Below are 144,179 nucleotides of genomic sequence, written 5' to 3' on the forward strand. Positions count from 1 at the left end.
TCTGATCTCCACTTTTCAGCTTTTCTAATTTTCAGCTCACTGTCACAATTTTGTTAATTCAATAAAGCACGATGTATACATTATGTATGAATATATCATATATACTTTCATATTTGCACAGTCATATAACAGCAATTTTATGAAACTGGTTCCGCTTTTATTTCACAATATATACTTCTTCTAACCAGGCAGAGTACTTTCAAACAAATTCTCATGGCCCACGTGGAGCTAGTGATAGAATATCATCTCAATTATTTTTAAATAAATGAAAGACAGTGAGATTCACAGCCCTCCCCTCCCTCAAGATTTTACCAAAATCTTTCTTGATATTTTAAGTTTACTATTCCTGAGAATATTATCAAGTGGCTCTTCTATAATTTTTGAAGTTTTTCATACTCAGAGTCAGCACTGAGCATATTCAGGTTTTTTGTTTCTCTCAGGTAGGTATTCAATTGCCAGTTCTCACTGAGATATGATCTTTGCTAAAGAAATTAAAGAAGTGCACAGAATGATGTAGTCTGTTCTGTTATTATCTCTCTTCCTATCACACTGACTCCTTAGTCTCTGAATACCTTAATGACATCCTGGATGAGAATAAGGCCCATCTCCTTCTTGGCTATAGCTTTGTGGTTTTCTGTGGACTACATACCCTCTCAAGTATTCTTCTCTATTTCCTCAGGTGTGCTTGCTCTGGTTTTTCTGGTTCACCCTAATGATGATCCCTGGCCATTTCTGACATTACCAAAATCAACACTAGTTTGATTTTCTACTAGAATAGTCCACAGATGCCTCCAAGTCCATATTTTCCAAAGCACTTGTTACTTCCACCTTGCATACAGTGTCAACAGTCCGCTGTTATTATAAAGTGGCTATTCCAAGGAATGTTATTACCTTTAATATCACTATGCCAGAAAGTTGTACGATATCCTTAACTCCATCTTCTTCCTCACTTTCCACAGTACATAAATTATGGTGCCAGTTTCACTCCTTAATTGCTTCCAAATCCATCCATCCCTCCCATCTTCCTGACCACTATTCAAATTCAGGCCAGCATCACTGCATTGTGAGTGCACCCATTTTTTTAGTCAAGATTTGCTCAGCCTGAATTTATTCTCTATCATAATTAGACTAATTATTTTAACCTGGCCATTTATTAGTGCTGAGAGTACTATCAATTAACTTGTACTGGAACTTTTTATATATCTAAGCAGTTGTATACCAGCCCTCAGCACTCTTATTCTAGTTCATATTTCATGGTATTAGGCAGGTGTATAACATAATTTATGGTTTATATCATGCTAATCTCTTATTTCATTAAAGATTGCATTTTCTCCTCAATTCCTCTCTTTCATCTTTTTCAGTGTTTATCAGTTAAGGGGGTTTTAAAAAACTGAATAACCATATCATTCCAAATGTTTTATATCTTTTATACTTTTTCCTAATGTTCTTTATAGCCTGAATGCACTTATTTAACCTAAACATTGATTATACCAAATCTTAAAATAGGGGCTTATTTGTTCACATGCAGCAGTTAAATCAGAAGTACACACAACCATTCCTCTCTCCCTCCTTTTAACAGGAGGTTACTCATGGAGAGTGGTTCACAGTGGTAGGGCTAGAGTTCAGTTTGATGCCCTGTTTAGTCATCTGGAGGTGATATGGAAGATCAGTGACCAGTGCTTATTGTTGGGAGAGGCAAAGGCTCCCCTCAGAGTAGTTTTTCTACCTTTTTTTGAACTGAGGCTTTTTACTGTGGTACAATACTTCTTCACAATAGGAAAGTTTCATATTGATTACTTCTTTGCTTGAGTACTGTTCAAAGATATGAACAGACCTAGAAAAGTCATTTATTGTATTCTCTTACTTTTATCTTTGGAATATCTTGTTTTTCAAGTTTCTCTAAAAACATTCCAGTTAAGTATTTACTTCTCACAATCTCTTGATCCTTTATTATCGTTTTTTTCAGAATGGAAACTTCGAACACCATTTTCTGATCATGATACTGGTTATCAAGCATTGTTTAACAGTTCATATATATGCTTACCGAGGAGTCCAGCTCCTGGTTAAAAACCTCTGTGTGATGGCTGACCATATTCAATTGCAGGTTTCACAGGACCTTCACAGGACCTTCACTCTTAGGTCTCCATACCTGAGGCCCTCAGGGAGGCCCTCTTTAAGAGCCTCTGGTGAGAGTTTCTCATGTGGTGAGGAGGGAGACACCTTGAATAGACTTTTCCCCACTCTGACTGGATACTTTGCACTTGTCCACTCCTAGTCCTTCCCCCTTGTCCTCCTCACATCCTTGGGGTTCACAAAACTCTCAGAGCCTTTTGTTTGGGGCTCCCTAAACAGTGAGACAACCCCACATCTGTGCTGATCCACCCGCCCCTGAACCAGTGCACGACTTCATAAGGGAAATAAAACAGAGGGGAGTCATTGTGTTCTCTGGCTTTACGCTTTTGCTTATACCATTGCAGTAAGTGATTAAAGGCTTAACTCTTTCCATTTTAGCTTGTTTCTTTAATAGGCTACTCCACACCTAACAGCTATCTTGCCCAGTTAGGCTGAGCTCCTGACACTTAACACATATTTACCTTCATGACACTTAATTTCAGTTACCTAAGTGACACTGATATAGGGCACCAGTTATAGAGCTGTGCACATATTATCCTTTATTTTATGGCAGATTGCCTTCATGTGCTGTTATGATTCATAACATCATCAACATTTATCTGAAATCACCCTCAGTTTAATTGTTTTTAGTATCATGATATAATAATTGTAACCCTGGGAATTTAGTTAATAAAAATGGCTATGCATTTTCTGCTGAGTTTTCCTGATTCTTGAATTTTGATTCCAATCTAGCAGTATCTGCTTTTCATCTGATGTAATAATTCCTAGTTGTATAATTTTAAGTATAAATGTCATTTTTGCAATTTAAAAATTTCAGTTATATAAAGTAAACATTTATTTAGTCCTCATTTTTAAAATCTAACTCTGAATGGAGTTAAAGTTATATATATTTTTCTCAACATTATTAGAAACCTTCTGCTCTCTCTGTAGTAGACTATTTTTATAAGCTTGTACTCCTATTTATAAATATTTCATATTTTTCTACTGTTTATTTATAAATCTGTTCTCAGAAAGTCAATTATTTTTGAAATTGAGATTACTTAGAAAACCGAGAGCAGAGTTTATTTTTCTCAGAATTCTCAAAGCATTCTATTTCTTTAAGAATATCTGGTAATTGGCTAATATCTGAATTTTATAAATATTTTGTTTCTGCTTTCCTAATATAAGCTCCAAATTCAAGTTTGTGTTAAGCACAGAAAGCACGTCCCTTTTAACTCATTATGAAATTCTATAATGCATGAGTATATAACCTGAATCAATGGGTTATTTTATCAAGTTAATCATGAAATATTTATAAATATTTAGTTGTGGAACTTAAACAACCTTAATACAATTTCTTTCACAGTATACTGACAATTAATATTTCTACCCCTACTCTGCATTTCATATATGTTTCAAGATGCAAGGAAGGAATGGATAACATGCAGAAGAATTATACTAAGATTATGTATTACACATAATTTTCTGTTAATTAAACATAAAGACTGTAGGGACAGGTGGTATAGTATAAGGTCAACAACCTGCAGGCAGAAAAGATCAGAATTCAAATTCTCACTGCAACTTACTTTTACTGTATCCTTGGACAAATTGAATATTTTTTCTTATCCTCTTTTTTCCCACCTGTTATTACAGAAGTCATACAGTTGTAAGAATGAAATAATACAATGTATGAAAAAAACTCAGCTTTATGTGCTGTCATAAATATTAAATGAGTAGCAGCTACTATCATTTGCATTAATATTGACATCTTTGAATGCCTCTGTAAATTTTATTTAAAAAAATCTTATTAACAAATATAATAGAGCAGAGTTATTTTCACACGTTTGGATCTCTAAAAACACAAAACCTATAACCAAAAAATAGAGAAAAGAAACCAGATTTGGCTTGCTTGTGTCTCTAACCAACTATAAAATGAACTTGAAGTTAGGGACATTGGTTTACTTTTATATGTCCACCACATAGTACACTGGATCGATTAAGCAGTTATTAATACCTGTTTTTAGAACACTGTTTTTTACTCCAAAGTTTATATTCATTTCAATATCATTCTCTCTTACATAAGATCAAGCTGCCAGTGAATAACTGTTGAGTGATAAAGAGTTATGAATGATATGCTTTTATAATTCATATGCATTATTCACAGGTGCAGTATTATTGTAATAAACTATAGCTTTAGGCTTTTAGAGAAAAGAGTATTTAAAATCCAGATGTGGGTTTCCACTAGTATTGGAGAAAAAATAATGACTGCCCTTAACTTTGCAATTTAAAGCTTAGTGAATAGTGATTATTACATGCTTAAATTTCTATATTTTAAAATATTTAAATATTTTTAATATTTAAATATTTTAAAATATTTACTAGAAGCTGGAGTGTTTATGATACTTAATCACCAGCATTTCTCTGAGCCTTCTTTACTAAAAATCTATATCTACTGATTTTGTAGTAATCGAACATATTCAAAGAAGCTCAAACAGGAAAAATAATCTTCAGGTACTGAAAATAATCAGTGGGAGGCAAATTTATTTGAAATCATACCAATGGCATGGAACACTGAGATAATATAGTTTATGTCATTATTTTATAACTAGGATAACTAGCGACCAGAAATATTAGTGGATTTTACAAGTTATAGAGCAGGTTAGTGGCAGAGGTTTTCAAGTCTCTAGTGCCTTTTTCTATTTATAATTATAGATAATTTATTACTTTGACATATAGCATGCTATTTACAGGAATAAACTTTATTGGAAAAAACATTAATCTTCCAATACCACTGCACTTCTTGCTTACAATACTAAAAATGGTTTTAATAAAGGTAGAATATAATTTGATATAATTTTATTTGAATTCATAAAGATAATACATTTAAAAATTAGCATGATTTTAAAAATAATTGAACCACTAGGAAGACAAAAGAAACAAAAAAGTCCTGGGAGAAAAATGCTGATTTCTAGCAGGTTCCCTGTATAAATTGACACCAGGGTTATGGCCCACCACAAGGGGTACCCTCAGGAGCTGAACTGCTTAGATTAGGTCAAGGAGACCATGGGCAAAAAACGTCTTCAGTGATGGGTGTAATATGTACAGAAGGACAGTGTACTTTAAGCAATATATTTATGCTTCCCTAGTCTGCTCTTTTGTAGTCTTAGGTCACTTTACATTTCCTGTTTGATCACTTATTTTATAATATATATGATTTTCCAAATTTTAATGAAATTATAATCCAATGATTCCTACAGTTTTCTAAAGTTAACTGAATATGTTTTCAAATTATTTTTTTCTATAATGTTTGTCTTTTTTGTTGTTAACTCTTTTTAATTATTCATGGTGTTTCTTTGTAATATGAGAGGGCTTTTAATATCAAGGAAATCCCAATTTAACAAAAAAACTATATATAGATTTATTTCTGTTGGCCCCTACTGTCCATATGACTATTGGTAGAAGTATAATTTCAGGTGTAGAGCTAATGTGCTTGTTATTGTGTACAGCTTCTTCAGTTTTCTTATCTTCTTTTGTGTTTTATTCAGGACAGATCTTCTGAGTTACATTGGATTTCTGCTACCTGCTGCCTAGCCAACTGATTTAAGAAGAGAAATTTAGGTGTGACAATATTATGCAAGCCATTTTTTTCCCTTCTACACAATATTCACTTGCACACCACTTCTAGGATTATCTCCTTTGAAACACCAGCATCACATCATGAAGGTAAGGTTCTATCCATTGATCACTTCTATATTCAGTTGTAAAGTTTTGCTACAATAAGACCAGAAATGGGGACTTTATTGGATAGTTTAGTTATGAAACATAACTATCCATGAGCTAGAAAGCTCTCGTGCAATAAAAAGGTTGTGTTTTTCCTTCAAGCTAGCATGGCTTTGTTTTTGTTTTTAAAGCTATATACTAAAAGTGGTTCCTACTTTCTATTTCTCCCAAATGGTTCAACAAGTTTGCTTTATGGTTCTCCCTGAATTATGATTAGTGAAAACTTATTCAGGTATCTAGCAGAATGTTAACCAATATGAATAGTTGCCATGCTCTTTGCCTCTCTTGTTCTGCTTTCAACACTATTACAATGGAAAGTGAGACTGGATGATTCTGGTTTTACCAGCTTTTCCTCATCATGAACCATGAATATCTACCTAATAATTTTTATTAAGCTAGGAAACATTGAACTCTATTATTAGGTCAAAAATCTATTTTAGCTTCAAAATGACTTCCATCCATTTATTTATTATAAAATCATTTATTAAGCACCTACTATGTAATACAAATTATACTGGATGCAAAAATAACAAGATATGTAAAGGATGCAAAAATAACAAGACATGTTCTCTGTCTGCCACATTCTAATGGAAGAAATGCACACACAATAAGTAAGCAGAAAAATTTAAAGTATTTTGTTCCACTAAGTGTTTTGAAGAAATGCTATAGTGAATAAGCAAATGAAGAATACATAAGGTAAAAAGGTATAAAAAAAGTACTTTTTGCATAATGCTTCTCTGAAGAAGGGACATTTAAGAAGTGTACTAAAAGAAGAGTAACTGTGAGAAGAGTAGAGGTACTGTTTGGGGAAATGTTCATGATAGAAGGAAGAGAAAATACAGATAACATTGTAGTGTAACAAATATACTAAAAGATGTTAAAAATTTTTAAAAAACATTAGAGTACCTGTCAAAATTTTGTTAGATTGGATTAAATGGTCTAGAGTAGTCCAGACCAGTAAGGAGTTTATTTTCTCACCTAGCAAGGATTTTGGTTACTCAGTATACATCTGTGAAAGTCAATCAATGAATCAGGTATTTTCTTCACTGACTTTTATCACCATAGTCATTGTGTTTGTATTCTAGGAAGGAAAAGGGGGAAAGTCCAAGGGCAAAGGCATATGCCTTTCCATCTGAATAGTATCCTCTGTAGATGCCCAAGACAGTAGGCTCTTCTTGTGTCTTACTGGTGAGGATTACTCACATGGCCACCTATAGCAAATGATCCAGGACAACCCAGCTAAAGTTTTTAGGCTTGGCACACTGATACCATAAGAAAAAATTTATGTTCCATTTTAAATGAAGATGGGGAGAATGGATAGGAAATTCGCAATGTGAAAAAGACTAGATGTATCAATAATTTTGGATAGATACTTAGGAACCAATCCTGAAGCACCCTGTAGGCCATGCTGTGGAGGTTGCAATTTATTTTATTGACAGTGGAATGTTATTTTAGGCAGGGGAGGGACACAATATAAGATAAGTTTACTTCTGTCATGATAATCACTCACTTCATAGATTGTTTCAAAGATACGAGGATTTCCCCTGATTTAAGGCTGTTGGGCTTTGTTACATATATGTTTTGCTTTGTTTTTTGTTATTGTTTCAATTCCTTTGTGCATTTTGAAATAACATTCTTGTTAAAGAACTTAGAAGTGATCATGATATATTCTATAACTCTACACAAATAAATCATCATTTAATATTCAGAATTCAGTATTAGGGAAATTGAGTGAGTTATTATAATTTCAATTATATTTCTTCTTCTCCATAATAGCAATGCTAAGTTTACTATGTTAATTTTACTGTTTTATTTTTGATTTTTCCGGAGAATGAAAATCACAAAATTACAACATATCAGCAAGTGCAAATATATCATATACAGGTGTATTATTATATATACTATGCTATACATATTTATATATTTATTCATACAGAGACACTAATTTTTAGGACTGGAAAAGACTGCCATTAGGGATGAGGATCAAGTGAAGTGACTAAAATCACCTTAAAATTAACTTGCAGGAGAATGGTTTGCCCTCTGAAAACTGTATGCACTTCACCTTTCCTCATTCCCAATAAATAACACAGTTCAGTTATCTGCCCACTTAGGACCAAAACCCAGATGTCATACCTGATTCCTTTCTTTCCTTTATCACCTATTCCATTAGGAAGGTTAGACTAATGCCCATAATTTGTAGTATTTTCCATCAAGGCTATTTTCTTACCTCAGGAAATTTGTACTTGCAGTTTCCTCTTGGAATATTTTCCCCCATCCCTTGCCTCCTTCATATTTCCTTCACTGTCACCTCATCAGTGAGGCCTTTACTGACCACCATGTTTAAAATTGGAGTGTCTTCCTTCCTACAAATTTCTTCCCCTCTCTAATTTATGCTCCTTTGCAGCATTTCAGTCACATAACATGCTATGTATATTACTCATGTATTTTGTTAATGTCTTCTTTAAAGACATTAACTTCTTTAAAGTTATTTTTTTATTTTAATGAATCCAGAAACATTTTGACATTGTTCTATCTTGCTTTGCCGTAAAGTATAAAGTTCCTTACCTTCAATACCTTTACTTAGATATTGACAAGGACCTCACCTTATCATTTGAGCAACGACACTAAAACATATGAATTTGAGGGAACTTTGTTATAATACTCTTTCCACATTAGAAGTGGGAAGATTTTGTCTCTGTGGAATATGTCAGCCAATGAATAATTACTAAATTAATTCTCGTCTGCTCTAAATAGATGGTAATTTCCATCACGTCAGATTTTCAGAAGGCAGTTATTATCAAGCTAAAATAATTATGTAAAATAGGGTAAAAACTGTACAAGTAATTAGAGAATAAACCTAAGCCTCGTATGTGCTTAACTCAACATTATTCTGAATAAAACTGAAAAGGACAGCATCAATGTGGTTTTTTAATGGGAACACATTACTATTATCTGATGACATAGCTTTAGGCAAACCATTTGGCAAGTATCTAAGAAAATCAGAAGTGCAAATATAACTTTATCACAGGGTTTTTTAAATGTCAGAGACAAATCTTTGGCCATTACATTTTATTTAATACTGTAAATATTATGACATTATTGGCCTGTAGACTTATAAAAGGTAAGAAACTGTTGGCTAGATAGGAGATGACTTCTGATTGGAGATGCTGTTAGGATAAGGTCTGAAAGAGAGGCCAAATAAAGTTCTCAGTATGCACTCTGATATTCACTTTGTCTACTCATACACATGAGACACATTAAAGACTCTTGATACTCAACATCTTTCTCCTTTATTTTGGAAGAAAAGGAAAAGAACAACTTTTGCTGTTCCTCTGGTAAACTAATTCTTAACAGTACTTCAAATTTAGTATTCTACTTCATATTTTGATGATTATAGTAAGTTAAATTATATGTGCTCACCATTCTTGTAGGTTAAAATGGTAATGTTAGCAACTTCATGTGGTTCAGTGTAATGCATCTGGTGTTTTTCCTTTCAGTTCTGCATTTCTGTTTGAATATAGTTAGTGTTCATATGCAACCTAAGCTTTTAATGCTATCTTTAATTAACAAAACTTTAGGGGATAAAAATTGATCTACTACCATTTAAAATGATAAATTAACTTTTATGTTCAAAGATACTATCTCCTCTGGTCAGTTAATAAATTATGGGGATATTCAGTATTAAACAAATTCATAGAGACTTAAATTAATAAAGTGAACACTAAGTCTTGACTTCAGATTATTATTTCATAGTTTTAAAAATGATTAATAATCAATTTTTCCTTTGGTAAATTGTTATTATTTGATGTTAATTTATCAGAAAATAAATTTAGTCTATAAGTGAAATTCAGGTACACTTGATAGATTTCTTTAATTGCTGTTCAGTATTAGGAATTAAAAACATTTAGCAAATATGATTAAGATGTCTGGAATATGACCATAATTTACATATTTTCACATAAATTTTATATTTTAATATTTTTCAAATGCAAAAACTTAATCTGAAGGAGGAGGGAGATCAATATTTTTTCTAAAAAGAATTCTTTAAATATCTGAAATAGATGCATACACACACACATACAAACATAAGCTGATGTTATTAAAGATTGCAGTAATGCAAATGTACATTTGCATCATTTATGTTTAAAAGTCATTAAAGAAAAAAAAGTGTAGAAAATTATTTTTAAAACTAAAATTATTTTAAAGTGAATAAATGAACAAAAAATAAATTTTATCTTTTTATTTAAAAAGTAGCCTAAGGAATTAATATTCAGACAAAGTAGAGTCATCACATTAATTAAATTGGCTTAATTGGTGGCATAGCAATTTAAATGACACATTCAAAGCGCTCATAAATTAGAAATACATTACCATGAATAATATAGCCATTATCCAAATCTTCCCACTTATTTTATTCCCCCCAAATTTACTTTTTTAAAATGAAGTTAAAACTCTTGGCTTTGGGCTTCCCTGGTGGCACAGTGGTTGAGAGTCCACCTGCCGATGCAGGGGACACGGGTTCGTGCCCCGGTCCGGGGAGATCCCACATGCCACGGAGCGGCTGGGCCCGTGAGCCATGGCCGCTCAGCCTGTGCGTCCAGAGCCTGTGCTCCGCAATGGGAGGGGCCACAACAGTGAGAGTCCCGCGTACCGCAAAAAAAAAAAAAACTCTTGGCTTTGACTGTATAGTGAAGAAAAAATTTTGTTACTAAAGTAATATTGTGAAAATAAATGATGCCTGGTCATGAATTTTTATGGACACATATACAAAGTGATAAATAAAACTAATGAAGGAGGACTTGAACATTTTGCAATATAATGAGCTTCATTTTGGTTTCTAATATCCTTATATGGTAATCTGATAGGAGTGATGTCTTTAGGAATTTAAATAACTTATTTTAAAATAATTTGAATTAATATCGGTATCTGTATATTATCTCTAATAACTTGAATTTCACCTTATTTCTCTGTATACTGTTTCCTACACTAATTCATTAATTTCTGCCAATCAAAAGAAATTTGTATAAATGTATTTATTTTGTTTTAGTATTATAATATTTTACTTTAAAAAGGTGTGTTTGTAAGTAAAATTGCATATTGTATATCTAACTAAAATTTGTTCATTTAAGTAAAAACTTTTCATATTTGTGTAGGAAAAATGTTTATATTTGTGGGCATCAATTCTATCCCTATATCAGTAGGAGACACTTTATTTTTCTTATTTTATTTTTTTCTTGTTAAAAATTGAAATGTCTTTCTTTTCACCTTCCTGTTTATCAGGAAAGGTATGGCCAATTTAAAAAAAATTTTTTAACATCTTTATTGAAGTATAATTGCTTTACAATGGTGTGTTAGTTTCTACTTTATAACAAAGTGAATCAGCTATACATATACATATATCCCCATATCTCCTCCCATTTGCATCTCCCTCACATCCTTCCTATCCCACCCTTCTAGGTGGTCACAAAGCACCAAGCTTTGTGGCTATGCTATGCTAGCTTATGTGGCTATGCTCCCTATGCTATGCAGCTGCTTCCCACTAGCTATCTATTTTACATTTGTAGTGTATATATGTCCATGCCATTCTCTCACTTCGTCCCAGCCTACCATTCCCCATCCACATGTCCTCAAGTCCATTCTCTACATCTGAGTCTTTATTCCTGTCCTGCCCCTGGTTCTTCAGAACCATTTTTCTTTTTCTTTTTTTTTCTGGATTCTATATATATGTGTTAGCATACGGCATTTGTTTTTCTCTTTCTAACTTACTTCACTCTGTATGATAGACTCTATGTCCATCCACCTCACTACAAATAACTCAATTTCATTTCTTTTTATGCCCGAGTAATATTCCATTGTATATATGTGCCACATCTACTTTATCCATTCATCTGTCGATGAACACTTAGGTTGCTTCCATGTCCTGGCTATTGTAAATAGAGCTGCAATGAACATTGTGGTACATGACTCATTTTGAATTATGGTTTTCTCAGGGTATATGCCCAGTAGTGGGATTGCTGGGTTGTATAGTAGTTCTATTGTTAGTTTTTTAAGAAACCTCCATACTGTTCTCCATAGTGGCTGTATCAATTTGCATTCCCACCAACAGTGCAAGAAGGTTCCCTTTTTTCTAAACCCTCTCCAGCATTTATTGTTTGTAGATTTTTTGATGATAGCCATTCTGACTGATGTGAGATGATACCTCATTATACTTTTGATTTGTATTTCTCTAATGATTAGTGATGTTGAGCATCCTTTCATGTGTTTGTTGGCAGTCTGTATATCTTCTTTGGAGAAATGTCTATTTAGCTCTTCTCCTCATTTTTGGATTGGGTTGTTTGTTTTTTTCGTATTGAGCTGCATGAGCTGCTTGTAAATTGTGGAGATTAACCCTTTGTCAGTTGCTTCATTTGCAAATATTTTCTGCATTCTGAGAGCTGTCTTTTCATCTTGTTTATATATTCCTTTGCCGTGCAAAAGCTTTGAAGTTTCATTAGGTCCCATTTGTTTATTTTTGTTTTTATTTCCATTTCTCTAGGAGGTGGGTCAAAAAGGATCTTGCTGTGATTTATGTCATAGAGTGTTCTGCCTATGTTTTCTTCTAAGAGTTTAATAGTGTCTGGCCTTACATTTAGGTCTTTAATCCGTTTTGAGTTTAGTTTTGTATATGGTGTTACGGAGTGTTCTAATTTCATTCTTTTCCATGTAGCTGTCCAGTTTTCCCAGCACCATTAATTGAAGAACCTGTATTTTCTCCATTGTATATTCTTGCCTCCTTTATCAAAGATAAGGTGACCATATGCGCCTGGGTTTATCTCTGGGCTTTCTATCCTCTTCCATTGATCTTTCTGTTTTTGTGCCAGTAGCATACTGTCTTGATTACTGTAGCTTTGTAGTATAGTCTGAGATCAGGGAGCCTGATTCCACCAGCTCCGTTTTTCGTTCTCAAGATTGCTTTGGCTATTCGGGGTCTTTTGTGTTTCCATACAAATTGTGAAAGTTTTTGTTCTAGTTATGTGAAAAGTGCCAGTGGTAGTTTGATAGGGATTACATTGAATCTGTAGATTGCTTTGGGTAATAGAGTCATTTTCACAGTGTTGATTCTTCCCATCTAAGAACATGGTTTATCTCTCCATCTGTTTGTATCCTCTTTAATTTCTTTCATCAGTGTCTTAAAGTTTTCTGCATACAGGTCTTTTGTCTCCTTAGGTAGGTTTATACCTAGGTATTATATTCTTTTTGTTGCAATGGTAAGTGGTAGTGATTCCTTAATTTCTCTTTCAGATTTTTCATCATTAGTGTATAGGAATGCTAGAGATTTCTGTGCATTAATTTTGTATCCTGCTACTTTACCAAACTCATTGATCACCTCTATTAGTTTTCTGGTAGCATCTTTAGGATTCTCTATGTATAGTATCATGTCATCTGCAAACAGTGACAGCTTTACTTCTTCTTTTCTGATTTGGATTCCTTTTATTTCTTTTTCTTCTCTGATAGCTGTGGCTAAAACTTCCAAACCTATGTTGAATAATAGTGGTGAGAGTGGACAACCTTGTCTTGTTCCTGATCTTAGAGGAAATGGTTTCAGTTTTTCACCTCTGAGAGTAATGTTGGCTGTGGGTTTGTCATATATGGCCTTTATTATGGTGAGGTAAGTTCCCTTTGTGCCTACCTTCTGGAGGGTGCTTATCATAAATGGGCGTTGAATTTTGTTGCAAGCTTTTTCTGCATTTGTTGAGATATTCATATGGTTTTTCTCCTTCAATTTGTTAATATGGTGTATCACATTCATTGATTTGTGTATATTGAAGAATCTTTGCATTCCTGGAATAAACTCCATTTGATCATGGTGTATGATCATTTTAATGTGCTGTTGATTCTGTTTGCTAGTAATTGGTTGAGGATTTTTGCATCTACATTCATCAGTGATATTGGCCTGTAGTTTTCTTTCTTTGTGACATCCTTGTCTGGTTTTGGTATCAGTGTGATTGTGGCCTCATAGAATGAGAGTGGGAGTGTTCCTCCTCCTTCTATATTTTGGAAGAGTTTGAGAAGGATAGGTGTTAGCTCTTCTCTAAATGTTTGATAGAATTTCCCTTGAAGCCATCTGCTCCTGGACTTTTGTTTGTTGGAAGATTTTTAATCACAGTCTCAATTTCAGTGATTGTGATTTGTCTGTTTACATTTTCTCTTTCTTCCTGATTCCATCTCGGAAGGTTGTGCTTTTCTATGAATTTGTCCATTTCTTCCATGTTGTCCATTTTATTGACATATAGTTGCTTGTAGTAATCTGTCATGATCCTTTGTATTTCTGCAGCATCCATTGTTACTTCTCCTTTTTCATTTTTATTTTTATTGAGTCTTCTCCCTTTTTTCTTGAAGAACCTGACTAATGGTTTATCAATATTTTTATCTTCTCAAAGAAACAGCTTTTAGTTTTATTGATCTTTGCTCTTGTTTTCTTCATTTCTTTTTCATTTATTTCTGATCTGATCTTCATGATTTCTTTCCTTCTGCTAGCTTTGGGGTGTTTTTGTTTTTCTTTCTCTGATTGCTTTAGGTGTAAAGTTAGGTTGTTTATTTGTGATGTTTCTTGGTCTTGAGGTAAGATTGCTATAAATTTCCCTCTTAGAACTGCTTTTGCTGCATCCCAGAAGTTTTAGATCTTCATGTTTTCATTGTCATTTGTTTCTAGGTATTTTTTGATTTCCTCTTTGATTTCTTTGGTGATGTCTTGGTTATTTAGTAGCGTATTATTTAGCCTCCAGGTGTTTCTATTATTTATAGATTTTTTCCTATAATTCATATCTAGTCTAATAGCATTGTGTTCAGAAAAGATACTTGATGCGATTTCAATTTTCTTAAATTTACCAAGGCTTGATTATTGACCCAAGATATCATCTATATTGGAGAATGTTCCATGAGCTCTTGAGAAGAACATGTATTCTATTGTTTTTGAATGGAATGTCCCATAAATATCAAATTAGTCCATCTTGTTTAATGTATCATTTAAAGCTTTTGTTTCCTTATTTATTTCTATTTTGGATGATCTTTCCATGGTGAAAGTGGGGTGTTAAAGTCTCCTACTATGATTGTGTTACTGTCAATTTCCCCTTTTATGGCTGTTAACATTTGCCTTATGTATTGAGGTGCTCCTATGTTGGGTGCATAAATATTTACAATTGTAATAACTTCTTGGATTGATCCCTTGTTCATTATGTAGTGTTCTTCTTTGTCTCTTGTAATAGTCTTTATTTTAAAGTCTGTTTTGTCTGATATGGGAATTGCTACTCCAGCTTTCTTTCTTTTTTTTTTTTTTTTTGCGGTACGCGGGCCTCTCACTGTTGTGGCCTCTCCCATTGTGGAGCACAGGCTTCCGATGTGCAAACTCTGCGGCCATGGATCACGGGCCCCACCACTCCATGGCATGTGGGATCTTCCTGGACTGGGGCACAAACCCGTGTCTCCTGCATCGGCAGGCGGACTCTCAACCACTGCAGCACCAGGGAAGCCCTCCAGCTTTCTTTTGATTTCTGTTTGCATGGAATATCTTTTTTCATCTCCTCATTTTCAGTCTGTGTGTGTCCCTAGGTCTGAAGTGGGTCTCCTGTAGACAGTATATATATGAGTCTTTTGTTTGTATCCATTCAGCCAGTCTGTGTTTTTGGTTGGAGCATTTAATCCCTTTACATTTTAGGTAGTAATTGATACGTACATTCCTATTACCATTTTCTTAATTGTTTTGTGTTTGTTATTGTAGGTCTTTTCCTTCTATTGTGTTTCCTGCCTAGGGAAGTTCCTTTTGCATTTTTGGTAAAGCTGGTTTGGTGGTGCTGAATTCTCTTAGCTTTTGCTTGTCTGTAAAGATTTTAATTTCTCCATCAAATCTGAATGAGATCCTTGTTGGGTAGAGTAATCTTGGTTGTAGGTTTTTCCCTTTCATCACTTTAAATATGTCCTGCCACTCCCTTCTGGCTTGCAGAGTTTCTGCTGAAAGATCAGCTGTTAACCTTATGGGGATTGCCTTGTATGTTATTTGTTGTATTTCCCTTGCTTTTTTTTAATATTTTTTCTTTGTATTTAATTTTTGATAGTTTGATTAATATTTGTCTTGGTGTGTTTTCTCCTTGGATTTACCCTCTATAGGACTCTTTGTGTTTCTTCGACTTGATTGACTATTTCCTTTCCCATATTATGGAATTTTGCAACTATAATCTCTTCAGATATTTTCTCAGTCTCTTTCTTTTTCTCTTCTTCTGGGACGCATATAATTCTAAAGTTGGTTTGTTTAATGTTGTCCCAGAGGTCTCTAAGACTGTCCTCAATTATTTTCATTCTTTTTTCTTTATTCTGCTCTGCAGTAGTTATTTCCACTCTTTTATCTTCCAGATCACTTATCCGTTCTTCTGCCTCAGTTATTCTGCTATTGATTCCTTCTAGAGAATTTTAAACTTCATTTATTTTGTTGTTCATCATTGTTTGTTTGCTCTTTAGTTCTTCTAGGTCCTTGTTAAATGTTTCTTGTATTTTCTCCATTCTGTTTCCAAGTTTTACATCATCTTTACTATAATTATTCTGAATTCTTTTTCAGGTAGACTGCCTCTTTCTTCCTCATTTGTTTGGTGTAGTGGGCTTTTACCTTGCTCCATCTTCTGTGTGTTTCTCTGTCTTCTCATTTTGCTTAACTTACTGTGTTTGCTGTCTCCTTTTTGTAGGCTGCAGGTTTGTAGTTCCCATTGTTTTTGGTGTCTTCCCCCAGTGGGTAAGGTTATTTCAGTGGGTTGTGTAGGCTTCCTGGTGGAGGGGACCGTTGCCTGTGTTCTAATGGATGAGCCTGGATCTTGTCTTTCTGGTGGGCAGGACCGCATCCATTGGTGTGATTTGAGGTGTCTGTGACCTTATTTTGATTTTAGGCAGCCTCTCTGCTAATGGGTGGGGTTGTGTTCCTGTCTTGCTAGCTGTTTGGCATAGGGTGTCCAGCACTGTACCTTGCTGGTCTTTGAGTGGAGCTGGGTCTTAGCATTGAGATGGAGATCTCTGGGAGAGCTTTTGCTGTTTGATATTACTTGGAGCCAGGAGGTCTCTGGTGGACCAGTATCCTGAACTCGGCTCTCGCACATCAGAGGCACAGCCCTGACACCCAGCCAGAGCATGAAGACCCTTTTGGTAAGGTCTGAGGTCTTCTGCCAGCATTCAGTAGGTGTTCCGTAGGAGTTTTTCCACATGTAGATGTATTTCTGATGTATTTGTGGTGAGGTAGGTGATATCCATGTGCTACTCCTCTGCCATCTCGAAGGTCTTTGCAGTAGGAGACACTTTAAATCATTTTTCTGATTCTAATGTGTTTGTTTGTCTGATAAAAAAATGAAGGACAAATGGGACACAACTGAACATTGGGCTTTTCCTTCATTGTCTCTTTTGGATAGCATAGATTTAATTTTTATGTTCACATATGCATCTCTATTATCTCTCAGAGCCAAGATTGGGTGGTGTTGCTTTTAAGAGGCTGGTGGGGCAAAAAACCCCAGAGCCAGAAGATAAGTTCCAACACTCTGCTCACACAAACGAAGTTCATTAGATTTGAGTATCCTAAACAATGGTTAGTATCATATCTAAGGTCACAATACGCATGACCGCAGTTACTAAGCATAGAATAAGGAAAGCTAAATGGACCTTACATATAGAAATTGACTTGAGACCACAGTGTAACTAGAGAATGCCCTGGCAGTTGCTAACAGGAGGATCAGTACCATGGGATACACCATATCCCAAAAGTGTGTACGTAACATTTGGCATGTTTTGTTATTTTTTGCCTAGAATACATTCTTCTATGTAATTTTTTAATGTATAGTCAAATTTGTCAGTCTTTGCACTAATGGTTTTAAGGTATGAATATAATGTATTTACCACTTAGAAGAATTGTTTTCTTCCAAAATTTTTTAAGTTTAAATACTAAAGCAATCATTTGTTCAACGTCAAGTATGTGAAAAACACAAAAGGTGACATTGTTGGCCATTTGTTATATTTAAATTGATGAGTCTTACTAATTATTTAAGAACACTAACCAAAGCAAAGTAAAATATATTTGGCTATAACTTTACATCATCCATAGAAGACAATTTTTTTTTTAATACTATCAAAGATGTTCTAGGAGTATAAATTGTTCTTGAATATCAGTGAAAATATTAATTAAATATTCAAAATATTCATTCAGAAATTAATATAAATATGAATTATTAAGTAATCAGAAATTATAGTCCTGATTTATGTCACCAGTTATCTTGTGTGGTTATTTTTCACCAAAAATTAACCATTGCCAAATGCCCAGCAATGATGGAAGGATTGCATTAATTATTAAGTATTCATATTCTATGTATGATGATAGCTATTAAAATGGTAAATATTGTGGTGACATAATTTTTTTACTTATGTTACTTAAATAGAGTATATGATCTCTGTGCTTTCAGATATATTTACATATATTAACACAGTATTTTAGTAATGAAAAAATAGAAATCTTAGATATATATTTTTAAATTTCTGAATGTTTTCTCTTAGTTTCTGACAACAAGAATCTATTCTAATTTAAGCAGAAAATTATTTAATTCAGAGAACTAGGAGGTTTACATTTGTTGGAAGAGCATCATTAGTAGACTCTCCTTCTCTCAGAACAGCAAAGCAAACAGTCTTTCAAGGGAACAGTGGTGAATTCCAGGATTTCAAAGCTGAGTAATCAGGAAGCCACGCCAAGAGTACTGGCTCCAAGACCACACTAGTTTTTTACAGCCCCTGCAACCAGATTGATCGACCCAACTGTGACATCCACAAAGCTGGCTAAAAAACTGATCACTCAGTTATGGCTTTGCTTCTGCACTTCTTACAAAACAGCTACAGAGGCATGACCCAAAATATCCATGTCTATCTGCAAAATCTGGTCCACATGCACTGCTTGGCAGAAGCTATGTTCTATGCAAGATCTGAATATTTTGGAAGTTTGGAAAGCCCAGTCCTTAGCATTCCAGTCTCTTATGCACAGTAAGGCACATAAGAGTGAGCCATTCTGCAGTTATCTACACACAGATATTTTTAAATTGCTTCTTTCAGCTTTTATGCCTTCACACAATGTCTGCAGTAACTTCTGTTTTAAATCTAAATATTCAAGCATTGCCATTGTCATTAGCATTCACACAGCACCTGTATTATACACAGTAATGGAAATAGTAATACAAATTCCTGTCTCTAATTCAGTAACCTCCTCTCAACATTTTTTCTGTCACTCTATAATTTATCCATAATTTTCTTTAAAGAATATGCTGAAAACTTTAATCTTGCTTATGAATTTTTGAGTATTAAAAAAATCTGGAGCTGAAGAATCAAGGACCTTTGTCAACTATCATTCTGTGGTCAACTCTATTCTAGATTTTGTATCAGAGGAGCTGAAGTCAGATCTTGGCTTTTGCTAAGTAAGCATTCACTATTCTATTTTATATGCCATTTTTTTTAAACAGTAGGGAAGCTGGCATTTTGCTTCAGGTGACTGGCCTTCATTTAGAATGTTTATGCCTCAGATAAAAATGGAACAGAAAGTCTATTTTGTGTGTGTGTGTGTAGCAAATTACATATAATTACAAGCATGAAATAACACATAGCATATGTCAGTAATATATTCAATACTGAGGCCAAATTCCATAATGATCAATTCCCTGGAGATTTCTGGGCCAACTCTCTAGAACTGTATTGTGTCTGCCACATGATACAACATTGCATACTTTCAGTTATGTGTCATCTCCTAAGGTATGTGATCTTTTTTTTTTAAATAAAACTTTTTAAAGGTAAACAAAATCAGTGAGAAACACCATTAATACTTCTAATGACAGCATATGAATCTGTTCACATTCTTGTACAGGATAAGAAAATTCAATGAGTACATTCTATTATGGATAACATAAAATCTCAAATAAAAGTTTTACCAAAAAATCAGTCTTTAAAATTCCCTTTAGCTCCATCGAGTGCAGAACATCCACATCGTACATAACAATCAAGGAACTAGAACTGGGAACAGCTGCTGGGACAGCCGGGGGAGCAAATAGGTGTCATGTAGTGATGGCCTCCAATCTTTTCAGAAAGTCTGTTTTTTTAATTAAAATAATCCTGTATCAGAAGATTCAATCTTGAACCTATCCAGCACTTAGCAGTTATATGCTTGTAGTGCTTAACAACAATTCTAATATTATTAACTTAGGACTACTTTTTTATAAAACTAAAAAGCTATATAAGTTATGCTACACACTTAAAATGCCTTATCCCTCAAACCAAAAACTTACGAGATATATGTTGTTAATATCCTAACTTTCTTTACTAAGAAAGTCGAAGTTTAGTCAAAAGTAGGACTTGATTTTCATCATACTCTTTCTTGGTCCTGTGTTGGTTTTCTATTGCTGTGTAACAAATTGACCAAACTGGGTGGCTTAAAACAACACACTTTATTATATCTGTGGGTCAGGAGTGACAAGGTTTATCTAGGTATTTTGCTAAGAATCTCACATGGCTGCAATCAAGGTATCTGCTAGAATTCATTCTTTTGTGAAAATTAAGAAAAAGTCCACTTCCAGGTTCAATTAAAGTGTTGGTAGAATTCATTTCCTTACATGTATAGAACTTAGGGCTACAATTTCTTGTTGGCTATTGGCAGAAAACTTCCCTTAGATCTTGGCCAGGTGGGTTTTGCAACATGGCTGCTTACTTCTTCCAGGGCAGTTAGGTAAAGAATCTCCAGAGCCAATCAGCTAGAAATATGGGTTCTTATATAATGTAACATAATCACAGGAGTGCTGTTTCACCAACTTTGCTATATTTTATTCATTAGAAGTTAGAGGACCTAACCACATGCGAGTGCTTGATGGGGGCTTGTTATAAAAGGATGTAAACACCAGCAGGCAGGAATTATGGAGGACCACTCTGGAGTCTCTGCCACAGTCTACACTAAAGCTCCCAGTGATTCTTTTTCCTCTCATATGAAAAATACATTTCACCATCGCATGTCCCAAGTCCCAATAATAAATTGATTACAGTGTCTGTTCAATGTACAGGATCTAAATTAAGTCTATATTTGGATGAGGTTACTTAGGTGTAGTTCCTGTAAAATTACATTGATCTGTAAAACTGAAGAGACTGGTTATCTCCCCCTCCCCCATACATGCAACATACAGTGGTGGGACAGGCATAAGATAATAGCTATAAACATTCATCCATAAATGGGAGTCACAAAGGAGTCCATGGTCTATAGCAGTTTTGAAATATAGCTGGGCAAATGTTGGCTCTTTCCTTGATTAGGTTTCAATACCTAGGAAGAATTGTCCATGCCTCTCAGCTGTCTCTGGGTCCTTGATTTTGTTCTCCAAGTCACTCTTCCTTTTTCATGAGAGGTAGCACCTATTTTATCAGCCTGCTTCCTGTCAGTAGACTTTTGAGACTTTGACAACCTTCTTTCTTTTGAACTTTCCTCTTCTTTTAGTCCAAGTCGGCAGTGTTGTTGAAGAAACAAATTTCTCAGAAAACTGTAGGGCTTTAGTGGATTTTACAGGGGTTCAGTCTATCAACTACACATATAGATCTTTTCAAAATAAGCCCTTCACTACCAGGGGATCCTGCTGAGATGGCTGAGGGACAACCCCATTAAGCTTCCTAGAGCCTCTATGGTTTATTGAGAAAGTATGTGAGGCATAAGATTAAGAGTCTTTACTATTTTCAAAGAACACTTTGCATGGCTGAATACTCTGACCTTTCGATCTTTTTGCAGTTTTAGGAAAATGTTGTAGAGTCAATCCTTGTCTTTTTCTCTAGTTCACACTTTTTAAACATTGATTGAAAGCCAGTTCTCAGTTTTAGCATCCTGGCTACCTGGGAATGTTGAGAATTTTCAAAATTATGAGGTCCTGTTTCCTTTTTATTTAACAGTTGTTTCCTCAATTCATCTCTCTCCTTTAGCATTTTACAGTAATCAGTAAGAAGAAGCCAGTAGGCATTCAGTACTTTTCTTGGAAATCTCTTTAACTATACAGTAAGTCCCTTACATACAAACGATTTTCATTCCAAGAGTGCATTCGTAAGTCCAGTTTGTTTGTAAGTCCAACAAAGTTAGCCTAGGTACCCAACTAATGCAATTGGCTATATAGTACTGTATTGTCATAGGTTTATAATACTTTTCACACAAATAATACATAAAAAATGAACAAAAAAACATTTTTAATCTTACAGTACAGTACCCTGAAAAGTACAGTAGTACAGTACAACAGCTGGCATATAGGGGCTGGCATCAAGTGAAAAGGCAAGAAGAGTTACTGACTGGAGGAGGAAGAGGAAATGGGAGATGGTAGAACTGAAGGATGGTCAGTGATAGGAGATGGAGGGCAAGCTGCAATTTCACTCACGCCTGATGTTGATGGCACAGGTTCTGATTCCTTGCTGGATTCAGTTCTATCTACCCCCTTGAAAAAATGATCCAGTGATGTCTGCATAGTAGCTCTTTTTTTCTTGTCATAGATGACATGGGAACACTGGATTGCATTATGAACAGCTGCTGCAACTTTGTGTACTGTTCTATGTTCTGGTCCTGTGCCTCAAAAACTAACAGTGCCTCCTCAAATAAAGAAAATCCCCTTGTCATTTCCTGCATCGTGAATCTCTTCAGTTCTTCAGTTACTTCTTCTTCCTCTTGTCTCCCTTCATCCTTTCTCTGGGCCTCCACTTCCATCAGGTCTTCATTAGCTCCTCATGTTGCACAGCAAGGAATTCAGTGAAGTCGTCCTCTTGCAGATCTAGCTCCAGCTTCTCACTGAGGGTCACTAAGTTACTGAAGACCTCTTTGGACTCCTCATCCACATTCTCAGATCCACAAATTTCATGAACAAACTACGGGCACAGGTTCTTTCAAACCCCATTCATGGTGATGGCTGTAACGTCACACCAAGCAAAGTCAATGTTTTTTATGGCCTTGTAGATGTTATAATCCTTCCAAAATTGTCACAGGGTTGTTCCTGATTCATCACTTGCCTTTGCTGCCTGATGAAAAGTGTGACATAAATAATATTTCTTGAAAGTCGCTATAACTTTCTGGTCCATAGGTTGGATGAGCGACGTAGTATTTGGTGATAGATGCACTACTTTGACGTTGGGATGAAAGTCATCCATGAATGGGAGGTGGCCCAGAGCATTGTCAAACAGCAAAAGAATGCTGAATGGGATACCCTTCTCCAATAAATATTTCTCTACCTCTGGGATAAAGTAATTGAAAAACCAGTCCTGGAAAATAGCCTGTGTAACCCAGGCTTTGGGGTTACCCTTCCACACAACAGGAAGAGAGCCCTTAGCTATGTTTTTAAGGGCTCTTGGTTTCTCTGAATGATAAACTAAGAGAGGCTTCAGCTTCATATCGCCAGAAGCATTGCCACCAAACCATAGAGTTAGCCTGTTTTTGCTGCTTTATAGCCTGGCATCAACTTTTCCTCCTCACGGATGTAACTTCGGTCTGTCATCCTGTCTCATCGACATTAAAAACCTGCTCAGGAAGATATGTGCCTTCATCAGTAATTTCTCAAAGTGATTTAGGAAATTCCCGGGCAGTTACCATATCTGCACTCTTTGCCTCGTCAGTTACTTTTATGTTGTGAATGTTGGCTCTAGCCTTGAACCCATGAAACCAGCCATGACTGGCATTAAAAGATGCACCCTCTGATTCTTCGCCGTGTTTCTTCTTCAAGTCTTCATACAGGCTTTTACCTTTCTCTTGAATCAGCATTAAGCTGAGTGGGACTCGACACTGATGCTGATCTTGTATCCACACACTGAGAAGTTTCTCCATCTCCTCCATCACCTTTCCATGCTTCTTTGATATTATTGTCGGCACAGCAGACTTCACGTGTTCCATGATCTTGTCCGTGTTCTTTAGAATCATGCCAGTGGTTCAATGATTCATGTTATAAGAATGAGAGATGTCTACCATCTTTTCACCTTGCTCCACTCTCTCAATTATTTTCACTTTTGTTTCCATCGTTATTTCTTGGCGCTTCTTAACTGTACCAGCTACATCACTGCTGCTTTTACACTTGCTTCTGTTCATCCTGGGCTTGAAATAAAGATACTATACTACTGTACTCCATACAGTACTGTATAGTAAAAGTACACAAAAGTACAACCACTTGTAAAGGGTGCATGTATGTGACAGTGGACACCAGACACGTGAACTAACTTATATGACTGGACATGCAAATGCATTTTTGCATCTTTGAAAGTTCACAGCTTGAAGGTTCATATGTAGGAGACTTACTGTATGTTCAAGTTCATCACTTAAAATTCTGCTTTCCATATATCTCATGAGATAATTTTGCTAAAGTTTCTGTCACTACGTAACAAGGATTCTTCTTCCTCTAGCTTCCAATAACATCACATGCTTTTAAGCTCTCACTGTTAGCATCCTATTGAATGGTAATAGCCTATTCAAAACAGTATAGGATTTCTTTGTCATGCTTCTCAGAAGTTCTCCAGCCTCTACCCACTGCCTTCTTCCAAAGCTACTTCTACATGCTTAGGTATTTATTACAGCAGCATCCTACTTCAGGGTACCAAAATCTGTATTAGTTAATTATTTGCTTCTTAACAAATTATCACAATCTTAATGTTAAAAACAATGCACATTTATTATTTCACAGTTTCTGTGTGTCAGAAATTGAGTTCTACTTATTGAGGTCTTCTGGGGAAGGCTTCACAAGGCTACAACCAAGGCTTCAGCTGGCATGTATTCTCATCTGGAGGCTCAAATTGGGAAGAATCCACTTCTAAGCACATTCAGGTTGTTGGCAGAACTCATTTCCTTATGTCCTTAGGACTGAGGTGCCAGCTTCTTGCTAAGTGCCAGCTGGAGGTCTGTCTCAGCTCCTAGAAGCTGCCCTCAGATCCTTGCCAAATGGACTTCCCAAACCGACTGCTTGCTTATTCAAAGCCAAATAGGGAGAGAGTTTCTTAGCAGTGTGTCTGCTAAGAATGTGGTCTTTCATTATAATGTAACAAAATTATGAAGTGACATCATATTTCCCATCATCTCTGTCATGTTCCATTGATTAGAAGCAGGTCATAAGTCCCACCACACTCAAGTGAAGGGTATGAACATCAGGAGGTAGGATCATGAAAGGGCCACCCTAGAAGTCTGTCTACCATCGGTAAAAACCCAAAGTTCTTATATCCAAAACTAGGCTTACTAATTTTATAAATTTGATTTTTTTTTAATCTGTGAAATTTATTTCTTCTTTAAAATGTTTTAGTGACAATGACTCCCACTACCCAGAGACCCATGTAAGGATGATAATGATAAACTTTATAAAAATTTAAAAACTGTTCCTTAATACATTTATATAATAGTACTGATAATGACCATAGCTCTCTCAAATTGAAAAGAAAATTAATTTATATATATTATATACTAACTTATAATTAATTAATACATTTTATATGATTACTAGTATAATTAATATATATAACTTAGAAATAGCAGGCAGTTAAAAATATTATCAAAGTTGTTTAAAATGAAGGAAAGAAAGAATGTCTCAAGTTCCACAAAGCAGAATCTATAGTAAAATATTCTAATTCTTCAACATGAAACACAATAATAAACCCATTAATACTCAGTTATTTAAGTGAATCTCCCCTTGCTTTTAGCTTTGATGATGTTTTCCACTTAATTTTCAGTGCACTTTAAAGAATAATTAATATAGTTAATATAAAACTTGCAAGTAACTGATGTATTTAATACTCAAAACTTCGTTTGGCTATTTTCACAAAAGTAAAATCTAATTCAATGTACATTTCTCTTTCTCAAAGGTATTATTTTTAATTGAGTCTTGCAGATTGTTTTAATTAGCTTAGTTTTTCCTTATGCTCAGACTGTTATATTTCAGTCATCGTAGGATGATGGCTTTGTTTTGCATTTAAAATTCATTTTACAGGCTTCCCTGGTGGCACAGTGGTTGAGAGTCCGCCTGCCAATGCAGGGGACACGGGTCCATGCCCCGGTCCGGGAAGATCCCACATGCTGCAGAGCAGCTGGGCCCGTGAGCCATGGCCGCTGGGCCTGCATCTGGAGCCTGTGCTCTGCAACAGGAGAGGCCACAACAGTGAGAGACCCGCGTACCACAAAAACAGAAAACAAAAAACAAAACAACAACAAAAAAATTCATTTTACTCTGAAGTACAATCTTGCATACAAATACCACAGAAGCAGTAGCATTTTAGCCCTACCATTATAACTCTAGGAGCAAGAGAAGGAAAAGAAACTTTAAAAATACACAAGCCCAAATGGAGAAGCAAATCTCAAAATGAAAAGATAAAAACTCAAAGTGTCTTTCTTTTCATAATGTCAGATAATTTTTTTAATAATTTTAAAACATACTCAATTTTTAGAATCAAATGTCACAGTAATTTGGCCAAAGCTAAAAAATAGTTAAACTTTTAGGAATCATCAGTATGTAGACTTAGAAAATCATTATTTAGTGCACAAGGCCTAGGAAAAATTTCTGAGGTTCTTAATAAAATTTATTTATTCAGCTGAATTTTCTCTCACCACTGAATCAAAAAATGTAATCCTGAGGATTATTTTCCTGTCAATCTGCAAACTTTACTATAAAACATAATTATTTAAATTATATAGAATAGTAAATGCATTTTTCCATTTTTAACAGTAATGTCTGTTAATTATACACTATTTAGTAAACAAAAGATTACATAGAATAACATTTTAAAAGTTGCCCACAGTCACCTCAAAATAAGTACTATTATCAATTCCCTGTATAATTTCTTATATTTCCCTATGAATATTCTGTATCCAATCCTAATGTCTATAGTAGTAATGTCCAACAGAAATGTAATTCAAGCCCATATGTCATTTAAAATTTTCTGATACATTAAAAGATCTACAAGGAGATGATTGAAATAAATTTTAATAATATATTTTACCTGATATGTACAAAATATAAAACACGGGTGATACTTAATTTTATGTCAAACTGGCTGGGTCATGGTTCTCAAATTTTTGCTCAAACAGTATTTTAGGTGTTTCTGTGAGGGTTTTTAAAAATCAGGTTAACATGTAAAAAAGTGGACTTTGAATACAGCAGATTGCTGCCCACAATATGGGCCTCATCCTAATTTCCTTAAGGCCTAAATAGATTAAAAGACTGATCTCTGAGCAAGAAGGAATTCCACCAGCAGATGGCTTTTGGATTTGAGTTTCAATAAAAGCTCTTCCCTGGATCTCTAGCTTGATGGCCAACTAACACTGCAGATTTTGAACCTCTCAACCTTCATAATCCCATTAGCCAGTGTTTCTTACTTTTGAACTATATTACTTTTGCCATCAGGATCTGTTTATATGAATAGTTATGTTTATCCCAGATTGATTTCTCCAAGGTGAAGTTTTGGGAAAAAAGAGTCAAAATTTAATGCTAGTAATATGTATTGAAAATGAGCCTAAATGGCTGTGTTTCTGTATGCTTGCTACACATTGGGTTGCAAAATACCTTTAAAATGTCATATTTATTTATAAGAAATGTTCTGAAATTTAAGGGCTTCAGGCTAATATAATTTTATGAGCATTTTTTAATTAATTTATTTTTGGGCTGTGTTGGGTCGTCATTTCTGTGCAAGGGCTTTCTATAGTTGTGGCAAGTGGGGGCCACTCTTCATCACAGTGCGTGGGCCTCTCACTATTGCGGCCTCTCTTGTTGTGGAGCACAGGCTCCAGATGCGCAGGTTCAGTAGTTGTGGTTCACGGGCTTAGTTGCTGCGCGGCATGTGCGATCCTCCCAGACCAGGGCTCGAACCCGTGTCCCCTGCATTAGCAGGCAGATTCTCAACCACTGCGCCACCGGGGAAGCCCCGATGAGCATTTTTTAAAACAATGGGTTTGCAATTAACTTGTATCAGGTTAGTGGATGAGTTAGAAAACTTTGCTAGAGCTATCTCAGATATTAGTGCATATAACAGTAACCAGAGAGGTGTGTAAAACAGATTCCAGGGGTCTACCCAGCAAAGACTCATCCATATAGGATGCAGGATCCAGAAAACAGATGGTCTGATAAGCCCTATTATGTTAAACCTATAACCTGATACTTACTCAAACTGTTAACAAGGAAATCAATTTTCATTTCTCAGTGCTGTTAAATACTACTAGGTCAGCCATGGCATTTGTTCTGGGGGAAGGTACAGCTGTTTTTTGCATTTTTTCCAGTCTTTCTGTTTTGGGGCCTTAAAATGAAGTCTAATTCTAAATAGCGGTAAGGGCTCATGCAAAATCAAAAGTTATCACTTATCAAAATCTATGAAAAGTTGAATAATTATTTCAGTTAATCACCTCTCCTTTTTATCACTTTGAAAATTACTTGAAAATTGCTGATATGTTTCAAAAACCTGAAGATATCTTGTTCAGAATACATCAAAATCAGTAATTTTTAAATCAAATTTCTTGTGAGTTTTACATGCCAGGGAAACTTCTTCAGTATCCAAGAATACATACTTAATTAGTGGAAGGTCTGGGAAACTAAGCACTGTTAACTAAGCACTAAATATTTTTTTTAGTTTTCCTTTTCCTATTACCTAATTTCAAAGTTATTTATTTATATTTGCTATTTCCAAATTATTAGTATAAATAAAAGAACATGAGCCATGTTTCTTAAAAACTGTGTATAATTTATGAAGTCTTCCACATATACCAAACTTTCAAGCAAAACTTTTCTTCTTCATAATTCTTAGGTTTCATTGACAATTTCTTTGCAGGCCTTTGTCTGGCTTTTCAAGTACCTTTAAGGATTTATTAAGAAAAAAGACTATAGCTATTAAGTAGTTTTTATTTCTTCTCAATATTTTAAGGCCTGGCTGAAATGATGCAAAATCTCCTCCAACATGACTCTTGGTTGATCTTTTATCTGGAACGTGTTTTATGAGATAGCCTCATTTTTATCCAGTCCTCCATGCATCATTCTTCTACTTTTATTATCTGTTCACCCAAAATTTGTTTGAGGGAAAGGAGTGTTATTTATTAATTTATACATTTCAGTAGAGATTTATGATATATTTTAATTCTACTTATTTATAGCTATATATGAAGCATATATAGTGTGTAACTCTACTATTCAAAAAAAAAAGATATTTTGAAGAGAAATAATTCCATGTGAATTTGTTCTGATAGTCGTTTCCTAATTACATTTTAATCTTTCCTTCCTGACAGTCCTTTTACCTGGAAATAACCTAGGGTCCTGGCTCTAAAATAGATGCTCAAAAATAAAAATCTGTTTAATGTGTTTAACCAAGTTCATATTAAATTCGAGACTAAATAAGAAGTCATTTACTTTTTAAACAGTTTTTCCAAAATATGTCCATAATTTTGAGGGCATCTTAAAACTACATAAAAAATTATAGACTCCTACCAACCCATCAGAACATCTTTCTAAAGGCACACACATATAGCACATACTTTTTCCTCTGATATTTACAATCATCTTTTAAAATAATAAGATGTACTTCTATTTTAATTTATGAATATAACTTTAAAATATTGTTATTGATATTTTATTATAGAATATAAGGATTTAGTAATTTTTACACACCTACCTCAACCTAAGCAATACCATTTCCTTAAATGCCCAATATAGGTGAACTAGGTATTTGGGCTCAATCAATTTCTTTATCGCTGAGCCAGTTAGTGGATAATGACTAACTAATCATTCTATAACTCTCCCACCAGATAGATGGATGGATAGATGGATGGATGGATGGATTTATTTATTTATTTATAGTTTTCTATGTACTTATCAATACTACTTCTAAAATTCTCAAACAAAAATTTTAAAACTACTTATCATTTTTGACAATATTAGACATATCAGGAAATCTCTCAGATTCTTTTTGGTTTCCTTTCTGGAGACATCCCAGGTGGAATCTTTTGTCTCTCCATTCCTTGCTCTCCATTCCTGATCTATAACTCTCATGATAAATTTTATTAACTTATCTTCTGTTTGCCTAACTTGTTTGCCTCTTTTGTTTTTAGATTTACCTCTTCCTTAGATTAGGGCCCTTCTCTGGTAGATCACTGATAAAGGGCTACTGAAAGATATAATTCTTGCATTCTTACATGTCTAAAATATCATTGGCATATATTTGAGAGACAGGTTTTCTGATTATAGAAGTCCAATTTGGAAATAATTTTCTTTACAGAAGTCTGAAGACATAGATTCACTGTTGTCTACTATTAAGTCTTATAATGTGTACCATAAAACTTTATACATTTTATATGTTATCTATAATTTTTCCTCTGGTAGATTTTGAACCTTCTACCTGACACAAGAAGTTCTGAAAATATATTAAGAAGTGACTTGGCATGGTGTTTCCCCACCTCGATTTTCTGTTAGATGTTTCCAACTTTTAAAAAATCATGTGTTGTATTTCTGGGAACTGTTTTTTATATTATTTATTTCAAATTTTCTTGACTTCAATTTTTATGGATTTTTACCTTTTGAAATATCAAGTAATCACATGATGAAACACTCTGAATATTTAATATTTTACTATTCTAGACCTTTTTGTAATTTAGCTGTGGGAAATATCCTTAACTTATCCTTCTGAATCATTTATTGCACTTTTGAGGTTGACAAATAGCACTTCATCCTCTCAGACTGTTCCTTTTAAATTACATCTTTTCAAATGGATTCAATACCTTTTTTGTATATTTGAGACTATTATACATATTACTAAAATTTTTCTCTTTTCAACTTCCTTTTGAAAAAAAATTTGTGAATTCATTTTTATTTTGTTGTAGATTTTGAGCTCCAAAGTTTACATGGGGAAGAATGCTTTCATTAAATATCCATCATTTCTTTCTGGTCTTTTTTTTCTTTGAGAAGCACTAAAATCAAGTATCGGAAACTCTGTGATTATAAGTATGTTATTTGTAACCCCAGTTCATCAACAAAATTTGGTTCTTCTCCTTCTGAGAATATAAGGACCTGGGTATCTCACTTTCCACTAAGAAACCTTCTATTAATTCCTCACATTCTTTAGGATGTGGCTCCTAAGAGGATGTCTCTCCTCTTCTGTGGCTGTTGTTTCAGGGAATGGACCATATCTGCTTCAGTTTCTACATAGAATAAAATTTATGTCACCTGCAGAGTTTGAGTCAGTTTACTTATACCAACAAATTAAACAAGGAAAGGCCACTGGGAACATAAATCTTCTTTTATAGAATTTTTACCAGTCCTTCTGTTCTCTCTATCATGTCTCAGTTCAACCATTCACATTACACAATGCTTTCCCTATCTGCACCTGGCCTTGGTTCTGTGACATGGATTAGCATTTTTCTCATTGCCTCCCCCATCTGTAGGTACTTGGTGTTCAGTTCTTTTATATTTGCTAAGTTCCCCATATTCTGTCTATAATTTGAGAATCCTCTAGACTTTCCTCTCCAAGTATTTGTCATTTAGGTTTATACTTGTTATTTCTCCATTTATATTTTAAGTGAATTTAGGTAAGAAACAAAGGTAAACATTGAACAGAGGTTCAATCCACCGCTTTTAACTGAGGTCTTTCTTATAGTTCTTGGTTTTCTTTGCTTTCCCAATCTTATAATGTTTCTGTATATCCTGGATTTTTATGTGATTATAATCAATAGTAAAGAAGAAATCCAGGAAAAGTCACTATTTACAATGTTATTGCCGAATTTGTGCACAGTTTTAAAATTAATTCACCTTAATAACTGATTCAGTTAGCATTTGCTGCCTAAGAAAACACCCCTAAAACTAACACCTTAAAATAAAAATCACTTTGTTAGCTCATGAATCTGTGGGTGTGTAATTTTGTCTGGGCTTGACTGGATGCACCTTCTAGTCAGGGCTCAACTTAATTATTCTCTGGTATCTCAACAGAGAATTATGGAGATGGTAAGAAACCTCTGTTGCCTCTCTCCAGTGAATCCCTCATCCTCCAGCAGGCTAATGAGGGCTACTTTATGTGGTGGGAGAGTTTGAGGAACAGAAGTGTGTAAATTCCAATGAATAAGCCAAAGCTATTCACCCATCATAGTTTTTATTGTCCCCTTACTAAAGTACATTACGTGGTCTAGGCTACATTCAAGTGGTAGAAGAATGGACTCCACCAGGTTATGTAGGAGGCTGCAATGTGACATTGCAAAAGTGGAATACAAAAATTGGTAGCCATTTTTTGCAATTTACCACATGACTATATGTTTTGTAAGAGAAAACCCATTGTTATTGAATACTCTTAAAAAGAGAAATAAAAGAAAAATTTCTCAATGTTTATTTCTTGGTAGCCAAGCCAAACACGTTAATTTTTTTTCATATAGAGCTCTCTATAACTTGGGGATATAAATAGCCTTCACTAATTGCAGCCCACAGTCAATTACAAGTGGCTATTCCAGGGATAAAGGACCAGTGAAGAATATTCATAACCACCATCCCTATATAGAAATATTTTCAGGTAAACACATTCCATTTCATTTCCAAAGGATGAGTATTTGCATTAAAATTAATCTTTATAGAATAAAACATAAGGAAGCATTTATTCATAGAAAACCTGAACATTGATCATGGAGACAGTTTTTCATTACCTTTTCAATATGGATGGAGTTCACAAACACGGGAGGGATTCGGTTACACTGCTGCAAGCATAACACAAAAGAAATGTGAGATATGAAGTGCTAGTAAGTTATAGGAAAGCAGGTAACAAGTTTACTCCTTGGTTATACGTTCTACTTTTTAAAAAAAGTATTTGTGAAAATGATATATAGAAATATAAGAAAATGCTATGCCCTCTAGTAACTATTTCCTGGGAAATATATGTGAAAATAGTGAAGAAAAGAAACTATTGGGTGAACACATATCTGTGTAAATAAAGGGAGAAAAAAGGTAATATTTATAATGAAGTTGTAGAAAATAGAATATGTCATACAGGCACAGAAGTAATACTGTATCTATAAAAGCCAATATGTTCATGTTAGGATTTTAACTTTTTTGCTTTGTATTTTTACTTTATAATTTATTTGCTAAAGATTATATGAAATATAAATCAGAAAGAAGACAATCATATGGTTAAGATGTAATTAAGATTTTAGAAAGCAAGCATTATGGAAGAAAAAAGAAAATCACAGTAGCCAAAATGACTTTTATTTGTAATGTAAAAGACACCACACTAGTATAAAAAGTCAGCCACATTTGAGCACACAAGTGTGCTTTTAGGACTTTCCTGGTGGCACAGTGGTTAAGAATCCGCCTGCCAGTGCAGGGGACACAGGTTTGATCCCTAGTCTGGGAAGATCCCACATGCCATAGAGCAACTAAGCCCGTGTACAACAACTACAGAGCCTGTCTTCTAAAGCCTGTGAGCCACAGCTACTGAGCCCGTATGCCACAACTACTGAAGTCTGCACGCCTAGAGTCTGTGCTCCACAACAAGAGAAGCCACCACAATGAGAAGCCTGTGTACCGCAATGAACAGTAGCGCCCTCTTGACGCAACTAGAGAAAGCCCACACTCAGCAATGAAGACCCAAAACAGCCAAAAATAAATAACAAAAAAAAAAAATCAGTCCTTTTGTTGATCTACAAAATTATAGAACTCTAAGTGAGATCTTCCTCAAGTAGCACAAAACATTACCAAAATGTATTTTCTTTCTTTTTTTTTTAACATCTTTATTGGAGTATAATTGCTTTACAATGGTATGTTAGTTTCAGCTTCACAACAAAATGAATCAGTTATATATATACATATATTCCCATATCTCTTCCCGCTTGCGTCTCCCTCCCTCCCACCCTCCCTATCCCACCCCTCCAGGCAGTCACAAAGCACCGAGCTGATCTCCCTGTGCTATGCGGCTGCTTCCCACTAGCTAACTACCTTACTTTTGGTAGTGTATATATGTCCATGCCTCTTTATCGCTTTGTCACCGTTTACCCTTCCTCCTCCCCATAGCCTCAAGTCCATTCTCTAGTAAGTCTGTGTCTTTATTCCTGTTTCACCCCTAGGTTTTTCATGACATTTTTTTTTTTTAAATTCCATATATATGTGTTAGCATACGGTATTTGTCTCTCTCTTTCTGACTTACTTCACTCTGTATGACAGACTCTAGGTCTATCCACCTCATTACAAATAGCTCAATTTCGTCTCTTTTTATGGCTGAGTAATATTCCATTGTATATATGTGCCACATCTTCTTTATCCATTCATCCGATGATGGACACTTAGGTTGTTTCCATCTCTGGGCTATTGTAAATAGAGCTGCAATGAACATTTTGGTACATGACTCTTTTTGAATTATGGTTTTCTCAGGGTACATGCCCAGTAGTGGGATTGCTGGGTCATATGGTAGTTCTATTTGTAGCTTTTTAAGGAACCTCCATACTGTTCTCCACAGTGTATCAATTTACATTCTCCACAGTGTATCAATTTACATTCCCACCAACAGTGTAAGAGGGTTCCCTTTTCTCCACAACCTCTCCAGCATTTATTGTTTCTAGATTTTTTGATGATGGCCATTCTGACTGGTGTGAGATGATATCTCATTGTAGTTTTGATTTGCATTTCTCTCATGATTAGTGATGTTGAGCATTCTTTCATGTGTTTGTTGGCACTCTGTATATCTTCTTTGGAGAAATGTCTATTTAGGTCTTCTGCCCATTTTTGGATTGGGTTGTTTGTTTTTTTGTTATTAAGCTGCATGAGCTGCTTATAAATTTTGGAGATTAAACCTTTGTCCGTTGCTTCATTTGCAAATATTTTCTCCCATTCTGAGGGTTGTCTTTTGGTCTTCTTTATGGTTTCCTTTGCTGCGCAAAAGCTTTTAAGTTTCATTAGGTCCCATTTGTTTACTTTTGTTTTTATTTCCATTTCTCTAGGAGGTGGGTCAAAAAGGACCTTGCTGTGATTTATGTCATAGAGTGTTCTGCCTATGTTTTCCTCTAAGAGTTTGATAGTTTCTGCATTTACATTTAGGTCTTTAATCCATTTTGAGCTTATTTTTGTGTATGGTGTTAGGGAGTGATCTAATCTCATACTTTTACATGTAGCTGTCCAGTTTTCCCAGCACCACTTATTGAATAGGCTGTCCTTTCTCCACTGTACATTTCTGCCTCCTTTGTCAAAGATAAGGTGACCATATGTGCGTGGGTTTATCTCTGGGCTTTCTATCCTGTTCCATTAATCTGTCTTTCTGTTTTTGTGCCAGTACCATACCGTCTTGATAACTGTAGCTTTGTAGTATAGTCTGAAGTCTGGGAGCCTGATTCCTCCAGTTCCTTCTTTCGTTCTCAAGATTGCTTTGGCTATTCGGGGTCTTTTGTGTTTCCATACAAATTGCAAAATTTTTTGTTCTAGTTCTGTGAAAAATGCCAGTGGTAGTTTGATAGGGATTGCATTGAATCTATAGATTGCTTTGGGTAGTAGAGTCATTTTCACAATGTTGATTCTTCCAATCCAAGAACATGGTATATCTCTCCATCTATTTGTATCATCTTTAATTTCTTTCATCAGTGTCTTATAATTTTCTGCATACAGGTCTTTTGTCTCCTTAGGTAGGTTTATTCCTAGATATTTTATTCTTTTTGTTGCAATGGTAAATGGGAGTGTTTTCTTGATTTCACTTTCAGATTTTTCATCATTAGTATATAGGAATGCCAGAGATTTCTGTGCATTAATTTTATATCCTGCCACTTTACCAAATTCATTGATTAGCTCTATTAGTTTTCTGGTAGCATCTTTAGGGTTCTCTATGTATAGGATCATGTCATCTGCAAACAGTGACAGCTCTACTTCTTCTTTTCCGATTTGGATTCCTTTTATTTCCTTTTCTTCTCTGATTGCTGTGGCTAAAACTTCCAAAACTATGTTGAATAAGAGTGGTGAGAGTGGGCAACCTTGTCTTGTTCGTGATCTTAGTGGAAATGCTTTCAGTTTTTCACCATTGAGGATGATGTTTGCTGTGGGCTTGTCATATATGGCCTTTATTATGTTGAGGAAAGTTCCCTCTATGCCTACTTTCTGCAGGGTTTTTATCATAAATGGGTGTTGAATTTTGTCAAAAGCTTTCTCTGCATCTATTGAGATGATCATATGGTTTTTCTCCTTCAGTTTGTTAATGTGGTTTATCACATTGATAGATTTGCGTATATTGAAGAATCCTTGCATTCCTGGAATAAACCCCACTTGATCATGGTGTATGATCCTTTTAATGTGCTGTTGGATTCTGTTTGCTAGTATTTTGTTGAGGATTTTTGCATCTATGTTCATCAGTGATATTGGCCTGTAGTTTTCTTTCTTTGCGACATCCTTGTCTGGTTTTGGTATCAAGGTGATGGTGGCCTCGTAGAAGGAGTTTGGGAGTGTTCCTCCCTCTGCTATATTTTGGAAGAGTTTGAGAAGGATAGGTGTTAGCTCTTCTCTAAATGTTTGATAGAATTCGCCTGTGAAGCCATCTGGTCCTGGGCTTTTCTTTGTTGGAAGATTTTTAATCACAGTTTCAATTTCAGTGCTTGTGATTGGTCTGTTCATATTTTCTATTTCTTCCTGATTCAGTCTTGGCAGGTTGTGCATTTATAAGAATTTGTCCATTTCTTCCAGATTGTCCATTTTGTTGGCATAGAGTTGCTTGTAGTAATCTCTCATGATCTCTTTTATTTCTGCAGTGTCAGTTGTTACCTCTCCTTTTTCATTTCTAATTCTATTGATTTCAGTCTTCTCCCTTTTTTTCTTGATGAGTCTGGCTAGTGGTTTATCTATTTTGTTTATCTTCTCAAAGAACCAGCTTTTAGTTTTATTGATCTTTGCTATTGTTTCCTTCATTTCTTTTTCATTTATTTCTGATCTGATTTTTATGATTTCTTTCCTTGTGCTAGCTTTGGGGTTTTTTTGTTCTTCTTTCTCTAATTGCTTGAGGTGCAAGGTTAGGTTGTTTATTCGAGATGTTTCCTGCTTCTTAAGGTGGGCTTGTATTGCTATAAACTTCCCCCTTAGAACTGCTTTTGCTGCATCCCACAGGTTTTGGGTCGTTGTGTCTCCATTGTCATTTGTTTCTAGGTATTTTTTGATTTCCTCTCTGATTTCTTCAGTGATCACTTCATTATTAAGTAGTGTATTGTTTAGCCTCCATGTGTTTGTATTTTTTACAGATCTTTTCCTGTAATTGATATCTAGTCTCATGGTGTTGTGGTCAGAAAAGATACTTGATACAATTTCAATTTTCTTAAATTTACCAAGGCTTGATTTGTGACCCAAGATATGATCTATCCTGGAGAATGTTCCATGAGCACTTGAGAAAAATGTGTATTCTGTTGTTTTTGGATGGAATGTCCTATAAATATCAATTAACTCCATCTTGTTTAATGTATCATTTAAAGCTTGTGTTTCCTTATTTATTTTCATTTTGGATGATCTGTCCATTGGTGAAAGTGGGGTGTTAAAGTCCCCTACTATGAATGTGTTACTGTCGATTTCCCCTTTTATGGTTGTCAGTATTTGCCTTATGTATTGAGGTGCACCTATGTTGGGTGCATAAATATTTAGAATTGTTATATCTTCCTCTTGGATCGATCCCTTGATCATTATGTAGCGTCCTCTTTGTCTCTTCTAATAGTCTTTGTTTTAAAGTCTATTTTGTCTGATATGAGAATTGCTACTCCAGCTTTCTTTTGGTTTCCATTTGCATGAAATACCTTTTTCCATCCCCTTACTTTCAGTCTGTATGTGTCTCTAGGTCTGAAGTGGGTCTCTTGTAGACAGCAAATATATGGGTCTTGTTTTTGTATCCATTCAGCCAATCTGTGTCTTTTGGTGGGAGCATTTAGTCCATTTACATTTAAGGTAATTATCAATATGTGTGTTCCTATTCCCATTTTCTTAATTGTTTTGGGTTCGTATTGTAGGTCCTTTCCTTCTTTTGTGTTTCTTGCCTAGAGAAGTTCCTTTAGCAGTTGTTGTAGAGCTGGTTTGGTGGTGCTGAACTCTCTCAGCTTTTGCTTGTCTGTAAAGGTTTTAATTTCTCCATCAAATCTGAATGAGATCCTTGCTGGGTAGAGTAATCTTGGTTGCAGGTTTTTCTCCTTCAACACTTTCAATATGTCCTGCCAGTCCCTTCTGGCTTGCAGAGTTTCTCCTGAAAGATCAGCTGTTAACCTTATGGGGATTCCCTTGTGTGTTATTTGTTGTTTTTCCCTTGCTGCTTTTAATATGTTTTCTTTGTATTTAATTTTTGACAGTTTGATTAATATGTGTCTTGGCGTATTTCTCCTTGGATTTATCCTGTATGGGACTCTCTGTGCTTCCTGGACTTGATTAACTATTTCCTTTCCCATATTAGGGAAGTTTTCAACTATAATCTCTTCAAATATTTTCTCAATCCCTTTCTTTTTCTCTTCTTCTTCTGGAACCCCTATAATTCGAATGTTGGTGCGTTTAATGTTGTCCCAGAGGTCTCTGAGACTGTCCTCAGTTCTTTTCATTCTTTTTTCTTTATTCTGTTCTGCAGTAGTTATTTCCACTATTTTATCTTCCAGGTCACTTATCCGTTCTTCTGCCTCAGTTATTCTGCTATTGATCCCATCTAGAGTACTTTTAATTTCATTTATTGTGTTGTTCATCGTTGCTTGTTTCATCTTTAGTTTTTCTAGGTCCTTGTTAACTGATTCTTGCAATTTGTCCATTCTATTGTCCATTCTATCTCCAAGATTTCGGATCAACCTTACTATCATTATTCTGAATTCTTTTTCAGGTAGACTGCCTATTTCCTCTTCATTTGTTAGGTCTGGTGGGTTTTTATCTTGCTCCTTCATCTGCTGTGTGTTTTTCTGTCTTTTCATTTTGCTTATCTTACTGTGTTTGGGGTCTCCTTTTTTGCAGGCTGAAGGTTCGTAGTTCCTGTTGTTTTTTGTGTCTGTCCCCAGTGGCTAAGGTTGGTTCAGTGGGTTGTGTATGCTTCCTGGTGGAGGGTACTAGTGCCTGTGTTCTGGTGGATGAGGCTGGATCTTGTCTTTCTGGTGGGCAGGTCCACGTCTGGTGGTGTGTTTTGGGGTGTCTGTAGACTTATTATGATTTTGGGCAGCCTCTCTGCTAATGGATAGGGTTGTGTTCCTGTCTTGCTAGTTGTTTGGCATAGGATGTCCAGCACTGTAGCTTGCTGGTCGTTGAGTGAAGCTGGGTGCTGGCGTTGAGATGGAGATCTTTTGGAGATTTTTGCTGTTTGATATTATGTGCAGCTGGGAGGCCTCTTGTGGACCAGTGTCCTGAAGTTGGCTCTCCCACCTCAGAGGCACAGCACTGACTCCTGGCTGCAGCACCAAGAGCCTTTCATCCACAGGGCTCCTTAATTTGGGATGATTCGTTGTCTATTCAGGTATTCCACAGATGCAGGGTATATCAACTTGATTGTGGAGCTTTAATCCGCTGTTTCTGAGGCTGCTGGGAGAGATTTCCCTTTCTCTTCTTTGTTCTCAACAGTTCCCAGGGGCTCAGCTTTGGATTTGGCCCCGCCTGTGCGTGTAGGTCGCCGGAGGGCGTCTGTTCTTTGCTCAGACGGGACGGGGTTAAAGGAGCCGCTGATTCGGAGGCTCTGGCTCACCCAGGCCGGGGGTAGGGAGGGTCACGGAGTGCGGGGTGGGCCTGCAGCGGCAGAGGCCGGCGTGACGCCGCAGCCTGAGGCGCGCCGAGCGCTCTCCGGGGGAGCCGTCCCTGGATCCTGGGACCCGGCAGTGGCGGGCTGCACAGGCTCCCCGGAAGGGCGTGTGGCTAGTGACCTGTGTTTGCACACAGGCCTCCTGGCTGCGGCAGCAGCGGCCCTAGCGTCCCATGTCCGCCCCTGGGCTCCGCACTCTTAGCCGCGGCTCGCGCCCGTCCCTGGAGCTCTCTCAAGCAGCGTTCTTAATCCCCTCTCCTCGTGCACCAGGAAACAAAGAGGGACGTAAAAGTCTCTTGCCTCTTCGGCAGGTCCAGACCCCTCCCCGGACTCTCTCCCGGCCAGATGCGGCGCACCAACGCCCTGCAGGCTGTGTTCACGCCGCCAACCTCAGTCCTCTCCCGGCGCTCCGACAAAAGCCGGAGCCTCGGCTCCCAGTCCCGCCCGCCCCGGCGGGCGAGCAGACAAGCCTCTAGGCTGGTGAGTGCCGGTCGGCCCGATCCTCTGCGCTGGAATCTGTCCGCTTTGCCTTCCGCACCCCTGTTGCTGTGCTCTCCTCCGCGGTTCCCAAGCTCCCCCACTCCGCCTCCCGAAGTCTCCACCCGCGAAGGGGCTTCCTAGTGTGTGGACACTTTTCCTCCTTCACCGCTCTCTCCCGCTGGTGCAGGACCCGTCCCTATCCTTTTGTCTCTGTTTAGCTTTTTCTTTTGCCCTAACCAGGTACGTGGGGGGTTCCTTGCCTTTTGGGAGGTCTGAGGTCTTCTGCCAGCGTTCAGTAGGTGCTCCGTAGGAGTTGTTCCACGCGTAGATGTATTTCTGGTGTATCTGTGGAGAGGAAGGTGACCTCCGCGTCTTACTCTTCCGCCATCTTCCCGGAAGTCTCCAAAATGTATTTTCTTTACATACTGAGTTGTACTACAACCAAAGTGATATTAACAATGGTCTAACAGTGATGAACTAAACCTTAAACATACATATATTTTAAAAGTACGTACGGAAGCTAAACAGGGAAATATTTAAAAGATAGCTAGTGCACTTATTAATGAAATATATCTCTCTTGTTACATGAAATATAATCAAAATGTTATTATTTAAGTTACATAAGGTCATGATCTTGTTTCTTCACTGCTATCTCCAGTGCCTAAAACATTGCCTGGCATGGAGTACAAAAAAATAAATTTTAGAAAAAAATTATTAGTCTTTCATGTATATGCAGTTTCTTCATCTTTTCATAGATTTTGCAAATCTATCCTACCAGTAAGAGCTTGTTCAGAACTTATTTTGGGTGGATCAAGTTAGTATTTTCCATTCATTAATTAATTGTTTCATGTCAGACTTCAAGTTTTACATTGTTTCTTAGCTGTGTTTACAAAAGTTTGTACTCTGTCCTGTATCTACATATTGTCCTGAGATGTAGTCCCCCTAGTTCTTCATTAAGCATCTGGAATGAAGCTGACCTTATCTCCCCAGTATTTCTCCTTCAACTTCAATAGCAAGATAGCATTGTGCTTAACATTCTCATTATCACTTGATTTCTGGTTATGTGAAAAAGAAAAAAGAGAAGTGTCCACTAGAAAAAACTTGAGGCTTCTTAAGTTATGTTTTTTTAATTTTAATTTTTAAACATCAGCCTTGAGGTAAATTGTCAAAACAAAATGCACATATTGAATAGTAATATGTAGACATAGATGTAGATGCAAATATCTCTGAAACCATCAACACAATACAAACAAGAAACTTGTCGTTCATCCACCCAAATTTTCTCTCTCCTCTTAACTTCTTACTGCTCCCTTCCCATTTCCAAGCAGTCATTGATTTGTTGACAGTTTCTTTGCTATATATCAGTCTGTACTTTCTAGAATTGTATAAAAATGGAAACATATGACATGTACTCTCTATTTGTTAATTTACTACTTTATATCTTCCCCTAGTGTCTTGTGGTAATTCACTTCTCCTTACACTGAATTTTTCTTCTTTTACTAGTACTACTCTAAACTTTACTATTTCTCATCTTTATTTAAAATGTGGATAAAAATTAGTTGGTAAGAAAAAGTGTAGCACTTCTTAGAGAATGTATAAAATTTGAAAAAAAGGTAGCTACATGATTATGAAAAAAGAAAAGTATAACCAGCCGAAATCAACTCTGTTGTAGAGATAGTTACCAAACTTCATTATATTGACAAAATAATGGAGTTTGAAGGACATTTTTCTTTATGACAAAATGAATTCGCACAGGTTTCTGCTTTTTAATATGCTTGAGGTAAGATATACATATTAATCGGAGAACCCTTGGAGAGTATCTAGTGAAATTTCTGCTGCTAAGATTCATTGATTCCACAACTTACTAGTTTCTATGTATCCTAGTGAATCAGGAAGGCCTCAGGAGATTTTTGGAATGCTGTTTAACACAACATTTAAGACTTTACAGTTTTAACTTCTTCAATGTATACCTTTCATAAACACATTTATAAACCTCTAAAATAAAGATGCAACAGTATGCTTACACACATACACATACACACACACCATATATCCACTCCTTATTTAGGTTTTGGGACAAGTCCAAATTATTATTGCCAAAGATATAAACCCTATTTGATTAATACCACCCAGTATACAACTGGTTCCAGATCAGTATAGAGCACCTAACTATGTAAAATAAAGTTACTGTGCAGCCAGAGTATTTATCAAAAGATGAGTGATGCAGAACCAACAAATTGTAAGGTTTGTTAGGTCCATCAGCAATCTACCATATGATAGAAGTAGTATATCCAGGATTTATCATAAGCAGGAAAAGTGAGCAAACATGAGCTATGTTATTAAGTGACAGGTGCTAGGATTTTACATTACTCAGAACCTGATTAAGTTAACCTGTATGTTTTATTGATAGGGACAGAAGACATGAAACTCCTGACACAGAGGCAAAGAGCTTTTTCATTCATGGCACAGCAGGTGGCATGAGATTCTTGTTAGCATTGATTCCTCTTATCCCCCAGGTCCTAAAGTGGTGATGCAGGAAGAAGTAGATGAATACTGTGCATATTGTACAGCATCACAGCTGAGAAACACTGACTTTTCTTATTCTGGGAGAAATATTACCTCAACCTTCCCAATTTCTCACTGCAAACACAACACTGAGAAATGGCCCAAGAGTGGTTATAACCTTGCATTCTTTTTTTTTTTTTTTTTTTGCAATACGCTGGCCTCTCACTGTTGTGGCCCCTCCCGTTGCGGAGCACAGGCTGCGGACGCGCAGGCTCAGCGGCCATGGCTCACGGGCCCAGCCGCTCCGTGGCATGTGGGATCTTCCCAGACCGGGGCATGAACCCGTGTCCCCTGCATCGGCAGGCAGACTCTCAACCGCTGCACCACCAGGGAAGCCCTAACCTTGCATTCTTGACACACCCAAGAACATATGTAGGAGCATGAGAAATCCATGGAAGATTTTTATCTCGCATGGTGTACGGTACACCATGTCATCCACCATTGTTTTGCCAGTGGTTCTCCCCCATCTCACACTCATGGCCACGTGAGTCTTTACAACGAGCTGACAGAGGAAGGAAAGGGGTGGTTTTGCCTCATACATGAGTTGGTTTATTATAAGGATACAGTTTTCAGTTTTTAAAAAATTGACTGCTATTGCATAACAGCTTAATTCATTTGTGTGTCTGAAAGGCCAGTGAATTTAAAAATCCTCTTAATGGGCATAGTTCCAAGAAGCGAATGTGGTCATCATATTGTGTGGAAAGAGAAGTGACCTGAGGTAGGACTATACCCTGATACATAGTCATTGGTGAATTGTTTGGCAAGTTGATCAATGGCTTGAAAAGAGAAAGATTGAAAGTTTGGTGATTTGGAGGTCTAGGGAGGAAGCATGCAGATGGATACATGAAAATGTATACAAAGTGTGATCTTTGTAACACATATTGACATCCTTCATAGAACATCCAACATAGAAGACATTGAAGTAGACACAATGTCTTGGCCAGTTGATATCAGACAGCCTTTGTCATCAGCACCCTATGCAAATGGCCCAGTGTGCTCATAAACAGAGTAGCCATGGGAGCAAGGGTTGAGAATATTTGTGGGTCCAAAAGCAGGGACTCTCATACAACAGCAGTCCCCAACCTTTCTGGCACCAGGGACCAGTTTCATAGAAGACAATTTTTCCATGGACTGGGGGGAGGGTGGTAGTTTGGGGATGATTCAAGTGCATTACATTTATTGTGCACTTTATTTCTATTATTACATTGTAATATATAGTGAAATAATTATACAGCTCACCATAATGCAGAATCAGTGGGAGCCCTGAGCTTGTTTTCACTTGCCAGTCACCGATAAGGTTTTTATCTGAGTCTACAAATGATTTATTATGGTCTCTGTGCAGTCAAACCTCTCTGCTAATGATAGTCTGTATTTGCAGCTGCTCCCCAGTGCTAGCATCACTGCCTCAGCTCCACCTCAGCTCCACCTCCGATCATCAGGCATTAGATTCTCACAAAGAGCTCGCAACTTAGATCCCTTGCATGCTCAGTTCACAGTGGGGTTCGAGCTCTATGAGAATCTAATGCTGCCACTGATCTGACAGGAGGCGGAGCTCAGGTGGTAATGCAAGCGATGGGGAGTGGCTGTAAATACAGATGAAGTTTTGCTTGCCCACTGCTCACCTCCTGCTGTGCTGCCCAGTTCCTAACAGGCCATGGACTGGTACCGGGGATTGGGGACCCCTGTCATACAAGACTGAGATTGCATGGTGTCCTATGTTCCATCAACAGGGACAAATGCTAAACCCTCAATATACCATCTCTCAAAAATTCCAGGAGCCACTTTGTCATGACAAGTTGCTTATCTTGATTCTTTCCACATGAATGGGATAGTGATTTATTTTGACTGTGAATGAGACATATATTTGGCATATGGGTTTACTTTTCTACCTACAAGACCTCATCTAGCACTACTTTCTGAGGTTTTGCTTAGTTTTGCTTGAGAATGCCAGAAGCCACGAGAATCTGAAGAAAAACAGTTCCCCTAGAATATTTGGAGCGAACCTGGCCCTGCCAAACCCTTGATTTCAGACTTGCAGTCTCTACAGTTGTGAAAGAATAAATTCCTGTTGTTTTAAGCCACCAAGTTTATGGTAATTTGTTACTGCAGCCCTCTGTAACTAATACAAACCCATAAACATGCTAACCAAAGATTAGAGGAATCTCCAATGGGTGAAGCAGAGAGGTGATAAGTATTAGTTGCCATTTTGAGAACAGCTGCAGGGATGAGGATAATTTCTCCTATATGTCTTACTCTTTGAAGTTTCTCCAGAAAGAGTCCAACCAGTTTGCTAGTCCAACCACTTCCCATAATGGACTTGAACATTGCAAGAGAGGTTTTTAATGGGTACAATAGGGCCCAACCCAGATCCCCTTTTTGTATTGAGATGCTGATTCCTCCCTCTGCAGGGAGTGTTGTTGGCTTTGTGCTATAAACTGAGGCCTCTGAGAATTGTTCTTGGTTGAAAAGTTCCACCTAGCCAAGGTCATTTCTCTTGGCCCAGGGTGCAGCATGCATACAGTGACTGGTCCATGTACTACTGTAGCAAGGCTCAGATTCCTTGACTTAAGGTGGACAATTCTGAAAAGTCATTTTGGGTCCAGAACTCTGCATGAAGCAGTGTCTGCATCATAGTTCAACCTTTCATTGGAACAGGATGAACAGAAGAGATAAGTTGCACATTTTCCTTAATTACTTTTGATAGCTCAGAATTATTATTTATTTATGCTAATCTATGTAGAAACTGGGAAATCAGGTAATCCATAATTTTAATACAATTTTATACAATTTTAACAATTTAGAAGTTTTTCTAATAGAAAACAAAAAATTTATAGCCATTATTCATTAAATCTTTTTTTTCATGCTGCAAAATTCTCAGCCTTCTAAATTTTTTACTTCTTATTGGTGGTTGAATATGCAGGGAATGTTCTGATTTGGGACCATACTCTCTACTGTCCTGTTTCTAAACAATCATATATTGTCCAACGGCCAGCCTTTGGAACCTATGCAGAGCTCTGAAGGTGATATTTATTCCCAGCTGTGTTATTAAGAGTTTAAAATATTCAAAGAGATGGATTCACTAGCTTTGTGTGTGAGAAGGAAGAAAAATAAACTCACATGTTTTCTTTCGGCATAATATTATGTATGCCTCCTCTTTGTGGTTTTTTTCCAGGAAAAAAATCATTGTCAATCTTTATGCCTCTGGGGCCTTTCATTTTCATGAATTCATAGAATAGCCTCTCAGGTGTTTTACAGAAAGTAATATACAATGTCCTATACCACTGTCATATTTGCATTTAAGTGGTGCATACATTTGTTTATGCATTTAAACCTTCAAATCAGTAGACATATTTGGAACATATTTCTGCAAGTATTAAATTATAATCTTAAAATACATTTGTAAATAGATGCGATGTTTCACTGTTTTTTTAATTTTATTTTAAAAGCATTATTCTTTAAGGAGTATGCTGTGCTGTGTTTGGATCACTAAATAGTAAGATGAATTCCCCAAAGAGACTATCTGTATCACTGGAGGTTTAAAATGTAGGCTAATTTCGTTCAAAGAGTATTTGGTATCTGGAATTTTTTCAGTGACTTGGATAAAGGATTTAGTGTAAATATTCTTCAAATTTACACTGATTCACAGTAATAATAATAGTACTTTAACTTTCATATAAAAATTACCTGAGTAAAAAACTTCCACATTAGAACTTTCAAAAAAAGAACTATAGATAATTATGCATGTGATTTTAGATATGTCTGAAGTTCATATGTCAGTTAAATGATTCAACAGTAGATAACCGAAGGTTCAACAATTGTCTCCACTTGGAACAAAGAGAAGGTCATGTTGTTTTGGATGTCAGAAGACCATTACATATCCTTCAGTCTGACCAAGTAGAAAGGATGAGGTGAATGCTATTAGGTCAGTTTCCTCACAGAGATTAAAAACACATGTTATTGACTAGATAGACTTGCACTGACTTCCAGCTACCACTTGCTGAATATGTAACTTGGTCAAGCTATTTAATATTTTATGATCTGTAGTTTCAATTTGCATAATAGGAGTAATAGAATCTATCATGAATATTAAAGGTGATAACCTATGTAAAATGACTAGTGCAATGTCTGACACACATGCAGATATTGAAACCACTTTATATTTTGTTCCTCGGGCTGTTACAGAGTATCTCACAGGCCTGACAACTAAGTTGTTAAAAGCCTTGATATGTTTACAAAAGTTATGTAAATGTTTAAGTAAGAAAGGAATTCAGAATAAGTCAAAGTGTTTAAGTATATGTATTTTTCCAAGACATAAATTAAACTTGTTATTCAAAAGTATGCTTTTGGTAAAAATGTGTTAAAAATGCCCTTTTCATGAGAAGTAATTTTATACCACACAACTATGGAGAGAAAGTGTAAAATGATGAAATTTGGGTTACATTTTTGTTCAACAAGGAATCAGAAGTAAGACACTTAAAATACCTCTTGCCTGTGGAGTATGACAAACTGTCCACCCCCCCAAAATCAATTTTAATATGTGTAGTTTAGAATACCAGGGGATACTATGTACACCGCTGATAGCCATCTTCATTGTGGTCTTATAAAATCTTATAAAGTTATATTTCATTCAGAACAATTAATGACATTTATAGATATTCCACATTATATTAAACTGTAGGGTTATGAAGTTTTAATATGTATTTATTTTCTAAATATTGGTGTATGAATAAAACTACTATAGTTACTATTTTCAACTGATGATACATAATACAACAAAATATTATTTTCCTCTTCCAACTCCAACTGAATTGGGCAAAGGTAACTAAAACATACTCATGCTATGAAAACATCATCCTAGCAATTTCTCTGAAATCAGGTGGAATGAATCTGCCAAATGAAAGAATGTGAGCCACAGCTGCTGCCCCCAAATTGATATTTAGTAGAACATATCTGTTTAATCTTTCATGATGGATCATGACACAAAAAGCATCTTGACATGAACTGAACTTGACATTTGCCAAATTAATCTCTCACTTTCTTTCCAGAAACAAGAAATGTTGTTAATTTGCAGCATATTCACAGCATATACCAACATTTATGTAATTATATAGCATATGGGAAATTATAAAATGGTCTATGGGATATTGTATTCAAAATGAACACTCATTCACATAGGACTTAACTACTCAATTCTTGCTAAGTGCCTCTTTGTGATTCTGCCAAAATACTTGCTTTTGAGTATATATGTTGATCTTATTCTCTATTTCTCTAACTACTTGTCAATGAAGCTGATTTGTTCAATTTTTATCAATGTTTATGTAAAATTCATGTATACTTAATATGAATATATTAGATGAAAGTATAAAGGTAAATAATAAGAAATTATAGTGATAATTCTAAATACCTTCTGGGAACTTTTTTCTTTTTTACAAAGTAAAACATATTTCTTCATAGTTTGTTTTTTAAGGAAGGTAATATATTAAAATTATGTTTTAAAACTATCATTCTGAACATTATGCAGATCAACGATTAGAAAGAAGCAAGTTCGGAAGGAGAGGAACCAGAAAGAAAGCTATTTGAAGAAGCCACATAAAAGATGATAGTGATTATATGTGTGTTGTGGTAGATGGAAAGAAACGTATAGATTTAATAGTTTCAAATTGAAGAAAGACACACATTAGTTGTGAGTTTAAGTTGTATTCAGGGTCTCACTGAGAACTAGAGCCTGGGAGACAACCACTCAGTCAGCTCAGAGGAAACTGCTCTGAAGAGATAGAAAAGGAACCAGTTTACATAAGATTTTTGGCTGGGGAATATGTGCAGCATACATCTTGTTTACTGCTAGTCACAAAGAACAGATATCTCAAGTTAATGATTCTCGGGTCATTATGATTCTTCCTGAGATGTTTACCTACCTAAGGGGCCTGCTTGTCCAAGGCATGGAGGGTGTCATCCTGTTATTGTCTTAATTTCCTCTCAGAGTGCACTGTCGGTCAGCAACTGCAGTGGGTTATGACTTAATCCTTATAGAACTGGGTGGTGAGCAATGTTCTCTGTTCTTTTTCACAAGAGTAGGAAAGTTTTGGAAAAAGATGATGAATTAAATTTTAGACGTGTTGGTTTTCAGATGCCTAGATTTGAATTCACTAAGTTAAAAAAGCCATTGTGTTAAGGTGGTATAAATCACAAAGGAAATATATGAAAGTCCTAGGACTCTAGTGTATGATTTTAGTCACTAGGCATAGGCGAGATCACTTGGGTAAAACGTGACCCTCCCTTTTATACTGGGTGAATTCTTTCCTCACATTTTCATTAGTAGTTAAGCTGTTGTCTATAGCTTAGAGCTCAAATTGTATGGATTAATAAGCATTCCCCAACATTATTGCATATTTGATAGTCTGATTTAATTGAACAAAAGAAAATAAAACAAGTAACTGCCATTCCCAAAATAAACTGCTTCGAAGTAACTATACTTGAGAGTACCCTGTCTTTCAAAAAGAAAATGTGTTTGGTGTATGTACTTTATGTTGTGAAATTGCTTCTTAATAATATACAATTTAGCTTAATGTAAAAATATGTAAGGGAAAAGAATATTATTTGGCCATATCAAAATATCCCATCAGTTCTGTTTCTGATAATACATAAGTAAGTGTATCAGACCGAGCTCTATTAAACACTTATAAACTATGGGACATATTTTAGAAAACAGGTATTTGTAGTTTTTGTGAGAAAATAAAATAGGCAAAACTACAGAAGAAATATAACATGAAAGAAGAGAACTGAGATTGTATATATGAGAATTCTTACCTGAGAGTGCTCCCTAAACCACAGGTGTCAGAGACGGGAGCTGGGAACTCAAGAAGAATGCACTGGTTTTCCTGCAGTAGTAGCAAGATACTGCAGTTTGGGGTTGCTACAGCTGCAGAAAGGTGAAGACGAAAATTACATAAAGGAAGGAGCTGAAGATGGAGAAGCCTAAATACTTGTATAAACTCCACACTAGTTCTTGGCTGAGCTCATAAACTGCATTAATAGAGGAGAATCCAAGGAGCTAGTGGAAAGTAACATTTTGAACTGAGTGAAGATTTCAGCTGCTCTCTGTTGCTGGGGAAACTGAGTTTGCAGTGTAAGCCCAGCCAAGATTATCTCTTTCTGGGACAAAATCCACACACTGCAGGGAAAGATAACCAAATATATTACTATTCCCAGTATTGTGGCCAAAATTAAAAAAAAAATACTAAGCATGTAAAAATTAGAAAAGGACAGCACAGCTTAATAGAAAACAGCCTAAAGATGATTCAAATGTTGGAATTCCAAGACAAGGATTTTAGAATAATCATCAGATACATATTCAACTACTTAAAGATAAATACGATCATAATAAACAGATGTAGAATATTATGAGAGGAAAAAACTAAATATACAAATAGATAGGTAAAGAGAATTCTAAAACTGAAGAGCACAGTAACTAAAATGATATTTATTGAATGGGCTTTACCAGAAGATTGGAGGGAGCAGATGACAGGGCTAGTGAATTTGAGAATAAAAATTAACTTCAGAGGACATAATTGAAAAAATATGAAGATAATTACAGCAACATGTGGGACAATATCAAGCCCTCTAACATATATATAATAAAAGACCCAGAAGGATAGGAGTAAGAGAACTGAGCAAATGAATATTTTAAGAAACATTGGGTGAATATTTCTCAAAGTCAATTTTAAAATAAATTACAGATCCAAGAAACTCAGCCCACTTTAAGCAAGAATAAAACAAACAAAAAAAACATACCTAAGATTATCAAACTGTTGAAAATAAAATTTTAAAAAATAAAATTAAAGTTTTCTATGTATACTGCCAGAAGGCAGAGGAAAAAAGAAACCATGTTACCTACAGGCGAGCAACTATACTAATGAGACTGACTTCTATCAGAACAATGGAAACTAGAAGTCAAAGGAATGAAATACGCAAAGTGGTGAATTGAAAGGAAAAAAAAATCAACCCTGTATTCTATATCCAGAAAAATCATATTTCAAAGATAAAGGTGAAATAACATTTTTATATAACTCGTAACTGTAGGAATTCATAACCAGCAGATCTGTGTACTGGAAAATAAGCCAAAAGTTTTTCAGGCTGAAGGAAAATAACACCAGGTGGAAACTCAGCTCTCCTAGAAGAAATGAAGAGCAGTGGATGTGGGAAATTAAAAATCTTTAAAATCATTACACAGTATTGTATGTTTAAATTATATGTCAATATAATATATGTGACAATAACTACAAATAAGACAGGGCAGTAAATTGAGTTGTACTATTAAAAGGTTCTTACATTTTATGTGAGGTAGTAAAATACTACATGCAAACTTAATAGGTTAATGATACATATTATAATACCTAGATCAAGCACTGAAAATAAAGCAAATAGATATAGCTTAAAATTCAATAGAGCAATTAAAATACAATACTGTTTTAAAAATCAACCTCAAAGAAAGAAGGGAAGAGGAACCGAGGAAAGAAATAACAGGAAAAACGTAAAACAAAAACAAAATGGTAAATCTAAAACTAGCTATAGGAATAATTACATTGGGCTTCCCAGGTGGCTCAGTGGTTGAGAGTCCACCTGCTGGCTCAGGGGACATGGGTTCATGCCCCGGTCCGGGAAGATCCCACATGCCACGGAGAGGCTGGGCCCATGAACCATGACCACTGAGCCTGCCCATCTGGAGCCTGTGCTCGGCAACGGGAGAGGCCACAACAGTGAGAGGCCCATGTACCGCAAAAAAAAAAAAAGAAAAGAATAATTACATTAACTTGAAAAGGATTGTACTTTCTAAATAAAAATATAGAACCCATGTTGGGGAAAGATGGCTTCTCCATTTTTTTCGTTGTATACTTTATTGTCAATTCTTATAATTAACGAAATTATCTTTCATTCTTTTTATTATACTGTGCCATGCCATGCCTGTTTAATGAACACTAGCTTTGGTAGCCACTCAGAGGCTTTGCTTTCATCTTGATCTTTGAATATTGTAGCTTGTGAAAATCCCTCATAGATTCATGGTCTTTATCAATCTTAAAATGTCAGTTGTATTAGAAGTTTTTACATATTTCTGTGTTATACTTTTATAAGGATTTTAGTTAAAATTTGAAATTGATTGCAACAGATCCAATTTTGCATATACCATTTTGATCCAAATATTCCAGCCTATTGGAATATTATTTTTTATAACACATAATCAGTATATTTTTATTAAACACTAATGATTTTCCAAATACTTTCTTATATTTTCTTGAAATGATTTTAAGGTATGATTTTCTTTAAATTTAGATGGTAAAATTCTGAATTTTGTATTAGTAAATAAAAGTTATTTAGCCCAGAAAGGAGTGCTATTAATATTACTTTCCATTTATGTTATAAAATTTTATTTTAATTCACAATTGTATGTGGGGCATTAACCAGGAAATTTAGAAATACACTCAGTTTATCAGTTCTTCTTTTTCCCCCTTAATGTTATCCAAAATATTGTAAAAATTTTCCTGTGGCTCTGAAGTCAGATTGCCTATCAATGTGGACAGATTAGAATAATGAATAGGTTCTCATACTCTGGAAACAAAATGCCTGTATTTGAGTCCCAGCTCTACAATTAGCTGGAAATATGGGCACGTTATTTAATTGATATGTACACCAGTTTTCTTCAGTGGTAAAAATGTAATACCAATACCTATTTCATAGAATGAATTTTAGAATTATTTAGGATAACATATGTAAAGCTCCTTGAAAATTGTGTGGCACAGATTAAGTGATCAAAGCTTGCTATTATTATTAAGCTATTATTGTGCTAGAGTTCTCCAGATAAACAGAACCAATAGAATGTGTAGATTTATAGATAGATAGATAGATAATTTTTTTTTTTAAAGGAATTGGTTCACAAGATTATGGAGGCTGGCAAGTCCATAATCTGCAGGTTTAGCAGACAGGCTGGGGACTCAAGGAAGAGCTGATGTTACATTTCAAGTCCAAGGGCAGAATGCTGCAGAAGTCATTCTTGTTCAGGAAGGGGTCAGTCTTTGTTCTATTAAGGCATTCAACTGATTGGATAAGGCCCACACACTTTATGGAGGGCTATCTGTTTTACTCAAAGCCTTCCCACTAAAATGTTAATGTCTTTGGATAAGCACCCTCACAGAAATATCCAGAATAACGTCTGACCAAATATCTGGGCACTATAGTCCAGCCAAGTTGACACTTAAAATTAACAAATACAATTAATAACTCAGCATTCTCTTTTCTTAAGTAGTTCTCCTGACTAAGAAAATATCTCCATCTTTTGCATTTGTCATCTAAATATATGTTGACCCATAAACAATGCAGGCATTAGGGGTGCCAGCCCTCCATGCTGTTGAAAATCCTGGCATAATTCTACAGTTTACCCTCCATCTGTATCTACAGTTCTGCATCAGTGAATTGGATTCAACCAACCTCAGATTGTGTGGGTCTATAGTATGTATTTATTGAAATATGTCTGTGTATAAGTGTACCCATGCAGTTCAAACCTGTGTTGTTTAAGTTCAGCTGTAATTCCTTTACTAAAAACAGTGGATAAAAGTATGATTTATTTCTCCAAACTTACATTTGACCTTTCAATTACTTCATTTCCCCAGAATTATATTTCGCTGAAATTTTTTATTACTATCATGGAAGACACAGATATATGAACTGTGTTTTACAACTTTGGTACCATATTGAATATATTTGCTAATTATAACATGATTTTAGACATTGTTGTTTTATTGTTTGAAATGTTGAAATGTATTGGGAGGAATGCTCATATACACAGGACATAGAGCTTTATTTTTTACACAACAGTGCACATTTGCCAGCTATAGAGGGAAGGATAACTATCCTGGAGTTCTTAAAAAACATGCTTAGTATTAAGTCAAATGAACTTTTGGAAAATATAAATTTACATATGAGCAAAAATAAAAAAAACAACAGAAATACATCATATTGGTGACTAGAATTTTTTAAATTATAAAATATAGTAAATTTAATAAAAGTTTGAATTTAATAGGTGAAATATGCTGACTTCCATAATATATAAAGAAAAAATATTGTTAGTATAAATATTATAATTTATATATTTATATATCTTGTTTTAGAGTAGGTTTTCTACATTTCTGTTCTTTGGTAAGTTTGTAAATATTATCCACAGGCTTTAGAATGTCTATTAGTGTTATCATATTTCTCCAACAAAATTGATAAATCCAGTGAAAATGCAGCAATAGAAATGAGTTCAAATTTTCCTAGATGGTTTAGTATATGAACTACCACACTCTTATCAGAAAATTAGTGGGAGAAATTGCCACTACATTTATAAAACTAAGTTTTAGATGAATAGTTGTAAGGTTAGGTAAAAATAACCTATACCATAATTAAATGTAAAGTTAACTTCCCCAAATATGATAATGTGAACCCATTTTATATTAATTTTTATGGACCCTAGAGTTTTGGTTTTAGCCAAGTTTTACTGAATTACTTTCCATCTTGGCTTAACACACTTTGTTTTGAAACTTACTTAACAATATTGCCTGAAGACATGTTACTTTAAAACTTGATTGCAATGAGAAGTATTACGTTTGCAGGATATGGTGAAGGGAAACAAGCTGTTTGCTTAGAGGCAAAATTTTTCAGAGGGCCTAATTAGTTGAACCGAAAGCAGTATTGTAGATTCAAAATTAACAGGGCACTGAATTATTAGCTTTGAGTTAGAAAACTTTAGATGACCACTTGAGCTCTTCTGTATTATTCAAATATGTTGAGGAATTAGATAAATATTCACTCTATTTATATCCATTATGAGACAGGTTTATCTTGGAGATATTGTGGGTTCAGTTCCTGACCACCACAATAAAGGGGATATCTGAAAGTGAGTCACATGAAATTTTTGGTTTCCCGATACATAAAATGTTATGTCTATTAAGTGTGCTATAGCATATGTCTAAAAAAATAAAAAAACTCTGCATAGCTTAATGTAAAAATACTTCATTGCTGACAAACGCTAACCATCATCTAATAACACAGGGTTGCAGCAAATCTTCAATTTGTAAAAAATACAGTATCTGCCAAGTTCAACAAAGTGAAGTGCAGTAAAATGACATATGCCTGTATATACAGGGTGTGTACATATATATATGTATATATGTATTACGTATGTATATATGTGTATATAGATATAGATATAAAGTTTTAGAATACTTAACAATATATATTTTGGACATTAGCACTATTCCTATTTAATAAGAAGTCTGGATTACTGATTAGAAGAGGCACTAAACAAAGAAATATGACTTTATATGTTGTGTATTCATACTCTAAACCATATTTCTTCATTTTAGAATATTTATGGTGATGTTTCACCAATCCACATGATCTTGAAATTAACTGATGTTCTTTCCCTCGCCACCCTCTGTTGAGGTGCAATTAGTGTTTTTATTACAATTTCCCTCCTTTCTCCACTTCTCACTGCCAACTAAAGAGGACTACATATACTGATATTTGTTTGATCTAGGGAGACAGAGCCTTGCTTTTCAAGCAAGACTGGAGTTGCTGTCTAACTTACTAAGTGAGTATTCCTATTTAAGGTCTACTAAATTGTCCTATCCCACTATCACATTGCTTACTCTTTAAAGAGGAGTTTGAGAAGAAAGTCAGGCAATGTAGGCAGCTAAGAAAAAAGCCAAATACAGGCAAGCTTATTCCCAGTAGGTGTTGGTATGGGAACATCCAAGATCACGTTTGGCTGCTCTGGTAGAATAGTGTATAATGGAGGACTCTTTACTCATTTTATTTTAAACTTTTTATTTTATAGTGGAGTATAGTTGATTAACAATGTTGTGTTAGTTTCAGGTGTACAGCAAAGTGACTCAGTCATACATATACATGTATCCACTCTCTTTCAAATTCTTTTCCCATTTAGGTTGCTACATAATACTGAGCAGAGTTCGCTGTACTATACAGTAGGTCTTTTTGGTTATTCATTTTAAATATAACAGTGTGTACATGTCACTCCCAAACTCCCTAAAACTTCCATCCACCCTTCCCCCTGATAACCATAAGTTCATTCTCTAAGTCTGTGATTCAGTTTTCTGTTTTATAAATAAGTTCATTTGTATCAGTTTTTTTAGTTTCTGCTTATAAGTGATATCATATGATATTTCACTTTCTCTGTCTGACTTACTTCGCTCAGTATGACAATCTCTAGGTCCATGCCTGTTGCTACAAATGGCATTATTTCATTCTTTTTAATGGTTGAGTAATACTCCATTGTATATATGTACCACATCTGTTCCTCTGTTGATGGACATTTAGGTTGTTTCCATGTCTTGGCTATTGTAAAACAGTGCTGCAATGAACACTGAGGTGCATGTATCTTTTCAGACCATGTTTTTCTCCAGATAAAATGGTAGCTCTATTTTTAGTTTTTTAAGGAACCTCCATACTGTTTTCCATAGTGGTTGTACCAATCTACATTCCAACAAACAGTGTAGGATCGTTCCCTTCTCTCCACACCCTTTCCAGCGTTTACTGTTTGTGGATTTTTTGATGATAGCCATTCTGATTCGTGTGAGGTGATATCTCAATGTAGTTTTGATTTGCATTTCTCTAATAATTAGTGATGTTAAACATCTTTTCATGTGCCTCTTGGCCATCTGTATGCCTTCTTTGGAGAAATGTCTCTAGGTCTTCTGCCCATTTTTTGATTGGGTTGTTGTGATGATATTAAGCCACATGACCTGTTTGTAAATTTTGGAGAGTAATCCCTTGGTGGTCACATTATTTGCAAATATTTTCTCCCATTCTGTGGGTTGTCTGTTCGTTTTGTTTATGGTTTCCTTTGCTTTGCAAAAGCTTTTAAGTTTCATTAGGTCCCATTTGTTTATTTTTGTTTGTATTTCCATTACTCTGGGAGACAGATCGAAAAAGATATTGCTGTGATTTATGTCAGAAAGTGTTCTACCTATGTTTTCCTCTAAGAGCTTTATAGTGTCTGGTCTCACATTTAGGTCTTTAATCCACTTTGAGCTTACTTTTGTGTATGGTGTTAAAGGATGTTCTAATTTTTTTTACATGTAACTGTCCAGTTTTCCCAGCACCATTTGTTGAAGAGACTGTCTTTTCACCACTGTATAGTCTTGCCTCCTTTGTTGTCAATTAATTGACCATAGGTGCATGGGTTTATTTCTAGGCTTTCTGTCCTGTTCCATTGATCTATATTTCTATTTTTGTGCTAGTACCATACTGTTTTGATCACTATAGCTTTGGAATATAGTTTGAAGACAGGAGCCTGATTCCTCTAGCTCTGTTTTTCTTTCTCAAGATTGCTTTGGCTATTTGGGGTCTTTTGTGTCTCCATACAATTTTTAAGATTTTTTGTTCTAGTTCTGTGAAAAATGCCATTGGTCATTTGATAGAGCTTGCATTGAATCTGTAGATTGCTTTGGGTAGTACAGTCATTTTGACAATATTGATTCTTCCAATCAAAGAACATGGTGTATCGTTCCATCTGTTTATGTTGTCTCCGATTTCTTTCATTTCTGTCTTATACCTTTTTGGGATATAGGTTTTTGTCTCCTTAGGTAGGTTTATCCTTAGTTATTTTATCCTTTTTCATGAGATGGTAAATGGGGTGTTTCTTGAATTTCTTTTTCTGATCTTTCTTTGCTAGTGTATAGAAATGCAAAAGATTTCTGTGTATTAATTTTGTATCCTGCAACTTTACCAAATTCATTGATGAGCTCTAGTAGTATTATGGTAGCATCTTTAGGATTTTCTGTGTATAGTGTCACGTCATCTGCAAACAGGAACAGTTTTACCTCTTCTTTTCCAATTTGGATTCCTTTTATTTCTTCTTCTTCTCTGATTGCTGTGGCTAGGACTTCCAAAACTGTGTTGAATAAAAGTGCTGAGAGTGGACATCTTGTCTTGTTTGTGATCTTAGAGGAAGTTCTTTCAGCTTTTCGCTGTCGAGTATGATGTTAGCTGTAGGTTTTGTTGTATATGGCCTTTATATGTTCCCTCTATGACCACTTTCTGGAGATTTTCTATCATATGTTCCCTCTATGACCACTTTCTGGAGATTTTTTATCATAAATGATGTAGAATTCTGTCAAAAAGCTTTTCTGCATCTATTGAGATAATCATATGGTTTTTATTCTTCAATTTGTTGATGTGGCATATCACACTGAATGACTTGCAAATAATGAAAAATCCTTGCATCCCTGGGATAAATTCCACTTCATCATGGTGTCTCCTCAGGAGACAGAATCTGAGATTTTGAGATTTGTGTGCCGGAGTTTTATTGGGTAGACTCAATACCTATCCAGTATGAGGCAAGCAGGATTGGACAGAGGAGATGTTGGACTGTGGTACATTCATAGTAGAAGCCCCAGCCGACCCTACCTCTTAAATCTACTCTTGATGTGGGTGTCTAATTTTATCTGAGCATGAGATTTGAAATAATGAAGGATATCAGCTGCATCTGAGATCTCAATATCTCACTAAATCCTCTCAGCCCTTATGATTTCTGTGCATGCTGGCCAGATAACCCAGTGCCAGCAGTTGAGTCTCATCATTGGGGGTCTTTTCTCTGATTGCTAAAGCCCATTCTACTTATTTGTGCTAGCAATCCCAAACCAATGGACTTTTGATGCCCCTGGGTGTAGCCATCAAATAATGGCAGACAGGAATTAATATGATAAATATCCGTGGTCTCTCAGTGTGCAGTTGGATGTTTCTGAAGTGCTTGTTCTAAATGATCACTGCTGTCCTCTGGAACTAAACCCGTTACCCACAGTGGTAACTGGTTTGATAACCTCTGTTATTGGTTTCTTTTCATTTCCTGTCTCAGTTACCACTCCCTCCCAACATTTCTGTGGATCACATCTTAAATAATCTATGTGAATGATTACCATTTCAGTATGTTTATTTTCAGACAAATTCCTTTATAATTTTAGTATTAACAATAGTGAAGCAATAGTAAGTCACATTATAAAAGAGTTCTGATAGAGTTTGATAGCAAAAGAACATGTATCAAGCAGGAATCACATCATTCCAACACTGGATTTTTGGATGTTTTGAGTATTCAATGTATCTAATAAAATATTAAAAGAGAAAATAGCTGTACTGATCAGAAAGACAATAAGAGAACATTATGTACAAAGTTGCATTGATAACTATAGCCAGTCAGTCACCAACAGATAAATACCTTGAAAAAATGAACAACAAAACTGACCCAAGAAGATATTAATGACCAGTATAGCTCTATTTCTGTTAAAGAAATTTAGTTTATAAAAAAAAAAACTTTCCACAAAAAAAACTGCCTACCAAGAGTCTTATTTAAAAAAGGAACAAACACTTCCCAACTTTTGTATGAGGCTAGTATAGCCCTGATACCCAAATCAGACAAGGTTAGTACAAGGCACAAAATCTATGTAAGAACAAAAAGAAGATTATATGTTTGTGTGTGTATGTGCCTGTGTGTGTTCTAAAATTACCCAGATTCATTTTAGTAAGGTATGTTAAGTTATGCAGACATGAAAATGACTGTCACGAAGGAAAATATTTTACTAAAGTTCCCTGTAAACAGTAGGCATGGTCCTATAAACACAGGGCCACATGGGAAGGTACCAGGGTCAGTGAGAAGGCAAAGGGAGAGAGCCTTTATCATAGTTTCTGTAGGAAGAAACAGGCAAGACAGTGTATGTAGGTTAAGGATTGGATAGTTCAAATAATTTCATCAGGTTCTGGGGCAGAGCAGGTGTCCTTAATTACATAGTGCCTGGCCCTGGGGTGAGTAGGACAGATGGATAGTGGCCAAGAGTTTAAGAGTCTGATAAAATAAGTGGTTGGAGATATGGGTTCTGGATTGGTTGGTGTGAATATCAAAGGCGTACTCCAAGGGTGAACTGTTTTACTCTCTCTAGGAATTAGCTAACCCTGGGAGAGGCAATCCTTTTAGGGTCATCAAAGCCCCATGATGTCAAAGCATCAGAATATAGAAAATAAAAGACATGGTTAATAGTGTGTGTATTATAAATATTGAAAAAATTATATCTGAAATTGTTTTTCTTTTTAAATAATTTACCATTTTTAGAAAAAAATAAAATATGCAGTTCTCAAGGGTCTAGAAATGAATGAAACTATTCAATTTGAAAAGCAATTTCACATGACCTAGGGATATTTAAAAATGTGTATTCTAAGAGTCTGAAATCCTACTTTCAGGCATAGGGTCTTTAGGACACACACAAGGCACAGCATTTATTACAGTAATATTTGTTATAAGCACTTACTGGAGATAAAATTATTAACTATAAATGAAGAAATAGGATATGATGTATTGGTATACTAGACTAAATACTGTAGTTGGAAAAAGGATCTATGACTATATATGGAAAAGCATATAGCTACAAAAAGAATGGAGTGATATAAATATGAATACGCTTTCATAGTTTTCAAAAATAGTCAAAAATATTAATTTTTAATAAATAAACTATGTGTATATAAAACCATAACAATATTTAAAAACCATTCATAATGAAAACATGTTATTTATATTTGGGATAGAGTATAAAGAAAGGGAAAAGAAGTCAGGATCAAAGAGGATGGAAAATATTTATTTCTACTTATTTTATTGCTTTAAAAAAATTTTATTGGATTATAGTTGATTTACAATATTGTATTAGTTTCAGGTGTACAACAAAGTGATCCAGTTATACATATGCATATGTTCATTCTTTTTCAGATTCTTTTCTCATATAGGTTATCACAGAATATTGAGTAGAGTTCCCTGTGCTGTTCAGTAGATCTTTCTTGGTTATCTCTCTTATAGTAGTATGTGTATGTTAATCCCAAGCTCCTAATTTATCCCTCCCCTGACGTTTCCCCTTTGGTAACCATAAGTTTGTTTTCAATATCTGTAAGTCTGTTTCTGTTCTGTAAATAATTTCATTTGTATCATTTTTTAAAATTAGATTCCACATGAGTGATATCATATATTTGTCTTTCTCTGACTTACTTCACTTAGTATGATAATCTCTAGGTTCATCCATGTTGCTGCAAATGGCATTATTTCATTCTTTTTTATGGCTGAGTAATATTCCATTGTATATATGTACCACATCTTCTTTATCCATTCCTCTGTTGGTGGACATTTAAGTTGCTTCCATGTCTTGGCTATTGTAAAATGTGCTGCAGTGAACACTGGGATACATATATCTTTTTGAATTATGGTTTTCTCTGGATATATGCCCAGGAGTGGGATTGCTGGATCATATGGTAGTTCTATTTTTAGTTTTTAAAGGAACCTCCATACTTTATCCATAGTGGCTGTATCCATTTACATTCCCACCAACAGTGTAGGAGGGTTCCTTATTTTATTACTTTTATCATAAAATACTTGAAACACATGAGAAAATAATGCTATGTTTGATTCTTATTCATGAAAATATGGTAAATTTTCAAATCCTGTATATTTTTATTGTTTTTCTTTCAGTATTCAAAATAAGAACACACATGCACACACACATGTACATACACACACCATGCATATGTGCATGCACATACCATGCACACATATAGGGTCAAGATCAAGACAAAATATAAAATTGGGCTTTTGAAGAAATTTACTGCACACTTTTTGAAGTTGAGGCACAAATTTGTCATTTATCTGGTCAAAAACTTGCGTGGTCAAATGAGAGATGGATGGGGTAGCAGCAGGTGAAACAATTATTTATAAGATCTCAATATTCATGCAAAGAACACAAGCATATATTGAAAGAAAAAATGATATAGCTTTTTTTCCTCGAATTTAGCTTTAAGAAAAAGACATCACATGACAATTTGTATAGAGAGCTAACCTCCTTCTTTTAAAGGAGAATGTCAGTATCCTTATAATTAGTTAAAAGTTCTTGCAATAGAGATTCTCAGAGAGGATGAATTTTTAAATAAGTCATCTTGGGAGGCACTTAATTCTGATGAACATTAGAGTCCCCCCCGCATTCTTCCTTTTATTACTATTTGAAAAAAAATAGTTTTACCTACTTTATTAATACTGACATATCTAGGACCCCAAATAATTAAATATTCTGCAATTCTAACTGAACTCTCTCTTCTCTAATGTTGTTATGAACTGAATGCAGATAATGATGGTGCTCTATGAGCTGACCATAAAACAAACACACAAAAAACAAAAGCAAACCATCAAAATACAAGAGAAGAAAGGAAACTTAGCTTTCGGAATGTTAACATGGAAAAGAAACATTCTACATTAGAGAGAAATAGAATTCCATCTTACTGAATAATTATATTTTGGGTCTCCTTGTTAGAGCAGATCAACTTGTTGGAACAGGGAGTGCCCATTAACCATATAAAACATGTTCCACTGGCTTTGTAATTTAAAATCAAGGAAAGAGGGAGCAAAAATTGCAGGTGGAACAATTACCACTTATAAGAACTAGGAAGGTAATCCTACCAAGCCAGTAGTTTTAGGGGAATGGTTGAAATAACCAACTATTAGTATAATGGCAGTTAGAATGTATTACAAAAAATACAAAAATAAAATGCAGCAAGTTGCAAAGAGAGATGAATAATTCTAATAATAATAATTCTATAATTCTCATAGAGTCTTGAGATTAGAGGACTCAAAGATTTGAAAATCCAGTTCTCTAGGACCCAAAATGTGGGAGATTAAGATGATGACTCCAATCTTTTTCCAACCATATTTTTTTACATGGCCTCAAGCTAATGATCTTTAATATAAGAAAGCAAGAGTGTATTTCTCTTGTGGTGGTGGCTTGTGTTACAAGCCACCCCCAAACTTAGTAGCTTAAAACAATAATGATTTATTATTACTCATGATTCTGTGGGTTGCCTAGGATCATCTGGGCTGTTCTTTTCTTCAGGGTTAGGAGAAGTTATTCATGTAACTGCATAGAGCTGGCAGGAGCTGGTACATCCAAGAAGGCCTCTTTTTTATTTTTTAGGATCTGTATCCATATGGCCTCTTATTACTGGGTACTCTAGCTTGAGCTTCTTTTCTGCATCCCATCTGGATTCTAACAAGCACATTCCAAGGAATCAAGCCCCAATCTATAAGCACTTATCAATTTTCTGAAATATACTTGCTAATGCCTTATTGTACAAACGTCACATGATCAGGACCGGGGTGAATGTGGAAGGTATATAAGCCATGAGCTATATTTCACTGTGGGCTCCCTGAGGCAGAGCTAGTATGAAAAGTAACAACATAGATATAAAAATGGTGTATGGAAAAGAACATGGGGAATAGTCACTGGTACATGGAACAGACTGGAAGCAGACACTATGAGCTTACTAAGTTCCTAAGGAAAATTTATTTCCTAAGAAAACATGAGTCTGTCTTATGAAAGCCAAAAATAACTATTGGGTTACCAAATTTTCACTAGCAGGAAGCAGTGTGCAAAAGTTATATGGTCCCCAAAAGTTTATACCCCACAGTGCCTACTTCAGTTATATTTAAGGAGGAAGTAGACAAAGGAAAACATCCCAAAAGGCAGGCATGGAAGTGGAACATTCTTCCTTCTTGCCTACCTTCCTTTTCTCCTTCTTTCTTTTCCTTTAAGAAAGGTGAATACAATTTTTCTTTAGAAAAATTAGCATAAAGTCATAAACTTATTGAATAAATTCCAGAAAGAATGTATTTCTAGCATCCATGAAATGCTATGACAAGCAAAATCTGAATAAGGGTCTTAACTTGTCAGAAGCTGTTAACTGTACCAATATTTATTTAACTCTTATGATTCTGTGTTTCCATTTTAGAGATTAACAGAATTATTGAAAGAACTAGATGTTGTTAATCATTTTTAAAGCACATGGAGAAAATTAATTGTATGCAATGAGGCCCACCATGGATGAAAAATAGTTTAGTATGGTTATATTATCATCTCCTCAAATCATTATCTTCTGATTAAGCAATATGAGTTTTAGTCCTTTAATATATTCATTTTAGAATATCTTATTTGTTATAAATAAAGAGAGTAAACAATATATTAAAAGGCAAAAAAAAAAGGCATATCAAATATCCAATCAAGTGCACTGGAATAATGCTTTAAAACATAAAATTATTAAAAAAAACAAAAACATAAAATTATTGGCTTTCTTACAGAAGTATATTCTTTAAACCTATAGTTTATGAAATTACAAAAGCTTATTCTGGAGATTATTATATTTAAAAAAGTTTTAAATGTTACACTCAGAAAAAATGAGATTGTTTTCTTATACAAAGCTTTAAAGTCTGCTTTGTAATTGGAGAACATGTTAAGCAAGGTCCAACAAGAACTGAAGATCTTGGCTTCTAAGAATAGTGAAACTGATCTTTTAAACTTCATGGGAGAGTTCCTGGATAAACAGAAGAACAGACTATCTGAAATACCATCTTGGCTGTCAGAAGGATTTAGAAAATCTGGCCTAGTGGGAAGTCCTGTTTGAAAAGCCTGCTGAAGTGTCAGGTAAAGAGGTGTAACTTCTGAAGGCAACACAGCAGGTCTTCCCATTGCAGTAGGTCTCATTTCTATGGAAGTAATTATCTTCACTTGATTAATTTTTGTTTAATGACAGAATAAGATTTGATTTGTTTTTATTCATATCACTGGAGTGTTTAGTTAAAAAACTTGTGTTGCAGTGACATAAGATATTTCTATCACTATTTTTAATAAAAGTTAATTAATTTGGATTTTTACTTTAGGGTCAAATTATGCATCTATTATAAAACCAATTATCTACAACAGAATTCTATCAAAGTATCTTTCTAGAAAGTTTCACTATGCTTATTTATTTTAAATGAGTGCAACTTGTATTCAAAGATGACAGTAGAGGAAAGGAATTCCTTTATGCAACTAATATCTTCCTTTTCTAATCTCATGCCCAAATATACATAGGAAGTTGCACACACACTCAATAGTAGTTTCCTTATAAGGTTTTGTATCCCTGAAAACAGCCAGAAATATCTGTAGCTCTGTTCAGTGAGAAAAATTTTTCTTGAAAATCACAATAAGTCTTTCATCTTGCACACCACTCACTATATTGCACTTAACATTTACATAAATATCAATATCAATGTCTGTTTTTATATCTTCAATTCACATGTTTTTGTTTAATCAAATTTTATAATTGACAAATACTACTGTTATTTAAAAAAGAGTAGAAAGTAGAAAATAGTTTATTTTAATTCTTCCTTGAACAGTCCATGTGAATTGCACTATTGTTAAGACATTTCTAAGCAAGTTTCTAAGTGCTGCATTCTTGAGATAAGTCAACACTAATATACATTACTCATACAGTCTTTGCTGTCTGGACATACGCATCTTGCATTTTGTGTTACTGAACCACCAATATACAAACATAATACTAGATCATCACCTACTGAGGTTTATCCCAGCAATGCAAAGCTGCCTCAACATTCATAAATCAATTAATGCAAATCACAGTGTTAACAGACTATGGGACAAAATCATATGATCATCCCAATAGATGCTGACAAAGTATTTGGCAAAATCCAACTATCTATCATGACAAAAACTCTCAAAGAACTAGGAATAGAAGGAACTTCCTTTAACCTGATAAAAGGCATCTACAAAATAGCTATAGGAGGTAACATTATACCTAACAGCAAAAAACAGCTTTTAACTTCTGAGTATCAGGAATAAATCAAGGGTCAGCTATATGACAAGAAAAAAATACAATTGGAAAAGAATAAATAAAACTTTCTGTATCGATAGGTAGCATGATTATCTATGTAGAATGTAGAAAATACCATAGAATCTACAGATCATATCCTAGGACTAGTAAATAAGTTTAGCAATGTAACAGTATGCACAATTAATACACATAATTAAATTCTACATTTATTGCCAATTACTCATATCAGTATGAAATTTTTAAAATTTGAAGAATTAATAAATATAATATTTAAAACTAATTCGTGAATAAATGTAAATAACAAAGGTAATTGAAGAGAAAATTACCAAATTATTTTATTTTATTAATTATTTATTTTTGACTGTATTGGGTCTTCGTTTCTTTGTGGGCTTTTTCTAGTTTCAGTGAGCAGGGGCTACTCTTCACTGCAGTGTGCAGGCTTCTCATTGTTGTGGCTTGTGGAGCATGGGCTCTAGGCATGCAGGCTTCAGTAGTTGTGGCACGTGGGCTCAGTATTTGTGGCTTGTGGGCTCTAGAGCGCAGGCTCAGTAGTTGTGGTGCACAGGCTTAGTTGCTCCACGGCATGTGGGATCTTCCTGGGCCAGGGCTCGAACCCATGTCCCTTGCATTGGCAAGTGGTTTCTTAACCACTGCGCCACCAGGGAAGCTCACCAAATTATTTTTAATCTATATTCTTGTCCAGATAATAGATTTTTTTTAAAACTACAGTATAGCAGTAACTCGATGCAAGTTTAAATGAGGGAGATAAATTCCCACTCATTCTTGTTTATTTGGCCATCCTTACTGATTTTGTCCCTTGAAGTCCACCATATACACAAGTGCAGAAGTCATTGTTGGATTGGAGACAGTGTTAAGAATCTAGGTTTATAAAGATATTCCTGTTTCTTTTCATCTAATTCAGTTATCATTTGACCATACTTTCCTAGAAGAAAGAAGGAGAAAGCAGATGAAAACACATTATTCAGTCTAGGTAGTTCTTATTCAATCTGTGCAAAGTATAGTATAGTGGGAAGAGTAATAGGTTAGAATTAAAATGATCTGGGTTCCAAAAACACAATTGTCAATTTTGTCCAAGGCATATTTGTTATTATTTGAGTATTAAGTCTTATCATCAAAATGTAGAACTCTGAATGATCTCATAAATTAAAATAATTTACTTAAGTCCAGGAAATACATTTCAAAGTTAAATTATCATGGAGAACCCATTAGAAAGCAGATTTATGCTTAAAAACATACCTTAAGGATTCACTTATTATAATGATGGGTAGGGGTTTGGTCTGATAACCTCCTGAGAAGAAATAGAAAAAAAATAGTATTGTTTAAACATCTCTTTGAAGGTTTATAAGAAAGATGCAGGCAACAAGAATTGTGGAATGAAAATCCAGATAAATCAAAGGAGGGAACCTCACAAAAGTGAGCTGAGGATGTGGGGACAGTTTCTAGAATTGCCTATTGTACCTTTTGAGAACGGGAATACCTGTGCAGAATTTTGACAGATTCAGGAGGCTAGGAAAACAAAGGTTGTAGATCAGGGTTTCCAATGAGAATAGTTTCTTTCTTTCTTCTTCTTTTTTAAAAACAAACTTCTGGCATGGGACTTCAAAGGAACACCCTAAGGAGAAAGAATAAATTAGAAATACACCAATCCTCAATTCTGATTGGATAAGGTGATTATTATTGCTAAAGGCCTTGATGAAAAGAAATGCGAACATTTTTGGATAAAGATGACATCACCTCTACCTTAAATTAATTGTAAAAAGTGTTTTAATAATAAACTTTAATTTTTAAAATGGTTAAGTTTATAGAAAAATTGTGAAGACAGTATGAAGATTTTCCATATGCCCCATGCCCTGTTTCCCCTATTATTAGTGTCTTATATTAGCTTGGTGCATTTGTTACAATTAATGAACCAATTTTGATACATTATGACTAACTAAAGGCATGCTTTATTGATATTTCCTTAGCTTTTACTTAATGTCCTTTTTCTGTTTCACAATCTCACCCAGAATCAATACATATTAATTGTCATCTTTCCTCGGGCTCCTCTTGGCTGTGAGAGGTTTGCCAAACTTTTCTTCTTTTTGATCACCTTGACACTGCTTGAAAAGTACTGGTCAGGTATTTTGTAGAACATCTCTCAATTGGGATTTGTCTGATATTTTTCTCATGATTAGACTGAGGTTATGGGTTTTCCAGAGGAATACCACAGAAGTAAAGTGATATTTTCATTACATCGTATCAATGATAAATACTATCAACACGGCTTATATTGTTGCTATTAACCATAGTCGTATGGCTCAAATAATAGTCAGGTTTCTTCACCTCCTTTTCCAATCCCTTTTCCATACTGTACTCTTTGGAAGGAAGTCAATATGTAGGAGGGGAGGAATCTACATAATTTAATATATTTGGATTTCTTCAACAGAGTATTTTTCCTTTCTCCTCCAGTTAGTTATTAATTCATCATTGATTTATATCAGAATAGACTAATTGTTGTTTATTTTATACCTTGGGTTATAATCCAATACTGCTGTACTTATTTCCCTGCTCATATTGTTCCAGATTTGGCCATTGGGAGCTCTTTGAGATGGCTCCCATGTCCCTCTGACATACTCCCATCATTATAGGCTTTTGTTTTCATTTTTGTTTTGGAGTACTTCCTTGCTCTCTTGTACAGCCAGATTGTTCCAGGTTCATCATGTATACTTGATGCCCCAATCCTAGAATTAGACATTTCTGCAAGAAAATCTTGTTTCTTTCATTGAGAAAGCGTTAGAAACCAAGATCTGTGTGCTAGATGTGCTTATTGCTGCTAGGTGTAAGCCATCTCACCTGACAGAACAAGGAAATATGTGTGTGTATACACCTGTTATTTACACAGACCCATAAACATTTCTATGTATAGCTGCATATACACACACACATATTAAGCTAAACATGAATTCATACTGAAATCTCAAACTCTAATCCTTTACTACATAGATCATTCTAGAATCCTCCCCCCTTGCTTATCTCTAACTCCATGTTCCAACACGTGAAAAACCTAGCTCCAACCATCTGCCACCCATTTGCTTAATTGTTCAAGTGTACATGTACAGCAGTGTCAGAATTATGGACCCACTGTTACATCCCTGGGAAATAACTTTATAAACTAAGGCATGGTGCTTATCCAGTTTCTTTTGCCTTAGTCTGTAAGACTCTACTCATTTCAATTACTTAGATCAGTAACTTTTGCTCCCACTCATATCAGGGAGATCATTTCATACACATGTAATACAAATACGTTGTTTTGTTGTAATCTGTGTTTGTATACATGAAATTTCACTTTTGTTCTGTAAAATTCTGTGGGTTTGGACAAAGCAATATATCACATATCTATAACTACACTACCGTAGTGCTCTCCCAGATCCCCTGTGCTTCACCCATTTAATTCTCCCCTCCTCCTCCAAACCCCTGGTAACTACTGATCTTTTTACCATCGCTATAGTTTGAATTTCCTAGAATGCCATATAGCTCAGGGGTCCTCAACCCCTGGTACTGGTCCACGGCCTGTTAGGAACCGGGCTGCACAACAGGAGGTGAGCAGTGGGCGAGCTAGTGAAGCATCATTTGCTGCTCCCCATCACTTGCATTACCGCCTGAACCATCACCCCCCACCCCAATCTGTGGAAAAATTGTCTTCCACGAAACTGGTTCCTGGTGCCAAAAAGTTTGGGGACCACTGAGATAGCTGATTCCTGTATAGAGTATGTTGCCTTTTCAGACTGGGTTCTTTCATTAAGCAATATATATACATTTGTTTCTTTCATGTCTTTTTGTTGCTTGATGGCTCATTTTGTTATATTGTTGAATAGTATTCCATTATATGGATATACCACAGTTTATCCATTTACCTATTGAAGGACATTTTTTAGTTGCATCAAGTTTGGGGTGATATGAATAAATCTGCTGTAAACATTTACATGCAAGTTTTTGAGTTTACTTAAGTTTTAAAATCAGTGAACTCAATACATAAAATCATGACTGCTTGATGATAAGCTAAAACTATGTTTACCTTTGCAAGGAACTGCTAAACTGTAGTACAAAGTGGCTATACCACCTTACATTCTAACCAATAATGAATAATAATACTGTACATCTTTCCCAGAAGTTGTTATTGTCATATATTTTTGAATTTAGGCATTCCAATATGTATGTACCAGTACTCATTGTTATTTTAATTTGCAATCCTCTAATCCTCTTCAACAGAGGATGTTGAACATCATTTCATATGCTTATTTCTATCTCTATATCCTCTTTTGTGAGGCATCTGCTCAGACCTTTTGCCAATTTTTAATTGGGTTGTTTGTTTTCTTATTAAGTTTTAAGTGTCTTTTGTACATTTGAATGTAAGTCCTTTATCATAGAAGTGTTTTTTAAATATTTTCTACCAGTCTGAGAATTGGGTATTCATTCTCCTAACTGTACTTTTGCATAACAGAAGTTTTTAACTTTAAGCAGATACAATTTATCAATTTTTTCTTTCAGCAGTCATGCTTTTGATATTGTATCTAAAAACTCATGGCAAAACCAAAGGTCAGCTAGGTTTTCTTGTATGTTTTACTCTAGAAAATTTAGAATTTAAAGTTTTACATTTAGTCTATGATCCATTTTAAATTATATTTTGTGTATGATGTAAGGTCTGTGTCTGGGGTTTTTGTTTTTGTTTTTTGCATATTGACATTCAAATTTTCCAGTACCATTTGTTAAAAAGTCTATTCCTTCTCTATTGAGTTGCCTTTGCTCATTTTTCAAAGGTCAGTTGGCTATATTTATTTGGATCTATTTCTGTTTTCTCCCATTTTGTTCCACTGATCTTGGTGTCTATCACCAATACGATGCTGTCTTGATTAATGTAGTTTTATAGTAAGGCTTAAAATTAGATAATATTAGGGCTTCCCTGGTGGCGCAGTGGCTGAGAGTCCGCCTGCCGATGCAGGGGACACAGGTTCATGCCCCGGTCTGGGAAGATCCCACATGCCGCGGAGTGGCTAGGCCCATGAGCCATGGCCACTGAGCCTGTGTGTCTGGATCCTGTGCTCCGCAACGGGAGAGGCCACGACAGTGAGAGGCCCACGTACCACACACACACACAAAAAATTAGATAATATTAAAGTGATGTAAGCATCATGGTGGTCTGATATGCTCCCTTTGTCTCTTCCTTTCAATCTACAACCAGTAAAACAACCATAACTGAACAAAGGTGCCTCTGCTCAACATACCAGGATGCTGGGTAAATCCACACATCTACACATCTAAAGGTGGGTTCACTGGAACACATAGAGAAAGTGAAACCAGGGGAATATCAGAGGTGGTGCCTGTGATCCTGGACCTCTGGCCAGATGGCTGAGCTCACAGCCTCAGAGAATCTAGTAGCATAAGAGGAAGTGGCACAGACTCCCACCTCCTGGCTGCAGTGCCACTTGCAGCTACAGGGAAGTGAGCAGCTGCATAGGGACCTGTGACCCTGTTCCCTCCAGCTGCAGAGGTACCCAACAACTCTGCCTTCCCTGCCCACAGTGATGACACACACAAACCTTACAACCCCGGACTTGGCAGAGGCACCTGAAGCCCTGGGTCCCCCGATTTTCCCTCCCCATCTCATGGCCCCAGGTGGCAATGCCAGTGACCCCCAGCAGCAAAGCACCAATGATATTAGCAGCAGGAAGAATGGGCAACACCTCTGTCAGAGGTGATGCAAGGTGAAAAAATGCATATTATCAAATACAACCAGAGGCAATTCAGGTAAGAGAAATCCAAAACTTGTGCTATGTGTTATGCTAACACATATATATGGAATCTAAAAAAAAAAGGTTCTGAAGAACCTAGGGGCAGGACAGGAATAAAGACGCAGACATAGAGAGTGGACTTGAGGACACGGGGAGGGGAAAGGGTAGGCTGGAATGAAGTGAGAGAGTAGCATTGACCTATATACACTACCAAATGTAAAATAGATAGCTAGTGGGAAACAGCTGCATAGCACAGGTAGATCAGCTCCGTGCTTTGTGACTGCCTAGAGGGGTGGGATAGGGAGGGTAAGAGAGAGACACAAGAGGGAGGGGATATATGTATACGTATAGATGATTCACTTTGTTATACAGTAGAAACTAACACAACATTGTAAAGCAATTATACTCCAATAAAGATGTTAAAAAAAAAATGAAAAAAAAACCCAACTTGTGTTATATAGTCACCTACTGAAAAACAAAAGAAAGGCTTCTAATTACTAACTGTTGAGTCATTAGAATCAAGTAAAAAAAAAAAAAAAAAGACTTTACCTAAAGAAAAAAGATGCTTACTACTTCAAATGCAGAGGAGCAAATCTGCGTGAAGTACCATGGTAACATAGTATCACAGAAATTAAATGACAATTTTCTAGAAACCAAACTTAAAGTCACAGGATATTGAGATCTAACTGACAGAGAATTCAAAATAATTATCAGGAAGAAACTCAACAGGATATAAGAAAACACAGAAAAGCAGTTCAGTGAGATCAGGAATAAAATTAGTGAACAGAAGGAATACTTTACCAAAGAAATTAAAAGTCTAAAAAAGAACCAAACAAATTCTGGAACTGAAGAACTCAGTAAATAAGATGAAGAACACATTAGAAAGCAGTAGTAACAGAGAAGACCACAGGAATAAAGAATTAGCGAGCTCAAAGGTAGAAATCTAGAAATGATACAGATAGAAGAAGAAAGAGAATTAAGATCTAAAAAAATGAAGCAATTCTCTGAGAACTATCCCACTCTATTAGGATGGGCAACATTAGAATAATGAGTATCCCAGGAGAGAGGGAGAAGGGAGCAGAGGGTTTATTCAAAGAAATAATAGCTGAGAATTTCCCAAACTTGGGGAAGCAAATGGATATAAAAGTCTAGAAGCTAAGAGAATGCACAATTACCTCAACAGACCTTTTCCAAGGCACAGTTATATTAGAACTGTCAAAAGTCAGTGACAAAGAAAGAAATTAAAAACAGCCAGGGAAAAAAGGATGGTAACCTACAAAGGAACCCTCCTTATGCTATCAGCAAATTTCTCAGCAGAAACTTCATAGGCTAGGAGAGAGTAGAATGACATACTCAAAATTTTGAAAGATAAAAACTGTCATCCAATAATACTCTATCTAGCAAAGTTATCATTTAGATATGAAGGAGAAATAAAGGCTTTCCCAAACAAAAGCTGAAAGATTTAATCAACACTAGACCTACGTTGCAAGAAATGTTGAAAGGAGCTCTTCTACTTAAAATGAAAAGGCATAAGTACACAAAACTTGGAGTAAAGTAATAAATAGAATCAGAACACTGCAACTCTATATCAAAATAGGTTATTTAAAAAGTATAGCATAGGGCTTCCCTGGTGGCGCAGTGGTTGAGAGTCCGCCTGCCGATGCAGGGGACACGGGTTCGTGCCCCGGTCCAGGAAGATCCCACGTGCCGCGGAGCGGCTGGGCCCATGGGCCATGGCCGCTGAGCCTGCACGTCCGGAGCCTGTGCTCCGCAGCGGGAGAGGCCACAACAGTGAGAGGCCCGCGTACTGCAAAAAAAAGTATAGCATATACTTGAAGGGGAAAAAAAGCAGTAAAAACAACTATATCTACTTCAGTTTGGTAACAAACTCACAACATAAGAAGGGAAAATTTGAGACAACAAAAACATAAATAAGGAAGTGGAAAAAAATGGAACCTTTACAGGCAAATGAAGGTAAAATGCTATCAGCAGAAAATAGGACTATTTTATCTATGAGAGGTTTTATACAAACCTGATGATAACCACAAAACATACATCTGGAGCAGAGACACAAATGGAGCTACGGAGCAACCTGAAAACAAAAGAGAAAATGGCTGTACTAGGCCTCATTTATCAATAATTTCCCTAAATGTAAATGGATTGAATTCCCCAATCAAAAGACACAAAGTGGCTGGACGGATTCAAAAACAAAAACCAACTAAACACTGCCTCCAGGAGATTCATCTCAGGTCTAAAGACAAACAGGCTCAGTGAAGGGATGGAAGTTCCTCAAAAACTTAAGAATAGAACTACCATACGATCCAGCTATTCTATTTCTGGGTATTTATCCCCCAAATATGAAAACACTATTTGGAAAAGATATATGCACCCCTATGTTCATTTACCCTAGCATTATTTACAACAGCCAAGATATGGAAACAACCTAAATGCTCATCGACAGATGAATGGATAAAGATGTGGTATGTAATACGTAAAACTGAATGCTACTCAGACTTAAAAAGATGAAATTTTTCCACTTGCAACAACATTAGTGGACCCTGAGTGTGCTATAAGAGGACCTTGAGTATACTATAAGTGAAATAAGGCAGATAGAGAAGGATAAATACCGTATCATTTCACTCATATGTGGAATATTAAAAAAAAAATTTTTGATAAATGAACAAACCAAAACAAACACATAGATACAGAGAATAGAGTGTGGTTACCAGAGGGAAAATGGGAGGGGGGAGAGAAAAATGGGTAATGGGGGTCAGCTCTGTGGTGATGGATGGAAACTAAACTCTTGATGGTGAGCACATCGTAGTGTACACAGAAGTGAATCATAATGTTGTATACAGGAAACTTACATGTTATAAACCAATGTTATAATGTTATCTCAATTCAATAAATTAAAAAAATTTGATAATATAGTTTCTCCAACTGCATTTTATTTCATATTACTTTGTCTATTCTGGGACTTCTGTCTTATAAACTTTAGAATCAGATTATCTGTACCTACAAACTAGTTTGATGGAATTTTCATTGGAATTGCATTGAGTCTATTGAATGAGTTGGGAAGAATTGATAATCTTAGCAATATTGAGTCCATGAACATAAAATATCTCTCGATTTGTATGTATACATACATATGTTCTTTGATTTATTTCATCAGGGTTTTGTAGTTTTCCTCCTATATACATGTTGTTAAAAATATACCTACATATTTCATTTCTTGGTGCTAATGTAAATGATATGTTTCCCTTTTAATTTTAAATTCTAATTGTTCATGGAAGTTATATAGGAAAATAATTTATATATATACATATGTATATTTCTGTATATATATCTGTAAACAATGATAATTTTATTTCTCCCTTTCCAATCTGCATAACTTTTATTTACTTTTCTTGATGTTGTAGTGCATTGAATAAACATTTTACTGCACTTAGGAAAGAAGCATCCAGTGTTTCATCAGTTTTTTATATACATTCTTTATGAAGGGGAGGATATTCCAAACTGTTCTTAGTTTCTGATAGTTTTTTTGTCATGAGTGGATATTGGATTTTGTCAGATGATTTTCTGTATCAATTAATATGATCTTATGTGTTTTCTACTTTAGCATGTTGATGTTGTGTGATTGATTTTAGTCTTTGTATACCTGGAATAAATCCCACTTGTTCCTGCTGTATGATTATTTTAATGCCTTGTTTGTTCAATTTGTTAATACTTTTTGAGATTTTTCCATCTGTTATGAAAGATATTGGTTTGTAGATTTCCTTTCTTGTAATATCTTTATATGGTATTGGTATTAGGGTATAATGCTTGCCTTATTGAATGAATTAAAAAGTGCTTTTTCCTCTGCTACTATTTTCTGAAAGAGACTGTGGAGGGTGAATATCACCTTATTAAATGTTTGGTAGAATTCACCAGTGGAACCATCTAGGTCTGCTGCATTCTTTTTTGAAAGATGATTAATTATGGATTCAATTTCTTTAATAGATATATACCTATTCAGATAATTTATCTCGCCTTGTGTTAAATTTTGTAGTTCATGTCTTTCAAGGTGTAAGACTATTTTACCTATATTATTAAATCCATGGGCACAAAGTTGTTCACAGTATTCCTTTATTAATCTTTTAATGTCCATGGGATGAGTAGTGATAACTCTTCCTTCATTGATGGTATTAGCGATTTGTGTCTTTTCACCTTTAATTAGGTAGCCTGGCTAGAGGTTTATAATTTTTTGATCTTTTCAAGGAATCCACTTATGGTTTAGTTGGATTGGTTAATTGTTTTCTGACTTTTAATTTCTTTGTTTTCTGCTCTAATTTGTATTTATTTTCTTCTGCTTGCTATATACTTAAATTGCTCTTGAGCTGGTTGGGACTGGCTTCCACGTTTTGGCCAAAGGAAAATACGATGTTACTTGAAGAAATAACTTGTCCTGTGCCACTAACTTCATCAACATTAAATACCAACATTATGTGAATATCATGCTCCCCTTTATTTACATTGTGAAAATATTGTCTGATGTCTCTGGCAGCAAAGTAGAACTGCTGGGCTTCTTAGTTAAAGGAGTAGGGACATGGGGTACAGTGAGGAAATGTGTAAATCGTTGTCACCAGAATTATTTAATTATCTGTCTCAATCTGAAAACTGAGAATCAATAAATCTACAAATGTCTAAAAAAATTGCTCTCCTTTTTCTATTTTCCCAAGGTGATTCTTTTCATATCTTTCTTATTTTCTAATATATACATTTAATTCTATACATTTCCCTCTAAGCAGTTGCTTTTGCTGCACCCCACAAATTTGGATAAGTTACATTTCATTTTTAATTAATTTATTCAAACATTTATCTTGATATTACTTTTTTGATCTATGTGTTATTTAGAAGCATGTTGTTTAATCTCTAAATAATTTGAAATTTTTCCAACTATCTGTTTTTGATTTCTAGTCTAAATCCATTAAGGCCTAAGAGCATACTTTGTATTATTTCTATCTTATATATGTTAGAGTATATCTTATGGCCCGTAATATGTACTATCTTAGTGAATTTTCATGTGAGCTTGACAAAGATGTGTATTCTGCTGTTGTTGATGGGCTAGTCTATATTCTATAAATTTCAATTAGATAAAGGTAATTAATGGTGTTTTTCAGATCACCTGCATTCTTGCTGATTTTCTACCTTCTTGATATATCAGTCTGTGAAAGAGGAATGCTGACTTCTGTAACTGTAAGTGGACTTACCTATCCTTTCATTGTACCTAGTTTTACCTACATATTTATACTCCTGTTGTTACGTGCATTTAGGATTATCATGTGTTCTTGGAAAATTGATCCATTCATTGTCATACTGCATCCCTCTTTATTTAAGATAATTTTCCTTGTTCTGAATTCTGCTTTGTCTCAATTTAATATAACTTTTTTAGATTTTGTTTGTGTTATGATTAACATTGTATATTTATCCTCCCTTTACTTTTAACCATTCAGAGTCTTTACATTTTAAGTATTTTTTAATTAACAGTTTATACTTAGGTCTTCTTTTTGATCCACTCTGACAATGTCTATTTTACCAACAGTGTATTTAGACCACTTATATCAAAGTGACATTGAATAGTTGGATTAATATATACCATGTTTTAACTATTTTCTATTTATTGCCTTGTTCTTAATTTTACTTCTTCCCTTTTTCTTCCTTCTCTGATTTTAATTAAGAATTATCTCTAATTCTATTTTATATCCTTTCTTAGCACATCACATATACTACAAAAACTTTAGTAGTTTTCACAGAGTTTTCAATGTATATACATTTTCAATTAATCTAATCTAGTTCCACCTAAAATAAAACTATACCACTTCATTTTAAGTTCAGGCACCTTATAACAGTGTTCCCAATTCCCCCCTTTTACCTGTATATCATTACTATCATTCATTTCATTTATCCATATTCTGTAATCATCAAACACCATTTTTTTATTGAAGTATAGTTGATTTACAATGTTGTGTTAATTATCCAATATCTTTTCAAAACTATTATTTTAAACAGTTAACTTTTATACCAATTAAGAATAAGAAAAATATAAGCTTTATTTTACCTTAAGACGTTTTCCTTCTCTGATGCACTTCCTTTTTTAATGTAAATCCAAGTTTCTGACTTGCATCCCTTCCTGTTGCTGAAGAAGTCCTTTTCACATTTCTTACAGGACAGATCTTCTGGCATTGATTTACTTCAGTTTTTGTTTGCCTGAAAAAGTACGTTTCTCTTTCACTTTTGGAGGATAATATTGCTGGGCATAGAACTCTAGATTAGTACCATTTTCCTTTCAACAGTTTAAATGTTACTCACCCCTCTTCTTGATTGCATGGTGTGATGAAAAATCTACTATAAGTTGTATCCTTGTGTCTCTAAAGTTAAGGTGTTTTGTTACCCCCTTACCACTCCTAGGATTATTTTAAGATTTGCTCTGTTTGGTGTTTTTTCAGTTTGAATATAATATGTCTACATGTCTTTTTTTTTTTTTTAAATCCTAATTGATGTTCTCTGAGCTTCCTGGATCTGTTTGGTGTCTATCATTAATTTTGGAAAAATTTCAGCAATTACTTCAAATATTTCTTTTGCTCCATTTTCTTTTTTTTCTCCTTCTGGTATTCCAATTATTTGTATGTTCTATCTTTTTATGACCTATCTTCGAACTCACTTATTTTTTTCCTAGCTGTGTGTAGTCTCCTGGTTAGCCCATCAAAGATACTTTGAAATAAAGCATATCCTTTTGATTCTATTTTAGAGCTTCCATTTCTCTGCTTACAACACCCATGTGTTCTTACATACTATCTGATTTTTCTTTAGAGCTCTTAACATATTATTCATAGTTACTTTATATTCCCATTTTGACAATTCCAAAATCTGTGTCATAATGGAGTGTGGTTCTAAAGCTGGCTTTGTCTGTTCAAACTGATTTTTCTGTCTCTAAGCATCCTCTGTAATTTTTGTTGAAAGCCAAACATAATGTATCAGGTCATAAGAACTGAGGTATTGATAAACAGGTCTCAGTGTGATATTTTATGTAAATCTTTCTAGAGTTTGACAATATTAACTGATTATTGTAGCTATATGTGCCAACGGCTTCAAATCCTCTAGTGTCCTTGATTTTATCTCCTCTGTTGTCTTTGGGCTTTCGTAAGAACTCCTTATCAAATAGTGTCTGTGTCTTTCTGCTCTTTCAGCTATAATCCATTGTTATTACAGGGGTACCCTGTCAGAGTGGTGGTAGGGCGTGTGGGAAGGGAAGTGTTCTATCATCTCATGAGTAAATCTCATTGTTTTAGTTAGGTTTGTCTCTGAGTTTCTGGGCTATTATTTTCACAAGTGTTTTATCTTTTCTTTTTTTTTTCCCCCCATTTGAGTGATAAAGGGAAGATAGACAGTGCTAGACTCAGAGAACTTCTCTTAGCTTACATGTAATAAGGCTCTGGTAACGTATTTTACCTTGGAGAATTTTTATGAAAAGCATTCTTGGCTTATTTCATCATGGATAGTCTTTTCCATCTTTTGCCAGAACCACTGGGAAATCATTTCTGGCTATATACAGTGACAGTCTTGTGGAATTCCTGAAGGTTAAACCCATGAAAGTGTAGGGCCCTCTAAGATTGCAGCTCCTAGTAGTTTCTCACTCTCAATCTAATCCAAAATCAGCTTCCAGAAATTTGTCAGCATTACCATCTAAGTATCCCTACTAGTTTATGGCTCCAATTGATGGAGCTTCTGCTTTAGGTAAGACCTTGTCTATGCCTCTGTTGATCTGCCTGTCCGTCCAGATTTCATGATGGTGGTTTGCCCTGAAATTCCAGTTCTCTAATAGGTGTAAGAAAAATTGTTAATTTTTATTTTGTTCACATATTTCTTTTTTGTCATGATGGGAGTGACAAGTTCTAAGTTCTTTACATATTGGAACTGAAACTGGAAGTCCAATTGTGTAATTCTCAATTTGCAATTCATAAGAATATATCAATATTAGCTAAACATAAAAAAGACAATATAACCAAAAACAAGGGAAAATAGAAAAAACAAAAGCAAAACACTGTAGCAGACCCAAAAAACTAGATTCAGCAGTCATGTACTTCCAAATAACTGTCCTTACTATGATGATAGAATTGAAATAAGAGATAGATGATTTTATTAGAGAGGGTTATCAGAGTTTTAATGGAAAACAGCAAATAATTATAACGAGCAAAAATAATTATAGGCATTATGAAAATAATAAACAAAAGTAAATTACTCAGTGGCCATGTTTAGCATTAGTTTTAAACTTCTGAAGAGAAAGTATGAACTGAGGAAATTCAGAAAAAAATGCAGAATGACACATGGAGAGAAGAAATGATAAAAAACAGAAAGAAAGCATGGTAGTGAAATATGTCTGTGGTGAAAAGGCTTACGTATTCTTATTTTAAGTCCCAGAAGAAAATAAGAATTAATAAGGCAGAAGAATTATTTAAATAATGGCTAAGAATTTTTCAATATTGAAAAATAAATTATTCTGCATACTCAAGAAGACTTGAAATTCCCAAAGCAGTATATACCATATGCTCATAATAGAAAAAACTACTGAAAACCAAAGACAAAAAATTAAATATCGTAAAGTAGTCTTTGGAGAAAAAGCAACACTGTGTTTCAAACAAGCAGTATAAAACTGTGACTTCTTGTAAAACAATAAAGGCTGGAAGACAATGGGTATTTAACTTCTGAAGATTTCACTTGTAATGTAATAAATGAAAATATTTTTCATTCCCTATGTTATATTTTTCTTGTTTACAATGCCAGAAATACATTTTTCTAGTTTATAACAAAATCAAAATTTTTACTGTAGGTTCAAATAAAAAAGAAAAATAGGTGGGAAGTCATTTGTCATTTTTATTTTATAGTTTCAAATGAGTTTATCCTTAGTTCATTACTATCCACTTTAACTTTCATCTGATGTGACAGGATGATTTCTAAAGTAACAATGAATGCTTTGGATCAACATCAAAGGGGTATAATTTGTCCATAAAAATGGGCAAAAGTATAGCCTAAATGTGTATATATCTCAAGATAAGTTGTGAAATAAACATAAAATCTCATTGTTTTATGCTGAGATATTAAATTAGAAACAACTCTTTGCAGCTTACTGAGCTGCTAAATGACATGAAATGTTGAGGGAAGCTCTGCATAGATTGATGAGGTAGGAGAAGCTAGGAAGTGGCTGTTTTGGTGTCTGTAATTTTATACATTATTTTCATCTTACAGGACCTTTAAAGACAATACATAACCCTCACGTTACTATAAGTTCCCAAGATTAAGAAAGTTCTTTATTTTGGAATGTCAATTCAAATTTTCTACAATTGATAGTGTTATAATCTCTCTTATATATTCAATAAGATATGGAGGAGACCTCATAGATCTGTGAGTTAAGGCAGCTTACCCAAGCAATCTCTAAAGTTTCAACTTCATAATTACCCATATTAGTCTATACTGTGGGTAATATTATCCTGGACTATATATACACATACACTCTTGCCTTCTACAGACAAGGACAAATAAAGAATACACAATATTCAAATAATTAAATGTTTCCAAAGAAAGATTACTTATTGAAGGACTTGAGTGTCTGTGTGTCTGCCTCTGAGCTTTGATCTCATTGTTTTCTTTTCCTTCCTGAAGTTGTTCTGATTCCTTGAAAAACCTAGTATACCTAAGAGTTAGGGAAATTAGTCCCTTTGATTTGATGACTCAGAATGGTTCAGACAAATATAGATGAAGTAGAAAACTGTCCCTCTAATATTTGTTCATTTAGAGATAAATAAAAGCTTGAGGCTGAGCATGCTCATTGTTGCCTTCAGAATCCTCTAAGTTTCCTAGATCATAATGCCACCTTTGCAATTTTGCATGTCATCTAAGGAGTCAGAATTCTTTGAGGAAATAGTGCCTTTAAACAGTTATGATGATCTGACTAGAATAGTATACAACAAAGCATAAACCACTTACCACCTATTTCAGAATGTTTGTTTAAATTTGGGAGGGGGAAGATGTGGAACGTGCATTTATTACAACTCTCCAAGTAATTCTTATATACACTAACATTTTAGGGCCTTTGGTCTTAGATAACACATTGCAATGACTCCTTGGAATGTGAGTAATTCATTCTATTCCAAAGACTTTAACTAAAACAACAGCCTAGATCTTTGTCAGTCTTAACAATCACTAAGTTCTGAGCTTCCATGTGACAAGAAGGTAGAGTACTGAATTGCTCTTATCACCTTAATGTTTGTTTTTATGATGTTTAAAGTTAGCCCATCATGCATATGTACCATGTGAAAGGATTAACAATTTTTAATGTACCCTTTACTTTCTGTTTTGGTTATCCTGGTAAGCATTATAATATCATTATGGGTTTGAAATTACAGTCTTTGTTGTCAGAATACTAATATAGTATTTTTGTCTATATTTTTCCATTGGATAAATTTGGTCGGGTTAGTAGTAAATTCAGCTGCTGGCTAGAAACCTTTTCTAAAAAAGAAGGGATTAAAAAAAAACTACTGGTATATCTGACTTCCCTCACATTTCCATTTTTGTTCATAACGCTGTCCTATCCAACATATTGTTCCTTCTTAAATACTAATATTGGCTAATATCATTCTGAGTGCATCGCCCCTCTGGATGCCAGGTAACACACTGCTTGTTAGTCCTCCCATGGGTTAACTCTATAGCAATTTCAATTCTTTGGCCACCTGGTCCAAATTTTACCCCATTCTTACTGGCTCTGGCATCTGTCTTCCCAGGAATACTCTTGGTTGAGATTGCAATCATTTTGACAGTCAATCTCTCAGTATGATATAAATTGGGAAAACCAGATTCCCTTATAATATAAAACACTTTTCTTTATTTAGAAACACATAGTTTCTCTTAAACATTTCATATAAATTGCTATTAAATTAAAATATATTTTATTTAAAAGTCATTTTATCCAATGTGCTAATTATATATATTATGAATACATATATAAATAATATACATAAAATCGTTACATATGATTTGATTGAAGGGATTCAGTTTTCCCTTAAGACAGTTTTTGAGCCTATCATTTGTGTTATTTATGACCATAATGACAGGTACAGAGATGTGCCATATGTAAGATGCGTTTGGTTTTTTTGCAGTAACTTGCTGTATTCTTATTTATGAGTTGATATATGATATTTTTCTAATGAGTTTAAGTGTGCTTATAATAGAATGCCAGATATTTTTAATCTTCATTCTGGATACACAAAAAGAGGCAAAGTGTTTCCAGTAAATAATTTCCCATATTCTTACTCATCTCTGTCAATAATAATCACACATATAAGAAAAATAAATTATATTCCATATCTAATCTGGTGTTTTGACCCAAAGTCACTAACCAGGATTATTAATATATTCCCCAGAATTATAAAATCTTATGAGCGTTATAAATATTTTAATAGAAATTTATTTAAATTATATTTATTCTCTTCTGGTCTTCCTCTATCTAAAAATGAGAATTCTGAATATATGTAGATGGGTCTAAATGTATTTACTTCTCAATTCAAGAAGAATTTATGAATGTTAAGTTTATATAATTTCCTGAAAGAAATTAGCAGTTTTAGGTTTCTTTAGAGGAATACCAGAGATGATTCTTGCATATATCAGTGATGACTGGCTAGTCAGCAGCCTGTTACTAGTGGAATTTTAATTTCAAAGTAGACAAATAAGAGTTGACTGGTGTCTACCTGTGCACGTAGTCGAGTGATAATTAGTATAGAATTACTCATCGGTAGAGGCTTATGTCATAAGCTGACTGTCTAAATGATGAATGTATAATGAAATTAAACAGAATTGAGACAGATGGTTCTAACTTTTGATAACTGTGCATATCTTCATAATTAGATAATAAGTCCATTGCCTGGAAGATCAATTGGGATATAATAACTTTGAAAACTAAATCATTTCATTGTTTGGCATTTATAAGACATGGTAAAAAGCAAATTCCATTTTAATTTACTTAAAATATTGCTTATTGTCTTCCTAAGCACTTGATTAGAAATGGAAAAGCAGATATTGTCATTTTGTATTCTTCTCATATAAAATTATTTATTTTGTTATATAGACTTTAGAAAATCATTCCAAAGCAAAATTTTTTCAATTAATGGCTTCTCCCAGGTAAGAAAGAGGAAATAAAGCAGCTAAGTCAAATACCATACATTAATGTGACAGAAAATGTGAATAACATTGTAAAATTTATCTGAAATTCCTTACTTCCTTTATACAAATTTATGAAGTAAAAACAGATCAGTATGCTTGTTTTTCTTGGAAGAGACTTGGTATTTGATATATTCATATTTGCTTTTCTATTCTTATTAAGCATTTTCAAATAAAATACACATACAAGAAATAACAATAAAACTTTCTAAAAAGTTTGAATTAGGAGTGACAGTAGTGAGATGACTGAGTAAGACGTACCTAGCCCATATCTCTCCCTCAACAAATATTTGGCATTCATCATGGAACAAAGTGCCTTGGTGGGTGCTGTGAGATCCAGCACCATACTCTGATGGACCCTGGTAGGAGTCTCACACCCCTGTGTGTCAAGTAATAGACATCTAGACCTTGGACCCAGCTGTGGACCATGAAGTGGCCTATGAAATGGCTCCAGCCCCTCTTGGCCATTGTCTGGGGAACCCTGGAAAATACTGACTTAGAAAATCACCCATAGATGAGAGAGCCTTTGTGGAAGTCCAAGATTCTACCAGAGAAGTTTCAGCACATTGCTGGAGCCAAAAAAAAAAATCCAAGATTAGACACACTGGAGAGTGTGAGAGGAAAACTGTGGCATTACCTATGACTCCTGTCCACCAAGGCGGCACAGCTCAGTATCAATAAAGTCCTTCTTGACCTTTGATTTCACCTGTGGGAAAAAGAGCATATGAGTCAGTGCCAGTTTTCCCAGTTGTGTGAGATGCAGATAAAGAGGCTCATTTCTCTCTCAGTCCATCCAGTGTACTAAGTTGTGAGCTACAAACTAGGGGTTAGTTAGCGGCTGGGAGAACAGCATCTAGGAAGGCATCAAAGGGATGCACATTCTACTAACTATGTGACAAATTCCGTCAGGATGCTGGCCTATGACTATGCATCCCCACAGCTGGACCATGAGAACCCAGAGCTTGCCTCACCTACACATCCCTCAGCCACCTTGTAGCCAGCTCCTGTGTGCACTCCTAATGGCAGTGAGAGGGAACTTTCACAGATGGCTAATTGTGAAAGCCTGTCTGAATCTGTAAGACCAAGAGGATATGGCAAACATCAGCATTTAGTGCTACCTTTGGGAAAGCGAAAGGAAGACTATCAGCATGCAGACTGATGTATTGCAGGATCTAGAGGAAGCATAAAATCTTAAGTCGGCCACAAGAGGGAGCAAGAAGAGTGGATCAGGCATAGCCATAGCCTGAGAGAGCTTCAGAATTCCTAGCAGGGCTGATGGAAGGTACTTCTCTACCAAAGTCAGTCAGTAAAGACTGCTATTTCAAATGCAAAGACAGCAATGCAAGACTTCAACAAACATGAAAAATCAAGGAAACGTGATGCCAGCAAAGGATCACAATAATCTTCTAGTAACTGACCCCAAAGACACACAAATCTGTGATTTACCTGACAAAAAATTCAAAAGAGCTGTTTTGAGGAAGCTCAAGAAGCTACAAGAAAACACAGAAAGATAATTGAACAAAATAAGGAAAATAAGACATGAACAAAATGAGAAGTTTAACAAAGAGATAGAAATTAAAAAAAAACAAAACAAAATTCTGAAGCCGAAGAATATGATGAATGAAATGAAAAAATGCAATACAGAGCATCAACATCAGATCAAGCAGAAGAATCTGTGGAGTAAAGGTACCTTTGAAATCATCCAGTTTGGGGATAAAAAAGAACAACAAATAGTAAAGAAAGCCTATGTAAGTTACTGAATATCATCAAAAAAAGCAATGTTCAAATTATTGAACATTCAGATCCCCCAGAAGGGGATGTGGCAGAGGCAAATATAAAGAAATAATGGCAAGGAGCTCAAATTTTGGGAGAAATTTTGTCATTCAATTTCATGAGGCTCATAGGTCTCCAAACAAATTTAACTTACAAAGATGTTCTCCAAGATAGTAATAAAGCCGTCAAAAATTTAAGACAGAGACTCACACCTGTCAGAATGGCTATCATCAAAAAGAAAACAAACAACAAATGTTGGTGAGAATGTGGGGAAGAAGGGAGCCTTATGCACTGTTGGGGAGATTGTTAATTGGTGCAGCCAGATGGACAACAATATTGGGGTTCCTCAAAAAAATTATAAATAGAACTGCCATGTGATAGAGCAATTTCACTTCTGGGTATTTACCTGAAGAAAACAAAAACAGTAATTTAAAAAGATATATGTACTCAAATGTTCATCACCAACATTATTTACAATAGCCAAAATATGGAAGCAATCTAAGTGTCTACTGGTGGATGAAAAAATAAAGAAGATGTGGTATATATACAAAATGGAGTAATAGCCATAAAAAGTGTTTTGTTTTGTTTTTCTTTAAAGCAGTGATCCAAGTATTTTACAGTTTTCATTAATTCTAATTATCTGGTGAAAAAAGTTTTTGTATTTTCTCTGTTAACAATAATATATTTTGGACTACCTACATTTTCTTTCATATCCAATTTTAATATATTCTTACTTTTCCTTTGTAAAGTTTATCTAGATAGTACTGTAGTTCACTGTTGAAATCAATTTGATAATAGCAGTCATAGTCATCTTGATTCTAATTTTAAAGAAAAGGCTCACTTGTGCCAGTAAGTTGTATGATGTTTGATGTTTGTAAATTTTTGATAAATATTCTTTTTGAGTTAAGACAGTTTGCTTTTTACTTCTAATTTACATTTATTCATCAATGATTGTTGAATATACTGAGTTTATTTTCTACCTAAATGGAAATTAAAATACGTATTTCTCTTCCTAAATCTGTATGAGCTAAACTAAATGGATATGTTGTATAATAGTAGATAATGCATATTCTATAGATATACCATATTTAGATATCGTGTACTATCTTTTTATTCATTGCTGATACTTATCTTTCATTCAACTTTTCTCAGGAACATAAGTCTATCCAATTAAGCTATACATTTTTGCCATAATCTGATGAAGTGTCATGAATATATCATGAGATCAAAAATAACTGAATTTGTTCAATTCATGATGAATTGGTGACTTTTTTCTCTTTTTTAAAATATTTATAGCTCATATTTATTGACATATTTAGAATGCATCAGGGCTTATGGCCATGTCCTAGGCACTGGGTTATTGATTTAGTGTATCCAGATTAAATTCTTTCATCATCCACATTTTAAATATAAGGAAACTAAGAGCTAAGGTATTAATGCAGTTTTGCCAAGATCACACCAATATGGCAGTATTGAGATTTTTTTTCCCATGACAGATGTTGAATCACAACACAACAACTGCTTCCCATCATGAGTTTGAAAAGGTAACTGCAAACGCATAAACCTAAAAATGTTCTTTATATAGTCACTATCAACAATTTGAGATGTGATTGCTAAAAACTTACCATATTTCAAAGGCTATTAGTTTAACAACTGTGCATACACTTATGAGGTTTGGGTATTTTTATTTGGCAATAACTATGAAGATATTTGACATTTTATTCACAATATTGAAATATAATTGCAGTGATAAGATGTTCTAAACACAGAGGAGAGACAGTAAGTTTCTTAAAAACTAACCAGGAAATACTTTATATTCATAGATTGTTAAGTAAACAATGTTCTAGAAAATTGCTGGCTTCGATTCTAATTGCAAATTTTCCTTTGTATTTTTTGAAATGTTTAGAAAAAGTTTGTTGAGGAAAATGATGGATTTCAAAGTTTGTAAGTGGCATTTAAGGACTTCTTAAAGGATTTTATCATCATTTTAGACATCTTTGATTTAGATATTGGAACAGCAACTAGAATAATAGCCATGTTTCCCTACTACTGTTAACAGAATGCTGTGGTGCTTGCTTTACGTGGCACACAATCACTGCATTTCATTATTTTGTAGATGTTTATCATGCCTTATTGCCTTATCACTATTTATCAACTGGTGAATGTACACCTTGTAAATGTATTTATTCCACTTAATTTTGATATAAACCTTGTGCAATTATTCACACTTTTAAGGAATTAAAAATTGCATCTGACTTTGCTAAATTATTTGATATATAAATAAAATTAGGGTTTTTTTATCATGAGGTATAAAATGTATTCATGCCTGATTATGCCCATTATTCTAAATGCATATAGATCATTTAGAAACTGATACATTAATATATGCAAAGTACATGAAATATTTCAAAAATTAAGAGGTACGGATACATTTTTTTTTTAACATCTTTATTGGGGTATAATTGCTTTACTATGGTGTGTTAGTTTCTGCTTTATAACAAAGTGAATCAGTTATACATATACATATGTTCCCATATCTCTTCCCTCTTGCGTCTCCCTCCCTCCCACCCTCCCTATCCCACCCCTCCAGGCTGTCACAAAGCACCGAGCCAATATCCCTGTGCCATGCGGCTGCTTCCCACTAGCTATCTACCTTACTACGTTTGTTAGTGTGTATATGTCCATGACGCTCTCTCGCCCTGTCACAGCTCACACTTCCCCCTCCCCATAACTTCAAGTCCGTTCTCTAGGAGGTCTGCATCTTTATTCCTGCCTTACCCCTAGGTTCTTCATGACATTTTTTTTTCTTAAATTCCATATATATGTGTTAGCATATGGTATTTGTCTTATTCTTTCTGACTTACTTCACTCTGTATGACAGACTCTAGGTCTATCCACCTCATTACAAATAGCTCAATTTCGTTTCTTTTTATGGCTGAGTAATATTCCATTGTATATATGTGCCACATCTTCTTTATCCATTCATCCGATGATGGGCACTTAGGTTGTTTCCATCTCCGGGCTATTGTAAATAGAGCTGCAATGAACATTTTGGTACATGACTGTTTTTGAATTTTGGATTTCTTAGGGTATATGCCCAGTAGTGGGATTGCTGGGTCATATGGTAGTTCTATTTGTAGTTTTTTAAGGAACCTCCATACTGTTCTCCATAGTGGCTGAACCAATTCACATTCCCACCAGCAGTGCAAGAGTGTTCCCTTTTCTCCACACCCTCTCCAGCATTTATTGTTTCTAGATTTTTTGATGATGGCCATTCTGACTGGTGTGAGATGATATCTCATGGTAGTTTTGATTTGCATTTCTCTAATGATTAATGATGTTGAGCATTCTTTCATGTGTTTGTTGGCACTCTGTATATCTTCTTTGGAGAAATGTCTATTTAGATCTTCTGCCCATTTTTGGATTGGGTTGTTTGTTTTTTTGTTATTGAGCTGCATGAGCTGCTTGTAAACTTTGGAGATTAATCTTTTGTCAGTTGCTTCATTTGCAAATATTTTCTCCCATTCTGAGGGTTGTGTTTTGGTCTTGTTTATGGTTTCCTTTGCTGTGCAAAAACTTTGAAGTTTCATTAGGTCCCATTTGTTTATTTTTGTTTTTATTTCCATTACTCTAGGAGGTGGGTCAGAAAGGATCTTGCTGTGATTGATGTCATAGAGTGTTCTGCCTATGTTTTCCTCTAAGAGTTTGATAGTTTCTGGCCTTATATTTAGGTCTTTAATCCATTTTGAGCTTATTTTTGTGTATGGTGTTAGGGAGTGTTCTAATCTCATACTTTTACATGTACCTGTCCAGTTTTCCCAGCACCACTTATTGAAGAGGCTGTCCTTTCTCCACTGTACATTCCTGCCACCTTTATCAAAGATAAGGTGTCCATATGTGCATGGGTTTATCTCTGGGCTTTCTATCCTGTTCCATTGATCTATCTTTCTGTTTTTGTGCCAGTATCATACTGTCTTGATAACTGTAGCTTTGTAGTATAGTCTGAAGTCAGGGAGCCTGATTCCTCCAGTTCCTTTTTTCGTTGTCAAGATTGCTTTGGCTATTCAGGGTCTTTTGTGTTTCCATACAAATTGTGAAATTTTTTCTTCTAGTTCTGTGAAAAATGCCAGTGGTAGTTTGATAGGGATTGCATTGAATATGTAGATTGCTTTGGGTAGTAGAGTCATTTTCACAATGTTGAGTCTTCCAATCCAAGAACATGGTATATCTCTCCATCTATTTGTATCATCTTTAATTTCTTTCATCAGTGTCTTATAATTTTCTGCATACAGGTCTTTTGTCTCCTTAGGTAGGTTTATTCCTAGATATTTTATTCTTTTTGTTGCAGTGGTAAATGGGAGTGCTTTCTTGATTTCACTTTCAGATTTTTCATCATTAGTATATAGGAATGCCAGAGATTTCTGTGCATTAATTTTGTATCCTGCCACTTTACCAAATTCATTGATTAGCTCTAGTAGTTTTCTGGTAGCATCTTTAGGATTCTCTGTGTATAGGATCATGTCATCTGCAAACAGTGACAGCTTTACTTCTTCTTTTCTGATTTGGATTCCTTTTATTTCCTTTTCTTCTCTGATTGCTGTGGCTAAAACTTCCAAAACTACGTTGAATAAGAGTCGTGAGAGTGGGCAACCTTGTCTTTTTCCTGTTCTTAGTGGAAATGCTTTCAGTTTTTCACCATTGAGGATGATGTTTGCTGTGGGTTTGTCATATATGGCCTTTATTATGTTGAGGAAAGTTCCCTCTATGCCTACTTTCTGCAAGGTTTTTATTATAAATGGGTGTTGAATTTTGTCAAAAGCTTTCTCTGCATCTATTGAGATGATCATATGGTTTTTCTCCTTCAATTTGTTAATATGGTTTATCACATTGATAGATTTGCGTATACTGAAGAATCCTTGCATTCCTGGAATAAATTCCACTTGATCATGGTGTATGATCCTTTTAATGTGCTGTTGGATTCTGTTTGCTAGTATTTTGTTGAGGATTTTTGCATCTATGTTCATCAGTGGTATTGGCCTGTAGTTTTCTTTCTTTGTGACATCCTTGTCTGGTTTTGGTATCAAGGTGATGGTGGCCTCGTAGAAGGAATTTGGGAGTGTTCCTCCCTCTGCTATATTTTGGAAGAGTTTGAGAAAGACAGGTGTTAGCTCTTCTCTAAACTTTTGATAGAATTTGCCTGTGAAGCCATCTGGTCCTGGGCTTTTGTTTGTTGGAAGATTTTTAATCACACTTTCAATTTCAGTGCTTGGGATTGGTCTGTTCATATTTTCTATTTCTTCCTGATTCAGTCTTGGCAGGTTGTGCATTTCTAAGAATTTGTCCATTTCTTCCAGGTTGTCCATTTTATTAGCATAGAGTTGCTTGTAGTAATCTCTCATGATCTTTGTATTTCTGCAGTGTCAGTTGTTCCTTCTCCTTTTTCATTTCTAATTCTATTGATTTGAGTCTTCTCCCTTTTTTTCTTGATGAGTCTGGCTAATGGTTTATCTATTTTGTTTATCTTCTCAAAGAACCAGCTTCTAGTTTTATTGATCTTTGCTATCATTTCCTGCATTTCTTTTTCATTTATTTTTTATCTGATTTTTATGATTTTTTTCCTTCTGCTAACTTTGGGGTTTTTTCGTTCTTCTTTCTCTAATTGCTTGAGGTGCAAGGTTAGGTTGTTTATTCGAGATGTTTCCTGCTTCTTAAGGTGGGCTTGTATTGCTATAAACTTCCCCCTTAGAACTGCTTTTGCTGCATCCCATAGGTTTAGGGTTGTTGTGTCTCCATTGTCATTTGTTTCTAGGTATTTTTTGATTTCCTCTCTGATTTCTTCAGTGATCACCTCGTTATTAAGTAATGTATTGTTTAGCCCCCAAGTGTTTGTATTTTTTACAGATCTTTTCCTGTAATTGATATCTAGTCTCATGGCGTTGTGGTCGGAAAAGATACTTGATAGAATTTCAATTTTCTTAAATTTACCAAGGCTTGATTTGTGTCCCAAGATATGATCTATCCTGGAGAATGTTCCATGAGCACTTGAGAAAAATGTGTATTCTGTTGTTTTTGGATGGAGTGTCCTATAAATATCAATTAAGTCCATCTTTTTTAATGTATCATTTAAAGCTTGTGTTTCCTTATTTATTGTCATTTTGGATGATCTGTCCATTGGTGAAAGTGGGGTGTTAAAGTCCCCTACTATGAATGTGTTACTGTCGAATTCCCCTTTTATGGCTGTTAGTATTTGCCTTATGTATTGAGGTGCTCCTATGTTGGGTGCATAAATATTTACAATTGTTATATCTTCTTCCTGGATCGATCCCTTGATCATTATGCAGTGTCCTTCTTTGTCTCTTCTAATAGTCTTTATTTTAAAGTCTATTTTGTCTCATATGAGAATTGCTACTCCTGTTTTCTTTTGATTTCCACATGCATGAAATATCTTTTTCCATCCCTCACTTTCAGTCTGTATGTGTCCCTAGGTCTGAAGTGGGTCTCTTGTAGACAGCATATATATGGGTCTTGTTTTTGTATCCATTCAGCCAGTGTATGTCTTTTCATTGAAGCATTTAATCCATTTATATTTAAGGTCATTATCAATATGTATGTTCCTATTACCATTTTCTTAATTGTTTTGGGTTTGTTATTGTAGGTCTTTTCCTTGCCTTGTGTTTCCTGCCTAGAGAAGTTCCTTTAGCATTTGTTATAAAGCTGGTTTGGTGGTAGTGAATTCTCTTAGCTTTTGCTTGCTCTAAAGGTTTTAATTTCTCCATCGAATCTTAATGAGATCCTTGCTGGGTAATCTTGGTTGTAGGTTTTGCTCTCTCATCACTTTAAATATGTTCTGCCACTCCCTTCTGGCTTGTGGAGTTTGTGCTGAAAGATCAGCTGTTAAACTTATGGGGATTTCCCTTGCATATATTTTGCTGTTTTCCCCTTGCTGCTTTTAATATTTTTTCTTCATATTTAAATTCATTTTTTAATAAATTTATTTATTTTATTAATATTATATATTTAAATTTTTATTTATTTATTTTGGCTGCATTGGGTCTTCATTGCTGCGTGCAGGCTTCCTCTAGTTGTGGAGAGCAGGGGCTACTCTTCGTTTCCCTGTACGGGCTTCTCATTGCTGAGGCTTCTCTTGTTCATAGCATGGGCCCTAGGCATGCAGACTTCAGTAGTTTCAGCACGCGGGCTCATTAGTTGTGGCTCATGGGCTCTAGAGCACAGGCTCAGTATTTGTGGTTCATGGGGTTAGTTGCTCGGCGGCATGTGGGATCTTTCTGGACCAGGGCTCGAACCCAGGTCCCCTGCATTGGTAGGCAGAGTCTCAACCACTGGGGAAGCCCTGTATTTAATTTTTGATAGTTTGATTAATATGTGTCTTAGTGTTTTTCTCCTTGGATTTATCCTGTATGGGACTCTCTGTGCTTCCTGGACTTGATTAACTATTTCCTTTCCCATATTAGGGAAGTTTTCAACTGTAATCTCTTCAAATATTTTCTCAGTTCCTTTTTTTTCTCTTTTTCTTCTGGGACCCCTATAATTCGAATGTTGGTGCTTTTAATGTTGTCCCAGAAGTCTCTGAGACTGTTCTCAATTCTTTTTTCTTTATGCTCCTCTGCAGTAGTTATTTCCACTGTTTTATCTTCCAGGTCACTTATCCGTTCTTCTGCCTCAGTTATTCTGCTACTGATTCCTTCTAGAGTATTTCTGATTTCATTTACGGTGTTGTTCATCATTGTTTGTTTGCTCTTTAGTTCTTCTAGGTCCTTATTAAATGTTTCTTTTATTTTCTCCATTCTGTTTCCAAGATTTTCGATCATCTTTACTATCATTATTCTGTAATCTTTTTCAGGTAGACTGCCTGTTTCCTCCTCATTTGTTTGGTCTCGTGGGCTTTTACCTTGCTCCTTCATCTTCTGTGTGTTTCTCTGTCTTCTCATTTTGCTTAACGTAATGTGTTTGGGGTCTCCTCTTAGGCTGCAGGTTCGTAGTTCCCTTTGTTTTTGGTGTCTGCCCCCAGTGGTTAAGGTTGGTTCAGTGGGTTATGTAGGCTTCCTGGTGGAGGGGACTAGTGCCTGTGTTTTGGTGGATGAAGCAGGATATTGTCTTTCTGTGGGGCAGGTCCACATGTGGTGGTGTGTTTTGGGGTGTATGTGACCTTATGATTTTAGGCAGCCTCTCTGCTAATGGGTGGGCTATGTTCCTCTCTTGCTAGTTGTTTGGCATAGGGTGTCAGGACTGTTGCTTTCTCGTCATTGAGTGGAGCTGGGTCTTGGTGTTGAGATGGAGATATCTGCGAGATTTTCGCTGTTTGATATTACATGGAGCTGGGAGGTCTCTGATGGACCGGTGTCCTGAACTCGGCTCTCCCACCTCAGAGGTACAGGTCTGACACCCAGCCAGAGCACCAAGACCCTGTCATTCACATGGCTCAGAATAAAAGGGAGACAAGAAAGAAAGAAAGAAAAATATAAAATAAAGTTATAAAAATAAAAAATAATTATTAAAATTTAAAAAAAATTAAAAACAAAGAAGAAAGAAAGAAAGAAGAAAGCCACCAAACCAAAAAACAAATCCACCAATGATAACAAGCGCTAAAAACTGTACTAAAAAAAAAAAAAAAATTAAAAAAAAAGACAGAAAGACCCCCTAGGACAAATGGTAAAAGCAAAGCTATACAGACAAAATCATACACAGAAGCATACACCTATACACTCACAAAAAGAGAAAAAGGAAAAAAATATATATATATCATTGCTCCCAAAGTCCACTGCCTCAATTTGGGATGATTCATTGTGGATTCAGGTATTTCACAGATGCAGGGTACATTAAGTTGATTGTGGAGATTTAATTCGCTGCTCCTGAGGCTGCTGGGAGAAATTTCCCTTTTTCTTCTTTGTTCATACAGCTCCTGGGGTTCAGCTTTGGATTTGGCCCTGCCTCTGTGTGTTGGTCACCTGAGGGCGTCTGTTCCTGCCCAGACAGTACCGGGTTAAAAGTGCAGCTTATTAGGGGGCTCTGGTTCACTCAGGCCTGGAGGAGGGAGGGGCATGGAATGTGGGGCAAGCCTTTGGCGGCAGAGGCCAGTGTGACGTTGCACCAGCCTGAGGTGCACCGTGTGTTCTCCTGGGGAAGTTGTCCCTGGATCACTGGTCCCTGGCAGTGGCGGGCTGCATAGGCTCCTGGGAGGGAGGTGTGGATAGTGACGTGTGCTTGCACACAGACTTATTGGTGGCTGCAGCAGCAGCCTTAGCATCTCATGCCCGTCTCTGGGGTCCGTGCTGATAGCCACGGCTCGTGCCCATCTCTGGAGCTCGTGTAGGCAGTGCTGTGAATCCCCTCTCCTCTCGCACCACAAAACAAAGAGGCATAAAAAGTCTCTTGCCTCTTTGGCAGCTCCAGACCTTTTCCTAGACACACTCCAGGCTAGCTGTGGCACACTAGCCCCCTTCAGGCTGTGTTCAGGCAGCCAACCCCAGTCCTCTCCCTGGGATCCGACCTCCGAATCCCGAGCCTCAGCTCCTAGCCCGCACCTGTCCCAGCAGGTGAGCAGATAAGCCTCTCGGGCTGGTGAGTGCTGGTTGGCACCGATTCTCTGTGCAGGAATCTCTCCACTTTGCCCTCTGCATCCCTGTTGCTGTGCTCTCCTCTGTGGCTCCAAAGCTTCCTCCCTCTGCTAGCCACAGTCTCCGCCGGCGAAGGGGCTTCCTAGTGTGTGGAAACCTTTCCTCCTTCACAGCTCCCTCCCACTGGCGCAGGTCCTGTCTCTATTCTTTTGTCTCTGTTTATTCTTTTTTCTTTTGCCCTACCCAGGTATGTGGGGAGTTTCTTGCCTTTTGGGAGGTCTGAGTTCTTCTGCCAGCATTCAGTAGGTGTTCTGTAGGGGTTGTTCCACACATAGATGTATTTTTGATGTATTTATGGGGAGGAAGATGATCTCCACGTCTTACTCTTCTGCCATCTTGAAGCTCCTTCCATTTTTAAGTAATAAGTTATTTCTATTGGACAATTTATAGACATGATATTTTCAGCATTTTGACATTGTATATACAAGCAAATAAGAATCAACATACAAAAAACAGTGAAGGATTAATTGTATTTTGGATTCTTATTAAACTTGCTTAATTTCTTAGATTACCATTTTCATTTAAAATATTCCTTATTATAAAGAAAATGCTAAAAGTACACTTTAAAGCATGTTTCATTATCTGGATCAGAGTTGAAATTTTTAGGATTTATTGGTACAAGTGACCTATTCAAACAAATCAGGCATGCCTGCTTCCCTTTAATCATACTGAATAAATAGTTAAAGATTGAAATAAATTGTGTAAATCATTAAATATTAATATACCTTGTAGTCTTTTAAAATTATATCTCAGTGGAGTAAATAAAAAGAAATGACAAGTGAATAAACAGAACAAAGACTTTATCTCTTTTAAATTGTATACCCAATGTTATAATAAAGTGGTATAATATAAATTCATGCTGTGTCTTGATGATTTCTCAAACTTGATTTACTTTGGGGATATTATAGTAATGAAAGTGTAAGTTCCTAGTACCCCATGTTTTAATTAATGTATTAATAAAATAGAAGCCATTTTAACAAAATTGTTATGCCATCCAACAAGAATATACTGCCTTTCTTCTTTCATACAAAGGATTTAGAAAGAAAATGGTTAGAGGTTAGTTACAAGGAGGTATTTTGATAAATAGGAATCATGAGAATAATTAAAATACATATAATTAAGTGAGAAAGATAAGACAAAAAGAGAGAAAGACAGAATAGAGAGAGAGAATTAGAATACTTTGATACCTACTTTCTGGCACTGATTTTCAGAAAAATATCATTTGTTCAAGATTTCGTAGCCAAATTTGGTATACAGAGCATCACTTTATTTTCTTGTAATTAATAGATTATTTTAAAGAAAATTTTAGACTTACATAAAAATAAATCAAGAAGCACAGAGATTACTATATACCCTACACATTCACAGTGTCCCGTTATTAACATCTTTTAACAGTTAATGAACAATACTGACACATAACTATTAACTTAAGTCCATAGTTTACATTAAACCATGAGTTGTATAGTTTTTAAATATTTTAGCAAATGTATAATGTCATAAATCCACACTTACAGTATCACACAGAATAGTTTCAGTTAAACTGAGTAGATGTCTAGCAGCTTGATTGCCGGGTCATATGGTAAGCCTATATTTAGCTATATAGGAAATTTAGCAAATTGTCTTTCAAAGTGGCTCTGTCATTTTGCATTCCCACCAGTAATGAAAAAGTTCCTATTGCTCTGCATCTTCATCCACATTTGGTATTGGTGGGTTTTTGGATGTTAGGTATTCTTAATAGGTGTGTAGTAATATCTCATTGTTGCTTTAATTTGCAATTACTTATTGACATATGATACTGAGACCTTTTCATATGCTTAGTCACTATCTTACATCTTCTTTGATATGGTATCTGTTCAGATCTTTAGCTCATTTTTTAAATGGGTTTTTTGTTTTCTTATTGTTAGGGTTTAAGCATGTATGTTTTGGATATTAGTCATTTATCACATACATGCTTTGCAAATATTTTCTCCCAGTATTAAGCTAGTATTTTCATTCTCTATGACTTTTGCAGAGCAGAAGTTACTAATTTAATAAAGTTCAACTTAACATTTTCTTTCATGGATTATATTTTTGACAAACAAAATGTTACTTAGATTTTCACCTATGTTATCTTTTAGGAGTTTTATAGTTTTCAATTTAGGTATATGATCTATTTTGAATTAATCTTTGTAAAAGTGAAAAGCGTAAGTAGCTCAGTGCCTACACTGATTGTTTTTTGGCATGTAGATGTACATTGTTCTAGCACCAGTTCAGTTTTTTAAAAAGATAATATTTAATGTGGTTATATATAAATGTATAAAATATGCCCTTTTAACAGTTTTTAAATGTGTGATTTAGTGACATTATATTCAGTTTTTGTTGTGCAACAATAACCACTATCTACTTCCAAACCTAATTTAATACCCCAAACAGAAACTCTGTACCCATTGAGCAAAAACTCCCAATTCTTCCTCCTTTTTAGTCCCTGATAACCTCTAATTTCCTTTATGGCTCTAATAATGTTACTATTATAGAAATTTCAATTTCTCCACATCCTTGCTTAAAATTATTTTCCACTTTTGTTTTTCTGTTAATTATACCTATCTTAGTAGGTGGAAAGTGATATCTTATTATGATTCTGATTTGCATTTCTCTAATGACTAATAATATTGAGCATCTTTTCAGATTCTTACTGACGATTTGACATCTTCTTTGGAGACAGACTACTCCAGTCCTTCATCAAATTTTTTACTTAGGTTTTTGTTTTTGAGTTGTAGAAGTTCTTTAAATATTTTGGATATTAAATCATTATCAGAGATATAATTTGCAAATCTTTCCTTCCATTCTGTAGCTTGTGCTTTTTTAATATTTTATTTTTTAGAACTGTTTTAGGTTTGAAAAGAAACTGAAAGTACAGAGATACTTCCCATATGCCCTCTGCCCATACACATGCATAATCTCCTCCATTATCAACATCACTTGTCAGAATGGTATCTTTTTCACCAAGGATGAACCTGTATTTACACATCACAGTTGTTCAGAGTTCATAGTTCACTCTTGATGTTGTACATTCTATGGATTTGGACAAATGTATAATGACATATCCATAATTATAATATACAGAGTTATTTTTACTGCCTTAAAATCCTCCATGCTCTGCCTATTCATCTCTTTCCTGTCCCTTGTCCTTGGCAATGACTGAACATTCTGTGTCTCCATAGGTGTACCTTTTCAAGAATTTCATATTGTTGGAATCATACAGTACATGGCCTTTAAAGATTGGTTTCCCTCACTTAGCAATATGCATTTAAGTTTCCTTCATGTCTTTTCATGGCTTGGTAACTCATTTCTCTTTAGTGCTAAATAATATTCCATTATCTGGATGTACTACAGTTTATTTATCCATTCACCTACTGAACGACATCTAAGTTGCCTCCAAGTTTAGTAAATTATGAATTTACTACTATAAACATCCATCTGCAGGTTTTTCTGCAGATGTAAGTCTTCAGTTCCACATATATTAGTAGTTATTAGTAATATGTGTACTCTCATTTTTTTGTACTTTGGCTGAATAGAGGCTTTTGAATTTTATTGAGCTTTTTAAAGAACTGGCTTTTGGTTTCATTTCCTCTGATGATTTCCTATTTTCTTTAATTTTACTTTTTTACTTTTTAAAATTTTTATTGAAATACATTTGATTTATAATGTTTGTTAGTTTCAGGTATATAGCAAACTGATTCAGTTATATATATATATTATATCTACCTATATATACATATATTTTACATTCTCTTTTAATATAGGTTACTACAAGATATTGAGTATAGTTCCCTGTGCTTTATAGTAGGTCCTTGTGGGGTATCTATTTTATATATAGTAGTGTGTGTATTTTAATCCCCCGCTCCTAACTTATCTCAACCCCCTACCTTGGTGAGTCTATTCTGTTTTGTAAATAAGTTCATTTGTATCATTATTTTAGATTATATATACGAGTGATATCATATGATATTTGCCTTTCTCTGGCTTGCTTCACTTTATGATAATCTTAAGGTCCATCCATGTTGCTGCAAATGACATTATTTCATTCTTTTTAATGGTTGAGAAATATTCCATTGTATAAATATACCACATCTTCTTTATCCATTCATCTTTCAATAGACAGGCTGCTTCCATGTCTTTGCTATTGTAAATAGTGCTGCAATGAATATTGGGGTGCATGTATTTTTTCGAATTATGGTGTCTCCAGATATAGGCCCATGAGTGGGATTGCTGAATCATATGGTAACTCTATTTTTAGTTTTCTAAGGAACCTCCATATTGTTCTCCATAGTAGTTGTACCAATTTACATTCCCACCAAAAGTGTAGGGGGGTTCCCTTTCCTCCACACCCTCTCCAGCATTTACTGTTTGTAGGCTTTTTGATGTTGGCCATTCTCACTACTGTGAGGTGATACTTCACTGTAGTTTTGATTTGCATTTCTCTAATACTTAGTGACATTGAGCAGTTTTTTCATGTGCCTGTTGGCCATCTGTATGTCTTCTTTGGAGAAATGTCTTTTTAGATCTTGCACCCATTTTTGATTTTTTTTTTTTGATATTGAGCTGTATGAGCTCTTTTCTGGAGATTAATCCCTTGTCAGTCACATCATTTGCAGATATTTTCTCCAATCCTGTAGGTAGTATTTTTGTTTTGTTTATGGATTCCTTTGTTGTGCAAAAACTTTTAAGTGTAATTAGGTCCCATGTGTTTATTTTTGTGTTTAATTCCATTACTCTCAGAGACGGATACAAAAAGATATTGCTGTGATTTATGTCAAAGAGTGCTTGGCCTATGTTTTCCTCTGGGAGATTAATAGTACCTGATTTACATTTAGGTATTTAATCCATTTTGATTTTATTTTTGTGTACAGTGTTAGAGAATGTTCTAATTTCATTCTTTTACATGTAGCTGTCCAGTTTTCCCAACACTATTGAAGAGACTGTCTTTTCTCCATTGTATATTCTTGCCTCCCTTGTCACAGATTAATTGACCAGAAATACATGCATTTATTTCTGGGCTTTTCTATCCTGTTCCATTGATCTATATTTGTGTTTTTGTGCCAGTACCATACTGTTTTGATTACTGTAGCTTTGTAGTATAGTCTGAAGTTAGGGAATCTCATTCTTCCAGCTCAGTTTTTCTTTCTCAAGATTGCTTTGGCTATTTGGGGTCTTTTGTGTTTCCATAGAAATTAAATTTTTTTTTGTTCTAGTTCTGTGAAAAATACTGTTGGTAATTTGATAGGAATTGCAGTGAATCTATAGATCGCCTTGGGTAGTAAAGTCATTTTGACAATATTGATTTTTCCTATCCAAGAACATGGTATATCTTTCCATCTGTTTGTATCATCTTTGATTTATTCCATCAGCATCTTACATTTTTCAGAGTACAGCTCTTTTGCCTCTTTAGGTAGGTTTATTCCTAGGTATTTTATTCTTTTTGATGACATGGTATATGGGATGGTTGCCTTAATTTCTCTTTCTGATCTTTCATTGTTAGTGTATAGAAATGCAACAGATTTCTGTGTATTAATTTTGTAGCCTGCAAATTTTCTGAATTCATTTGATGAGCTCTAGTTGTTTTCTGGTAGTGTCTTTAAGATTTCCTATGTTTGATATCATGTCATCTGCAAACAATGACAGGTTTATTACTTCTTTTCCAGTTTGGATTCCTTTTATTTCTTTTTTTTCTCTGACTTCCATGGCTTGGTCTTCCAAAACTCCTGAATCAAAGTGGCGAGAATGGGCATCCCTGTCTTGTTCCTGATCTTACAGAAAATTCTTTCAGGTTTTCACCATTGAGTATGATGTTAGGTGTAATTGTCATATATTGCCTTTATTATGTTGAGGTGTTTTCCCTCTATGCCCACTCTCTGGAGAGTTTTTGTCACAAATGAGTGTTGAATTTTGTCAAAAACTTTTTCTGCATGCATTGAGATGATTATATGGTTTTTATTCTTCAATTTGTTAATGTGGTATATGACACTCATTGATTTGTGTATATTGAAAAATCCTTCCATCCCTGGGATAAATCTCACTTGATCATGGTGTTTGATCCTTTTAATTTATTATTGGATTGCTAGAATTTTGTTGAGGACTTTTGCATCTATGTTCCTCAGTGATACTGGCCTGTAAGTTTGTTTCTTTGTGGTATATTTGTCTGGTTTTGGTATCAGGGTGATGGTGGTGGCCTCACAGAATGAGTTTGGAAGTGTTCCTTCCTCTGCAATTCTTTGGAACAGTTTCAGAAAGATAGGTGTTAACTCTTTTCTAAATGTTTGATAGAATTTGCCTGTGAAGCCACCTAGTCCTGGACATTTTTTTGTTGGGATCTTTTAAAATTATAGTTTCAGTTTCAGTACTTCTAGTTGGTTTTTTCCTGTTTTCTATTTTGTCCTGGTTCAATCTTGGGAGAGTATACCTTTCTAAGAATTTGTCCATTTCTTCCAGGTTGTCCATTTTTTTTGGCATATAGTTGCTTGTAGTGTTCTCTTACAGCCACTTAAATTTCTCTGGTGTCAGTTGTAACTTCTCCCTTTTCATTTCCAATTTTATTGATTTGGACCTGCTCCCATTTTTTTCTTGATGAGTCTGGCTAAAGGTTTATTAATTTTATCTTTTCAAAGAACTAGCTTTTACATTTTGGTGATTGTTTCTATTTTTTTTTTTTTTAGTCTCTATTTCATTTACTTCTGCTCTGATTTTTATGATTTCTTTCCTTCTGCTAACTTTGGGTTTTGGGTGTTCTTCTTCCCCTAGATTTTTCTTGTTTCCTGTCGTATGTATGTGCTGGTAAAAACTTCCCGCTCAGAACTGTTTTGCTGCATCCCATAGGTTTTGGATCCACATGTTGTTGGTCTCATTTGTCTCTAGGTATTTTTTGATTTCTTCTTTGACTTCTGCAGTGATTCATTGATTGTTTAGTAGCATTTTGTTTAGCTTCTAGATGTTAGTTGTTCTTGGTGGTTTTTTTTTTTTTGCGATAACAGGCCTCTCACTGTTGTGGCCTCTCCCTTTGTGGAGCACAGGCTCCAGACGCGCAGGCTCAGCGGCCATGGCTCACGGGTCTAGCTGCTCCACAGCATGTGGGATCTTCCTAGACCAGGGCACGAGCCCATGTCCACTGCATCGGCAGGCAGACTTTCAACCACTGCACCACCAGGGAAGCCCTAGATGTTTGCGTTTTTTGTAGTTTTTTTCTTGTGGTTGATTTCTAATCTCATAGCATTGTGGTCAGAAAAGTTGCTTGATACAATTTCAATTTTCTTAAATTTACTGAGGCTTGCTTTGTGGCCCAGCATGTGATCTATCCTGGAGAATGTTTCACGTGCACTTGAAAAGAATGTGTATTCTGCTGCTTTTGGATGAATGTTCTATAAATATCAATTAAGTTCATTTGGTCTAATATGTCATTTAAGGCCTGTGTTTCTTCACTGATCTTCTGTCTGTATAATCTGTCCATTGGTGTAAAAGTCCCCCACTATTATTGTGTTACTGTTGATTTCTCCTTTTATGTCTGTTAACATTTGCCTCATTATATTGATGTGAGCCTATGTTTTGTACATATGTATTTACAATTGTTGTATCTTCTTCTTGGGTTGATCCCTTTATCATTATGTAGTCTTTGTCTCTTGCCTTTACTTTAAAGTCTATTTTGTCTGATATAAGTATTGCTATTCCAGCTTTCTATTGATTTCTGTTTGCATGGAATGCCTTTTTCCATCCCTTCCCTTTCAGTCTGTATGTGCCTCTAGATTTGAAGTGGTGTCTTGTAAACAGCGTATATGGGTCCTGTTTTTGCATCGATTCAGCCAGTCTGTGTCTTTTGATTGGAGCATTTAATTTGTTTACATTTAGGGTAATTATCTATATGTATATTTGTATTGCCATTTTGTTAATTGTTTTGGATTTGTTTTCATAGGTCTTTTCCTTTCCTCTTTTGTTCTCTTCTCTTTTGATTTGATGACTTTACTTAGTGTTGTATTTGGATTCCTTCTTATTTATGTGCATATCTATTACAGATTTTTGGTTTGCCATTACCATGATGTTTTGCTATAGTAGTCTATATACATATCCATGATTGTTTAAGTTGCTGATCTCTTAATTTCAAATGCATTTCAAATACCGTGCATTTGTACTCTCCTCCTCTCACAATTATTGTTTTAGATATCATATATGTATGTGGATGATTTCCTATCTTTATGTTTGCCTTAACTGTTGCTTTCACATTTTGTACTTGTTTTGTTTCTTGCTGTGGCCCTTTCTTTTTTGCCTAGAGAAGTTCCTTTAGTATTTGTTGTAAAGCTGGTCTGGTGGTGCTGAATTCTCTTAGCTTTTGCTTCTCTGTAAAGCTTTTGATTCCTCTGTCAAATCTGAACAGGAGCCTTGCTGGGTAGAGTATTCTTGGTTGTAGGTTTTTCCCTTCCATCACTTTAAATACATTGTGCCACTCCCTCTGGCCTGCAGTTTCTGCTGGAAAATCAGCTGATGACCTTCTGGAGGTTCCCTTATAAGTTATTTTTGCTTTTGCTCATAGCTTTCAATATTTTCTCTTCATTTTTTTGTCAGTTTGATTGCTATGTGTCTCAGCATGTTTCTCCTTGGGTTGATTCTGTATTGTAATCTCTGTGTTTCCTGGACTTGGGTGACTGTTTCCTTTCCCATGTTAGGGAAGTTTTCAGCTATTATCTCTTCAAATATATTCTCAGGCCCTTTTATCTCTCTTCTCCAGACACCCCTATAATGTGAGTGTTGGTATGTTTGATGTTGTCCCAGTAGTCTCTTAAACTGTCCTCATTTCCTTTCATTCTTTTTTCTATAATCTGTTCTGCAGTGGTGATTTCCTCCACTCTGTCTTCCAGATCACTTTTCTGTTCTTCTGCCTCATTTATTCTGCTATTAATTCCTTCTAGTGTATTTCTGGTATTGTATTCTTCAACTCTGGCAAGTTGTTTTTCCAATTCTTTGTTAAAAACGTCTTGTAACTTCTCGCTCTGTGCATCCATTCTCTTTCTGAGTGCCTTGGTCATCTTTATGAACATACTCTGAATTCTTTCTTAGGTGGATTGCCTATTTCCCCTTCACATAATTGTTTTTCTGAGTTTTTATCTTGTTCCTTCATCTGGAATATCTTCCTCTGCCATCTCTTTTTGTCTAAACTTCTACTTGTATTTTTATGTATGTGGAAGGTTAGTTATGTTTCTTGACCATGGAGAATTGGTCCTCTGTGGGGGATGTGCTGTGTGTCCCAGCAGTACACTCCCTTGTCATAATCTAATACCCAGAGACCAGCTGGGCCCAGGGTAGGTTCTGACCTGTGTTTATAAACTCAGTTCCACAGGCTGTGGGATTGTATTATTACTTGCTTCTGGTGTCTGCCCCTTTGTGGGTGAGGCTGGTATTGAGCCTTGTGCAGGCTTCCTGGTGGGAGGGGCCAGTGCCTGCCCATTCATGGCTGGAGTTGGGTCTTGCCCCTCTGGTGGGCAGGGCCATATCAAGGGGTGTGTCTAGAGGTGGCTGTGGATCAGGAAGTTTTTAGACAGAGTGTCTGTTGATGAGTGGGACTGTGTTCCTGCCATGTTGGTTGATTGGCCTAAGGCATCCCAGCACTGCAGCCTAAAGGCTGTTGGGTGGGGCCAGGTCTTGGTGCTTATGTCACAAGCAAGATGTCAGCTTTCAAATGAGTACTCCTGGACATGTTTGCTACTAAGTTTTATGTCCCACAGTTGCCGCAGAGCCATAGTCAGCCCCCCACCTCCCCAGGAGACCCTCCAAGACCAACAAGTAGGTCTGGTTCAGGCTCCTATGAAGCCATTGATTTGCCCTGGGTCCTGGTGCACATGAGGACTTGTGTGCATCCTCCAAGAGTGGAGTCTCTGTTTCCCCCAGTCCTGTGGAACTCCTGCAATCAAGACCGCCTGGCCTTCAATGCCAAAAGCTCTGGAGGCTCCTCCTCCTGATGCTAGAGCCCAAGCTGGGGAGCCTGCCATCAGGCTCAGAAATTTCACTCCTGTGGGAGAACTTCTGCAATATAATTATTCTCCATTTTGTGGGTTTCCTAGCCTGGGGGGTATGCAATTTGTTTATATTATGAGTACACCCCTCCTACCATCTCACTGTGATTTCTTCTTTGTCTTTGGATGTAGAATATCTTTTTTGGCAGGTTCCAGTCTTTTTTGTTGTTGGTTCTTCAGCAGTTAGTTGTGATTTTGGGTGTTCTTGTGGGAAGAACTGAGTTCATCGTCTTCTACTCTGCCATTTTGTCTTCTCTCCTGATGCGTAGCCCTAGAGCAGACGGGGTTTCCTAATTTTCTATTTTCAATTTCATCAGTTTTGCTCAAATTTTTATTATTTATTTTCTTCTGGTTATTTTTCTTTTTTTTTTTTTTAGTTTGCTAAGGTGGAATCTTAGATTATTGTTTTTACCTTTCTTTTGTTCAAATATATACATTCGTTTCTATAAATTTCCCTCTACACAATTCTTTCACTCCATCCCACAAATTTTAATATCATGTGTTTATTTTCACTGGGTTTAAAATATTTTTAAAATTTCTCTTGAGATTTCTTCTTTGTCCCATGTGTTATTTAGAAGTGTGATACTTTATTTCCATGTATTTGGGGATTTTCCAGTTATCTTTCTGTTACTGATTTCTAGTTTAAAATCATTGTGGTCTGAGAGCAGACATTGATTTCTATTTTTTTCAAATGTGTTAAGGTATGTTTTATGGCCTAGAACATGGTCAGTTTTGTTGAATTGTCCATGTGAACTTGAGAAAAATATGTACTGATGGTGTTGAATTCAACTATGTACGTTGTACTTCTGAAAACAAATATATAGTTAAGAGGAAGAAAAGAATTACTATGAACCTGAATCAAATTAAATACAAAAAAACCCTCACTCCATATTATTTCCTAGTAGAAGTAATTAAAAGTAAAGATAAAGAGATTTACTAAAAACAAGAACTAGATTACTAAAAACAAGATACTCTTTCTTCAAAATCAAATAAAAAAACTGACAGCTGAATTCTATAATATGAATTTAGGGCAGCACTCCTTTAATCTCCTTGCATTCATAAGCACAAACTCTAACCAGAAATTCATCAAAGCAGTCCATGTTCCTGGCATTGGTGTTAGCTCATACCTATATCTGTCTTTGAAATAGCTAAATAATCCCTCTTCCTTTGTGCACCATTACCCTATGAAAAAGGTACAAATAAAAAGGTACAAATACCTTATTAAAAATTGAAGGATTATGTATTGAGATCACTTGCAGTGTTTTTTGGCCCTATTCAATGGGACTCAGCTTCTAGTCATTGGGTGTGTATCTATAAAGTGGCTCAAAAACTCAAAATTGAGTAAGCTACCAAATTTTTATACTGGGGTGGCTGAAAATACCTTCCTATTTTGTCTAATTCCACAAATTGAGCAAAACTTTAGTCATCTGACCAACTATTTTTGCTTTGGAAATCAATCTACTAATCAATGCCAGAGCTTCCTCTAGGTCAAGGCATCTGGAATACAACTTCTTCATAGTTTAAATTATCCTAATTTGCATAGTTAAATAACTGGCCTCTACAATCTGAGATCCCCAGACCCACAGTAATATCAGATGTTCCAACTCCATGAGAGCAGCCTCCTCTGTCATCCTGGTCTCCAAAGGACAAGCACTACCAAGCTAATCAAAGCAGCAGGTGTCCCCATCATAAGGGCATTTCCAATGGCCTCAATCTGTTAGTATTCTTCTAGGATTTCTTTTCTTTTCCCCATATTTAATGATGTCTTCCTATTAGTGTGCAAATATAATTAGGACTTAACAAAGATCATTGTTAGACTGAGCAACTTTTAAATTTCAAATCAGTGCTAAATTTTCTACTATCAAGAGATTATGACCAGATATATTATATATTAATATATTGTTATATTAATATATTATAGATTTTAACAGTTATACATTTATTATATGTTATATAACATTATAATGTAATATATAATATAACATTAGGTATATACAATGTATACATATGTGTATATATATACACACATATATATGTACATATATACGTGTGTGTGTGTATCTATCTGTCTATCTTCTTTTTGTTCTGTTTCTCTGTTAGTGTATTACTCAGAGTAATACACTAATGAATTACAAGCATTGAGCACGGGCCCATATATGCCACAAAACCAGGGTAAATTAGATAAAAGGTTAAAAAAATAATTAAGACCAGTAGCAGAGTTTTCTTGATATTAAGTCAACTGGGAAGCTTACTTTTAGAATCCTTGCATTCCTGTGTGAGAGTTGGAAGTATTTTTTTAAAAAAAGGGTATAATAATACAAAAACAGGGAGAAATATTTCCATTTACTTAACACCAAACCAATATAGAGATAAGGTTCAAATCTCTTATCTCACAGATAAAAAACCTGTATTTTCAACCAGGGTGCTTTCTGTATGAAATATGTATCCTTTATCAAGTTATTTATATTATGTCATAGCAAAAATTGCACCAGCAAAAGTTAAGTAGGCAAGGAAGACTTTATTCAAGTTTGTTGCAAGAGGGAAGAGAATCCAGAATGCAGTCTGATCTCAACGCCACTGAAACAAAGGTTGGCAGGGTATTAATAGTGGAAGATAATTGGCTTTTCCCAAAGAAAAAGTAAACTTTCTTCTGTCTACATGATAAGTGGTGCTTTTACAAGTTGGAGTGAGGTACCCACCAAAGTTAGGCTCCTGCCCTCCAACAGAGACTGGGAGATAGAGGTACTATCTTCCTTCTTAATTACATTTCAAAAGGATGGCTCACAGTCCTTGAGAAGGACAGTCCTCCGTTGTAAAACTGGCAAGAGGCTTTTCAAAAGATTTACATCTCAAAGAGGCAAAGGATATACAATTACAAGGGTTTTTTGTTTATCTGTTTGTTCTGTTTTATTTTTGAAGTTAATGTTATAAGGAAAGGGAGGTCAGGGTTCTAGAGTCAGGTAAAAGCCAGTCTAAAGTTTTGTGAAACTGAGAGGAAGATTAAGGCCTTCTTGGTCAATTCATGACAAATTCCATGTCATTATTAAGGGAGAAATAAAAATAGATCAGTTTCTTAATTTTTTTATAGAACATATCAAAATTTTCAAAACTTTAGAAAGTACATAATGAAAGCTAAATCTTACAATAAATGTAAGACTTTTCTGTATATAAGTTTAGCTGTTTTCCTTAAGGGAAAGAAAGGATAATAATATCTCTAATAACGTCGACAAACTTTCACTGCAAAATTGTCAAACATCCATTCATTCATTCAAAAAATAAATTCTTTCAATGTCTTAATTTAAGAATATTTTGAAGATTAGTATGCTAATCTTTATTATTTGCTGTTCTAGGGAAACTTTTTAGACAAAGTGTAAAGAAAGAAACATGGCTTAGCTACTTACGGTTATTTAGAGATATGTTTTAAATCTTATATAAGATCCTCAGAGATATTATACAGAATATATAAACATACTATATTTTGTTTTTTGTTTTCCTGAATTTCTTATAACTACAAAGCTACAGAGCAAACTCTATACTAGATATACCATTTATATGTGGGCTGATACCTTGGGAGAAAGAAAATCCTTTAGCTATAGTGTTGCATCACCATCCCCTGTTAAGTATTACAAGGATCATACTGGAATAGCTATTTGTCTATTTCATCTATTTGAGTAAAGATGTGGTAATAAAAGTGAGAGTCAATCACAGTAAATAAATATCTCATGTGTGTCTTAAATATTCTTATTGGAGTGGAGAAACAGCACTCTTATTGCTCTTTAATTCCTTATTTATTTTATCTGAGCATTCCTCTGTGCACACTCAAGCTCAGCAGGGAGATTCAAAAAGAGGCAATAAATAAGGGACTTGACAAACCAATATCTGAATAATTTAGGTGGCACTCAGAAGAACTGGGAATCATTAAGTGAGGAAATATCTAAGAGCTCGAGCTTCAAGTTTTGAGTACTATTAGTAAGGGATCCAATATAAAGCAATCAGGAATTCCCTTATAGGCCTGGAGATTGAAACTGTGGAGCATAGCTATTCTATGAAATGCTCCAGTTGGTTATGCTGAGACAAAAATCTGCTTTTACAAATTCATCCAAATTTATTCACAGGCACCTGTAAGCTGCTTTTTTTTTTTAAATGATACAAATCTGTATTAGCACTAAGGAAAATGGCCTATTTTTCATGCAATTTAATTAACTATGGTATTGAATTTATCATCATGATGTTGTTATCATCTTCCTCCTCTTATCATCATCATGTAGGTCCTTAAAAGTGAATTAAATTTTAAAACCTGCCAAAGACTTCCTTCCTGACGTTCACTACCTCTCACTTCACAAAAAAGAGCAAGTTTTTACATGCATCTGAAAAGGAATTTTAAACGTGGGAAATGGTACAATTTGTTCTGACAAATAGGTATGAGAAGCTGAGAGAAATGTATGTGGCAAAGATAGAACAATAAATGGAAACTGTTTTACACCTCTCTTAGGATAGTGAAAACTAAAAATGCTAACATATTTGGGCCACTGCTACCACTATTGTGCCTCACTAATTTGAAATCCCCTAAGGAAGTCACATTTAAATTAAAATCTATTTGTGTTTTGCATTAACAGCGAGGTGTGAAAACAGACATTAGTGTCCAAAAGCAAAATTAACATTTAATTTAGACTTTATTTTTTTACTTTGTAGTCATCAAGGAAATACCAGGAGAATACCTCCTTTTGGTACTGAGACAAATGTAAGCAATGGTATAGAAAATGACAATAAGATTAACCTCCAGATCAACAGAGAAGGAGTAACTATTAATTTCATTTTGTTAGAAAATAGTGTTAGAGTAGTCTGAATGATTTCTTATATATTTGTTGGAATATCCCCCTGTATTTTTTTTCTTTTATTTCTTTTTTTATACTGCAGGTTCTTATTAGTCATCCATTTTATACACATCACGGTATACCTGTCAATCCCAATCTCCCAATTCATCACACCACCACCACCACCAGCTGCCAATTTCTCCCTTTGGTGTCCATACGTTTGTTCTTTACATCTGCGTCTCAATTTCTGCCCTGCAAACCAGTTCATCTGTACCATTTTCCTAGGTTCCACATATATGCGTTAATATACAATATTTGTTTTTCTTTTTCTGACTTACTTCACTCTGTATGACAGTCTCTAGATCCATCCACGTCTCAACAGATTACTCAATTTGGTTCCTTTTTATGGCTGAGTAATATTCCGTTCTATATATGTACCACAATTTCTTTATCCATTCATCTGTTGATGGGCATTTAGGTTGCTTCCATGACTTGGCTATTGTAAATAGTGCTGCAGTGAATATTGGGGTGCGTGTGTGTTTTTGAATTACGGTTTTCTGTGGGTATATGCCGAGTAGTGGAATTGCTGGATCATATGGTAGTTCGATTTTTAGTTTTTTAAGGAACCTCCGTACTCTTCTCCATAGTGGCCGTATCAATTTACATTCCCAACAGTGCAAGAGGGTTCCCTTTTCTCCACACCCTCTCCAGCATTTGTTGTTTGTAGATTTTCCGATGATGCCCATTCTGACTAGTGTGAGGTGATACCTCATTGTAGTTTTGATTTTCATTTCTCTAATAATTAGTGATGTTGAGCAGCTTTTTGTGGACTTCTTAGCCATCTGTAGGTCTTCTTTGGAGAAAAGTCTGTTTAGGTCTTCTGCCCATTTTTGGATTGGGTGGTTTGTTTTTTAATATTGAGCTGCATGAGCTGCTTATGTATTTTGGAGAATAATCCTTTGTCCATTGATTTGTTTGCAAATATTTTCTCCCATTCTGAGGGTTGTCTTTTCGTCTTGTTTATGGTTTCCTTTGCTGTGCAAAAGCCTTTAAGTTTCATTAGGTCTCATTTTTTTTTTATTTCCATTACTCTAGGAGGTGGATCAAAAAAGATCTTGCTGTGATTTATATCAAAAAGTGTTCTTCCTATGTTTTCCTCTAAGAGTTTTATACTGTCTGGTCTTGCATTTAGGTCTCTAATCAATTTTGAGTTTACTTTTGTGTATGGTTTTAGGGAGTGTTCTAATTTCATTCTCTTAAAGGTAACTGTCCAGTTTTCCCAGCACCACTTATTGAAGTGACTGTCTTTTCTCCATTGTATATCCTTGCCTCCTTTGTCATAGATTAGTTGATTATAGGTGTCTGGGTTTATCTCTGGGCTTTCTATCTTATTCCATTGATCTATATTTCTGTTTTTGTGCCAGAACCATATTGTCTTGATTACTGTAGCTTTGTAGTATAATCTGAAGTCAGGAATATGATTCCTGCAGCTCCGTTTTTCTCCCTCAAGATGGCTTTGGCTATTTGGGGTCTTTTGTGTCTCTATACAAATTTAAAGATTTTTTTTCTAGTTCTGTAAAAAATGCCATTGGTAATTTGATACGGAATGCATTGAATCTGTAGCTTGCTTTGGGTAGTATAGTCATTTTTGCAATATTGATTCTTCCAACCCAAGAACATGGTATATCTCTCCATCTATTGGTATCATTTTTAATTTCTTTCATCAGTGCCTTAAAGTTTTCTGAACAAAGGTCTTTTGTCTCCCTAGGTAGGTTTATTCCTAGGTATTTTATTCTTTTTGTTTCATTGGTAATTGGGAGTGTTTCCTTAATTTCTCTTTCAGATTATTCATCATTAGTATATAGGAATGCAAGAGATTTCTGTGTATTAATTTTGTATCCTGCAACTTTACCAAATTCATTGATTAGCTCTAGTACTTTTCTGGTGGCATCTTTAGGATTCTATAGGTATAGTATCATGTCATCTGTAAACAGTAATAGTTTTATTCTTCATTTCCAATTTGTATTCCTTTTATTTCTTTTTCTTCTCTTCTTGCTGTGGCTAGGACTTCCAAAACTATGTTGAATAATAGTGGTAAGAGTGGACATCCTTGTCTTGTTCCTGATCTTAGAGGGAATGCTTTCAGGTTTTCACAATTGAGAATGATCTTTCTTGAGGGTTTGTTGTATATGGCCTTTATTATGTTGAGGTAGGTTCCCTCTATGCCCACATTCTGGAGAGTTTTTATCATAAATTGGTGTTGAATTTCGTCAAAAGCTTTTTCTGCATCTATTGAGATGATCATATGGTTTTTCTTCTTCAATTTGTTAATAAGGTGTATTACATTGATTTACTTGCATGTATTGAACAATCCTTGCATCCCTGGGATAAATCTCACTTGATCATTGTGTATGATCCTTTTAATGTGTTGTTGGATTCTGTTTGCTAGCATTTGTTGAGGATTTTTGCATCTATAATCATCAGTGACATTGGTCTGTAATTTTCTTTTTTTGTAATATCTTTGTCTGGTTTTGGTATCAGGGTGATGGTGGCCTCGTAGAATGAGTTTGGGAGTGTTCCTTCCTCTGCAATTTTTTGGAAGAGTTTGAGAAGGATGGGTATTATCTCTCCTCTAAATATTTGAAAAACTCACCTGTGAAGCCATCTGGTCCTGTAGTTTTGTTTGTTGGAAGAATTTTTTTTTTTCAGCTATTTCCTTCTCTCTTTTTTTAACATCTTTATTGGAGTATAATTGCTTTACAGTGGTGTGTTAGTTTCTGCTTTATACCAAAGTGAATCAGTTATACATATACATATGTTCCCATATCTCTTCCCTCTTGCATCTCCCTCCCTCCCACCCTCCCTATCCCACCCCTCCAGGCTGTCACAAAGCACCGAGCCAATATTCCTGTGCCATGCGGCTGTTTCCCACTAGCTATCTACCTTACTACGTTTGTTAGTGTGTATATATCCATGACTCTCTCTCGCTCTGTCACAGCTCACCCTTCCCCCTCCCCATATCCTCAAGTCCATTCTCCATTAGGTCTGCGTCTTTATTCCTGTCTTACCCCTAGGTTCTTCATGACATTTTTTTCTTAAATTACATATATATGTGTTAGCACACAGTATTTTTCTTTCTCTTTCTGACTTACTTCACTCTGTATGACAGACTCTAGGTCTATCCACCTCATTACAAATAGCTCAATTTCGTTTCTTTTTATGGCTAATATTGCATTGTATCATTCATCCGATGATGGGCACTTAGGTTGTTTCCATCTCCGGACTATTGTACATAGAGCTGCAATGAACATTTTGGTACATGACTCTTTTTGAATTTTGGTTTTCTCAGGGTATATGCCCAGTAGTGGGATTGCTGGGTCATATGGTAGTTCTATTTGTAGTTTTTTAAGGAACCTCCATACTGTTCTCCATAGTGGCTCTACCAATTCACATTCCCACCAGCAGTGCAAGAGTGTTCCCTTTTCTCCACACCCTCTCCAGCATTTATTGTTTCTAGATTTTTTGATGGCCATTCTGACTGGTGTGAGATGATATCTCATGGTAGTTTTGATTTGCATTTCTCTAATGATTAATGATGTTGAGCATTCTTTCATGTGTTTCTTGGCAGTCTGTATATCTTCTTTGGAGAAATGTCTATTTAGGTCTTCTGCCCATTTTTGGATTGGGTTGTTTGTTTTTTTGTTATTGAGCTGCATGAGCTGCTTGTAAATTTTGGAGATTAATCTTTTGTCAGTTGCTTCATTTGCAAATATTTTCTCCCATTCTAAGGGTTGTGTTTTGGTCTTATTTATGGTTTCCTTTGTTGTGCAAAAACTTTGAAGTTTCATTAGGTCCCATTTGTTTATTTTTGTTTTTATTTCCATTACTCTAGGAGGTGGGTCAGAAAGGATCTTGCTGTGATTTATGTCATAGAGTGTTCTGCCTATGTTTTACTCTAAGAGTTTGATAGTTTCTGGCCTTACATTTAGGTCTTTAATCCATTTTCAGCTTATCTTTGTGTATGGTGTTAGGGAGTGATCTAATCTCATACTTTTACATGTACCTGTCCAGTTTTCCCAGCACCACTTATTGAAGAGGCTGTCCTTTCTCCACTGTACATTCCTGCCACCTTTATCAAAGATAAGGTGTCCATATGTGCATGGGTTTATCTCTGGGCTTTCTATCCTGTTCCATTGATCTATCTTTCTGTTTTTGTGCCAGTACCACACGATGACCCAAAACCTATGGGATGCAGCAAAAGCAGTTCTAAGGGGGAAGTTTATAGCAATACAAGCCCACCTTAAGAAGCAGGAAACATCTCGAATAAACCACCTAACCTTGCACCTCAAGCAATTAGAGAAAGAAGAACAAAAAAAAACCCAAAGCTAGCAGAAGGAAAGAAATCATAAAAATCAGATCAGAAATAAATGAAAAAGAAATGAAGGAAACAATAGCAAAGGTCAATAAAACTAAAAGCTGGTTCTTTGAGAAGGTAAACAAAATAGATAAACCACTAGCCAGACTCATCAAGAAAAAAAGGGAGAAGACTCAAATCAATAGAATTAGAAATGAAAAAGGAAAAGTAACAACTGACACTGCAGAAATACAAAAGATCATGAGAGATTACTACAAGCAACTCTATGCCAATAAAATGGACAATCTGGAAGAAATGGACAAATTCTTAGAAATGCACAACCTGCCAAGACTGAATCAGGAAGAAATAGAAAATATGAACAGACCAATCCCAAGCACTGAAATTGAACCTGGGATTAAAAATCTTCCAACAAACAAAAGCCCAGGACCAGATGGCTTCACAAGCGAATTCTATCAAACATTTAGAGAAGAGCTAACACCTATCCTTCTCAAACTCTTCCAAAATATATCAGAGGGAGGAACACTCCCAAATTCCTTCTACGAGGCCACCATCACCTTGATACCCAAACCAGACAAGGATGTCGCAAAGAAAGAAAACTACAGGCCAATATCACTGATGAACATAGATGCAAACATCCTCAACAAAATACTAGCAAACAGAATCCAACAACACATTAAAAGGATCATACACCATGATCAAGTGGGGTTTATTCCAGGAATGCAAGGATTCTTCAATATACGCAAATCTATCAATGTGATAAACCATATTAACAAATTGAAGGAGAAAAACTATATGATCATCTCAGTAGATGCAGAGAAAGCTTTTGACAAAATTCAACACCCATTTATGATAAAAACCCTGCAGAGAGTAGGCATAGAGGGAACTTACATCAACATAATAAAGGCCATATATGACAAGCCCACAGCAAACATCATCCTCAATGGTGAAAACTGAAAGCATTTCCACTAAGATCAGGAAAAAGACAAGGTTGCCCACTCTCACCACTCTTATTCAACATAGTTTTGGAAGTTTTAGCCACAGCAGTCAGAGAAGAAAAGGAAATAAAAGGAATCCAAATTGGAAAACTGTCACTGTTTGCAGATGACATGATACTATACATAGAGAATCCTAAAGATGCTACAAGAAAACTACTAGAGCTAATCAATGAATTTGGTGAAGTAGCAGGATACAAAATTAATGCACAGAAATCTCTGGCATTCCTATATACTAATGATGAAAAATCTGAAAGTGAAATCAAGAAAACACTCCCTTTTACCATTGCAACGAAAAGATTAAAATACCTAGGTATAAACCTACCTAAGGAGACAAAAGACCTGTATGCAGAAAACTTTAAGACACTGATGAAAGAAATTAAAGGTGATACAAAGAGACGGAGAGATATACCATGTTCTTGGATTGGAAGAATCAACATTGTGAAAATGACTCTACTACCCAAAGCAATCTATAGATTCAATGCAATCCCTATCAAACTACCACTGGCATTTTTCACAGAACTAGAACAAAAAAATTCGCAATTTGTATGGAAACACAAAAGACCCCTAATAGCCAAAGCAATCTTGAGAACGAAAAAAGGAGCTGGAGGAATCAGGCTCCCTGACTTCAGACTATACTACAAAGCTACAGTAATCAAGACAGTATGTTGGAAGATTTTTAATCACAGTTTCAATTTCATTACTTGTGATGGGTCTGTTCGTATTTTCTATTTCTTCCTGGTTCAGTCTTGGAAGGTTATACCTCTCTAAGAATTTGTCCATTTCTTCCAGGTTTTCCATTTTATTGGCATAGAGTTGCTTGTAGTAGTCTCTTACGATGCTCAATACTTCTGTGGTGTCTGTCATAACTTATCCCTTTTCATTTCTAATTTTATTGATTTGAGTCCTCTCCCTGTTTTTCTTGATGAGTCTGGCTAATGGTTTATCAACTTTATCTTCTCAAAGAACCAGGTTTTAGTTTTATTGATCTTTGCTATTGTTTTCTTTGTTTCTATTTCATTTATTTCTGCTCTGATATTTATGATTTCTCTCCTTCTGCTGACCTTGTATTCTGTTTGTTCTTCTTTCCCTAGTTCCTTTAAGTTTAAGGTTAGATTGTTTTTTTGAGATTTTTCTTGTTTCTTAAGTGAGGCTTGTATAGTTATAAACTTCCCTCTTAGAACTGCTTTTGCTGCATCCCAGAGGTATTGGATTGTCGTGTTTTCATTCTCATTTGTCTCTACGTATTTCTTTGATTTCCTCTTTGATTTCTTCAGTGATCTCTTGGTTATTTAGTAACGTATTGTTTAGCCTCCATGTGTTTCTGTATTTTACATTTTTTTCCCTGTAATTGATTTCTAATCTCATAGTGCTGTGGTCAGAAAAGATGATTGATATGATTTCAGTTTTCTTAAATTTACTGAGGCTTGATTTGTGACCCAAGATGTGATCCTGGAGAATGTTCCATGCACACTTGAGAATAAAAGGTAATCTGCTGTTTTTGGATGGAATGTCCTATAATTATCAATTAAATCTATCTGGTCTGTAGTGTCATTTAAAGCTTGTGTTTCCTTATTAATTTTCATTTTGGATGATCTGTCCATTGGTGTAAGTGCAGTGTTAAACTTCCCCACCCTTATTGTGTTACTGTCAATTTCCTCTTTTTTAGCTGTTAGCAGTTGCCTTATGTTTTGAGGTGCTCCTATGTTGGCTGCATATATATTTATAATTGTTATATCTTCTTCTTGGATTGATCCCTTGATCATTATGTAGTGTCCTTCCTGTCTCTTGTAACATTCTTTATTTTAAAGTCGATTTTATCTGATATGAGTATTGCTACTCCATCTTTCTTTTGATTTCCATTTGCCTGGAATATCTTTTTCCATCCCCTCACTCTGTATGTGTTCCTAGGTCTGAAGTGGGTCTCTTGTAGACAGCATATATATGGGTCTTATTTTTGCATCTATTCAGCCAGCCTATGGCTTTTGTTTGGAGCATTTAATCCATTCATGTTTAAGGTAATTAGGGATATCTATTTTCCTATTACCATTTTCTTAATTGTTTTGGGTTTGGTTTTGTAGGTCTTTTTCTCTCTTGTGTTTCTCACTTAGAGAAGTTCCTTTAAAATTTGTTGTAGAGCTGGTGTGGTGGTGCTGAATTCTCTTAGCTTTTGCTTGTCTGTAAAGCTTTTGATTTCTCCATTGAATCTGAATGAGATCCTTGCTGGGTAGAGTAATCTTGGTTGTAGGTTCTTCCCTTTCATCACTTTAAGTATATCATGCCACTCCCTTCTGGCTTGTAGAGTTTCTGCTAAGACATCAGCTGTTAACCTTATGGGAGTTCCTTTTCATGTTATATGTCATTTTTCCCTTGCTGCTTTCAGTAATTTTTCTTTGTCTATAATTTTTGCCAGTTTGATTACTATGTGTCTCGGCATGTTTCTCCTTGGATTTATCCTGTATGGGACTCTCTGCGCTTCCTGGACTTGGGTGGCTATTTCCTCTCCCATGTTAGGGAGTTTTGTACTATAATCTCTTCCAGTATTTTCTCTGGTCCTTTCTCTTTCTCTTCTCCTTCTGAGACCCCTATAATGTGAATGTTGTTGCATTTAATGTTGTCCCAGAGGTCTCTTAGGCTGTCATCATTTCTTTTCATTCTTTTTTCTTTATTCTGTTCAGCAGCAGTGAATTCCACCATTCTGTCTTCCAGGTCACTTATATATTCTTCTGCCTCAGTTATTCTGCTACTGATTCCTTCTAGTGTATTTTTCATTTCAGTTATTGTATTGTTCATCTGTTTGTTTGTTCTTTAACTTTCCTAGTACTTTGTTAAACATTTCTTGCATCTTCTTGATCTTTGCCTCCATTCTCTTTCCGAGGTCCTGAATCATCTTCAGTACCATTATTCTGAATTGCTTTTCTGGAAGGTTACCTATCTCCACTTCATTTAGTTGTTTTTCTGGGGTTTTATCTTGTCCCTTCATCTGGTACATAGCCCTGTGCCTTTTCATCTTGTCTTTCTTTCTGTGAATGTGGTTTTTGTTCCACAGGCTGCAGAGCTGTAGTTCCTTTTGCTTCTGCTGTCTGCACTGTGGTGGATGAGGCTATCTAAGAGGCTTGTGCAAATTTCCTGATGGGAGGGACTGGTGGTTGGTAGAGCTGGCTGTTACTCTGGTGGGCAGAGCTCAGTAAAACTTTAATCTGCTTGTCTGCTGATGGGTGGGGCTGGGTTCCCTCTCTGTTGGTTGTTTGGCCTGAGGTGACCCAACACTGGAGCCTACCTGGGCTCTTTGGTGGGGCCAATGGCAGACTCTGGGAGGCCTCATGCCAAGGAGTACTTCCCAGAACTTCTGCTGCCAGTGTCCCTGTCCTCACGGTGAGGCAGCGCCACTCCCTGTGTCTGCAGGAGCCCCTCCAACACTAGCAGGTAGTTCTGGTTCAGTCTCCTATGGGGTCACTACTCCTTCGCCTGGGTCCTGATGCACACACTACTTTGTGTGTGCCCTCCAAGAGTGGAGTCTCTGTTTCCCCCAGTCGTGTTGAAGTCCTGCAATCAAATCCTGCTAGCCTTCAAAGTCTGATTCTCTAGGAATTCTTCCTCCTGTTGCCAGACCCCCAGGTTAGGAAGTCTGACATGGGACTCAGAAACTTCACTCTAGTGGGTGGGCTTCTGTGGTATAAGTGTTCTCCAGTTTGTGTGTCACCCACCCATCAGTTATTGGATTTGATTTTATTGTGATTGTGCCCCTCCTACCATCTCATTGTGGCTTCTCCTTTGTCTTTGGATGTGGGGTATCTTTTTTGGTAAGTCCCAATGTCTTCCTGTCAATGATTGTTTAGCAGTTAGTTGTGATTCTGGTGTTCTCGCAAGACGGAGTGAGAGCACGTCCTTCTACTCTGCCATCTGGAACCAATCTCTCCCCCCTGTATTTTTGAGGAAGTTTCTTGACCACAGTTTTTCTTGGTGGGAAGCTGTTTTGTTATAGAGTCAATATTTTTAATAAAGTAGTGCTGTGTCCCATTTTTTTCTTCTATCAATTTGGCCAGGCCATGTTTTACTTTATTGAGGTATTTGTCCAACTTATTTAAGTTGTTAACTTTATTGGGATAAAATTTTTCATATCTTGGTATTATCTTTCAAAATGACTTAGGAATCTGTAGTGACCCTCCTCACCTTCCTCCCCTTGTTAAATTACTAACATTGACAATTGCTGGTTTCATCCTTTTTTTTTTTTTTTACGTATATCATTCTAGAGTGTTATAAATTTGATCTTTGGATAAATCTTTTGGCTTAATTAATTTTCTTTACTGAACATTTGTTTCCTACGGTTGATGTAATAATGTTAAAGGAGAACTGCAAATCTTTGTTATCATCACAAGATCAGATTGGAGAGAAATGGAACATTTACCCAGATTTGGTTATTGCTACTTTAGTAAGTTTTCTAGAATATATGCTTTTTGTTATTTATAGTTGGCTTTTAGAAAAAAATACTGATATAGGTTTAAGAAATTTTAAAACAATGCTTCTTTTCCAATTAAATAAAATTGAGAACGATATTCAGCCCTTATTTATAATATGTTAAATCAGGTATAGGTAAAACTATAATAGTTACTGATACAGAGAAACCAAGGAGAAAATGATGGCAAAATGTCTTAGACACTTAAAATATATCCCTTCTTTGAAAAGAGTGCACTATATGTGCTATAAAATTGATGTTAGGAAGTAATCCATTGATCTATTTACTAAGGAAAAAAATCATTAGGCACTTAAGATTAACAAAAAAGAGGGAGGGGTACTCATGTTAGTTCAAATATTGGTTGTTTGTGAAAAACTCAGAAGGATATAATCTAAATTTTTGATTGAAGAACTAGAGAGCAGATGTGATTTAATATGGAGAAACAATGCACACCAAGAGAAATAATTAGAATTACCTGCACATGTATATAAATTGATCAGAACCTCTGAAGGTAAACCAGAGAACAGTAAAAATGACTGAATGAAAGTGTGAGGTGCTCCAAGGGTTCAAATGATATACTGAGCTTCACACATGCAGTAAGAATTTCACTACCTTCTATCTAAAATTGATAACTTCTGTATTGAAGTATTTGAAGTATTCAAAGACAGGTATTAATCCAAAGTAATTCACTAACAGATAATTACTCATTTATGATCAAATAAGCTTGTGATAAATGAAATAATATTTAATTAGGTCATTCAATTCATTTTAAAATTTCCTTTCTTTCCTTAGAAAGTATAGCACATGACAACAAAGGTGATATATATACATATGTGTTATTTAATTGGTTATATATGTGTGCATGTGTGTGTAACTATATAACTACTATGAGAATCAATGTGGAAAGCATTAATAACTAGTCAATTCACAGAAAATTTCAGATAGCGTATTGTAATTAGTGAAAACTGTATATGACAGATTTTTTTTTACTGTTAAGTTATTGCAAACTTAAGCTTTTAATAAACTATATATTTTGATTAAATATTGTAGTATATAATTTGCTGTAAATATACAGGTCTTCCTCAACTTAGAATGGAAGGTATGTCCTGATAAACACATAGTACGTTGAAAATATTTTAAGTCAAAAATGCATTTAATACACCTAACCTACCAAACATCATAGCCTAGCCTACCTTAAACAGGCTCAGAATACTTCCATTAGCCTACAGTTGTGCAAAATCATCTAACACAAAGCCTATTTTATAATAATAAAGTGTTGAACATCTCATGTAATTTATTGATGAAAAATAGAATGGCTCTATGGGTACAGAATGGTTGTAAGTATATCATTTGTTTCCCCTTGTGATGGCATGGCTGACTGGGAGCTGTGGCTCGCTGCCACTGCCCAGCACCATGAGAGAGTATGTACCGCATATTACTAGCCCAGGAAAAGATAAAAATTCAGAATTTGAAGTATGGTTTCCATTGAATGCGTATTGCTTTCATACCATCCTCAGGTCAAAAAATCGTTAGCCAAACCATCGTTAAATTGGGGACCATCTGTACTCAAAAGTATTATGGACTGTCATGTTTAGGTAAAATCTGACATTTTATTTTCTAAGTTTTTATTGTAAATCGCCTTTAAAAATGGAAATAGGAAAATACATTATATTACTATGAATATGCATTTATTTTAAAATCTTTCACTGTGATTCATTTCAAAACCCATTCACCAAAATCAACATACCTCTTAAAAGGGAAAGGTGAAGTAAGAAGCCATGAATTATCAACTGGCAACTTAATTAAATCAGTTAATTGCTTATATACTGCCAACATGTGAGTAACATAATTAGAAACTTATCGGTCATAAAATTTTTACAGGGTGAATTTACTTCACTCATTTTAAAAAAGAATAGTATTTTTTTAAAATAATAAAAGCATGAGTTCATTAAATAGATATCTTTTGTTAGTATGTTAATACATTTGTTGAATGAATATGTATGAGTATTGTATTAGGCACATACACTATATAATATTAGAGCTTGCTTTTTTTTTTGGCTGTGTTGGGTCTTCATTGCTGTGTTAGGGCTTTCTCTAGTTGTGGCGAGCGCAGGCTTCTCATTGTGGTGGCTTCTCTTCTTGCAGATCACGGGCTCTAGGCACATGGGCTTCAGTAGTTGCAGCATGTGGGCTCAGTAGTTGTGGCACGCAGGTCCTAGAGCATGTGGGCTTCAGTAGTTATGGCATGTGGGCTCAGTAGTTGTGGCTCATGGGCTCTAGAGCGCAGGCTCAGTAGTTGTGGCACATGGGCTTAGTTGCTCCATGGCATGTGGGATCTTCCTGGACCAGGGATCAAACCCGTGTCCTCTGCATTGGCAGGCAGAGTTTTAACCACTGCACCACCAGGGAAGTCCCTAAAGTAAGCTTTTTAGTCATTACAGTGTGTTTAGATTTTTAAAGTCAGATTTCATCAAAATGTGATGTAATTATGCATACAGTTCTATGGGTTTGTATATAGTTTCAGAACTACCTCCGACATTAAGATACAGAACATTCCATCACCCTAAGTCGTGCCTTCATGTTTCTTAGCATTCAATACATTCCACCTGTCCCCAGTCCTGATGTGATTTCAGTCACTATGGTATCACCATATATTCCAGAATATATCAGTGGAATCATGCAGCATGAAGCCTTTTCAGTCTGCCTTCTTTTACATAGCATAATGTTTTTGAATTTCACCAATGTTGCTGAATGCATCTGTAGCTAGTTCATAACAGTAAGTTTTAATTTAATTTCTAATGTATGCCTTCCATGAGAAATATTCATGGGAACCTTTCTGTAAATCTTATTATTAGAACTAAGTATGATGAGGATCAAATATTTCTTCTCTGGGCTTAGAAACAACAACTGAGATTCAAAGAGGTACCTTCTCCAAATATAAGAGAAATAATTGCAACTTGTAATAAGAGTCTTTATAATAGTCTCATAAGCAACTGTTAAACATTATTCATCTATATCTACCTGTTGATCATAAAAGACTATATAGTTCACAGAATAGATTAACTAAAAATATTATATATATATATAGAAGTGTGACTTGAGGTGGAGTAGTCGATCCTTAGCACCTTTCTCCTTTATTTGAGCTGAATTTCATGTATTTAAGTTCCTTGGGTGTCTTAATAATTCTTTCCTGACTTCATCTTCCCTCTCTGGAAACATTCAGTTGAATTTTTCTCCATAATCTAGCTATAAAAGTTGGTATTCCTTAGGTATATATTTTACAACCTCTTTTTCTTTGGACTTACTATCTACTCCTTGGCTTCATTTGACATCCACACATCATGACCATATAAGTAACATAATTTCAAGATACAAATATCCAATCAAATACCTCTTTTGTGTTTAAAACATATATGAAATAATTTACTAAAGTATCTAGTTAGATATCCAGCAGGAATCTCAAATACAACATATCCAAATATAAACTTACTCTCTCCCTTCCATTTATTTCCTCTCTGTCCCCAGCCTCAGTGAGTGACACTATACTATGCTCAACTTATTTATCCAGACATCTGGGATTTGTATGTGATTGCTTCTTGTCCCTTAAACCAACTTCATTCAGTTACCAGGCCTTCGTTTGTTACCTCTTTCTCCTACATATCTCTACTTCCTCAGTTTTCTTCTTTTCTACCACAACTGTCCTTAGTCCTTGTCACTCTATACTTTGATCTCACTTCAGTGTCATCTTAGTTTCCTGCTTACCCCCATTCCATCTTGTACATTAGAATATTTGTGCTTTCTCAAAAAATAACATTTTATTCATGCCACTCACCTGCTGATTATCCATTGCCCTAGGAAAATCCAGGCTATCATGTTTCTGGTCCATCACCAATCATTTCTGTAGTTTCACCTTTCAGTAATTACCCCTCGCCTTCTGTGTTCAAACTTTACTAAAAAAGCCTCACCTCTTTGCCTTCACTTACATTGTCTTTTCTGCCTGGGGCAATAATTTCTTATGTGCCAACCTAACTTCTACTCTCTTTTTAAAAAGAAGCTTTAAGGTCATCTTCTTAATGAAGTTTTGCCTGATCCTCCTGCACTAGATAAGGAGGGTTTTTTTAGTGTCTTTTTTTGTCTTAGTTTTCTATTACTGTTGTAACAAATTACTACAAAATCAGTGGCTTAAAACCTCACATATTTATTACCTTATAGTTCTGTAGAAGTCTAACAAGTGTCTCATAGTGTCCACAGAATTGTATCCCCTTCTGAAGGCTGTAGGGAAGAATCTATTTTCTTGCCTTTTCTACCTTCCAGAGGCTGCCCCCTTCCTTGCTTCAGGGACCCCCGTTTCCATATTCAAATCAGCAACATCACATCTCTCTGACTATTCTTCCACAGTTAACATCTCACTTTGCCCACAACTAGGAAAGACTTTCTGATTTTAAGAACCTATATGTTAGATTGGGCCCAGCTTCATAACACAGTATGTTCTACCCATCACAATTTGAAGATTTTAGGGATTAGGACATCAGAGCTAGAACATTATGATGAGGACATCTTTGGAAAGCCATTATCCTACCCACCACAGTTCCCATTTTACCTTTACTTCTTCCTTCTATGTGTGTAAGAGCATTGCAATTTTTACTGAATGCCTAGTTTCTTATATTATTCTGTGAAGTACAATGCTTGAACTTTGTTTCCTATGCCATAGAAAATTGAGAGTTCCTCTTAAATATTTGTTAATCAAAGCAATGGCTACCTAGTACCTGGATGAAACTGAACTTGAGAAATATTGTGGTATGTAATAAAAGTTATTTTACAATATTTGTAGTTATGAAACACATTAATCTCTTCCATTTTTGCCTAAGAACTCCTTTCTTTAGAAGTCAGCATCCATAGGGAAAAAAATAATCATTGCAGGCAGATGGTATTATTTGAGCTACTCTCCTGCATGAGTTAATGACTAGCAGGTATGGAGTCTTTTCTCCCCAACAAGTAATATCCAGTTCCTATTTAATGGAAACTCATTCCATATCCTTCCAAAAGATTAAAAAAAATAAAGATATTATGACTGTACTCTTTAAAAAAATCTTTCATATATCTTCATGGTTAATTTCATGGAAAATAAGAAAAGAGATAATCATCATGGCTTCTTGCATAGGTCTTCCTCTAACCTGAAATAAATTCTGCTTCCTCTTATTTTTATTAGGAATATTGGTTAGTATTTTCATTTTTTAAAATAAAATCTATATCAAATGGTTGTTTCGAGTTGTTCATCTTTCTTTGATCTGTTTGCCCTCAGATACATTATTCACCCTTCTTCTGTTATTCTGTTTAATACAGTAGGCTGTCTTCCTAACCCTTGTCCATCCACCTGCACATATGGTTACAGGTTGATTTGGACAACAGGTTCTAGAATAGAATTGGATAACAAGACATGAAGAAGGGAAAAGCCAAGATATATTTCTCTTGCTTTCTGCCTTGAGCAGTATCTATCTCCAGCAATGGATATATCTCTTAACATGGTTCCAGAGTCTATCATGTACCTGCCTCTTATTTTGTGTTTCTTTTTTTTTTGTTGTTACTCTCAGCTTTATGCTTTATTCATAATTTCATCACCAACTCATGTTTGACTGGACTTTGCATCATTTAACTAAATTCATGAATTGAATTCTCCTTCTTTGAACTAGTCATACTTACTTGTTTGTTTTCCAGTTCAGACTCTCACTTATATAGTTGTTTTATATGCACATATTTAAAACATAAGGCAATTTCTTAGGCACACATTTACACAGTTCTGAATAATATACAACATCCTATTTTTTAACAATAAAATATTTAAAAATATTCTTTTCTTGGAAGGGACAATATAAAATTTTAGACATATAGATGAAAATAGTCCAATATCTACTTAAATATCAAACACTAATTTATCTGTATATATTCTAAATATGCTATACAAAAATATATTTACTCAGATATTTCTCTTTATCCTCTCATTCATGTAATGTTTTTAGTTAAAATTCCTAATCTGTTTCTTTGATGTTACTGATTTTGTCATCATTAGACCTTCTATGTTGAGAAATCTAATGATTTTCATGTCACAGTAATTGTTTTAGATTTTATTTTTTGGAAGATGAGGGTTTAATCTCACAAGTAGACGTTTGCATAAAATTCTGGCAGACACATTTCCACTTGTTCTGTTGGTGTTTGACTGTACTTTAAGCATATTTTTATTGCTTTCAGGAATGATGTGTAATAAAATTCAATTCCTTCAATTTCATATTCATATTATTATGAATAGCTATTGAACTTGTGTTATAATTGAGCACTTTTTAAAATAAAATCAATTCCAAAGGTGTTTTGCATAAGCAATTAATGCTGGAAATGACTGAGATCTGAACTAGTAAACCATCCCCAAATAGAACTTGGTTGTTTTAAATGCACTAATTTTGAGAGCACTTTATATTGAGAGACTTTGTAAGGACTCTTAGGAATATTTTTTGAGGTAACACCACATTACTTTTCAGGAATACATCAGGAATAAACCTACCCTTTTTCTCTGTACTATCTTGACAGGCAACACAATGCTTGAAACTTCATTAATAATATGTTAAAATGTGCCAATTTAGCAAAATAATAAAGAAGTGTTGCTTGATGTATAAACAAAAAAATATTTATTAAAATAGGCCATGTTTCTTTTTTTTTTTTTTTTGGTTATTACAGAATATTGACCAGAGTTCCCTCTGCTATACAGTAGGTCCTTGTTTGTTATCTGTTTTAAATATAGCAGCATGTACATGTCACTTCCAAACTCCCAATCTATCCCTCCCCGTCGTCCTTCAGGCCTGGTAACCATAAGTTTGTTCTCTAAGTCTGTGAGTCTGTTTTGTAAATAAGTTCATTTGTATCATTTTTTAAAAGATTTGGCATATAAGTCATATCATATGATATTTGTCTTTCTCTGTATGACTTACTTCACTTTAGAATGATAAACTCCAGGTCCATCCATGTTGCTGCAAATGGCATTATTTCATTCTTTTGAATGAGTTATATTTCATTGTATTGTATTCGTTGTACTACATCTTCTTTATCCATTTAGGTTGCTTCCATGTCTTGGCTGTTATAAACAGTGCTGCAGCGAACACTGGGGTGCATGTATTCTTTCAGACAATGTTTTTCTCCAGATATATGCCCAGGAGTGGGATTGCTGGATTATACAGTAGCTCTAGCTCTATATTCAGTTATTTAAGGAACCTCCATACTGTTCTCCATAGTGGTTGTACCAATTTACATTCTCACCAACAGTGTAAGAGGGTTCCCTTTTCTTTACACCCTCTCCAGCACTTACTGTTTTTAGATTTTTTAATGATGGCCATTCTGGCAGGTGTGAGGTGACAACTCACTGTAGTTTTGATTTGCATTTCTCTAATATTTAGTGACGTTGAACATTTTTTCATGTGCCCCTTGGAAATCTGCATGCTTTCTTTGGAGAAATGTCTATTTAGATCTTCTGCCCATTTTTTGATCCGGTTGTTTGTTTTTATGATATTGAGTTGCATGAGCTGTTTGTAAATTTTGAAGACTAATCTTTTGCCCTTTGCATCATTTGCAGATATTTTCTCGCATTCTGTGGGTTGTCTTTTCATTTTGTTTATGGTTTCCTGTGCTGTGCAAAAGCTGTTGAGTTTAATTAGGTTCCATTTGTTTAGTTTTGCTTTTATTTCCATTACTCTGGGAGATGGCTCAAAAAAGATCTAGCTGTGTTTTATGTCAAAGAGTGTTCTGCCTATGTTTTCCTCTAAGAGTTTTATAGCATCCGGCCTTACATTTAGGTCTTTAATCCATTTTCAGTTTATTTTTGTGTATGGCGTTAAAGAATGTTCCAATTTCATTTTTTTAATATATAGTTGTCCAGTTTTCCCAAGACCATTTATTGAAGAGACTGTCTTGCCTCCTTTGCCACTGATTAATTGACCATAAGTGCATGGCTTTCCTTCTCAGCTTTCTTTCCTGTTCCATTGACCTTTATTTCTGTTTTTATGCTGGTACAATGTTTTGATGACTGTAGCTTTGTGGTATTGTCTGAAGTCAGGGGGCCTGATTCCTCTAGCTCCATTTTTCTTTCTCAAGATTGCTTTGGCCATATGGGGATTTCTGTGTCTCCATACAAATTTTAAGATTTTTTATTCTAGTTCTGTGAAAAATGCCATTGGTAATTTGATAGGGATTGCACTGAATCTGTAGATTGCCTTGGGTAGTATAGTCATTTTCACACTATTGATTCTTCCAATCCAAGAACATGGTATATCTCTCCATCTGTTTGTGTCATCTTCGATTTCTTTCATCAGCACCTTATAGTTTTCAGAGTACAGGTCTTTTGTCTCCTTAGGTAGGTTTATTTATAAACTTATTTCTATTTTATTCTTTTTGATGCGATGGTGAATGGGATTGTTTCCATAATTTCTCTTTCTGATCTTTTGTTAGTGTATAGAAATGCAACAGATTTCTGTGTATTAATTTTGTATCCTGCAACTTTACCAAATTCATTGATGAGCTCTAGTTGTTTTCTGGTAGCATCTGTAGGATTTTCTATGTATAGTATGTCATCTGCAAACAGTGACAGTTTTACTTCTTCTTTTCCAATTTGGATTCCTTTTATTTCTTTTTCTTCTCTGACTTCCAAGGCTAGGACTTCCAAAACTATGTTGAATCAAAGTGGCAAGAGTGGATATCCTTGTCTTATTCCTGATCTTTGAGAAAATTCTTTCAGCTTTTCACCAGTGAGTATGATGTTAGCTGTAGATCTGCCATATATGGCCTTTATTATTTTGAGGTATGTTCCATGTATGTCCACTTTCTGGAGAGTTGTTTTTCTTTCATAAATTGGTGTTGAATTTTGTCAAAAGCTTTTTCTGCATCTATTGAGATGATCATATGGTTTTTACTATTCAATTTGTTGATGTGATGTATCATACTGTTTGATTTGTGAATATTGAAAAATCCTTGCATCCCTGAGATAATTATGACTCGATCTTGGTGTATGATCCTTTTAATGTATTGTTAGATTTGGATTGCTAGTATTTTTTTGAGGATTTTTGCCTCTATGTTCCTCAGTGATATTGGCCTGTAATGTGTGTGTGTGTGTGGGGGGGGGTATGTTTGGTTTTGGTGTGCGAGTGATGGTGGCCTCACAGAATAAGTTTGGGAGTGTTCCTTCCTCTGCAGTTTTTTGGAACAGTTTCAGAAAGATAGGTGTTAGCTATTCTCTAAATGTTTGATAGAATTTGCCTGCGAAGCCATCAGATCCTGGACTGCTGTTTGTTGGGAGTTTTTTAATCAGTTTCAATTTCAGTGCTTGTGACTGGTCTGTTCATATTTTCTATTTCTTCCTGGTTCAGTCTTGGCAGATTGTACCCTTCTAAGAATTTGTCTATTTCTTGTAAGTTGTCCATTTTATTGGCATATTGTTGCTTGTATTTCTGTGGTGTCAGTTGTAAAACTTCTCCTTTTTCCTTTCTAGTTTTATTGATTTGAGCTGTCTCCCTTCTTTTCTTGATTAGTCTGGCTAAAGCTTCATTAATTTTGTTTACCTTTTCAAAGAACCAGCTTTTAGTTTCATTGATCTTTTCTCTTGTTTTCTGCATTTCTATTTCATTTATTTCTGCTCTGATCTTTATAATTTCTTTCCTTCTACTAACTTTGCGTTTTATTTGTTTTTCTTTCTCTAGTTGCTTTAGGTGTAAGGTTAGGTTTTTATTTGTGATTTTTTTGTTTCCTGAGTAAGATTTTATTGTATTGTAAATTTAAAGAGAAACTTAAATTATTTATTAAAATAAGGCATGTTTCTTTTCAAATGTGTGTCAGTGAGAAAGAAAGGGAAGAAATATAACAAATTACATGATGGCAGTTATATAATGAAGATAATATTGTAATATATGATAGGTTTACAACAGATACCATTCTATTACTTTATTTCTCCTGAGAGTATTTACACGACAATCATGTGACCAACTGAAAGGGCTAGTTTTATGTATGATGTGACTAACCTTACTCTCCTAGTCATAATGATTGAATGAGCAGATTCAGTCTTCAATCAGATTGTATCTTCTAAGTATTTTAAACTGGAACACTGGCAGACTGAGCCAATTTATTGACAAACAGAAAACAAACTGCCCTATGAGTGGTGGTTGAGGCTGTTAAGATTCCCTGGATGGGAACTCTGGAAGTGTCTGTCTTTGTTTCTGCAATTGCTCACTGGTTCAGTGTTTCCTTGGACCTGTGAAGTACATCTTCTTGTAATAAACTCAGGATAGCTTGAATGACTTTCTAATCACTGACATTAATTTTTCCTTAAAAAATTTAGAGGGCTAAAATAATTAATTGGATAAAATGCAAACTTTGGCCATCTTTGCTTTGTAACATATATTGTTTCCTTTTTCTGCTATGAATATAAATAATACATGTCCACCACCAAAAAGTTTACATACATTTTTATATAAAAAGATGAAAGTCATCTTTAAGTGAATTGCATATTAAACATTGTGCTATAAGAAGTGAAATACTTTATAATTGAATCATTTTGTTCTCCCTTCTTAAATTTTGGTTCTTTTATTTCCTTTCATGTCTTTTTACTTGTGATTCTATAGCTAGATATACAGAATAGATATGTTATTTCTTTTCCTAATATACTTCCCTTTTACAACTATTAATTTGTTTACTATATCACTGTCATGTTTTCTAACGTCTTATTTTAATATATATGTGTACACACACATCCATCAATTTAACAAGTATCTGCCATGTTCAAATATCATTCTGATCTACATTGCACAATAGCATGTTTACTAGGCATATGAGGCAATTAAAGAGCTTTGAATGGGGCCAGTGGAATTGACACATTCTGTATGAGTAAAATAAACACCAGATTTTCAATATTTTTCAATAGATTAGTTAGGAAAAAATGTAAAATATTTTGCTAATATACTTAACAAAAATAATATCATAATGTGAGAATCATATATATATATATATATATTTCACAGTGAAAATTCAATTGGTGTTGAAATTTGAAGACCAGATAGGAGTTTATGGTTACTCTAGTAACCATAATTTCCATCTAGCTTTGACTTTTAAGAGCATTAAAATTTGAACCTGAATGGCCAAAGAAAAAAAAAACTGCTAGAAATTTCATGGTCCTGTTTTACCTCATTATCTCTAGTAGAGTTTCCTACTGTTTATAAAATTGAAAAACCATGCTGAGCTGAATGTACAATGGCCTGAATAAAATCGATTTTAACATTGTGTATCCCTCGTCTTAACTTAGTCGTCATTGACAGCAATGAAAAAAAGTTATGGTAGTCAATATTTCTTTATGTACTACATGTGTAGCTGCTGTTTGTTTATGCTGTGAATTTACCTTGTCATGAGGAACAAAACTGATAGAATTAGAGATCAGGATCATCATCCAGAAAACCAAGGTTAGGTCAGTTCTCAATCTTCTCATTAAAACAGTGATTAAAATGACACCTACAATTTAAGAATAAAGTACATTTTAGGTTAACTATGTATTTTAATTTGCGGAATTTTATTTAATTTTGAAGATGGTAAAATATAGTTGTATTACACAAAATTCATATAAATGTATTATTAAAAATTCACATTTCAAAAATTCTTCATTAAGAATGAGAGCTATCAGAGATGCCATAGCATATTAAGCTAGAGAAAGTATTTTTAGCTCTTATCTGTTCACTTTGATCATATACGAAAAATGTAGAAAAATTTTTATTCCTACCAAGTAAATACAAAAACATGAGGTCAAGTTAAAAAGAGTAGTAATAGAAAAAAATGATTTTGCTCTATTTTGTACATCAGCCACTGTTTGAATAAAATTATAATTGCTGTAAAGTTTATCACTGCTTTATTATATTTTGCCTTGAATAATTAATTTTATATGAATTTATTAAGATATTCTGACTTCCATTCCCAGAATCTGGGGGCAAGATTTCATTTTTAAACCAACATTCAGAAACCCTGTTCTCTTGATGCTAATAGCATGATGCTTGTTTTCTTGACTCAGTGCTTTAATTTAATTAAACCTTCCTGCTGTTTGGAAACCACTGTTCAGTAATTCTGTTTTGTACTAGGAAAGGAAAAATTACTGCAACATTTTCAGTCCAGAAGACGGTCTACTGGGAAGTTAGATCCCAGTGTCCCAAAAGCTACTAAATATAAAAGTAGCTTGGCATAGATTCACCTTAGCACAACTTCTAGAAAATTAGTTCACATTAAGCTGCATTTAAGTAATTTAGTGTAGTAATATTCTTATCTTAAAATATCTCTTAAAATATGCTGAATATAAACATAATATTCACATGTCCAACTGTTCCAAGGAGATTTTGATTCATCTCTTGATCCCATGAGGGTAATCAAACTAAAAATGACAAATTTAAAAAGCACTAATTGCAATAGATTTTGTAGCTTGTTTTTGATATTGTTGCTTGTTTTAACTATATTTACAGGGGAATTAACAAAAGCATAAGCTTAGGAATCATTATTTATCTCTAAGCATGTTTGTTTTCACTTATCAAAAGTACAGAATTATTTTTTAGAGTAGCCCCATTGATCTTAGTGTATCTAATGAGCAATTAGATAGAAAATTATTCAACTACATGAGCATAATATTATATGACTATTGCTTATTCATTCATGCTGTAACCCAATCCATGCCCAATGATTATTAGTGGGAAAAAAAGCTTGCTTTTTTAACTTTATCACAGATAAACATTATTACATTTAAAAAAATTAAAATATACTATTTCCCATTTAAAAAATACTTCCAGGGACTGATTTCAGGTAGAATCCTTTTTCTTCCAACTGAGATAAATATAATTTGTCCCAATCAGAATGTATTGTTAGAAGTGGAGAGACATTTACTACTTTCATAAATGATGTTAAACAATAGTAAGTTAATAAATGTCTACCAATCCAGGTGTCCACATTCTTAATATCCTTCAGTAGTCTACCTTATCTGGGGTGAAGGGTGAAAGTTATAGATACTTTTTTAAGTAAGATTCATGCTCTGTTCCTTATTCTAATAAAGACATGTGCAAATGATGTAAAGTACTAGTAGTGCCATAGATGTTATGAACTAATGGGACGTTTATTCTGTACCACAGATGTTATGAACTCATGTGACATTTATTCTTAATTTATAAAGCTATCACTGAGTGCTGGTAGAGAGGCCAATGCCACTGAAAGAATATATTATTTACATTTTCCTATAGAAGGGGAACACAGGCTCACATGGGAAACACCAGGAGTCAGGAGGTAGAAGACTTGAGTGAGGGGAAAGCCTGAGCCAGGGCCTTAATTGGGGTTTCTGTAGGAAGGCAAGTCAGGGCAGGGTATACAGTGTAAGACTGGCTAGTTTGAGTAATTCTAGCCATTTCTGGGCTACAGGGGTGGTCTCTAGCACCTGGTACCTGACCCTGGAATGATTTAGGACAGGGGAAACATTGACTTGGTGTGTGAGAATGAGATAAGAAGGTGGGTGGGGGCATAGCCTTGGATCCTCACAGGAAAGGCCAGTTCCAGGCAAGCTGACTTACAGGAGAGAGGTAAATACTTTGGCTGATAGTTTGGCCTGGTGATTAATAGATACACAGAATCTAAGAAAACATAACTAGAACAACAATAAATGTGGCAATTTTAAGTACAGCACAAGGCAAGTGGAGGTGGTGTATTTCTGTGTGGAAAATTCTCCATGTGCTCTTGCCTAGCTCTTTCTTAAAACAACCAGCCACCTAAGCTAAACAATAAAACAAACTAAAAGATTAAACACTGTGCTTACCTGCAGGATTTTCCAATTCAACTTAGAGTATGGTCTAAGGAAGGGATTGAATAAAACTATTTTCTTGAAGACACTTCTCTTGGGAAATATGACTGACTGAATTTCAAATCTAGCTCTAGCAAAAGCTAGCCACATGTCTGGGCAATTTAGGGAATTTCTTTTCTTCCGCTCTAAAACCAGTAATAGTTAAACATAGTTATTGAAAGAATGAAATGTGATAAATTTTCAACAATGCTTAGATTTAACGCTTTGCTTAGGCAGAACTCCCTAAACAGAACTACCACAGCATGTAGCGAGAGAAAGCACTGCTGTTCCCCACATCCTATCTTGGGCAGATATTCTACTGACATGGTGGTTTTATTAGTTTTGAGCTAGAAACTGGAGAGTATTAAGAGAACTTTCTATTACCTTGAAGTCTTTAAATTTAACCTCACCAGAGAAAGAAGTATAAAGTCTATCAAACATATAGTTTAACAAGTTAAAACACATCAATTTAATTTAAAAGACATTTAACTTTATAAAATTATGATATTAATATTTTCAAATTATTAAGAACAAAAAAAGACATTACTCAATCTATTTATCTGTACATGTATATCATGCAAAAGTGTCAGACATGAAATGAAATACATCCGGTGTTACAAAAGGTGATACACCATTGTTAAAAAATAAATCTTATCATTTTATTGCATTACTGTTTAAAATAGGAAATTAAAAAATTGCCTCTGTTAACTATAAAAAGAACATCATAATGAATTGGCAATTTATTAAACAATACTTAATATTTTTGCCCGTGGTGTTAAGAATCTAATTACTAAAGCTCAAAACAACTATAAATCTGCCTCAACAGACAGGATAAGTTTGAATTTCTCATTTTACTAAATAATGTAAGGGAAACTGAGCCATTGCAACTAACACAATATCTGAAATACATTAAGCCCTGGTACAATATATGGCCACAGTAGGCACCCAGAAATTATTTGAGACTATTCAAAATTTATTTATATATATATATATATATATATATATATATGTTAAATAACATTATGTCCAAGGCATTGTACTAGATGGTACAGAGTGCATGAAGAGGAAGAAGATAAATTACCTGTTACCAAGGAGATATCCAAGGAGGGCATACATATAGTATAAGCATTGTCTGTTCTTCTTAAACTTTTCAATCAATAAATAGACATTCTTAGAGAACAAATACAATAATAAATTGCAGCTGATTGAAGATGCACTGAAGAAGTCCTGAGACTCTAGACAACTGGGGAACAATTCTCCGTTTAATATGTGACAAAGGGAGAAGGAAAGCAGACTGAATGAAACATCCCTTAAACCTGAATTTAAAATGCATTACTTAAATGACAGTAAGCGTGATAATTGTTGAAACTTTCTATTTAGGTCATGGATCTTGTTCTCTTTTAAGCCGGCATTCTATTATGTTTTTTCCTACAGCAAATATAGTTAATAATAGTCTGTAACATATGGACAGCTAATAGTGCCAAATTGTGGTGGCAGTGAGAAGCTTAACAGAATACGGTGTGATTATAAAACAGTGTTAGACTTGATATGGCATTTTGTTTCCTAGCTTGTGAGTAGGACAAAGAAGGCACATTTAATATTTTTTAACAAATAAATGGTAGAGTAGATGTTTTTTAATCTAAGTTTTTAATTTTTTTCACAGCTATTGAGTTTTTGATGGTTTTTGACTTCAACACTGTAAGAATAAAAATTTAGTATCAATGTAAATGTCAGGAACTCATGACAGTGCAAGTAACTATAGTATTGTTAACTCACCTTCGATTTAAATATAATGCTTTAATGTGAAATTTCATCGTTATTTAGGTAGTAAAACGCTATTATTTAATCTACTACTATCACAATGAATTTTTTCATTTATATCAAAATGTCATATATCATATATGTATATGTATCATATATGTATGATATGTATCATATATGTATTGCCAATATATGTATCATATATGTATTGCCAATATAAATACATTTGTTATGTTTCCAGATTTCCTCAGTGAAGTGTGATAAAGAACAGAAACTCAATTTCCAATTATTGATCCCAAGAATGCTAAAATTTATCTGGTGTTTGGATGTAATTCCAAGAAATACATTAGCACAACACCTGTGCATTTTGAAATGCCTTGCTCTCAAGCTTTATAATAATCTCTAAGGCATGAAATAGTCACTCTCACTGAGGAAATCACTGGCATTATAAAACCTTTTACTCAACTAGAAGCACATTTTTCAAAATCTACATTGCTCATAAAACATTACAGAAATTCATATCACAAAGCAATACTGAATTTGAAATTATTCAGATTTACTTTTTATTAAAAAATTATACAGAAATAACATAGAAATTTTTAAAATGTGTTTGTATATACTGACATAATTTCTCAGTATTTTCAAATGTTTATTTGTCCTTATCAGTATAACCAGGTTTTGACAGGCCTGATTACAAGCATGTATTTTATTACATGCAAATTGAGATACTACTATTTGTTTATGGTTTGAAGGATTTAAATTTTTAAATTACTGTTTCGCCATGTATCCTCAAGTATTTTAAAATGTTGAAATATTTTTTAACTGTCAGATGTTCCTATGTCAAGATGATTAAATGTCTTCATTATTTAACAAGCTAAGTATTTCAATAACCTTCCACCAAGCTTTCAAAAATCTTTATTACACTAAATGTATCCAAATCCAAATTAAATGAACACAAATTGTGACTTTTTAAAAATGAGTTAACTGCTAAAAGCTTTTTCAGTGTGAATTCAGTGAGACTACCAATTCGAACTGGACATTTAAAAATATTTATCTGATTTTAATCATATATTTTTTTTATTTTCAATAACTTTTGTTTTTAAATAAAAATTTTGGCTTTTAACTTTTATCAAAGACAAGAGCAAAAAAGAAAGAAGACTTGGTTATTTAGTACCTAGAATAAGAATTAAAACTGGTGAAAAAAGTTTTATGACATTTCTCTTAACATCTTAAATGTTATTTTAATATGGCCATCACAATTTATACAAAAGAAATTTAGAATATTAATGACAATATTGAAGAGAAACTTTTCAGTATTATTTCTAAATTTATTTAGTGCTCTGGAAGGAAAAATGGGTAATAATTGTTGGGTGCCATCCAAACTCTAAGATCTAGTTATAAATTTATTGATGTAAATTTACAACATCAGAATTGACCACTCTCATGAGATACAAACAGCCTGATTGACATACCTTCTTGTTTTATTTATAGGATTCTAAAATTAATATTTCCAAATCTGAATTCTTTATTCACTGTTGCTATACCTATTTTTCTCCTAGTCTTCAAACTTTAAAATTATCATCGTTCACTCACCATTTGATCAACCCTTGATTATACCCATTTCCTTATGCCACATGAATAAGGCATCCATAAATCTTCTTTTCAAATTATAATCCATTCAATTCTATTGAGTTTTTTACCAATACAGTTCAAGACGCAATCATGATTCACCTAATAATGACAATAGCCATGGATTCCTTTTCACATTTGCTTATCCAAAATTCATTCCCTCCATGATAATCAGAATGGTCTCTTTAAAACTTTATAGATCATAAGGCTCATAAAACTTCTCATTGACCAAATAATATTTAAAACCCTAATCTGACTTAGGATGGCCTCCATTATATCACTCCTATATAAATCTATTATTATTTATTATCAGCCCTTAGTAAGAATAAATCATGGAAACTAAAGGGTGGAATTGCGAGATAACTAGGGATTATAATAATAATTGTGAGAGATGATAGGAATTTGAATCAAGATGCTAGTGGTGAAGGTGGTGAAAAGCAGTCAAAGTCTCTGATACTGTGAAAGAAGTGCCAACACATTTCCTTGGCTGATTGGAATTAAGGGAGAAATAATAAAAGGCCTGAAGAATGACTTACAAATTTGGTCCTGAAAATTTGGAAAAATGGGTTTTTTGCTGACATGGGCAAAACAGTAGTAGAACCTGAACTGAAGGTAGTGTTGCAAAGATTAGGTATTTCTTTATAAACATAATAATTTTGAGAAACATGTCCGATATCAAAATGTAGATGTCAAAGAAGCATTTGAATCTATGTGCTTCTAGTTCAGAGAAGAGATGTACAATGTAAAGTTGAGAGTTGTCTACATATAGTATTTAAAACTTGAGATCGACTATCAAAAATGTCAGTTGCTGTAGACTACATGTGTCTCCTCAAAATTCATATGATGAATGTGATAGTATTAGCAAGTGGGGTAGTTGGGAGGTTTTAAGGTCATGAGGGTGAAGCCCTCATAAATGGGACTAATGCTCTTGTAAAAAGGGACCCTAGAGAGTTCTCTCTCCCTTTTTCCCACATGTTAGGACACAAGGAGAAGTCAGCAGTCTGCAACCTGGAAGAGGGCTCTCACCAAAATTCGACTATGCTGGCATCATGATTTTGGACTTTTAGCCTTCAGAACGGTGAGTCAAAAAATTTCTATTTCTGATAAGCAATCAAGTTTATGTTATTTTTTACAGCAGCCCAAATTGATTAAGATATCAGTAAAAGAGAAAGAACAGTCCAAACCAGACTGCTAGATATAGATGAAGTATTTGACACATGGCCAAAAATATCTATCATTACAACTGTATTCCTTTAAGTGATATAAAATAATATTTATTACTGTTAATAAATAGAACATATTTTAATACAAAAATTATAACACAAAATTTGGGAGAAAATGACCTGTATTTCATGCCCTGAATACACATTAAATAATTTAGAGATTTTGCAAATCTAAGAAACACTATTCAAGGAAAACCCATTTTGTTGGTGGTTTCCTTTGCAGAGTACAAACTTTTTATTTCGATGTAGTCCCATTTAAAAAAAAATTCTTTTGTTCCCTTGTCTTTGGAGTTAGATCCAAAAAGAAAAAATATTAAGACTGATGTTAAGGAGCTTACCACCTAGGTATTCTTTTAGGAGTTTTATGATTTCAGGTCTTACACGTTCCAGTCTTTAATCCATTTTGAATTAATTTTGATGTATGGTTTAAAACAGTAATTCAGTTTTATTGTTTTGCATGTAGCTATCTAGTTGTCCAAATAGCACTTATTGTGAAGAGAATGTCCTTTCCCTACTATATGTTCTTGCTTCTTTGTCATATATTGACAATAGATGGGTGGGTTTATTTCTGGGCTCTCTATTCTGTTCCTCTGATCTTTTTATCCCCAGATTTACTGAGGTGTAAATGACAAATAAAAAACTGTAAATTTTAAAGATACATAGTTGGATAAGTTTTGACATATGTGTATACCTGTGAAACCATCACCATAATTAAGATAATTAGAATATCCATCACCCCAGAAGTTCTTCAGCCACATCGTAATTTCTCCCTCCTTCCCATACCAACACAATTCCACCCACAGATAACAAATCATCTGCCTTCTGTCACTATAAAATTTTACAGAAATAGAATCATATGTATTCTTTAAAAACATTTTTAAATTTATTTATTTATTGAGGTATAGTTGATTTAAAATATATTAATTTCAGATATACAACATAGTGATTCAAAATTTTTATAGATTATACTCCATTTATAGTTATTATACAACAGTGGCTATATTCTCTCTGCTGTACAATATATCCTTGTAGCTTATTTATATTGTACATAGGAGTTTGTACCTCTTAGTCCCCTAACCCTCTCTTGCCCCTCCTTACTTCACTCTGCCCATTGGTAACCACTAGTTTGTTCTTTATAGCTGTGAGTCTGTTTCTGTTTTGCTATATACATTTGTTTTATTTTTTAGATTCCACATAAAAGTGATAGTATATAGTATTTATCTTTCTCTTATTTAACTAAGCATCATACCCTCCTTCAGGTCTATCCATGATGTTGCAAATTGCAAAATTTGTTTCTTTATAATGTCTGAGTACTATTCCATTGTATACATATACTACATCTTCTTTATCCATTTATCTGTTAATGGACACTTTGCTTCCATATCTTGGCTATTGTGAAAAATACTGCTGTGAACATCAAGGTACATGAATTTTTTTGAATTAATGTTTTCATTTTCTTTGGATACATAACCAGGAGTGGAATTGCTAGATCATTTGGTAGTCCTTTAATTTTTTTGAGGAACCTCCATAGTGTTTTCCACAGTGGCTGCACCAGTTTACATCCCCACCAACAGTGTACAAAGGGTTCCCTTTGTACAATTTGTTACAATGTTCCCTTTGTAACATTGGTTATTTGTGGTCTTTTTGATGATAGCCGTTCTGACAGATGTGAAGTGATAGCTCAAGGTGGTTCTGATTTGCATGATGATTAATGATGTTGAGCATCTTTTCATGTGCTTGTTGGCCACCTGCATGTCTTCTTTGGAAAAATCTTAATTCAAGTATTCTGCCCATTCAAGTTGTTTATGTTTTTGATATTGAGTTGTATGAGCTGGTTATATACTTTGGAAATTAACCCGTTATCAATTATACATTTGCCAATACTTTCTCCCATTCAATAGGTTGTTTTTAAATTTTGTCAGTGGTTTCCTTTACTGTGCTTTTGCACCTTAGGAGACAGATACAAAAAAATACTACTACAATCTATGTCAAAGAGTGTTCTACCTATGTTTTCTTCTAGAAATTTTGTTTCCAGTCTTATATTTAGGTCTTTAATATATTTTGAATTTATTTTTGTATACATTGTAAGAAAATGTTATAATTTCATTCTTTTGCATGTAGCTATTTTCCCCAGCACCAATTATTGAAGAGACTGTATTTTTCCCCATTGTATATACTTCCTTCAGTTGTCATAGATTAATTGACCATAAGTGTGTGGGTGTATTTCTGGGCTCTCTGTTCTGTTACATTGATCTGTGTGTTGTTTTTGTGCCAGCACCATACTGTTTTGATGACTGTAGCTTTGTAGTACCATCTGAAGTCAGGGAGCATGATATTTCCAGCTCTGTTCTTTCTCAAGATTATTTTGGTTATTTAGGGTCTTTTATATTTTAATACAAATTTTTAAATTAGTTGTTCTAGTTCTGTGAAAAATGTCACGGGTATTTTCATAAGGATTGCGTCGAACCTACAGATTGCCTAGGAGAGTAAAGTCATTTTGACAATATTGATTTTTCCAATCCAAGAACGTGGTATATCTTTCCATCTTCAATTTCTTTCATCAGCATCTTACAGTTTTCAGCATACAGGTCTTTTGCCTCCTGAGGTAAGTTTATTCCTGGGTATTTTATTCTTTTTGATGCAATGGTAAATAGGATTTTGTTTCCATAACTTCTCTTTCTGACCTTTCACTGTTGGTGTATAGAAATGCAACATATTTCTATGTATTAGTTTTGTATCCTGCAACTTTTCTGAATTCATTGATGAGCTCTGGTAGTTTTCTGGTAGCATCTTTAGGATTTTCTGTGTATAGTATCATGTCATCTGCTAACAGTGATAGTTTTATTTCTTCCTTTCCGCTTTGGATTTCTTTTATTTCTTCTCTGATTGCTGTGGCTAGGACTTCCAATACTGTGTTGAATAAAGGTAGTGAGAGTGAGCATCCTTGTCTTGTTCTTAATCTTAGAGAAAATTCTTTCAGATTTTCACTGTTGAGTATGATGTTAGCTGTGGGCTTATCATGTATGTCCTTTATTATGTTGGGATATGTTCCCTCTATACCCACTTTATGAAGACGTTTTATCATAAATGGATGTTGAGTTTTGTCAAAAGCTTTTTCTGCATTCATTGAGATGACATTATTTTTAATCTTCAATTTGTTAATGTGCTGAATCACACTGACTAATTTGCACATATTGAACCATGTTTGCATCCCTGGGTTAAATTACACTTGATCAAAATGTATGACCCTTAATGTATTATTGGATTTGGTTTGGTAATACTTTGTTGAGGATTTTTTGCACCTATGTTCATCAGTGATATTGGCCTATAATTTTCTTTTTTTGTGTGATATCATTACCTGGTTTTGGTATTAGGGTGATGCTGGCTAGTGGAATGGTTTCAGAAGCATTCCTTCCTTTTCAAATTTTTGGAATAGTTTGAGAAGGATAGGTGTTAATTCTTCTCTAAATATTTGATAGAATTCACCTGTGAAGCTTTCTGGTCCTAGACTTCTGTTTGTTGGGGAGATTTTTATTACTGATTCAATTTCATTACTGGTAATTGGTCTGTTCACATTTTCTATTTCTTCCTGGTTCAGTCAGGAGATTTTCCATTTCTTCTAAGTTGTCCAATTTATTGGAATATAGTTGTTCATAGTTACCTCTTGTGAACCTTTGTATTTCTGTGGATTCAGATGCAACTTCTTTTTAATTTCTGATTTTATTGATTTGGGCCTTCTCTTTTTCCTGATGACTCTGGCTAAAGATTTATCAATTTTGTTTATCTTTTCAAAGAATCAGCTTTTATTTTCGTTGGACTTTTCTATTATGATTTCTTTACTTCTACTAATTTTTGATTATGTTTGTTCTTTGTTTTCTTGTTCTGTTAGGTGTAAGGTTAGTTTGTTTCTTGGAGATTTTTCTTACTTCCTGAGGCAGGCTTGTATCACTATAAACTTCCCTCTTAGAACTGATTTTGCTGTGTTCCATATATTGTGGAAGGTTTTGTTTTCACTTTCACTCACATCCAGGTATTTTAAAAAATTTCCTCTTTGACTTCTGCAATGATCCATGGTTGTTTAGGAGCATATTGTTTAGCCTCCACATGTTAGTAATTTTCGCAGTTTTTTTCCTTGTAGTTGATTTCTACTCTCATAGCATTGTGGTTGGAAAAGTTGCTTGATATGAATTTTCTCAAATTTACTGAGACTTGCCTTGTGGCCTAACATGTGATCTACCCTTGAGAATGTTCCATGTGCATTTGAAAAATGTGTATTCTGCTCTTTTTGGATGGAATGTTCTATATATCAATGAAGTCCATCTGATATAATGTGTTAATGAAGGTTATTGATTTTCTGTCTGGATGATGTGTCCATTGAAGTAAGTGGGGTTTTAATGTCTCCCACTATTATTGCATTACTGTCAGTTTCTCCCTTTATGTCTGTTAATGTTTGCTTTATTTATTTAGGTGCTCCTTTGTTGGGTACATATATATTTACAAATGTTACAAACTTCTTCTTGGATGGATCCCATGGTCATTATATAATGTCCTTCTTTGTCTCTAGTTACGGTCTTTGTTCTAAAGTCTATTTTACCTGATAACAGTATTGCTAACCCAGCTTTCTTTTTGATTTTCATTTTCATGAAATAACAATTTCCAACCCCTCACTTTCAATCTGTGTGTCTTTAGATCTGAAGTGAGTTTCTTATAGGCAGCATACATATGGAGTTTGTTTGTGTATCCATTTAGTCACTCAACTTTTTTTGTTTGGAGCATTTATTCCATCTATTGGGTTTGTCAAAAAGTGCCTTTGGTTTTTAAGTAAAATTAAAGGCACATTTTTCATTTTCACCAAGAACTTTACTGAACAATGTATTCACCCTTTTGTTCCACTACATTGTGCCATTTTCCAGGCAACTTCATAATTCCATCTTCCCAAAACTTTTTATCTTTTTGAGCAAAGCACTCTTCCAGGTGCCTTTTATAGTCTTTCAGGGAATTGAAATTTTTTCCATTAAGAGAATTTTGTAAAGACTGAAATAAATGGAAATCCGAAGGTGCAATGTCTGGTGAATATAGCAGATGAATCAGAACTTCCCAGCCAAGCTGTAACAGTTTTTGCCTGGTCATCAAAGAAACATGTGGTCTTGCATTTTCCTGGTGGAAGATTATGCATTTTCTGTTGACTAATTCCAGATGCTTTTCATTGACTGCTGCTTTCAGTTGGTCTAATTGGGAGCAGTGCTTGTTGGAATTAATTGTTTGGTTTTGTGGAAGGAGCTCCTAAAGGACGATTCCCTTCCAATCCCACCACTACATCACCTTCTTTGGATGAACACCAGCCTTTGGTGTGGTTGGTGGTATTTCATTTTGCTTGCCCCATGATCTCTTGCATTCCACATTATTGTATAGTATCCACTTTTCATCGTCCACCACAGTTTGTTTTAAAAATGGAATGTTTCATTACATTTCAGTAGAGAATCATATGCGAAAATATGGTCAAGAAGGTTTTCTTCATTTATGTGGAACCCAGACATTAGAGTGATTAACATAACCAAGCTGGTGCAAATGATTTTCAACGCTTGATTTGGATATTTTGAGTATGTTGGCTATCTCCTGCACAGTAAATGATTGTTCTCAATGAATGTCTCGATGTGATTGCTATCAACTTCCACTGGTCTACCCGACCGTGGAGCATCATCCAGCGAGAAATCTCCAGCACAAAACTTCGCAAACCACTTTTGACATGTTCGATCAGTCATTGCACCTTCTCCATACACTGCACAAATTTATTTTTTGCATTTCGGTTGTGTTTTTACCTTTCTTGAAATAATAAAGCATAAAATGCCAAAAAATGTTGCTTTTTCTCTACCACCTTCAATAGTAAAATGGCTACACAAAAATTCACCAATTTTGATAAGTCTTTTTTTAGTGCACACTGATATCACAGCTGTCACATACAATCTAACAAAATTGCTCTGAATGAAGTTAAAGACAACTAAGTGCTACTACAGCCATCTTACGGAAAAAAACGAATGAACCTTTTGGGCAACCCAACACATTTAAATTAATTATTGATAGGTTTGCATTTACTGCCATTTTGTTAATTGTCTGGGGTTGTTTTTGTAGTTCTTTTTTATTTCTTTCTTCTACCTTTGTTCTCTCACCTTGTTATTTGATGACTATCTTTATTGTTATCTTCG

The sequence above is a fragment of the Leucopleurus acutus genome, assembly GCF_964270905.1.
Source record: "Leucopleurus acutus genome assembly, chromosome: 4".
NCBI classification, from domain to species: domain Eukaryota; kingdom Metazoa; phylum Chordata; class Mammalia; order Artiodactyla; family Delphinidae; genus Leucopleurus; species Leucopleurus acutus.